This window comes from Ictidomys tridecemlineatus, chromosome 6 (genome assembly GCF_052094955.1).
Source record: "Ictidomys tridecemlineatus isolate mIctTri1 chromosome 6, mIctTri1.hap1, whole genome shotgun sequence".
Taxonomy (NCBI): Eukaryota; Metazoa; Chordata; class Mammalia; order Rodentia; family Sciuridae; genus Ictidomys; species Ictidomys tridecemlineatus.
In genome coordinates this window covers 98161959-98306137 of record NC_135482.1, presented here as the reverse complement: position 1 = coordinate 98306137, position 144179 = coordinate 98161959, and the positions used below count along the sequence as shown (strand labels likewise).

The window sequence follows — 144179 nt, the reverse complement described above, 5'->3', positions numbered from 1 at the left end:
CTTTTCACCTGTTGTTCAATTATTTCTTGTGGAGTGAGATAATTGTGTTTAACAATATTGTACTGAATATTTCCAAACAGCAAGAAGAGGAGATTTTTTAATAATATTACCACAAAAAATGATATATGTATAAGGCGATGCTATGCTAAATACCCTTCTTTGAACATTGCACCAAGTATACTAGTATCAAAATATCAGAAAGTACCCTATAAATATGTATAATTATGTGCACATATTTTAATGTGTCAGTTAAAAACAAAAGGAAAAAATTAAGTTGTATGGAAATTTATAAAAAGAAAGGCAACATGAAAGGGAGAAATAAGAAAGCAAAGAGTGAAAGAGAGAAGGAAGGGCTGGGGATGTGGCTCAAGCAGTAGCACGCTCGCCTGGCATGCGTGCGGCCCGGGTTTGATCCTCAGCACCACATACAAAGAAAAAAAAATGTTGTGTCTGCCAATAACTAAAAAAAATAAATATTAAAAAAAAATTCTCTCTTAAAAAAATCGTATGTTAAAAAAAAGAGAGAGAAGGAAGGAAAGCAGGAAATAATTGATTTATTATGCAAATGCAAGGTTGAACCAAGGCTCACTTAACTTTCAGCTGCTTTCAGTTTTATTTTGAGATGGGATCTCCTAAGATTGCCTAGGAGCACTCTGAAAGTGCTGTCCTCCAATTCTCCTGTCTCAACTGACCAGAGTTTCTTCTGAGTTACACATGAAAATAACATTTGCACAGGTTCCACAAGGGATCTGGGCTCCCTCTTTAGGCTAGATAAACTCTGTGTGCCTTGGGCTGTCTTTTTTGGGAGAACTTTACCTAGAGTTCTAGGAAACCTCCTAGGACTGGGATGGATCTGAGTGTTGGAGCCTTTCCTTGGGACGTGTGATACCCAGGGTTGGATTCCCAGCACTGTAATACAAATGAGTGAAGAAATAAATGAGCGAATGATGATGCAAGAAACATAAAAAGGCAAACCAAAAACATTTGTGAGATGCTAGTAACATATATATATATATATATATATATATATATATATTTTTTTTTTTTTTTATTTTTTTTTTTTTGTAGCTGAAAGATTTTCTATTGGTAGTGTCAGGAAAAAACAAAACAAAACAAAACAAAACAAAAAACCAACACCCAAATTTGTTCAAGATAGTCCAAGTCCAATTTTTGAAGAGAAATATGCCAGATCAGGGTGAACAAATTAGAAGATAATTTAGACCTTTCAAAAGTAAAGGCAGATAGGTTCCTGTGGCACCTATGATTCCAGGAGGCCAAAATGGGAGATCATGGGAGCACAGGTGTTTCTGCTCAGCAAAGGGGAAACAAAGAAGGGATCCTGCAGGGGAAAAAGAAGGGCTGAGAGAATCGGAAATCATGGAAGAAACAGAAATGAAAAGTCAATTTTCTCTCCTTCATGCTATCTTCCTTCCAAGAAGGAAGGTATCACGGAAGAGAGAAATATGGAAAAGAGGGAGTGGAAGAGAGAAGAAAGGAGAACAAAACATTACTTTTTCCAAATCTGAGGATTGAATCCAGATGCATGCTATTTGTGGCTTCAGCTTCCTTTTCTGGGCAGAGTGTGTGTGTGTGTGTGTGTGTGTGTGTGTGTGTGTGTGCGCGCGCGCGCGTGCGTGCGTGCATGTGATATGATATAGGGTCTCAAGAGCTATCCCAGGATCACTTTGAGCAAGCCATCTTTCTAAAGCCCTGCCTCAGCCTCCATGGTCAATTTCTTTCTCTCCTCTTCCCAGGGAGGTTGGTAAGCCTAAAAGATTTAACATCCTTCAGCCACAACCTTACTTAAGCCCAGAAAGATGATTCCTAGTCAGGCCTGCATTGGACAGTTTTAGTCCGTGGCCAGCGCAGACGCTATCAAGGTTCAGCTAAGTGGGAAAATCCTAAGGGAGTTTAAATTAAAGACTCAGACTCCAGTTACCTTTCAACCAGCTCCAGGATGGCTCCTCAAACCCCAAGCCTCAAGCTACCCAAGAAGTAGCGAGGTTTACTGCAGAGGCTAGCGCGAGAGAGTGATGGCGCCAGGGAGAGGACTTTTATTGGGGAACAAAATATTCTGAGGAAAATCCCATCCAGTGAGGTTAAGGGGGCAATGCTCCAAGGTCAGGTGAGATAACTGGGTCTTTAAGGGCTGTGGTCAGGCATGCCTCTACACAGACAAGCCCTGGGATCCTTAAGAAGAGCGAGTAAAGCTCTAACACAAAGAGAAAAGTGTCTCAGCGCCTCTCCCCCAGCCAGGGAGGTAACTCAGTCACGTGCAGCGATGGCCTCCCACAGACAGTGGCCTCTCTGGGCAGAGAAGAAGCTATGATTGGAGCTCAGGAAATACTAGGACATACCTGAAAGGTCTGACTAAGGCTGCTTCTGGCTCCCAGGAGACTGGAAAGTGTATTTGAAATGAATAAATAGTCTTGGTAAGAATAAAGACTCCCTTGTTTGGGGAGTTTGCAGCTGGACCTGAAGCCGTCCCAGGCCATGATGCTCTGTAGCTGGGTCCCACAGGAGTGAGGTTGGGTGTGGGGTCCAGACTGAGGATAAGAATTAAATGCAGCCAGGTAGATTTTGTCTCTTCATGATTTAACACCCTTCAACCTGTCCTTCAGCACCCCATCCCCAGCAGCATCACCAGCGTCAGAGAACACCGTCCCCATCAATGGAACAGGGACAAAAGAGGGACTGGAATCCTCTTTTCTTGCTTTGGAGATGGTGCAGGGTGGTGGGGAAGTTTGGGTTGGGGTTGTGCTTAGGACTCTGGCTGTGCTGCTCACCAGCATGTGGCCCAGGGCAGCCTCTTCACTGCTCAGAGCCTGTTTCCATACCAATTTTAGGCTATAATAACATCCTGGTACAAGGACTGATGTGACACTCAGGTGCAATATTCAAGATGCTTACTTGTTTCAGGGGAAATTCATGTCCTGACAAAGAAGGCCTTGGATCTTTCCATCCTTGTCCAGAGAACGTACTCCAAGAACAGAGCAGATCCAGCCAGCTAGCCCTAGAGAGAGCAAAGAAGTCTGCTCTTCAAGGTCAACCACAATGAGGTCAGCCCTTCCTCAAATCAGGAACATGGAAATTGTATGGTGAGCCATTAGTGTTAGAGTTGAGATTAGGGTTGGGGTCAGGACTGAGCAAATTTGTGGTCTGAATTTTGGTCACCTGTTGGGTACAAGATAGGTCAGCAGGGTTTGTGGGTTATATTAAACAGAATTGCATAGTTTGTGGTCTTGGGAGATAAAGCATGGTGTTAGTGTTTTATGGTTATAAATAGGTCATAGAGGTCAGAATCAGGGTCAGAGCAAGGTTTCCTCAGAGCTCCGTGACTCTGAGATACTTTCCACCATAATGTGTTGTCTTTGACCACCTCCTCTTATGCCCTGCTCTGTAGCCCTCCACTACTTGTCCCTCAGCCCCCTGTGTAGCCCTCTACCATGTCTCACAGGGCCTCTGTGCACCCTCCATTGCCTCCTTTCACAGACACTGTGTAGCCCTTGACAACCTCCTTTCATCCTTATTGTGCTGCTCTCCACCTCCTTCTTACTGGTCTCCCTAAGTAGCCCACCAGCACCTTCTCTCGTTTTCACCTGGGTAGCCCTCCAGCACCTCCTTTCACAGAATTCTGTGAAGCCTCTATCATCTCTTCTCAATGCTTCCTGTACACCCTCCCATTACCTCTTCTCAAGGGCTCATGAATAGTGCTTGGCCATCATCTCTCATGGCCTCTTTGTTGCACTCCACCATCTTTTCTCGTCCCCTACTCTGTAGTTAACCACCAACATGTCTCAACTCTGGTGTCTTCCTCCACCAACTGCTCCCATTTTCTGTATATCTCTTCACTTCTCTCCTGTACTTTAGGGTGGTCTTCCACCACCTTCTTCATCAGCTCCCTGTTTAGCCCTTCACCACCTACCCTCACAGTCCCCTAAGTAGCTCTTTATCACCTCCTCTCTTCTCCACTGTGCAGTCCTCCAGGATCTCCTCTCATGGTCCCCTATGTAGTCCTCCACCATCAACTGTCATCTTCTCTGTAGCCACCTTCTTTCATTTGTGCACCCCTCTACCACCTTCTTTCATGGTCCCTCTATATCCCTCCACCACCTCACGTGACCCGTGTAACCTTCACTTTCTCTTGTTAGCTCCTCCTGCATACCTCCCCCTGATCTGCTCTTATCTCCTCTTGTGTAGCCCTACTTCCTCTCACAGTCTCTTGTGTTTACTTCCACAACCTTCTCTTCCTCCATTCTCTATGACTCTCTACCAATTCCTCATCCCTTATGAAGACCTCCATCACTTCCTCTCATCTGTGTACTACCCCATCACCTCCTCTCATATCTTCCTGTGTAGCCCTTCACTTCCTCCTCTCATGGCCTCTGTTTAGCCCTCCAGTACCTCTTATCATATCTTTCTGTGTGGCTCTGCACCATCTCTTCTACCTCTTCCTGGTCATCCCTCCATCATCTCCTTTCATGCCCTCCTCTGCAGCCCTCCATAACCTCCACTTGCAATCTCCTGTGTAGTACTCCACCACCTCCTCTTATACCTACTTCTCTCATGACCTTTGTTTAGCCCTCCAGTACCTATTCTCATATCTTCCTGTATTGCCCTCCATGACATCTTGTCATCACCTCCTACATAGCCCTCCACGACTTCCTCTATCTTATCCTGGTTAACTCTCCACTGTATCCTCTTACAGCTCCTGTGAATTCTACTGAACCACCTTCTCTCAAATCCTCCACTACTCGTTCTTATGACCTTCAGGGTAGTTCTCTACACTTCCTTACATACTTTGTGCATTTCTCCACCTACTCCTCTTATCTTTTCTACCATCTCCTTCTAGATATTTTGTGTCACATTCTACTACCTCCTCTCATGTACCCTGTATAGCCTTTTACCTTCTCCTTTTGTCTCCTCCTGTGTTATTCTGTGTATCCCTCTACCACCTCTCCTTTATGGCTTCATGTGTAGCCCCTTATCACCTTCTCTCATGCCAAACCTGTTCATCATGTGGAAGCTCAGCTGGCCTCAACCTGGCTTATAGTTTCTGAGACTCTCACCTGTTCCATAAGTTAGGACTCCTAATATTTTCTAATAACTTGTGCATGCAATTAGCTTTTTCAATATGTCATTTGAATTTTGTAATGAGATTCTTCAGCAATCTTTTATTTTCTTAATTTGTGTACTGAGTATGTTCTAAAGGCCAAGACACTTACTTTGTGGGGTGATTATTAGCACTTTACCCAGATAATGTAAAGTCTACTTTTACAACTCTACATTTTTCTTAAAATATTAAAAAAAAATTTCACCTACTTCCTGTATTGCTGGGATACTGGCCAGCTCAATGTCCACCTGCTTTTGGTTTTTGTGGACTCACTGTGTTAGTCAACTTTGCATTGCTGTGACAAAAATACCTTACAAGATCAACTTGGAGGAGGAAAATTTACTTGGGCTAATGCTTTCAGAGGTTCAGTTCTTGATCAGATGATTCCATAGCTCTGGGCCTGAGGTGAGGCAGAACATCATGGTGGAGGAATGTGGCAAAAGAAAACTTTTCAATTCATGAGAACTTTGAAGCAGAGAAAGCAAAGTGCCAGGGACAAAATATAAACCTTGTGTGGTCACATCACCACTGGCCTACTGCCTCCAGCCACACCTTACCTGCCTTTAGATACCACTGTTAATTCATTAAATCAAGTAAATTATTAATTAATTAATTATTATTAGTTAATTAATTATTGATTAATTTATTAATTATTAATTAATTCATTAAATTAAGTAAATTATCCACACATTAAGTTACGGTTCTCATGGTCTATTTGGCTTCTGAATATTCTGGCATTGTCTCCCCCACATGAGTTTTTGAGGAATACCAAATATCAAAACCAAAACATTCTATCCCTGGCCCCCTAAATTCTCATGCCTATCTCACAATGCAAACTACAATTAGTCCATTTACAAACAGTCTTAACATTTCCAGCATTGTCCAAAATCTCATCTGAAACTCAAGGTAAATTCTTAGCTATGAGTCTCTGTAAAGGTCAAAAGCAAGTTGCAAATAACCAATGTATAATTACATAGAGTAAATATTTCCATTCTAAAAAGGAGATATAGAGGTATAGAAAAAAGGGATGGGATCAAAACAAGGTCAAAATCCAGCTGGGCAAGCAAGACCTGTAGCTCCACATCCAACATCTGGGGCACATAACATTGTGATGTTCTCTCCAAAGAGCTTGTGTAGCTCCACCCCATGGCCTTGCTGGTTGCAGACCATGTGACCACTCCCTTGGCTTGTCTCTTCTTAATTCCTGCAGCTTACTTTGACAGATGTTCCACCTTACCGGCATCTCAGTCGTGGGGGATCTCCACTGCAGCTTCAGCTTCTTTCTCACATCTTCATTCATTGCTCTCTCAGGGGGCGGTTTTCAGGGATTCCAACTCTGCTACATTTTCTTGGCCTCCCAGGCCTTCCTTTGCAATGTCGGTGGAACTTCCCTGACCCATATCTCCAGCAACCTCCATTTCTGAAGAATCAATACCTCATAATTGATGCCAATGTCTGCTGCCATCTTGAGCAGTAGCCAAGCCTCAGGGCCCATAGATATAGTGGTGTATATAGCTCTGAGGACCTGGGTGGCTGAGAACTGTGAAATAACCTTCGAGCCCCCTTCTGTGCAAGGAGGGTGCCCCCATGATCTCTTCTTAAAGAAATGTTTTTATTTGTTCTTTTTTGGATACACATGAAAGTAGAGTGTATTTTGACATATTATTCATATAAGGAGTATAGCTTATTCTGGAATCCCATTCTTGTGATTATGCAAAGTTTCACTGGTCATATATTCATTTGTACATGAACATAAGAAATTTATTTGTGATTCTTTCTACTCTTTCCTATTTTGATCCCTCCTCCTTTCCCACAGAATTTTAAGGAGACTCTCACTCCCAAGCTTGACAAGTGCATTCATATTCATACTGCCCCCCCCAGGTGGGCCCCACTTGATGGTGGCCCCTCCTGTTTCAGAGATGAACTGTGGGGAGTAGAGAATGGACTGAGGGTGTTCAATAGTGGCATAGTCTGAATCCACTGTAGATTCAGAGACACATTCAGATTCTGAATGTCAACACAATGTTCTCCAAACCCTGCCAGGATCTTGCCCAAGTCTGGCATGAGATGGATTTCAGCATCTAGACAGTACTGGTGAAATACCTTTTGGGCACATTTCCTGAGCATTAGCCTTTGTGTCACAAAAAAGCAGGTAGATAAAACTTGGGTGCCTCTTCTGGGTGAGCTGAGAAATGTGTGGACTTTTCAATTTGTCAGTTGAACCAAGGCCACCGCCCCTTGGTCTGTCTTTAGATAGAAAACTGTGCCATGAGGTACTTCCATTCCTGACTATCCAACTGCAACTTTGACAAGAGAATTAAAAATGGAGTCAGAGCATGGTTGTGCCTTAGAGGAATTTGGATGAGATGTAGGAAATTTGAACCTCAAGTCCAAGTCCATACCTTAGGGATAAGAATCTTCAATCATAATTTCTTCCAGAAATTATAGATTCATTCTTCTGTTTTGCAGAGTTATGTAAAGATCAGAGCAGAGCAATTTTGAGTCTTTTCCCCAGTGAGGCCTAAAAAGACAAAATATCACCAGCTGCCCTTGTTAGCTTCAGGGTTGTATTTAGTGACATGGGTCTTCACTGAACTTTTGCCTATTGCATGGCCCAAGGGGCATGCAGAGGCTGTTCCAGGACACTTTTTCCTTCCCAGAGAAACTTAGTGGCATAGAGAATGTTATCACCTAAGGCCATGAAATGAAAGCCTGTAGGTGCAGGAGATAAGAGGGGACACATTTCCATTCCTTTTACTTCCAGCAGCTCAGAACACAGGGGCCATTTCCTGATTCAAAATTGAATGGAGCCCCAGGGTGCATCAAGCCCATTCTGAGTTGCTTATCTTCACTGGTGATCACTTCCCACCTGCCATTCTCCTGGACCTTTAAAATAACAAAGAAGCAGCCAACTATGCCCTGTGCTACCACCCTCCCACAGAGATGATTTTGCTTGTGAGTATAGATCTTAAGAGTCTTTTCTGGCCAGTGGAGTATCATGTGCCTCTCACCTTTGGTGGCAGCATAATGAGCAGCCACTTAGCTCTGTGTGCACAAGGAAGGTGGACCTGATACTCCTGGGATTAGTAGTGAATTCTTGAAGTCCCATAGAAGAAAGGAAAGACATCAGCTCTTTCAGTGAGCACAGGGCACTCAGTAAACATGCATTATGTTAGTGAGTCCAGCTGCCAAGAGTGGTGCACCTATTCCCTTTTTATTCCTGAAAGCTGAATTATCTGTCCTTCCCTCTGCTTGGAAGCCTTAATTATTTAACCAATATTGCCTTCTGAGATGCTCCTGTGTTCTTTTACTGAGTCTTTTTTCCTTTTAGTTGGAAGAATAGGAGGGAACTGTCTTAAACTATGCACAGAACAAATGGAAGTGGCTTGCTGCCAGCCTGAAAGAAGCAATACAGCCTTTCCCTAGAGACATGGATAAAGAAGTCTTCTCACATGGTTATAACCATGCTCTTTGACAAACACTTGGCCAGTCATTCCCATCCTTACTTCTTAATATATTTTGTTAATCAGTGAATTTTATAACCCAAATATTTTCACATATGTGAAAGCACAGAAATGCCAGATCCTTGTTATTTAATGAGATCCATAGCTCTCTGCCTGCTGCCACACCAACTTTTCCCACAAAGCTCTAGAATCCCAGCAGTGCCCCTGCTGTGGGGCTATAGAAATGAGACTTCCCATGACTCCAATTTGCAAGTGATATTCCATGACACTTGCTGATTTCTTAGAAACCACATGCTGATGGGCAACCATGTAGAGGAGAAGGAGTTATAGTCTTTGGGTACCAGGATGCTGTGGTGTTTGGGATCCCTTCTAGTTTACCCACATTAGACAATCTCACAGGAAGCCATTGGCAGGTGTACACAAAGGGAGGCTATTTCTGAAATCCCTCACTACACCCTTGCAGTGGTGTACTGTGGGAAACATGGCCATGAGAGGAACTGACTTTCCCTCTCTCAATGTCGGATTCAATTCATGGTAGAGTTGTCTCTCACCTATGTTGTGTCATCTGTATGTTTTTGCATTATAGACACATGACTCTAGCATTAGGTTTTCTCAGGGTGTCCACCCGTGTATGGGCACATAGACCTGATGACAACCTCTAAAGCAGATGGCAGATGGATCCCTAGGAAGCATGTTGGGAAGCTCTGGAGGCCCTGTGGAACATGGTGACTTCTTCAGGTTCCTACACATGGTCAGGAGGAGAAGATGGGAAGAGACCAGGCCAGACACAAACATCATGGATCATTTCAGCCTTTTATTCAGGAATAGGACTACACCTATGGGAATGGACCCATTTTCCTGATGGAAAATGAGTCACTGGACAAAGCAGGGGACTGGGCTTATGTAGATTGAGGGTGATTTAATGAACATGTCAGTCTGGGCACTCTAGAATTTGGATTTTGGAGTTGAGAGTGATGGCCAGCACCTGGAGAGGATTTATTTTAGAAGAGATAAGTGTTTCCTAGAGACTATCATTCTAAGTTTGATGAAACACTTTCTCCCTGCATTTGGCTAGCATCTGAAAAGGATTTATCTTATAAGAGATGAAAGCTATCAATGCATGGCTTTCTTTTTCATTCCCTTTCCCAGGCCATACTGTCTTGGGGTTTTTTTATTTTCCATAAGACTCCAAAAGGAAGAAATGAATTGGGCCGGCGAAGTCTCTAGCTTCTTCATGCTGGGAATGGGCGACATAGGGAAGGGGGCCTTCCTTTTAGAGTCTTGGAAGTGAACATGGGAGTCCTGAAGGGATGTGTGTGTGTGTGTGTGTGTGTGTGTGTGTGTGTGTAGGGAAGTTCTGAAATCATTGCAAGAAATGTCAATTTTCTTTATGCTGCTCCAGAAGGTCAGGCAGTGAGCCGTGGGAGGAGGGATGTTCTGGGATGTTTCCTGGAATTTGCAGCTGAGCTGATCACTTTATTAAGAAACTGGAAAACTAAAAATAGGAGAAGAGAAACATTATAATAATACATGAAGATTAATTGATTGGCTAGGTTAGGGGAGATAATTTTAGCATATATGATGAAGACTAATTAGTTTACTAGTGTTAGGAGAATAATTTTATTCTGAAAGGAGAAGACTAATTTGTCAGTGCTAGGAAAACAGTTTGGGCATGTAATATAACTGAGGGTTTTATTATTTTTGATTAAGGCCCAATCATATTTGGGGTGTTCTCCCCAAGATTTCGGGGGTCCAGTTCCTCTGAAGCATAGCAAGCATGATTAATCTTGGAACCATGTTTTCCTGGTGGTATAATTGTTTCCATCCAGCTAGTGAATAGAGGTTTCTAATCCTGCGGCTCTGTGTTAACCCAGTGGATATTTCTAGCCTTCCAGTCTAGTGTGTGTGTTATTGGAATAGGTAGGCTTTGGTTGTGGTGTGAAATGTCAGTTTGAGGAGTAAGGAAAATTAAGGTACAGAAGTCAGTTTAATTTTGGTAGGCAGGGGCAAATGTGAGCCTCACAAAGGATAAACCTCAGGAGTTTGAGGACATTAGGGCTGTGGGACTGACATTAGTGTAAATCTTATGTTCTATTTAAAATAACAGTTGTTTTTCTTCTAAAATGCCCAGGTATGGCTGCATTTTGGTTATAACTGGTTTTTTCTAGGTGTTTAAGACCAACTTGGTCGAACTGACCTTGTTCTTATCTATTGTTAAGATTCAGCTGAGTTCCCACAGGGGTTTACTCTTGGAGAAGTTGGGAGCAGCTTCTTAGCTCTTTTAGTGCCATCTGTTAGGTATGGTCTCCTTAATGATGTGAGTTCCCTTGGAAACATCAGGGCTATCTCCCTTTTCTAATGACCCTCCTCTTTGCAGCAGGTGTACTGATTGGTTTTCCATTCTCCAGTGGTCTCATTAATCTCCCTGATCAAGAGTCATGTGGTCCAGAGTTGTAAAGCTCCTGAGAGAAATTCTCTCATTCCCTGAGTTCAGGCTGACTCAGAGGGCAAAAGCCAAATATTGGTTTTCTTGGCCTGTTTGTTTTTGCCTCAACCTTTAAGTCTTCATCTTAAACATCCAGCAGGACAATCTAATTAGTCTTAAAGTAAGAGTACTGGGCTGTAACTTCAATGTCTATAACTGTACAGTCATTTACCCCTTATATTTAATTGGGGTCTGTATTAATACTGAAAATTAGCTTTATATCCTATCTGTCCTGTAGGTGATGGCTTATTGTGTGTTTCTGAAGAAGTACCTCCAAAATAAATAAATATATAAATAAATAAACAGGCAACAGTTATAGAGTTTACAAGGAAAATATAAAATGAAATTAACAAGAGTAAAAACATTTTTAGTTTGTGTAATAATTATCTTGAATTTTGTCTGCCTTACACATTATATCCCTGTTTGAAATCACAGTAATATATACAACAAACATTAACCTTCTGAACATAACTTTAAATGAGCTAAAGTCCAGCCTATTTTGGAGCCATTCTAACATGTAGTAATGTGGGAGGCAGAGCCTTATCTCAGGTATGGTGGGGCTTTTGACCTTAGGTAAATTTTAGGTAAAGTGTCCAGTTCTGAAGTTTCATCCTTGTCTTTTTCTTAAATGTCATTTTACAAAGTTTGTATATATTGTTTCCTGAGTCCATATAAACATTAGTTAACACAATATAACCCTACATTTAAAACATGAATCAGAGATAGGCTGAGAGTGCTTTTAACTTTCCTTTTGTATGAATAAGTGACAAAATGTTTTCATGTTTTACAATATTACCTTTAAACAAATCAGGATCTCCTTTTCATCTTTCAAAAATGCGTTTAAATTCCAATTCCAGTGTGAAGAGAAACACAAAATTGTATTTATAACTTATTGACAACAGGTTACTTTGTCCAGCTATAAAACATTAAATGATTCGAGTAAGTATCAACCCAATTTGTTATTTCTATACAAATCTGAGACTTTTCCTACACATAATTTTAGTTTTGAGAACACTAACATGGCAAAGTGCTCTCCTAAGTTTTACATTTAACTAACTTTAACTTTTAAAATGCAATTTGGAATCCAGAATGTACAGTAACAGTAATCATAGGTCTGCATGGATTTAAAAAAACATCAAAGGACAGCCTTAAGTCTCTTATAGATTTAGGAAACAGTGTTAATGATCAGAAATTAACTTAGTCAAAGTAAACAGATGTAAGTGAGATCTTCAAATGACAGCGTGGCCCTTTTATGGCCATGTACAAAAGAGAGAACTTATTGGTTATCTTCCCAGTAAACTTACATAAACTTTCATTTTATAAATTTTGGCATAACACTTAGACAAGGTTTAGACAGATATAGTTCTCAGATGCATACATATATCTAGTCACATATATTTTGGGTGTTGATTATATCGTTATAACCTAAATCACAGCTGTTTGCTTGACCAGTTACAAAGTAACCATTTAAGGCTTTAAGACAGGTACAAACCCTAATTCCTTTAAGACTCAGTTTCCCAAGTAACAAAATCTAACACATACAAATACTGGAAAGTTATCTTGATAGATAAGAGCAAACCAATGTTTTAGACTTTACTTCATATCAGCTCATTAAAGTTCAAATAACTGCCTGTGCTAATCAAAGCCAATTTAATCACAAACACAAACCTTTTGAGATTTATCTTCTGCAAACCTCTGCAATTTTAGACGTTCAGAACTTGTTTACTTTCTTATTTTGTCCTCTCAGAATTTAGCACAAGAATATTTCATACCTCTTTCTTTATCGTTTTTAGTTTCAGACCCTTTTTTCCCCCTGGTGTCGTCCTCTCCTTGCACACCAGAGGGCAGTGCCTTTTGATGTCTTCAACTTAGTACTTGACTGTTCAGTCTTCTTACAATATAACTGAATCAATGTACATACAGAATCTCTTTCATATATCTTATCCCTGACAGACCAACTTTGACTGTAAGATTGTATAATTATCCATGAAACCATTTAAAGGCCAGATAGTGACAATGAAACATCTTTCTAACAGGCTCATATCTATAGGTGGACGAATCAGCAAAGATTCTTAAGCGACCACCAGTAATCTAATGTGGCCCACATCATAAAAGATTCAAGTAACAGATAAACAAGGAAGGATCACCAAAACCAGGGGTGACAGGTGAGAGCCTTTAAAACAGAAAAACTTATACATACAAACTTTCCTTAGGTTGGATAGTGAAGGACACAGGGCAGGTGGAGGAGTGGGAGCCACTACAGCTGGCTCAGACGCTTCTTTCCCTCATTACTGGCATGATTCCCAGAGTCACAAGTCCAGGAGTGTTGGCCTTGAGGAGCCTAAAGTCTGAGTCAGAATACTGAAGGATTCTTGGGTTCAAATAAAACAACAGTATTTTACCATCCTCTGGGTTTTTTTCTCTTTTTCTTGTATGTAGAACATACATGAAAGTAGAATTTTAACCCTTGATCATCTTGCTTTTAGTGAGGACCAGAAACAAAGCAATCTTAAACTTTCCATTAAGAAACAATTTAAAAAACCACATTTATAATGTTTATCCCATTTATGTTAAATCTGATTTACCCATTTTTAACTTAGGTTACCCATGAAAACCAAGTTTGGTTAACATTTTAAGTCATCCTTTTCTGTGGAAGGAAAATCCCAGAAGCAATGGACATTAATTACACTTTAAACAATTTATAGAAAACCATACCCTTCATTGTCTGATCATCTGGAAAAAATCATATGGGTCAGTGATTTTAAAGACATCATTACCCTCATTTTTAAATCTAATGTAAATTGAACTTTTGAATCATGTGAATCAAAGGTATTTGGATCTATTTTTTTATTTTTTTTATTTTTTTTTTATTTTTTTTTTTTTTTAAAGAAATGAAATGTTTATTCCATGAAATTTACAATAGCAAATAAATTGCAGTAACACATAGGATAATCCTCACAAACATATTGTTGCACTAAAAGCAATATAGTGTTTGAAGTTTCTACACACATATTTACAAAAATGAAACTAAAGAAAAACTGAGAAAATATTCAGCATTGTGGTTATCTCTATGTGTTAAATCAGATTGGATCTATTTTTTTAAAATTTTAGTTTATGAGTGCTCTATATGTTGGTTTTGATACACAAATACATGAAGACAAGATAACACACAGAACAAAAAAGCAAAGGCCTTATAGCTTTTTAAAACTGATTAGATTAAGAGTCAATCCTTGTAAATTGGTCTCTGAATAAAGAAGAGTGTAAAAATACCTTTATAGTTGGATAAAAGGTCTGATCAGAAATTTTAATTTAGGTGCACAGAATCAAAATTATGAGCTCAAAAAAATAATTTAAAAAATGGGAGTCCTAGAAAAAATGATTTGGCCATTAAATATTTCATTAAAGTAACAAGAAAGAACAAGAAGGTAGGGGGAGTGAGAGGGAGAGAGAGAAGGAGTGTCCTGAAGTCATGTTGCTGTCAGGAAGAAGTTAAATTGATACATTTTTTTTCCCTTTAATCATAGGCCTCCTACCAAAGCCTGCCAAGCTTGCCATTTGCATTCCAATGCAAGCTTCAGTGTAGTTTTGGCCAAGGAAATTGCTGCCTAAGGCTTTTTCACCCTGTTTTGCCTGGTTGGTGGTAATCAGACCAGTTTTGGATACAGAAATTTATTTTGAAGAATGAGGCTGTTATGTCCCACTCCTTATTGAGACATATTACTAGCTGCTGGGCTGGTCAGGGTTAAAGTAGGACATTTAGCAGCTAGCTGTGCCCTTAAAATCTCTTCAGAAGAGGAATATTTGCTTTTTTGCTTAGTCATTTATTATTCCTACAACCTGGGGATCCTGGGATGCATTCAGGGACTTGGGAAGCTGGCTGCACCAAGTGGAGGGGTGTTTTTTCCTGGGGGCAGTCCGCCTTCCAGTGTCCCTGCTGCCCATAGTGGAAATAGGGCTTGGTATATTTGGTGACTGAGTGAAGGAAAAAGAAAGCTTGGAAGTAGGAACCTCAGACAACCCTGCCATTCTGTAATAATTTTTTGAAACTTTGGAGAATTTTTTGATCAAAAGTTTCTTACTTGGGTCATTGGTGCAGATTATCTAATTTGTATTGTGGCCAAATTTTTAGTAGTGAGCCAAATGAGGCATTTAATTTTGAGGTCAGTTTGGGAATAGAGTGTTTTAAAATTAGGAGAGACACAGCCCAAGGGGGTGTCTCTGGGAATTGACTGAGTGGTTCCCATCTTTGGAGAGGCTTAATGAAGAAGGTGGCAACAGAGGGAGAAGTGTCCTTTATACTTTTTATGCCACTGATAGGCCAGTCCCAGTGGTAAAGGACAGGGTGCCATTTAGCCTGCAAAGTCTCTACCCAGTAGAGATGAAACGAATGGATGGGGTCTTACCTCTCCAAAGAAATGAGAAGGGCAGTGGTGAATGCAGGAGTAAAATGGCAAGTAAGTCCCTGATCCATGAAGTTTGCTGGATGTGTAAAGGAAAGGAAGATTGGGAAGGGGAGGAATGGTGTGGGAAGGGGGTCAGAAAGATGGTGCCTTCAGCATCAATAAAGGATTCCATACAAGTCCACGTAGCATAGGCTGTGAAAACCTAGCCCAGAGTTGGGGTTGGTTACAGGTTGCAAACCGTCAGCCATTCAGCCAAAGTTGACTCCGAGGGTGTGAGGGGTCTCTTTGGGGAAAGAAGTGAGGGAAACAGTCAATCTGGGGATTCAGGTATAGTTGCATCATGAGTCATGACTGGGTATTCCCCCAACCTCAGAGATCCAGGGGGGGGGGGTGGGCACTTCAATAGTCACTTTCCAGGTCCCATTAGTCATTTAACTTAACTGTAGGGGAAAGGGAAGGGTTTGGAGGGATGGGGAAGGATTAATTTCACCTTACTCCCAAACCCAGTCAGGGAACCAAACTGTTAGCACAGAAAGATCAGACACAAACTTTATGGATCATTTCAGCCTTTTATTTAGAAATAAGACTACACCTATGGAAATGGATCCACTTTCCTGGTGAAAAATGAGTCACTGGACAAAGCAGGGGGCTGGGCTTATGTAGATTGTGGGTGATTTAATGAACATGTCAGTCTGGGCACTCCAGAATTTGGATCTTAGGGTTGGGAGTCATGGCCAGCACCTGGAGAGGATTTATCTTTGAAGTTATAAGTGTTTCCTAGAGACTATCATTCTAAGTTTGATGAAACACTTTCTCCCTGCATGTGGCTAGCATCTGAAAAGGATTTATCTTGGAAGAGATGAAAGCTATCAATGTATGGCTTTCTTTTTCATTCCCTTTCCCAGGCCACACTGTCTTGGGGGTTTTTTATTTTCCATATCCAATGCAAGCTCTGTCTCCCCAGACCAGGGGAGATGGCTATATGCAGGCCTGTCTCGGGATCTGATCCAGGGTGTGTTGGTGTAACTTTGTACACTAGTGCATATGTCATGGGATGATGGGAGCAGTGAGACTCCCAGGGGACTTTGGAACCATCATGTGTGAGAAAGGGACTCAGGTAAGGAGTCCCCAAGGTTGTGACCTCACTTCTTTGGCCATGGAACATACAGAACTTGGAACCCTTGTAGCTAGGCACAAAAGTCCAGATACAGCCCCAGTTGGCTCACTTGTATGGAGACAGCATGAATTTCTCAATGTGTGGATGCTCAGGTCTCAGGAAAGCCCTGAGTAGGGGCCTTTCAAGACTATGGAGGCACTGAGTCAGCCCTGGGTCCTGAAGACTATTTTTTTCTCAAGGAGACCAGAGGTGAGGCAGGCAGACCATTGTAGGTGAGCATAGTCTAGTCTATCTCTGGGATTCCCCTTGAGATAGCCCCAGACCCTCACCGTGTGTGTGTGTGTGTGTGTGTGTGTGTGTGTGTGTGTGTGTGTGTGATCAATGGAGAATATGAAGGGAAAGTCTTTTGTTCTGTTTTCACTTGACACACACAGGCTATCCTGGCTCCAATGTAGGTGAAGCACCTACCATTGGCAGCGAGTCATTTTGAAATGTCCCTCTTTGATCCTTGAAACTAGGGAGATAACAAAAGATTCAACAGTGCACATGTTCTATTTACCAAACAGCTTCATAGCACTTATCTGACAGGAGCTCGAGAATGACTTGGTGACTGTCCTGAAGAGGGGAACACCTCCTGAGTCCATGAATTTTTGTGTATATGACCAAATGTGGCCGGTGCCCAGAAGGTGCTGGAGCTGCTGAGTCAAAGGTGTGTACCACGTCCAAGCCTCGTGACCTGGCGATCTGGCGTGGTGTTGGGGATGCTGGGCATCACTCTGAACCTCAGTCAACTCTGTGGAAAGTAGCATTTTCAGAGGAGAACCCTGCCTGGGTATTGAGAAAACCAAGTAAGATGAACCCCAGGAGTGTTTGTCTTGAACCTGGTCCTGGGCAGAGGCTGCCAAGGCCTCTGGACTTCCCCTGTGGGCCTGTCCCTGCCCCTATGAGGAAGTTTTCTGCATCAGGCAAAAGTGGTCTGAGGCCTCAGGAAAAGCGTTTTGCACATTTGGGAAGGAGTGTGTGGATTGCATCTGGGAGGGCCCCTGACCTGCATGGAGCTAGAGTAGGGACCCCTGTGGTTGATGGAGGAGACGACCCTAGCCCTGAGATAGCAAGGCAGGGGTGGTGGGTTCATACATGGCTCCAAGGTAGGTGAAGCACCTACCATTGGCAGGCATGTGGCCTGTCATTTAGGAAGCAGTGCAGACACACCTCCCAGCCCTCCTGACCTTCCTTTATTGTCAGGAAGTTAGTCAAGACCACAAGACATCTAAGCAGATGAAGGGCACAGGATGTTCAAAGTGACACCCTCCTGACCCTCTTTAGGTTTGAGAACCTCCAGCCAGATATTGAGGAAGCATACCTTCAAGGACAGATGTGAGTGGTTTGGGGGCCAAGAGGGTAGCTCCCCGACTCCACAGGGATCACTAGGGGGACATTTGAAGTAGATGAGTGGGCAAAAACCCAGGTTCCGCCCTTGTGGATTTCTAGCAGAGGGCTGAGGTTTGGTGATTTCCCTGTAGAATGAACCCAGCTGTGGTGGGATTCTAGGTAGCCAAGGAACAGAGGAGTGACTAGGACCTCAGAGCCAGGCCCTGTGAGGATCCCTCCTACGCTACACAGCCAATCCCAGCCAAGATTACCTACAGTTTTCTGTATTCAGGTGAGAGAAGAATTTGGGGAGCCCCCTATATACCCATGTCCCTCAACAGATGGCCCGCCTTGCCCTGCTGCGTGTGACCTGTGTGGTCACCCTTTGGGAATCCCATCTTTCAGGGGGCTTTGGGAGGTTCCAGCTAAAGGAGAAGGCCCAGCCCCTCATGGTTCCCTGCCCCACTCCAAACTTCACAGCACCTACTGCTCCATCATTAAAATGTGGATTTACCTGCATCTAGATTTTGTGGGGTCCGTGGACAGCCTGAAGATTCTCAGGATCTTCCTGATCCTCACCATGCCAGAGTCAAAGCTGACTTTCCAGGTGGAGAGCCTCCTGACAGGGCTGGAGAACACAGATCCCCGTGAGTCTGAGGCTCTGGTGAGGGGGCTTCAGGTGGGTGACTGCATGTGTGTGTCCGGGAAGCTCTGTTGCTCCTACTGGGAACTGACCTGTGGTCTCAAGCCAGAAAAGCCTGACATCCTGCATCTGGTGGACCTCCATCTGGGAAGATGTCCTAGTGTGTGGATAGGGGCTGGGCTATTCTCAGAGGGAGAGTTTTTCTGAGAATTGGGAAAGGCCCAGGGAAAGGCAGTCATGTAGCTGGTATTTTCTCTTGCAGCCACCTCTCCTGGCAAAAAAATCATCCATTCCAGGCAGAAAAACAACAGAGGCACCAGGTCAACAAACTCTCAGACCAGCACCCGCTCCACCTCTGCCAGAATGTCAACATTGCTCAAGAAGCAATCTCTCCTATGGCACTGTATCACTGTGAGCTCCTCAGGATTACACAGTGCCAGATCCCCCACCACAGCTATCCCTTTCCTTCCCTCCAGAATTTTCTGATTTCTGTTTTGGGAGTGTTTTTTGTTTTGTTTTGTTTTGTTTGCTATGGTTTTTTTCATTATTGAAAATGGTATGATAAGATTAGGGGTAATAAAAATTTTATGTTGTGTGATATAAAGTTGCATGTTCAATCCATCCCCGAGGCCATGTTACCACCAGCAATGTGCGGCTGTTGATGGAGCCCCCAGTAGAGCACATGTGGGGGAGGACACACACAGGCTATCCTGGAAGAGGTGAGATTGAAGCCCCTGTGTATGGGGCAGAGGTAACTTCCTAAAGGATGGGAGGATTCCAGGCCACCAGAGGGTGCTGCCTTCCCTGGTGCAATGCCCCTGTTGACTATGGACATGGAACATAGAACCAGACACAACAGGCGTCTTTGGAAGTCTGGTCTCATTTAAACCTCCTGTCCTTATCTCTGGAATAGGACAGCAGCCCCCTCCCTGGGTGATATGAATCCAAATTGAATGTAATGGCATGTGGAACTCCCCTGCCAACACTGGGTCTTAGGCTGTTTGCACATGCTTTTGAAACCATGCAAAGACACAATACACAATTTGATGAGCACAGAAGTCAATGTTCAGGGGCCATTTTCATCTCTTTAAGACATTTAAACCATCATGGTTACCTTTTTTAAAATTATCTATTTTTTATTTTTTTGCAGTAGGGTTCTTTACCACTGACCTTTTCCCACAACACCTTATTTTGAGAGGATCTCACTAATTTATCAAGACTGATTTTGAACTTGACATCCTCCTGCCTTGATCCTTCAGGATTCTGAAATGACAGGTGTGTGCCTCCAGGCCCAGCTAGGTAGATCTCCTTATAGGACTGCCACAGATTTCCACAGAGTTTGAGTGTGGACTGTAAGTGTCGAAGCCCTAGTCTAAGGAATTTACACACATTTGATCTTAGTAATATCCTGAAAATAAATCCACACAAGTCACCATGTCCAAGGGACCCTCTTCAGGACCAGGTATTGGATAGCCACTAGTAAAAAACCCTGCAACTTGTCAGACTCAGAGCCCTGTGTGCTGTCTACTTGAGTCAGGGAGAGCGGCTGTGGGCGGGGCCTTCTCTTGGTACAGTGCAGCCCTTTAGATGCCTAGGAGGTGAGGGTGACCCACCACCCATCACTCTGACACGTGGCCTGAAAGAAGATAACCTACTTCCTAGTGCCCTAGAGACAGATGCTGAATGTCACAGGAATAAGGGGGTGATTTGCAGATGGTGTGCAGTGACTTAAGCAGGCCGTCTGAATGGGGGATCTCAGTTGAGGAACACTGAAACGTCACCACTAAACCTCAGAGTATCCATTGCTTTTGCTTTCTAATGAGTTACGAACTTTCAAGGTGGCCATCATTGTTTCACTTGACATTATGGAGGGTCAGCAATATGGAGTCAAGTGCACTGGATCATCCTGCTTTGTGCTAGATTTGCTCCAGTTCATTAGGACTCCCACATGTGTATTCAGTGAGCTGAGGGACGTCTAGGGGCCAGCCTGCATCAAGGGCCTAGAGGAGGGCGACTGTGTTGATGAGGTTGTCTCACCACAGTCTCCTCTAGAGTTAGCCTGGACACATTGACATGGTGGCAGGTGGGTTCCAGTAGTAACAAGGGTCACACCCTAGAGTTCACATCCTCTCCAATGCTATAGACCAGGATCCAGGTGTGCAGACAGTGAAGATCCTGAGAGGGCAGGATTGCAAATGGAAGGTCACACCCTGCAGTTAGTGAGACATGGTCTCAAAATGAAACATCAAACAGGCTCTGGATGGAGCTCAGGGTCAGAGCATCCTGGGTTCAATCGACAATACTGGAAAAACAGAAAAAACTCTGTGCTTCAGAACCCAGGCACAGAAGTGCACTCTGCAAATGCCAAACTACTTGGGAACCTAAGGCTTCTTGGATATCAGGAGTTTCAAGCCTTGGTAATTTTCCTGATCCTCTCTCAAAAATGAAAAGAAAAAAAGGTGGAAATTGTCTCTCACTGGTAGAGTACCCTAGGGACAGAATACTCCAATTTGTTCAAATTAAAATACAATTCCTATCTCACAGCAAAATCTTAATATTCATACCATATTTAAGAAGCTGAGCTGTAAACAAAGTTACTTTAGATAACTTAAAGCCTAATACCTTAATTCAGAAAATCAGTTGTTGGAAAAGAGTAAATCTCATTACATAATTTCATTTCCTCCCCCAAAGGTCCAACTCATCAAGGAAAATAATTTCTGTGTAAGACTAACATGGTGTAAGACTCTCCCTAATCTAAGGCCTGTCCTTTTACTTAGGTTCAATCCTTGGTCTTGATTCTGCCGATTTTCAAGAAAAGGCAGGGGCAAGAGAATACAGATTCCCTTCACCTTTAGTCCTCCAGGGGCAAAGACACAGGCTTCTCCCTGCTTGCAGCTTTTCATCCTGGTGATGGCTCTGATGCCTCCTTCTCCCAATGGCTACATGCAGGCCTGGCCTTGCACACCAGTTCCTGGAAAAAAAAAAAATGTCTACAAGATACAGAGGGAAAGGTAGCCAGGTAGAAGAGAGGAAAGCAGGGATGGGGTTATTGGTTTGCATACTAATTCATTTGCATATTAATTCATTTCCATATGAAGTTTTTTACACATTAGTCTGAAGTTTATCATGGAATCTCTACCAGACTTCTGATTCCTGAGGATAAGAAAAAAATTTTTTAAGTCCATGTACAAACACCTCCAATATGTGAATCTAAAGAATCCACAGAGGTGGAGGAGGGAGAAGTCTGCATAGGGGGTGGCAACGGCAATGTTCCTCCAGCAGGTCCTGGTGAGGCCTAGTTGCAGGTGGATCCCCTCCTTGTCCTGGTGTCCGGCACTGACCCGGGGTCTAGGCTACTGAGCATCTGGGTTACACAGCTAGGTCCCTGAGCTGCTGCCCCTGACGGGTGCAGGCCTGTAGCCTGGAGCCAGGGGGCGGGGCGGAAGCTGGATCTGAGAAGCCAAGTGTGGGGTTGGCTGATCTGGGCTTGTTGCCTGCTGGAAGGGCTCGGCTTTACCTTTACCAGCGCTGCTTCGCGTAGTCCCTGGCTCAGAAGAGCACCGGAGACGCTGCTGCCGCAAGAAACCCTGGAGCTGGAGCCTTCAGCGGTCAACTGTCTCTGGTTCTAAGCGCGGGTCACTGTGTAACTGACGTTGGTGTCGTTACTCCTGGAGGGAATGGCTTCTCGGATCCTCTAGGATCAGAATATAGGAGGTGCAGAACTCTCATTCATGGCTCTCAGTTACGTTGCCTACATCAGCACGCAAAGGTGCTGTCTCATCTACCGGGAATGGCTTATTAAAATATTTTGCTTTTAATTCTTTGCCCTCCCATCAAGACACAGAAATTATTTTCTATATGGTAAACGAAAGCAATTTAAATTTGTATTTTAGTATGACGTTTTGGGGGAGAAGGTGTGAGCCTTTCCAGTAGCTAAGCTGTTCTATCTTGAATTAATTAAGTTGCCTTAATGGCTATTGAACTTGGAGTCTCATGCTTCCATGCTAAGTAAGGTTTTTCTCCCACGGATCTGTCTGTACCTCTTCCCTTCCCCTCCCTCCCTCCCAACCTCCCCCTCTCTCTATTATTATTATTATTATTATTATTATTATTATTATTATTGGTAGTAGTAGTAGTAATATTACTGCTACTAGTAGTAGTGATTAAACAAGGGTGCTATGCCACTTAGCTACATTCCCTTTTTTTGTATTTACATATGTATTTTTTGAATTTAAGGAAGGTTTCCCTTAGTTACCCTAGTTTTCCTTAATTCAGGCTGAACTTGCTATTCTCTTGCCTATGCTCCCCTGAGTCACATTACAGGTGGGTGCTAAGAGGGTGAACCTAAGCACACACTCTAAAGCTGAGTCCAGGAACATGAAGTTGTTTATTGAGCACCTACTGAAAGCCTGCATTGTTGCACATGCTGAACATTTAAAATTAAACCAAACAGGTTAGAAATGATTCCTTTGCCAGGCAGGGTGATATGTATTTCTTATGCTAATGACTGGGTTAGCTGGGGCAGAAGGACCATAAGTCTGAAACCAGCCTTGGCAAGTGAGCAGCCCCTGAATCTATATAAAATGAAGAAATGCTTGGGAATTTACCACATTGCTTACCTATCATGTATGACAACTTGGGATAAATCCTTAAGAACATGAAAAAAAAAGGAATAAAAAGCAGAAAAGACACAGAACTGGAGAGATTTATAGATTTTTGGAAGCCTGTATACTGGTGGTGGGTTAGCCAAATCATAGACATAGGTAAAAATATTTAGTATGTGTCTAGGAAGAAAAGGAAGGGGAGAAAGGACTTGGACACAGTAAAAGAGGTAAAGAAGGACACTTGCTAAGGGGAGTGCATCACATTGGAGCAAAAAAAGGGCTGTTCAAACTATATTGAGAGAGACTGGGAAAAGGAGGAACAAGGAAGAGAAGCAAGAGTCCAGGGTGGAGCATATCACACAGGGCGATATGGGTTAGAGAAGTCCTGGGATTCTACTGAAGGAAAAGGGACTGGACAGGAGATAGGGGAGCACGCTTCATGGCTACAAGGTGGCAGAGGTGGGACACACACCTATTGTGCCTGCAAAGCCTCTTCCTAGGGGCTCCTAAGGTGGACGATGTTAGAGGGTGTGTAGGCACAGAAAGCTGGCAGCCATCAAGGCTGCTGTGGGTTTCATTCCTTGGTGGCCCAGAGTGAGGCAAGCCAGGGCATGGCTGGCCCTTTTGGGGGAAGCTGAGGAATCTTTGCGATGCAGAGGGCTGCTTCTGGAGCCCAGCTGCTGTTCACTCAGGCCATTCATGGACCCAAGGCCAGAGCTGGTCCTAAACTCTTCATATGGCTTCACCTGAGTGGACCCAATGCTCAGAGCCATGCCTGGGGTATAGAGAGCAGGAGGCCTGTTTCCAAAGAAGAATCCTCTGCTTCGTGGGCAGGACTAGCAGGGGGTGAGGGTGTTCCACAGAGGCATTGTCTGAATCCACTGTGTGGATGGATCACTGTCTTCAGCTACACATTTAGACTCTGAAAGTCAAGGGAAAGTCCTCCAAATCCTGCCAGACTCTCACCCAAGTCTGGGATGGGACACATTCCAGCATGGGGCCAGGACTAGTAAAACATCTTTTGGGTACATTTCCTGAGAATTAGTGTGTCACAAGAAAGCAGGTAGAGAAAACTTGGTGCTCCTTCTGGGTGAGCTGAGAAGTGTGTGGACTTTTCAATTTGTCAGTTGAACCAAGGCCAGCCCTTGGTCTGTCCTTAGACAGAAAACTGCCATGAGATACCTCCATTCCTGACTATCCAACTGCAACTTTGACAAGAGAATTGGAAATGGAGTTAGGGCATGGTTGTGCCTCAGAGGAATTTGGGTGAGATGTAGGAAACCTGAACCCTAAGTCCAAGTCCACAGCTTAGGGATAAGAATCTTGAATCATAATTTCTTCCAGAAACTATGGATTCTTTCTTCTGTTTTGGAGAGTTATATAAAGATCAGAGCAGAGCAATTTTGAGTCTCTTCCCTAGTGAGGCCAAAAAAGACAAAATATCACCAGCTGCCCTTGTTAGCTTCAGGGTTGTATTTAGTGACATGGATCTTGACTGAACTTTTGCGTATTGCATGGCCCAAGGGGCATGCCGCGGCTGGTCCAGGACACTTTCTCCTTCCCAGAGAAACTTAGTGGCATAGAGAATATTATCACCTAAGGCTTGAACTAGGTTTAGGATATAAGACGGCAGCATTTCCCATTCCTTTGGCTTCCTAGCAGCTTAGGACACAAGGGCCATAACCTGTTTCCAAATTGAATGGAGCCTCAGGGTGCATCAAGCCCATCACCATTCTGAGATGCTGGTCTTCATTGTGGCCATCCCTTCCCAAATGCAATTTTCCAGCACATTTCAAAGAATACAGAAGCAGCCAGCGATGCCCTGTGCTGGGAGCCCTCCCCTTATGGGTGACTTGGCATGTGAGTATTAATCTTCAAGTCTTTCCTGGCCAGTGATCTTTCATGTGCCTCTCACCTTTGCTAGTAGCATAATGAGTAGCCACTTAGCTCTGTGTGCACAAGGAAGATGGATCTTAGTTTCCAGGGATGGCGAGTTAATTCTTGAAGTTTCTTAGGAGAAGGGAAAGAAATCAGTGCCTGGTGTACCATTCAACAGTGAGCACAGGGTGCTCCATAAGCATGCACCCCTGCCAAGAGTGGCCTCCTATTCTCTTTCTATTCCTCAAAACTGAATTGTTCATCCTTCTCTCTGCTCAGTACCCTTAGCTATTGAATCAATATTGCCTTCTGGGGTGCTTCTTTGTTCTTACTAATGGGGCTTGTTCCCTTTTATTTGGAAGAATAGGAGGAAACTGTCTTAAATTGCACACAAACAGATATGGCTTGATGCCACCCTGAAAGAAGCAATGTAGCCTTTCCCTAAGGACATGGAGAAAAAGAAGTCCACTCACATGATTTTGACCATGCAATTGACCAGTTCACAATATCCTTGGTTTCTTGATATATTTTGTACACCAGTGAATTTTTTAACCCAAATATTTTACTCTATGTAAGGACTTAGAAATGGAAGCAGAGAAATGCTGTCCCCTTCAATTCATTGAGTCCTCTGGTCTCTGCCTGCTGCCACACCAAATTTTCCCATGAAGGGCTTGAATACCTGCTGTGTCCTCTGCTGTGGGGCTATGGAGCCAGGCAGAAATGAGACTTCCCTTGACTCCAACTGCAAGTGGCATCCTCTTCTGATATCTATTTCTTAGAAACCAGTTGCTAATTTGGATCCACATAGAGGGGAGGGAGCTGCAGGCCTTGGGCACTAAGATGCTATGATGTTTGGGATCCCATGTAGTATACCCACATTAAACTATGAGATGTAACATGGGGAAATTCTCTCACAGAAAGCCATTGGCAGGTCTACGGCAAAGGGAGGCTATCTCTGAAAATTCATCACTATACCCTCACAGTAGTGCACAGTGGGAAACCTGGTCATGAGAGGAGCTGACTTTCCCTCTCTCACTGTGGGTCTCAGTTCATTGTAGAGTTGCATGTCATCCTTTGTCCCTCACCTTCTTATGTTGTATTTTTGTGTATGACAGACCCATGACTCGAGCATTAGGGTTTCTCAGGGAGTCCCTGTATGTATGGGCACATACACCTGATGACAACCTCAAAAATAAATGCTAGAATTATCACTGAGGGATATGTTGAGAAGCTGCAGAGGCCTTTCAAGGTGCAATGCCTTATTCATGCTCACACGCATGGAAAGAAGAAGGGGAAATGTCAGAACCAAGTTCTGTTTCTCTAAACCAGGTGGGCTGGCTATACCTAGGCCTGTCTGGGGACATGATCCCTTGTGTGTTTGTGTACCTGTGTCCAAGTGTGCATATGTATGGTGAGAGGAAAGCAGCCAGTGTCCCAGGGGTCCTTTAAACCCATCTTGTATGAGGAAGATATCAAGTTAAGGAGTTCCCAAGAAAGTAATCTCACTTCCTTGGCAATTGTTTTAGTCAGCTATTTCATGGCTGTGACTAAAGGATCTGACCAGCACAATTATAGAGGAAGAAAAGTTTATTTGAGGGCTCAGAGTTTCAGAGATCTCCAGCTCCATTCCTTGGGGATCCAGGTGAGGCAGAACATCATGGGAGCAGGAGAAGAGTGTGACAGAGGGGAGCAGTGCATGTCTTGATCAGAAAGCAGAGAGACAGAATCCACTAGTCAGTACAAATATGTAGCCAAAGCAATGCCCCAATTCCCACCTCCTCCAGCCATACCCTATCAGTTCCTTTACAACTCAGTAACTGAAGTGATCACTGATTGGATTAAGACTCTTCCAACCCAACCATTTCTCCTCTGAACCTCTTGCACTGTCTCACATGTGAGTTTTTGGGGGACATCTCCATCCAAACCATAGCAGCAATGGAACAAACAGAACTTGGATCATTAGTAGGTAGGTGCCCACAGTCTAGATACAGTCACTATCTGCTAAATTGTATTGACACAGCAAGTCCAGAGCCATGAGTTCTTGTTGTCTACCAGTCTGCAAATGCTCTGGCCTCTGGGTATCCTTGAGTAGGGGCCTTTCCCAAGTGTGGAGGCACTGGGTCTGTGCTGGGTCTCCATGAATCAGAGGGTTTTTCTAAGGAGACCAAAAGTAAGACAGGACAAGCCATTGAAGGTGAGTATAGGTTACCCACCAATCAGCTTTTCTTAAGGAAAGTCCCAGACTCTCACCGTGTGTGTGTGTGTGTGTGTGTGTGTGTGTGTGTGTATGTGTGTGTGTGTGTGTGTGAGAGAGAGAGAGAGAGAGAGAGAGAGAGAGAGAGAGAGAGAGATCCTCAGAATACGGAGGGAAAGTCTTTTCTTCTGTTTTTACTTAACTGTATGGCCATGAGCTGTTTTGCTGATTGCTACTATTTCCATGTTAAATGTTCCTCTTTGATTTCCCAACCGAGGGAGAAGATGACAAAGTTCTATCAGTGGATGTGTCCTGTGCAGTATAAACATTCATCGTGTGGGAGCTTGATTAGCTTGGTGACTTCCCTGAAAAAGGAATTTTTGTATACATATTGAAATTTGACCAGATCTCGGAAGGTATTGAAGTTACTGAGTCAAAGGTGTGTGCCACCAAAACCTGGGACATAGTGATCTCCTGGCATTGATTTGGGGATGCCAGGCATAACTCGGAGCCTTAGTCAACTCTGTGCGAAGTAGGATTTTCAAAGAAGGACCCTGCCTGGGTATTGAGAAAACCAAGTAGGACGAGCACTGGGAGTATTTGTCACAGGCCTGGTCCTGTGGCATAGGCTGCCAAGGGCTCTGGACTTCATCTCATGGCCACCCCTCCCCCATGAGGAAATTCTCTGCCTCAGACCTCACTGATCCAAGATCTCAGGAAAAGCAGTTTGCACATTTGGGAAGAAGTATGTAGATTGTATTTGGAAGGTCCTTGGCCTGCATGTTACCAGAGCAGGGACCCCTGGGGTAGATGGAGGGGGCCCATGTCCTGAGACAGCTAGGCATGGGTGTTGGGCTCATTAATGGCTCCAGTGTATGTGAAGCCCCTGCCATTGGCAGTCACTTTATTCTCTAACTAGGGACTACGAGCTGCAGGATGTCAGGCTTGTTTGGCTTGGGACCACATGCCAACTCCCTGTGGGGCCAGCACAGATTCCTCTGTAAACACCTTCATTTAGGAAGCAGCGCAGAGAAACCCCCAGACCTCCTGAGCTTCATTTATTGTCAGGAAGTTGGTCGAGCAAATCTAGGCAGATTAAGGGCACAGGTTGTTGGAGGTGACACCCTCCTTTTCTTCTCTAGATATGAAAATCTCCAGCTAGATAGATGTTGAGGAGGAGTATCTTCAAGGGTAGAAGTGAGTGGTCTTTGGGCCAAGAGGGAAGGTTTCTGTCTCCAGAGGGGACACTTGGGGTGCTGGTATAGAGGATGGCTGGGCAAAACCCAGGTCCCACCCTTGTGTAATTCCCAGCAGAGGGCAGAGGTGTGGGGCTTTGACTGTAGAAGGGACAGAGAGTTTTGTTGGGATTCTGGATACCCAAAGTGCATGGAGTGGCTAGGGCCTCAGAGCCAGAACCTGTGAAACTCCTTCCCCAACACAGCCAATCTTGGCCAAATTGTCCATAAATGTCCAAAAAAGAAACTGGTCAGCTGGTGTGGGGAGCCACCTACCTACACATGTGCCTCACAGGCCTCTTGCCTTGCTGCATGCAACCTGCTTGGCCATGCCTTGGGAAGCCTACTGTGAAGGGGTCCTTAGGAGGTTTCAGCTAATGGAGAGACCCAGCCCCTTCTGGATTCCTTACTTACCCCACAATTCACAATACGGTCTGCTCCATCATTTAGAAGTGGCTCTACCTCTATCTAGATGATTTTTTGAGATACCAGAACCTGGACAACCTGAAACATCTCAGGACCTTCCTGCTGCTCACTATGCCTAAATCAGAGGTCACCTTCCATGTGCTAGCTTCCTTGCACAACTGAAGAACACAGATCCCAGTGAGTCTGAGCCCTCCAATGAGGGGTCCTGGGGTGGATGACTGAAGGTGTGTGCAGAGGGATTTGTGCTGGTCCTACAGGGAACTGGCATGTGGTCCCACCCCAGACAAGTCTGACATCCTGCAGCTGGAGGTCCCTAGTCTGGGAATACATACTGTTGTGAGGAAAGGGGCTAGCCTTTTCTCAGAGGGTTCTTGTGTGAATTGGGAAAGTCCCAGTCATATTGGGGGGTCTTTTCTCCTATAGCCCCAGCACAACTTCAAGGTATAGAACTGCCTCCAGCAGTAGGACAGTGGAAAAATGTTCCAGCAGAAATGGAAGCAGTGGATGCTGGCCTAACAGGTGGCCCAGTACCTTCTTACAATCAGAGAGCATATTACCATATTCCATGGGATGGAGAAAGAAGAGCCATCAAAACTAGAAGATGGATTGACTCTGGAACCATCCACATAGGAAGAGGTTGAGCCACCAGTGGCCCAGGGTGAACCTTAATGAAGAGAAGGTAACTCAGCTGCCAGTAATCAAGCCAGAGGATACTGAACAATATCTTCCAGTTGATATATGGTGAGCCACCTCTCCTGGCAGCCACATAAGTTTCAGGCATCAAGAAGCCAGAGACAGGACATCAAGAACCTGTTAGGCCAGCATCCACTGCTTCCAGTTCTGCTGGAACATTTTCCCACTGTCCTACTGCTAATGTCCTCTATGGAACCTCCCATACTGCAAGCTCCTGAGTATAATCCATGCCAGATCCCCCATGACAGTATGCTTCCCCTCCCCTCTGAAATTGTCTACCTTGTTTTTTTGTGATTCCAATTTTTGCATTCTTTTTAAAATTTATATATGACAGCAGAATGCATTATAATTCTTATTACACATATAGAGCAAAATTTTCCATATCTCTGGCTGTATACATAGTATATTCACACCAATTTGTGTCTTCATATCTGTACTTTGGATAATAATGATCATCACATTCCACCATCATTAATAACCCCATGCCCCCTACTATCCCCTCACACCCCTCTGCCCTATCTAGAGTTTGTCTATTCCTCCATGCTCCTGTTCCTATCCACTATGAAACAGTCTCCTTGTATCAAAGAAAACTTTCAGCATTTGTCTTTTTGGGGATTGGCTAACTTCACTTAGCATTATTTTCTCTAACTCCATCCATTTACCTGCAAATGCCATGACTTTATTTTCTTTTATTGCTGAGTAATATTCCTTTGTGTATATATGGCATTTTTTTTAATCCATTTATTTGCTGAAGGGCATCTAGGTTGGTTCCACAGTTTAGCTATTGTGAATTGTGCTGCTATAAACATTGATGTGGCTGTGTTCCTGTAGTATGCTGTTTTAAGTCCTTTGGGTATAGACTGAGGAGAGGGATAGCGGGGTCAAATGGTGGTTCCATTCCTAATTTTCCAAGAAATCTCCATATTGCTTTCCATATTAGCTGCACCAATTTGCAGTCCCACCAGCAATGTTACCTTTTCCCCCACATCTTTGCCAACACTTATTGTTATTTGTATGCATAATAGCTGCCATTCTGACTGAAGTGATTTGCATTTCTCTAATTGCTAGCAATGATAAACATTTTTTCATTATTTGTTGATTGATTGTGTATCATCTTCTGATAAGTGTCTGTTCATGTCCTTGGCCCATTTATTGATTTGGTTATTTGGTTTTTTGGTGCTTAGCTTTTTGAGTTCTTTATATACCCTAGGGATTAGTGCTCTATCTGATGTGTGAGGGATAAAGATTTGCTTCCAAGATGTAGGCTATCTACTCACCTCACAGATTGTTTCTTTTGCTAAGAAGAAACTTTAGTTTGAGTTCATCTCATTTATTGACTCTTTTTTTTAAAGGAGTTTAGAACTAAAACCTTTATTTGTGCTGTAAAGGGGAAGAAAAATGGTTAGAAACCACACGCAGAACAGAACAGAACAGTGCATGCCTTACAAACAAGTTCTTTAACCACCTGTTTTTACAGCTTTCATTACACTACAGCATTTCCACAAGTATTTCCCCACACAGCATGACTAATACACTTTAAGTTCCAATGACAGTAATTGTATCACACCCGAGTCACCAGCTAAGAATTGAATTACCACACCAATGTATTTTTAAGCATAAAAAAAGGAACACATAACACAGGAAAATTCCTAAGGATAAAAGGTATTAGGTATTTAAAGTGTTCAAATTTAGAGGAAGAATCATTTATTGATTCTTGATTTTAATTCTTATGCTATAGGAGTCTTATTGAGAAAGTTGGGGCCTAATCCCACATGATGGAGATTAGGGCCTACTTTTTCTTCTATTAGATGCAGAGTCTCTGGTTGTATTTCTAAGTTCTTGATCCATTTTGAGTTGAGTTTTGTGCATGGTGAGAGATAGGGGTTTAATCCCATTTGTTGCATATGGATTTCCAGTTTTCCCAGCACCTTCTGTTGAAGAGGCTATCTTTTTTCCAATCTTCCTGGCACCTTTATCTAATATAAGATAATTGTAGTTTTGTGGGTTAGTTTCTGTGTCCTCTATTCTGTTCCATTGGTCTACCAGTCTGTTTTGGTGCCAATACCATGCTGTTTTTGTTACTATTGCTCTGTAGTATAGTTTAAGGTCTGGTATAGTGATGCCAACTCTTCGCTCTTCCTGCTAAGAATTGCTTTAGCTATTCTGGGTCTTTTATTTTTCCAGATTAATTTCATGATTGCTTTTTCTATTTCTATGAGGAATGCCATTGAGATTTTGATTAAAATTGCATTAAATCTGTATAGTGCTTTTGGTAGTATGGTCATTTTGATAATACTAATTCTGCCTATCCAAGAGCAAGGAGGTAGATCTTTCCATCTTCTAAAATCTTCTTTGATTTCTTTCTTTAAGGTTCTGTAGTTTCGGTATATAGATCTTTCACCTCTTTTATTAAGTTGATTCCTAAGTATTTTATTTTATTTTTTTAGAGGCTACTGAAACTGGGGTAGTTTTCTTCATTTCCCTTTCTGAAGATTTGTCACTGATCTACAGAAATGCCTTTGATTTATGGGTGTTGATTTTATATCCTGCTACTTTGCTGAATTTATTTACTAGTTCTAGAAATTTTCTGGTGGAACTTTTAGGGTCTTCCAGGTATAGAATCCTATCATCAGCAAATAGTGCCAATTTGAGTTCTTCTTTTCCTATGTGTATCCTTTTCATTTCTTTCATCCATCTAATTACTCTGGCCAGTGTTTCAAGAACTATGTTGAATATAAGTGGTGAAAGAGGGCATCCCTGTCATGTTCCAGTTTTCAGAGGGAATGCCTTCAATTTTTCTCCATTTAGAGTGCTATTGGTCTGGGGCTTAGCATAGATAGCCTTTATGATCTTCAGATATTTTTCTATGATCCCTAGTTTTTCTAGAGTTTTGAACATAAAGGGGTGCTGTATTTTGTCAAATTCTTTTTCTGCATCTATTGAGATGATCGTGTGATTCTTATCTTTAAGTCTATTAATGTGATGAGTTACATTTTTTGATTTCTATATGTTGAACCAAACTTGCATCCTTGGGATGAATCCCACTTGATTTTGATGCACAGTCTTTTTGATATGTTTTTGTATTTGATTTGCCAGAATTTTATTCAGAATTTTTGTATCTATGTTCATTAGAGATATTGGTCTGAAGATTTCTGTTTTTTTTTATTTTTTTATTTTTGATGTATCTTTGCCTGGTTTTGGAATCAGAGTGGTATTGGTCTCATAAAATGAATTTGGAAGTGTTCCCTTTTTTTTTCTATTTCCTGAAATAAATTGGAGAGTATTGGTATTAGTTCTTCTTTAAAAGTCTTGTAGTTTTCAACTGTGCATCCTTCCAGTCCTGGGCTTTTCTTGGTTGGTAGACTTTTGATGGTGTCTGCTATTTCATCACTTAAATTAATCTGCTTAAATTATGTATATCATCCTGATATTTGGGTAAATTATATGACTCCAGAAATTTGTCAATACCTTCAATATTTTCTATTTTATTGGAGTACAGGTTTTTAAAATAATTTCTAATTATCTTCTGTATTTCTGTATTGTCTGTTGTAATATTTCCTTTTTCATCACGTTATGTTAGTGATTTTGAGTTTTCTCTCTCCTTCTCTACATCAGCATGGCTAAGGGCCTGTCAATTTTATTTATTTTTTTTCAAAGAACCTACTTTTTGTTCTGTCAATTTTTAAAATTGTTTGTTTTGTTTCAATTTTATTGATTTTAGATCTGATTTTAATTATTTCCTGTCTTCTACTGCTTTTTGTGTTGATTTGTTCTTTTTCTAGGGCTTTGAGATGTAGTTTTAAGTCATTTATTTGTTGACATTTTTCTTTTTTTAAGGAATCAACTCCATGCAATGAACTTTCCTCTTAGAACTGCTTTCATAGTGTCCCAGAAATTTTGATATGTTGTATCTGTGTTCTCATTCACCTCTAAAAACATTTTAATCTCCTCCCCGATGTCTTCTTTAACCCATTGTTCTTTCATTAGCATATTATTTAGTCTCCAGGTGTTGGAGTGGATTTTGTTTCTTATTTTATCATTGGTTTCTAATTTCATTCCATTATGATCTGATAGATTGCAAGGTAGTATCTCTACTTTTTTATATTTTCTAAGAGTTGCTTTGTGGCATAGTATATGATCTTTTAAAAAAGGATTCATGTGCTGCTGAGAGGAAAGTATATTCTCTCATTGAAGGATGGAATATTCTATATATGTCAGTTAAGTCTAGGATATTGATTGTATTGAGTTCTATAGTTTCTTTTTTCAGCTTTTGTTTGGAAATCTATCTAGTGATGAAAGAAGTATGTTAAAGTCACCCAAATTATTGTGTTGTGCTCTATTTGACTCTTGAACTTGAGAAGAGTTTGTTCAATGAACATAGCTGCTTCATTGTTTGGGGCATATATAATTGTTAAGTCTTGTTTGTGTATGGTTCCCTTGAGCAGTATATAGTGTCCTCCTTTATTCTTTTTGATTGACTTTAGTTCGAAGTCTACTTTATTTGATATGAGGATGGAAACCCCTGCTTGCTTCCACAGTCCATATGAGTGGTATGATTTTTCTCAACCCTTCACCTTCAGTATGTGAATGTCTTTTTCTAAGAGATGAGTCTCTTGGAGGCAGCATATTGTTGATTCTTTTTCTAATCCAATCTGCTAGTCTATGCCTTTTGATTGGTGAGTTTAGACCATTAACATTCAGAGTTATTATTGAGACATGATTTATATTCCCAGCCATTTTTTGTTTATTTTTGGTATTTAATGTGACTTGGTTTCTCCTCTTATTGATTTTCCATTAATGTAATCCCTCCCTCTGCTGATTTTCATCACTGTTCTTTATTTATTGTTCATGGAATATTTTGCTGAGGATATTCTGTAGTGCAGGCTTTCTAGTTGTACATTCTTTTAACTTTGTTTATCATTTCATCATCAAATCTAAAACTTAGTTTTGCTGGATATAAGATTCTTGGTTGGCATCCATTTTCTTTTAGGGCTTGGTATATATTGTTCTATAAGCTTCTGGCTTTGAGGATGTGGGTTGAAAAATCTGCTGAAATAAGAATTGGTGTCCCCCTATATGTGATCTGATTCCTCTTTCTTGCAGCACTTAAGATTCTATCCTTATTCTGTATGCTAGGCATTTTCATCGTAATGCACCTTGGTGTAGATCTATTGTAATTTTGTACACTTGGTGTCCTGTAAGCCTCTTGTATTTGGTTTTTCAATTCATTTTTCATGCTTGGGAAATTTTCTGATATTATCTCATTGAAGAGATTGTGCATTCCTTTGATTTGAAACTCTGTGCCTTCCTTTATCCCAATAACTCTTAGATTTGGTGTTTTGATGCTGTTCCATAAATCTTGGATGTTCTGTTCATGGTTTGTAACTTTCTTAACTGTGTGATCAACTTTATTTTCCAGATTGAATACTTTGTCTTCATTATCTGACATTCTTTCTTCCAAGTGACCTAATCTGTTGGTTATGCTTTCTATTGAGTTTTTATTTGATTTATTGTATCCTTCATTTCAAGGATTTCTGACTGTTTTTTAGAATCTCTCTCTCTCTCTCTCTTGAAGTAATCTTTTGCTATCTGTATTTGCTCCCTTATCTCATTGTTGGAGTGACTAATTTTTGCTTGTACTTTCTCATTTAGGTCATTCTTTAATTCACAGATCATTTTATTTTATTTTTTTATAGCTCATATACACAGATCATTTTAATTATGAACCTTCTGAACTTCTTCTCTGACATTTAATCAACTTCACTGTCAATGTGTTCTGTTATTATAGTGTCCTGGTTCGTTTAGTACACTTACTCCCTAGTTTTTTTTATGATGTCTATGTGTCTTCCTTATTTGCAGTGTAGATCTGAGATATTACAGTTTCTTCTCTAAATTCTTGTAGTACCTGTGCAGATTGTCTGTACCTCACCTTGATGTTGGGCTTCCAGACCCTGCTGATGTCTGTCAAAGGATTCTACTGCATCTTGGTTCTGGGACCTGTGTAAGTTGGAGTGGGTGGATCTCAGTCACTGGGCTTAACCTCCCATGGTAATCTGCTGGTCAGAAGGGGCAGTCCTATGCCAAAGGCTAGGCTCTGGTGGTGTCTGCTCTGCCAGGGGAGAGATGAACAGGGCCTACTGAGAGCCTGGATCCCACGTGAGCTGGTGTGGGTGGTCTGAGCTGGATTTTGGCTCCCATGGTGGTAGCCCACTGGTCAGAAGGGGCAGTCCTGCACCAGAGGCTGGGCTCTGGAGAGTGCCTGCCCCACCAGAAAAAGGGTGGATCAGGCCTGCTGTACGCCTGCATCCTGCAGACACTGGTGAGAGTGGATCTCAGTTTTTGCATTCTTTAGCATGTAATGTTAAACATTTTCACTAAAAATGTTCATGTTGACTCACACAGTTTTATGGTCAATCCTTTCACCAGGCTGTGCAACCACCAGCACTGTGTAGCTGTAGATGGAACCCTCAATAGAGCACATGGGTCCTGTGGAGGAGGACACACAGGCAATCAGACAGGTGTCTTTGGAAATTTGGGTCTCTGTTCTCATTTATGAAATGGAACAGTAGTCCCCTCCCGGGGTGATATGAATCCAAAGTATATATGGTTGTGTGTGGAACTTCCCTGCCATTCCTGGGCCTAAGGCTGTGTGCACGTGCCATTGAAACCATTCAAAGACACAATGCAGCATTTGAAGAGCACAGAAGTCAGTGCTCAGGAGACATTTTCATTTCTTCAAGGCATTTAAACCATCATTATCACATTTTTTAAAAGTAAATTTTACTTTTTTCTTTTTCTTTCTCCTCCTCCTCCTCCTCCTTCTTCTTCTTCTTCCTCCTCCTCCTCCTCCTCCTCCTATGGAATAAATCAAGGTTCTGTACTACTGAGTTTCTTTCACAACAATTTTTTGTTTGTTTATTTTGAGAGGATCTCACCAAATTGCCAAGACTGAATTTAAACTTGAGATGTTCCTGCCTCAATTCCTCAGGATGCTAGATTTATAGGTGTGTTACCAGGCCTCACTGTGTGGATCTTCTTATAGGATTGCTACAGTTTGCCCCTAAGTTTTTTTTCCCCCCCTTTGGGCAGGGTGATGGTGGTGGTGGATTGAAATCAAATTCCTTGCATGTTTAATTTTGTTAAACTTAACTCAAATACTACATGTAATTATAATATTCTAATAAAAGAAAATAAAAAGGAGGAGGAGGAGAAAACTGTCCACTCTATCTAGTAGCTTAGCTATTGAATCATTATTGCTTTCTAAGATGCTTCTTTTTTCTTTCTACTGGGGCCTTGTTTCATTTTAGTTAGAATAGTAGGAGAAAACTGTCTGTCTGAAACTGCACAGAGGACAAAAGGAAGTGGCTTGCTGCCACTCTGAAAGAAGAAATGCATGCTTGCACAAAGACATGGAAAAGAGAAGTCCACACACATGGTTATTACCATGCTATTGGACAACCTGGTGGCTAGTTCCCACCATCCTTGCTCCTTGATATATATTGTACATCAGTGAATTTTACAACCCAAACTTTTTATCTATGGGAGACACTAAGTAATGGAAGCATAAGAATTCTACCTCCTTGCCATTCAATGGGGTCCCCTGATGTCTGCCTGGTGCCACACCAGCTTTTCCCCTAGAGGTCTGGAATCCCAGCAGTACTCTTTGCTGAGGAGCCCCTTATCCTTCTTTTCCCTTCTCTCCCTGATGACCAAAGAACAAGAAAACTATAACATGACATGCTGCTGCCACTTTGCCACAAACATAAATACCAATTTTCAAAATATGCTGACTGGTAATGATAGGGAAAAAGAGGGAAAGAAGTAGTCAGACATTCAGGAAAAGATGATATACAATCTCCCATAACCAATGTTTTTGTCAGCTTGTTCCCTGCTGTGACCAAATACATGACAAGAACAATTTTTGAGGCAACAAAGTCCATTTAGGTCTCACAGTTTCAGAGATCTCAGTCCTTGGACAGCCAGCTTCATTGCTCTGTGCACAGGTGAGACTGAACCTCAGGATGGAAAAGTGTGGCAGAGAAAAGCACACATCCTATTTGGAGGACAGGGGTTGGCCTATTCTCAGGGATAGGAGTTTTATATGAATTGGGAAAGGCCCAGGGAAAGGCACTCATATTGGGGTTTTTGTTCTATACCTCAGTGGCACCTCAACTTATAGAACTGCCTTCAGCAACAGAGCCCAATTTACAATCTTAACTTTGGGGCAGCTCACAACCATATTCCTTGAGCTACTGGATGAGAAGCCATCAACGCAGGAGGATGGACCAACTCTGGCACCATTGCCACAGGGAGAGATGGAGCCTCCAGAGGCCACTGTGCACCTTGAGGACCAAGAGGTAGCTCAACTGCTAGCAATGAAGCCAGAATAGAGTCTACCATGTCTTCCAACTGCTGTAGATGCTGAGCCAGCTGTGTCTACATCTATGGCAAGAGAGCTTCCTTCCTCCGTGGCAGTTTCCACCTAGTTTTTAAATTTCAGGCACTGAAAATCCAGAGGCAGGAAGTTGACAAGAAGTCAGACCAGAGCCCATCTACTTTTTGTGGGACAGTTTCCATGTGTCCTGGTTCTAAAGCACTCTCTAGAATTTCCCACCATGTTAGATTCTTAATGTGACCAGTGCCAGTCTCCCATGCCCAGCTTTCACCCACTCCCCTTAGAAAATATCCCTTTTATTTTTTGTGATACTGATACTTTAAATGTTTAGTTTGACATTTTAAAAATTTTTAGTAATAAAATTTCATTGTTGACTCATTTAAAGTTCTGTGTTCAATCCATTCAGTGGGTCTGTGCCACCACCAGCACTGTCTTGCTGCTTGGCAACCTAGAGAAGGAGGGAGTCCCCACCATGAGTAACCCTGCCAGGTGGCCTGGGACAGTTGACACATATAAGGATACCTACAGGCAGGTGCCAACACTCAAGATAGTGAATGTCCTAGGCAGGAGGTGTGGACCTGAAGATGCTCTCAGATATAGGAGGTCTGATGAGTCTAGTAAGGCTGAGGGACACCCCATCCAATGGGGGGCAGTGAGAATGATTTCAAGGAGGAATAGTGCAGTCAGAGCAGGGTGGCCCTGTCCATCAGAGAGAAGAGAGTGGGAAGAGACCAGAGTCCATGTCAGCAGTGTCTTGGTAGGGTGCGACATCAGAAGAAACAGCCTAGGCTTTCTGTTTCCCTGCAGGGGCCCATGATCATCTATGTCACTTATTGCACTGCATGTGCTGAAGACACCAGATAAAAATGGAATGAGCATCCTCATTAGAGTGATGAGGAAACTGAGTCTTTGTTAATGAGCCCCTACAGAGTGACAGAGTTGGGGTCTAATCCCAAGGCTATGAGGATCTATGGGCCCCACATGACAAGGGGGATGCATTGTGGGCCCTGGTATGGACTTCTTGGATCTGCTCTTCCAAGAGCATTTTCTCCTGGTACCTGGAGAGAATCCTTGTCCTGCCCACAGATAGGTAGACCAGGTAGATGGAGAGCAGAGGGCCCAGGGTGGCTTTTCCCTACACAGAACCAATGCAGACAGTGATGATGGCTCTGTCATATGAGTTTACAGTGATGGAAGAAGAAAACTCACAGTTCATGGTTGTTGTTTCTTAAATGACTGTTTGTAAAAACACACTTCTCCAGGCATGGTGTTCCCAGCAGGCAGTATCCTGTTAGAGGACAGCAAGGATTGAGAAGAAGACGCACACACCCTGTACAACTGAAAACTTCCATTCACAACAGGAGACTTCTGAATACCAAGGAAGAAATGACCTGTGTAATGCCTGGTCACATGGCCCAGAGGTTTTGCACAAAGGTGCTATTCTCAGCCATGGCAAATTCCATCCTCAATACAGAAGTTGTCAATCTGCCCTGAGTTCTTCCATGCCTGGAATCTTCCTCAGGATGGAATAAGCTTCTAGACATGAACAATGAGAACTTATACTTTAAAATTCCCTTTCTCAGGGACACAGCCAATATAAATACAAATGACATGAAACCCAGCTCACATCAGTAGGGCCAAAATAGGGAAGAAAAGCTTCAGTTTAGAAATAGCACAGCCCTTGCCTGTTTCCACCTGGAGACATTTCACAGGATTCATTTCAGAAGTGTGGCCATAGGTGCTGGGTCCACATCCCATGTGTTACCTTTAGCAGTAAAGCTCTTGCTTTGCAAGTTTGATGCTTTGAGCTGGGTGTGGTGACTCGTGTCTGAAGTCACTGCTACTCAGGAGAATGGCAAGTTTCAGGACAGTGTGGGCAAAGTATCAAGCCCTGGTTAAAAAACAGTCAAAGGGGTGGGGCTGCCTGGCAGTAGTAGAACACTCCTGGATGCAAACCCCACTACCTAAGTAAACAAAATGAAGCAAAAGAGAAAAACTGCATTGATGCTTTGGGGGAAACATATGAGCAAGAGACATAAAGTTGTAATAAGTAATTTATTCTGGTAAAAATCCTTTACTATTTCTTTGAGAGTTAAATTTCACCAGAAAAGGTAAATCATCTACACAGATCAGCATTAAATATACACCACACTAGGGCTGGGGATCAGTCTGATGTGGGCACAAAGTTACAAACACTAAAAGCAAAGAGATACTGCCTGCAGTATACAAGTCCCCAGGTGACATGAGTACTCCAACAATGATTGTAATCATTTATTTGAATTGTCAACTTGATTGGATGAAGAGATGCCAAAGATTAATAAGCTTCTGAGTGTACCAATGAGGGTGTGTCTAGGTATGATTGACATGTGGGGTAGCGAACTGAATTGGAGGCACTCCCTAAGCATGAGCAGCACCATCCAATAAGATCTTGGCTTAAATGAAAAAAGTTGGAAGAATAAGGAAGCCCCAGCAGATGTAAGTTTATTCTTCTTGAATGAGTTCTTGTTGCTGCTGTGATCTCCTTGAAGATATTAGACTTTCGCTCCTTCACTTTTTCAAAATGGATTCTGCCAGTGATTCTCCAGGGAGTTTCCAGAAGTCTTTGGTCTCAGACTGGGGTAGTACCTTTGATCCCTCTTGTTCTGAGGCTTCAGCATGGCTCCTGCTTCCTCCAGCTCTCCAGCCTGCAATGGCCATTGTGAATTATCCAGCTTCTGGTCAGGTAAACCAATCTAATAAATTCCCTTTTATAATCATACTGTTGATTCTGTTCCTTTAGAGAATCCTGGCTAATATAATGGTATTATTTTGAATGTTTCAGAGTGGACTTTCTTTTTTAATAATGATCCATATCTCACTGGAAACAAGCTGAATCCCACTCATACCTATGTCCTCCCTCACTCATGCATCAGTCATGACAATCACACTCTCACCAGAGGAGATTGCTTCAGCCAAAGGAGCCATTGCAATGCAATAGTCCAATCTAACCTGAGGGAAAAGTGCTCTCAAATAGCAAGGATTCTCAGCCTTGTTATTATACACTGCAACATGCACAAGTTTAATTGCTAGCATGCAGCTTCCAGTCCTCAAAATCTCCAGCTGCCAGAATTTCTCTTGAATTAACATGGCAGTCACCATTTTCATATAGTGTATTGCAGGTCTTAGTGTTAATGTCTTTCAGACCACATTCTTTGGTAGAAAGCACAGTTATCTCTCCCAAGCTAACAACAACATCTACAAAAATTCAACTGTATCAAGAATAAATATTCCCATCTTCAAACATCAGTCATCACATCCTGGGTATATCCTGGGAGTTAGGAATTTCACTCCAATAATACAATCTTAGTATGGATACAACTGGGAGTTGACTTTAATTCAGGGAATGTTTTCTCAATGTTTTAATATTTTTTAAATCCCACAAAACTCCTTTGCTTAAGATAAAATGCTTCCTCCACTGCATGACACTCAGGACACTTAAGTAAAATGGACTATTTGGTGCATTCAGCAGGGCACATCCTTCTTTTTGTGGTGAGGGGGTGCTAGGGATTGCACTCAAGGGCACTCGACCACTGAGCCACATCCCCAGCCCTATTTTGTATTTTACTTAAGAGTCAGGGTCTCACTGAGTTGCTTAGCACCTTGCAGTTGCTGAGGCTCACTTTGAACTCATGATCCTCCTGCCTCAGCCTCCCAAGCTGCTGGGATTATATGGTGCACCACTGCACCACTGCACCCTTCAGGGCACATCCTTCTTGACCTCAGGTCTCAGGATGGGCACAACCTGCTGATGTGCTCAGGGTCACATTAGTATTAGAGCCTGGGTTCTTTTTCTATCAAGTTTGGTAGCTGTGCTGACATGCTATTAGTGTATGCAGTGTCCTCTCAATGTAATAAGCAGGTTTGCAAAATCTATAGTCACACAAAATAAGTATTTGCTGAAGAAGAAAACAAGTCTGTCAACAGCATAATCTTACCACATGAATAGGAAAATGCCTCAATGGTTATCTTCAATTCTCTTCTTCCAACTCCAGTATATTCTCCCTGACACTCTGCTTGTAAGAAAAAGCAAAGTTCATAAACTAGAATTTTGATCCTTTCCTCTGGTGAAGAAGAAAATGGACAAATGGTAGAGCACAGAAGGCAAGAGGAGCCACACCAATTCTCAATGCTAAATGGAGCGAACCAGAGATGCAGCAAGAAGAGCTCATAGAACATCATCCAGAAAAAAGAAATAACTGATGAAAAGTAATTTAATTTTCAAAATTACCAATTAAATCCACTAGTTTTGGAGTACTGACACTATCATTAGTGTCAGTAATAAATTTGCACTTTATCAATTAATAAATTAGGCAGATGAGGCACTTAATATTACTGGGAATCAAAGGGAGGTCCTTGGTCACTAGACAAATGCTGTACCACTGAGCTACACCCACAATCATTTTATTTTATTTGAGACAGCACCTCCCGGAGTTAGTAGGGAGGCTGGCATCAAATCCTCCTGAGTCAGCCTCCAGAGTAGCTGGGATTATTGGCTAGAACCACTGAGCCCTGCTTCCATAAGGCAATTTAATGTATAGGAAGATTACAATGACAGAAAATATAGAAGTAAACAAAAATAAATTCTTTCTATGATGCTGGCCAAGAGCTCATGTTCAGAAGAGTATAACATCATTCTCCTGATAGAAAATATAGAGGACTCAGAAATAAAAGGCCTTACGCCTGACTATTCCCAGTAAGATAAAACAAACAAGCAAAAAATAACAAATAAATCCATGCATGATGAAGCTGTAAGTCACAAACACAGTCATATCTCTTTCTGACCAACTTCTGAAAGCATTGCTTTAGAGATATTTATTTTAAAAATTTCATTTTAAAAAAGTGTATTTAAAAGTCTTCATGATCAGGTTAAGTATAGAATTTTTAGTGTAAATATGATCTAAAAATAATTTATTGGCATGGAAGCAGAGCAGCAGGCGAGTTGGAGCCCCATTGGGGTCTCTATCCTGGGCTGTTCCCAGCCTCTCCCAATGTGCTCTGGTCATTTGGGATGAGGCAAGGTCTTCTGGAGCTAGACTCCACAGTCCCTGAGCCTTCAGACTCACCCAATCCCCAATCAAATAGTACTACCCCCCCAGACCCAACCCTAGAGTCCCACTACTGAATAGCACAGAGCACTATCCTTTCATTTGCAAAGATAAGCTGCTTCTGGACACCTGAGATTTCCTGACAGGGTGTGGCCATTGCTGATCCTACAAACATGAGAGGACAGTCCTGGAGCTGCCTGTGTTTCAGGAGCCAGTGACCTTTGAGGCCGTGTGCTTGTCAAGAGAAGAGTGGAGCATCTGACCTGGGCCACAGGGCCTTCTACTGGAACCTGATGCTGGACCACTTCAGGAGCTGAGTTGCTTTGGGGTTTTGAGGCCCCAAACCAGACCTTGAATCTCACCTGCAGCAGTAGAATGAGCCTTGGATTGGGAGAGACAAGAGTTTGGGGAAGCAGGGAGAGAATTCCCACCCAGCTCCTCTGGGAAGAGATATCAAGCAGCTGTGTGAATCTAAGACAAGTTGGGAGATCCCTAGGTGGATCACAAGGAGCCTCAGGCTGAGGAGGGTGTGAGTTCTCTGGCTGGAAGGAAGCATATCCCAAAGAAAGGGCAAGAAAGCCTGTTGATGAGAAGAGATTGATGAGAAAGTCAGCTGATTTGCTGGCCTAGGCTTACGAGAAAGGCCACCTGTGGGGAAGATCCCAGAATGTGGCTGGTTTCAGGAAGAGTTTCCTCCAGACTGCTGCAAATATGCAGCATCTCAGAGCCACTTTAGGGAGAAAAGTGGACAAGCCCACAGTTCTACAGGGCCAGGTGTGTGGGAAGTTTTGCATACAGTGGCCAGGCCATAGGGAGAAGCACAATGATCTCTCACCAGGCCATAGATCATGAATTCATCCATGGCTTGGTACAGAGCTGGCTGGGCTGAACTGCCATAGCCTAGTGGCCATTTAAAAAATAGGACACACAGGGAAAATGTCCTTTGATTGCTTCAAATACAGCCAGACCTTCTGCTGGCATTCCAACCTCCTGTGCCATAGAGAAATCAGAGTGAGAAGTCCGCCAACTGTGAACTGGGTGGTTGGGCACAGCATTGCCAATCCACACACAGCCCTGGGCCTCCGTGTGCATTGACTGGGCAAAGGCCTTCAAGGAGAAGTCCATCCTTTACCAACACCAGCTGGTGCACATTGGGGAGAACCATTCTTCTGTGCTTCAAGCCTTCCTTGACTGGTAGATTCACAGCAGAGAGAAGCCCCATGCCTGTGCCAACTGAGGAAGGTATTCAGGGGATTCAGCACCCACCAGAGGCTGCAGCTGACCAAGGGTTTCCATGGGTGTGTGAGCTGTGGGGAGGTTTCCGCCACCTTGACTTCTTCCTGTGGCATCAAGGAACACAAAGAGGATGAGGGCTAGATTTACCTGGTCTGTCAGGTGCCCCACTTTGCTGGATATTTGGGCCTTAGGGAGCAGCTACCAGGGCAGATGCACTTGAGCCTGGAAGGAAAAATTCTTGATCCTCCATGCAGTCATTTAGAGCTCCCCTTAATCCCACAAATTGTTCTACCAGGTGAACTGCCATCTGGAGGAGGGAATTCGAGTACAACAGCAGAGATTTCAGTGGCTACTCTACAGGTACCAGGCCCCAGGGAACTGCAGAGGGTATGTTCAGAGGGGGTATTCAGAGGGTAAGTTCAGCTACCATGTGTCCAAGGCTGGAATTTGAATTCTCTCCCTAGCCCCAATGTCACTCAGGTGCCCTTTCAATTTCTTTCTTCCCTGGCTTCTTCTTCCCTATTCTTGATCATCTGCCTTTCTTCCATCTGTCTGTATAAGGCAGATTTGTGGTTTGCAGAGAAGCAAAAGACTTGATTGCTAGGTCAGAGTGTGGTTAGAGCACTGTGTTTGGCAATGTATTTGTGTGGGTTACAAAGCACAAGATCTGGGGGACTCACAAGTTTATTCAAACCACATTCACAGTCCTGTTCATTTGGCACAGCTTCTCAGACTATAAGGGACTAGGGACCAACAGTAGTGGTGCACACCTATAATCCTAGTTTCCCCGAGTCTAAGGCAGGGGGATTGTGAGTTCAAAGCCAGCCTCAGCATTTTAGGCCCTATATCAAAATAAAAATATAAAAAGGGCTAGTGATGTGGTTAAGTGGTTAAGTGTCCCTGGGTTCAATTTCTGGTACCAAAATAAATAAATAAGCAAAAAAATCTGACTTGGGTGATGGGTCTTTGGAAAAATAGCATTGCATCTTTGCTTCTGTATATTTCTGCTCATAGGTTATGCCTATGAAGGCTGTTCCCAGGGTCACGGTATGTGCCTTTGCCTCAGATCATAGCTGTCCATTCAGGGAGGTGAAGGAGAAGTTAAGCATCTGCTTCTGAGTCTGGGGGTGAAGAATGGACCAGTCTTACCATCCCTGCATTCCAATGTGGAGCCAAGAGTCATAGAGATACTGCCATGCTGGGACTCTTTTGTTCTACACTTTTGGGTTTAGGGCCCTTTGGTAAACAAGACCCCAGAGTACTTCCTTGTGTCATAGACTTTATGACTGATGGATAGCTTCACGTGCCTGGAAAGTCTCTGGTTGAGTTGGGATGGTCTACTCCCTTAGTGGGCAAGAACTGACAAACACCTGCCATCACAGCAGAAGCTCTCTCTACCCAGCTCTGTCATCATCAGATTGGTCGCTGCTGGAGTTGGAAAGTAAGGCTGGATCTTAGTGTAGTAGGAGGGTGCCCTGTTCATGTTGAGCTTCTTCTTAGGGTGTCTATTTACCCAGTCAGAAACACAAGTATGCCAGGTGAAACTCACAGAGGCAGTGCCATATTCCAATAGCTGATCAAGGGACCAAGTACTTATCCTGACTGTCCCTCAGGTCATCTTAATAACTGGAGGTTTATGGTTTTTAAGAATTCTAGTTAATAGCTGGGCACAGTGGTATGCACCTGAAATTAAAGGCACTAGAAGGCAGGTGGGTTACAAGTTCTAGGCCAGCCTCAGGAACTTAGCAAGAATGTCTAGAAGTTTAAATGGCTGGGCATGTAGCTCTGTAGTTGAGTACTCTTGCATGAGACCCTGTGTTCAATCTCCAGTACTAAAAATATGATAACTCTAGTTAACAACAGAATTCAAAATGAGTTCACAGAAAACAGGGTGCAGAGGACCAACTCATCCCACCAAGAGGAAGCACCAAGCCAGACCCCTGAAAGATGTTGTCAGACAAACACTTCTCCAGGAAAACAGAGGGACAGAGAAATGTCAGAGGGTGGGCTGGTGGCCCTGATTCTAGCAAACCAACTATAAGAAGTCATTTTTGAGACAATCATGGAAAATTGAAACAGGACGTGGGTATTAACTGTAACGCAGATTTGTTGTGATGACATGCTATTGAGAAGAACTCTGATGTATTTATTGTAGAAATGATATGGTGTCTGGGATTTGCTATAAAGGTTCAATAAAAAGGAAAAAAAATATTACTACATTGACTAAGGTAAATCCAAGATGACTTCTTATCAGCATGACACCATATACTTCAGGCATGAAAAGACAAAAATTCTACCTTTCCCTGAGGGACAAAATTGGCCTGAATTAATTAATACAAAATAGCAGAAAACACAAAATCAAAACCTTGTATTGAATTGATTCAGGGCATTGAATCCTTAGTAGGGTAGAGAAACTCCACTATGCCCTATTGAAAGTGCCAATAAGAGTTCAGATGGGAAAACCAGCTCTTTGGGTGGAGGTAAGAGAATGTGGGGGATGACAAAGCTGCATGTATACTGGACTCTGGAGGGTGGGAAGGTTTCGACAGTGAAGGCCAAGTTGAAGACACATTAGCATTGAAAGCACAGAGCTTTGAGAAAGGGTGGAAGAGCAAGCAACCAGCTTGGTTAGTGTATAGAGCACATGAGAAATAGACAGCTGAATTGGGCAGGACCGTGAGGGATCATGAATGGCCATGAAGCAGGGACTTTATTCAATAGGCAATGGTTAGTAACTGAATCTTTGAGAAGTAATTTAGAATCTAACGACTGTTTTAAAATTGATTCAAGGGAGCTGTGGTGTAGCTCAGCAGCAAGTTTACATAGTCCCATCAAGGCTGAGGCAGGAGGATCACTTGAATCGAGGAGTTTAGGGTCACCCCAACAATATAGTGAGATCCCACCTTAATAAGTAATTGAGGAAACATACAATAAAGTATAGTTAAAATTGCATAATTGTAAAGAAACCAAATACAACAACTAAAGAGTAAAAAGTATTTGAAACCATGCTGTTGATTTTAATAGTATTGATGATTGATGAGAGACCTTTGCAGCTACAGTCTTACTGGCTTTCATCTCTTGCAAGATCTCATTTTCATCAGTATGTTGGTGACAAATAATAATCTCCCATTTCTTGAACTATAATGAATAATAAAGATTAACAAGGAGCCCTTCACAACCAAATGCAGCACATAAAGAGTGTCTTATGCTTATCATCAGGAGAACCCTTTAGTTATGCTAAGATAATGCTGACCTATGAAGAACATAAACTACAAATACCAATTCTACATCATTTCTGTCTTACCCCATACCTACATAATAATTTTTTATTTGCTTGACTCTATCTCATCATCTTCCCTTCCCTTTTCTTTCATTAAGTACTGCATATATTTCAACATGTTCATTCCTAAATGTATTTTATCTAAATAGATCTCTTCCCCTTCTCTCAGAATTTTCTGCTATTACTCTAATATAAGCCTCCACTCTCTATTATTAAAATTAATGCAGAGTCCTGACTGCCTGTGATCCAATGTCTAGATGAAAGGTAGGCTGCTAAACTGTTTGCTAAGACACAAGTCTGAGAGTCATTCTGGATGTCTCCTGGTGCTGAAGTAGTTGCTCCTTATTGCCAGGAATTGTGCCACAGGAATTGCTAATAATCAAACAACCTCTGCCCCAGAGTTCAAAATAGTGTTTAAATCATAGTAAAAGACAAACATGAACAAGTAATTTGGGGATTTGTTGAAACCTTCCTGGAAGAAAGAACAACAGAGTTGGATCTTCAAGGGTGAGTAAAAACCTGCAGATCAGAGAGAAGTGCTCCAGGAAGCAGGAAAATCATCAACAAAAGGAGTTTACTGAACTATATAGAGTGTGCAGGCTACTACCTCTTCAGGATTCCAAAGGATAAGATAGGAAGAAAAGATGGAGCTATGAAGTAGGGAAGGTTGGACTTGATGCTGATGCATGGGAAGTCAAATATCAATTTCTACTGAAAGGAAAATGACCACAACACTCAGAGTGACCAAGATATCTTTATTGCAGCAGTGCAAAAGAGGAGAAAAGAGAGGAGTGAGAAAGAGTGGGAGGAGCAGAGGGGAGGGAGAGGAGAGAGGGAGAGGGAGAGCGAAACCAGAGAAGAAAGAGAGAACAAGAGAGAGCGAAAGCAAGAGAGAGGGGCCCTGTAGGAGGGAGTTTTTATAGCCAAAATCTAATGGGGTCTTTGGGTCTGCAAGCTCCCTTGTTGGTGTACAATGATTGGATCACACAGTAGTTGTTAAGGGTGTCATCTTCTGCCTTCAGGCAGATGGGACAGGGGTCAGATGTGGGTTTCTATTGCGCTAGACTGGTGGGGGTTGAGTGTTCAGCCTTGAGTGGGATTGAGTGTTCAGCCTTGACACAAATAGGTGATAAAGGACCAGGCAGAAGGGGGGGGGTTGAGTGCCCACATTATCATGCAGCTAATGTTTGTTCAGCCTGCCCTGTAGACAACTTAGTTCAGCCTGCCCTGTAGACAACTTAGTTCAGCCTGCCCTGTAGACAACTTAGTTCAGCCTGCCCTGTAGACAACTTAGTTCAGCCTGCCCTGTAGACAACTTAGTTCAGCCTGCCCTGCACCTAACATCTACCTGGTTATAAAACATTGCCTCTCCTCCTAAAATGTTTTTCTCTGACACTTGCTGAATCCAACAAAGATCTGAGTTGTACTGAGCTGTCAACTCCATGCCCCCAGTAAGTACCTCTTATATCTCATCAACATATCAGAACAGAAGAGATGACTCCAAGATAGCATCTAGCATCTGGCCATTATATATAAAGTCTCACTTGATTTTTACAAATTGAGTAGTGCTACATTTGAAAACTCTTTCTAATTATCTGACTGTTCAGTTACAAAACAAGAAGGAATTTCTAGAATAATTCTTATCCTTTTTTGATCATATTAAACTTTCCTTGGAAACCAAAGATAAGATTGTATTTATTTTATTTTTCATTTCATTTAATTAGAGGATACTGGGATTCAGGATTGAACCCAGGGCCTTGTGCAAACACTCTTCCACTGAGGTACATTCCCAGTTCTTTATATGTTGTGTTTTGAAATGTATTTTTTTTAAATGGGCTTTAGTCATTATGTTGGTTGGAAAATTACTTCTTCTGAATTTCTTTCACATTGACCACCTTTTTGTTCAACTTTTATATTAAGCTAATAGTAACTAAAGAGTCATTGGTTTGTTCATGCCCTGTTTACATATAGAAAAACCAGTCATCTGTTTTTATTAGATTTATATACAGTGTGAGAAGTGATGATGAGGTTTGTTGGCAAATCTTAGGAAAAGTGAGTTCATCTGTGAATTTAAGCTTATCAGCAGCTGAGGTGAGGTGGTAGAATAATTTGAGATCAATGTGAAGAGCTACCTGGAGTCTCTCTCTCTTCTTTTTTGTGATACAGGAGGTTGAACTGAGGACCTTGTGTGTGATAGGCAAGCACTCTAGAATGAAGATCTATTCCTAGCCTCTTGTTTCTTCTTATAACATTTATAATCTTATCATTAGAACCCTGCCCTTAAGCCTCATCTAAACTTAATTACTTCTAAAGTAACAGGCTCCATTCTCAGAATAGCATTACATTGGGGTCAGGGCTTCAACGTGAATTGTGCAGTCACATAATAATTGTATTTCTAGTGTGTGTACCTTTGTAGTCACCATCTAAGATACCATCTCCTACTACTAGTTTGATTAGATCAGTAATTTTTATTTATTCCTGTATTTATAAACTACTGATTTGGGAGTAAGGATATAAGTCAGTGATAGAGGCTGTGCTTCGTGTGTATGAGGCCTGGGGTTTGATCCCCAGCAGCTCTACATAAATAAACTCTCTAATGGGAAGATAGATTCTATAATGGAAATACTATGGCTTTACAAAATCATTTTACTTTTTCTGTTACTGGTGATTGAACCAGGAGTGTTCTAAATTTAAGCTATATGCCAAAGTTTGTTAGAAAAACATGGCAAAATAAAATTCTGGTTTATTTTTGGACAGTATTGACTCACATACATCCAACAGTCCAACAAATAAAAGCAGCTTCATAGACAAAAAACAAATTAACAACAAACACACACAATAAAACCAAGGCATTTTATCTTTGGCTTTTTTAACCAATCTCATATAAAGCAAGTACTTATATTACAGCTAAAGTACATATACACACACACACAAAAAAACTTACTGGAAAATTTGGAAACAGATTTTTGTTGTTATTGTTGCTGTTTTTGATTTTTTAACAAGTTTTTTTTTTTCTTTTCTTTTTCCTTCTTTGACATTATAAGGAACATGGTCACAGAAAAAGTAAACTGAGAAGTAGAAGAAAGAACCATTCCAAGGATGGTTTGGTCATTCAAGATCAGTAAAAATGAATGGCCCCTACTAATTCGTATAAAAATATAAAATGTGAATAACAACACAAAGTTTCCTTTTTTTTTAAGTACGTTTAAGGGGGAAAATATAAGCAGGGCCTCCTCGGAGGTTTTGGCTCTTGTTTTCCCTCCCCTGTTGCAAACTCACTTTGTGTTTTGTGTGGGGTGGTGGACAGCATATGCCATCGGCAGGTGGCGCTGGTGGGTGGGCGGGCTTTGCCCTCCAGGTGACCTCCATTAGATTCCCAGAAAGCAAGTAGAGAGTGAAGAAGTCTCTGGGACTTTCCTTGTTTAAGTTTGAATTCTCCTTTGCTGCTGTCTCGTCATCGTCATCCCTCTTACGCTTCTTGGCATCAACACCGTTCTCCTGGTCATCTGCAGGTCCCCTGGCCTGGATGCCTAGGCGTCCTGGTCTCCGTCTCCTCGTCCTCCTCAGCGCCTCCCCCTCTGCTTCCCTGCCTCGCTGGGAGCCTCCAGCTGCATCTCCTCATTAGCATTCCCTTTAGCAGGTTTCTCTTCCTTTCTCGGCCTCCTCCACGACTTCCTTTAAGTCCCTGGTGGTGATCTCAGAGCAAGTGGCCACAGATGCCTCTGGCTTGGTGAGGCAAGCAGGCGATCCCCTGCAGCGGGGTAGAAGGAAAACTGGAGATCAGGGACCGCGCCAAAAAGCGGCTGGAGTCTGTGGGTGGAGAAGGCGCACACTGGGGGCAGTGGCGGCCACAGGGGAGCTGGACCTGGGGTCACTGCAAAGATGGATTTCTTCCTAGTAATGAATATGTCTATCCCTGGTAAGCAGGATATCGCTAACGCCACATTTTGCATTTCTTTTCACAGTCAAGAGAAAGTGACAAAAGGGCTGATGATATTAATTATTTGGGAAGAAAGAGGACCTGTAAGGACTTAAAGACATAATTGGGATAAAGATAAGGAGGTCTTTAATTGTGTGTGTGTGTGTGTGTGTGTGTGTGTCCTAGAAGTGGCCTCTACAGTGGACTCTACAGCTGAGCTAAATACCACATCCAAGATACAAGAGTTTGACTCAGTTTACCCTCAATATCAAATGATAAGATGTATGGGTAAAGAAGTAAAAGTAGGTGAAAGGGCAGATTTTGCTCCTTGTGCATGGCAAGCAAAAGAAGAGAACATTTTATTTAATTTTTTTTATTTTTAAATTTGTTCTAATTAGTTATACATGATAGTAGAATGCATTTTGATACATTGCACACAAATGGAGCACAACTTCTTCCTCTGGCTGAACATAGTGCAGAGTCACACTGGTTTTGTAATCATACATGTATATAGGGTAATAATGTCCTTTTCATTCCACTATCCTTCCCATCCCCACACCCCCACCCCTCCCTTCACTCCCCTCTGCACAATCAAAAGTCCTTTCATTCCCCCTTCCCATTAAGGATCAGCATCTGCTTATTAGAGAAAACATTCAGCCTTTGGTTTTTTGGGTTTTTATTTCACTTAGCATGATATTCTCCAGCTCCATCATTTCACTTGCAAATGCCATAATTTCATTCTTTTTTAAGGCTGAGTAATATTCCATTGTGTATAGGTACCGCATTTTCTTTATCCATTCATCTGTTGAAGGGCATCTAGGTTGGTTCCATAGCTATTGTGAATTGAGCTGCTATAAACATTGATGTGGTACATCACGGTAATACACTGATTTTAAGTCCTTTGAGTATAAACTGAGGAAGGATAGCTGGGTCAAATGATGGTTCCAGTCCAAGTTTTCTGAGGAATCTCCATACTGCTTTCCATTATTGGCTGCACCAATTTGCAGTCCCAACAGCAATGCATGAGTGTACCTTTTCCCCTGCATCCTCACCAACACTTATTGTTGCTCTTATTCTTAATAATTACCATTCTGTACCATTTTGACTGGAATGAAATGAAATCTTAGAGTAGTTTTGATTTGCATTTCTCTAGTTGCTAGAGATGATGAACATTTTTTCATATGTTTGTTGATCAATTGTATTTAAAAGAAGAGACCACTTTAAATAAAAGATGTCTTGAGGTTGTGGTAGAGAAATTATCTAGAACCTGAGGCCATGGGTCCCATACCCAGCACTTGTGGGGGTATGGGGGTGTGGGGAGGAGGAGTAATTCTTCCATCTCTTTTCCAGCAACTCATAATGATTTAGGAGAACACTGGCAAGATGCTGCCCAAATTGCAAGAGTATCAAAATTATTGAAGTCTGTCCTGTGGAAAAGAGGTATAGGTTGGGTTTTGCAAAGAAGAAATAAGACTTCTTTTGCTATCAATCCAATTCCTGGTCACATATTTTATATCTTTGGTACTAAAACATTCAAGTCCTAGGCTATTTTATGCTAGGTCTCCTCAAATATCTACTTAAATATTCATGGGTGCGCACACACACATATATACACATATACATATATGTATATATGTGTGTGTGCATGTATGTGTGTTGTGTCTGTAGTCTTGGATATGAAAACCAGAGACACTCTACAACTGAGTTACACCCCCAGAACTTTTTATTATTTTTTTATTTTGAGAAAAGTCTCACTAAATTGCCCAGGCTGGCCTCAAACTTGCAATTCTCTCCTGCCTTAGCCTCTCAAATAATTGGAATTGCAGGTGTGCTTCCATTTGACTATCTTACATACAAATCCCCAAATTTAAGTGTTGCTTGGTGTGGTCATACATAACTGTATGAAACTGAAGCAGGAGGATGACAACTTTGAGGCCATTTCAGCAACTTAACAAGACCCTGTCTTAATATTCAGTTATGATAAGGGCTAGTGATGTAGCTCATTGCCAGAACATCCCTAGGTTTCATCCCCAGTATTGAAAAACAGAAAATTACAACATCAAACAAGTGCCTGGTTTTTACCTCAAACTCTCTCTCTTCCTCCTGCCCCATCATTGCTAAAGCCTAAACCATGAGAAACAATCTTCACAGTTACTCATCCTCTCCTCTCTACCAATGTATCATCGAGTTTAGTAGCAAACAAGATCTTTCTCCATATAAAATTTTTAATTAAGTGAGATTTAAAAATACAAACAGGATTCAAAGAGAATAAAATCATCTCTGGGTATGGCCCCACATACCCACCCATAGTCCAAGCTCCTTGGCAAACTAAACCAGGATGAGCGCTTGAGCCCAGGAGATAGAGGCCAGCCTAGGTAGCACAGCCAACCTGTCCTAAAACAAAACAAAACAAACAAACAAACAAAAATGGAAAACCATCAGTTATACTAATGGTAAATCTGTATTGCAAAATTGGACTTACAGTAAGGAAAAAATGTTGCTACTTACTCTGGGCCGATCATCCCCTAAGAAGATAATTGGTCAGCTTGTCCAGGATCAGGGCCTGCCTCAGCCTAGTACAGAAGGCAAAAACAGATGAGCCACACCTGAGAAATGTCTCAGTGGTCTTATTCTCCCAGGAAAGAAACTTTAATGTAAAGGAGGTCAGATTTTTATTTCAGGAATGACAGCAGGGGATGTGGCTCAGTGGCAGAGCACTTGCCCAGCACTCACAAGACCTTGAGTTTGACCACCAGGACCACCAAAAATAAAACTTAAATTAAAAAGCAGCAGCAAATACTTGACTCTTCACCCCGAGAGAGAAGAAACCTGTGAAAGGTGATGCAACAAGAGTTTCTTCATCAATTCCAAGGAAGAAGAAAAATAGACTAATGTAAAAAAAAAAAAAAGGGGGGGGGTGGGGGTAGGGGAAGAGGTCTCTGGGTGAATTGGCACACACAAACCTGTTATCCAGAGACTAGGGAAGCTGAGGTGGGAGGATCTCAAGCTTGAGTTGTGCCTGGATAATTTAGTGTGGCCCTGTCACAAAATAAAAAATAAAAAAAGATTGGGGATAAAGCTCAGGTGCAAAATGCTCCTGGATGATATGATAGACATGCTCTATCACATAGGGAAGGGGATTGTACATCATTTTGTAAGGGTCCGGCGGAGCGTCGGAGGGAGAGACCACACAAGAGACCAGCCTCGTGCAATTGCAGGGGGAAGTTTTATTGAACCAGCATGCTGGGGCTCAAGGCTCACTCAGGAAGGGAGAGCAGCCCAGAGCCCAGAGCAGAGGTCAAGCAGAGCTTAAGTACACTTTTTGGAGAGGGTGGGGGGCTTTGCATACATCAGAACAAATCATCTTGAGGCGCGGGAAAATTGAACAACAACCCTGAGCCATGATTAGTACACCTATTGGCGGGAACAGTCTGGGCAGAGGTGATTGGTCACCCCTGAGCGGGGTACACATTTAAACTGATTGGTTTTGTGGCCTGGATGCTTACGTCTGAGCTATTTGGAGCCCTTAGCTAATAAACAACCAGGGAATCAATGGAAATACTTACTGGGCAGTTCAGGTATTGTTCTAACAGCTACAGAGATTACAGGTTCCACGGGTAGCAGAGTAATTTTAAAATACCTGGCCTATTATATTATTATTTTTAGCCCAAGCCTTTCAATTTAGAAACCTTACAATCCCCAGTCTTTTACACTTTAACTCAGACTCTTGCAGCTTAGAGTCAGCTTAGAAATTTTACCTTTACAATTTTACCTGATTTTCTGTCTCTTCCTTTGTATCTCTCCCCATCATCACAGTTCATATTGAAAATCTGCACATAATGTAGTGACAAAATGAACCAGAGGGCAAAGCTCAGAGATGAGTATGGACTTTTCTAGGTTCTGCCCAAAGGTCTTCCAGGCTGAAGGCCTCTCCACAGAGCTGGCACCTAAAGTGCTTTTCACCCTATGATTTTTCTGGTGGCCCAGGAGGCTGAACAACACCTCAAAGTTTGGTTCCATTGGAAGCACTCAAAGGACCTGGTCCCTAAGTACATGGTTTGTCAAGTGGTTAGCTGGCTGTGGCAGCTCAGCACCTTCCTGCAACATGCCACAGGTAGACCCATGATCTTTAGCCTGGCAAGGTACTTGTACTTCTCCCTGGGGACTTGCCACCATTTATAGGAGTTTCCACATACCTTGCTGTGGAGAGCCACAGGCTTGTCCATTTTCCTCCCCAAAGCAGCTCTGTGAAGGTAGATGTTAGCTGTGGTCTGAAGGAAGCTCTTTCTGAAGCCAGTCATATTCCTAGATCTTCCCCACAGGTGGACTTCTTACCAGCCTAGGCCACCAATCACAGCAGCTCTTCTCATCAACAGGCTTTCTTGCAAGAATAAGGAAGACATGAGATGCTGAACTGGCTACTTGCTGTTTTATTTCTCAAATTACCGAACATTTACCTACAGTAATTTGGCCATGAGTATTCCTCTGGGTAATGACAAATGTGCTTTTTCATTGGCTTTTTCTAGATTAAATCTTTGCTATTTGCCGAGTAACTGGATGTGTCAGTGTCCGTATTCTTTTCTTGCTTTCTGATCTGTTTCTTGTGTTGGGAGGGAGTAGCCATACTGAGAGCTGCTTCTGACCACAGTTCCAGGTTTTGCTATTACAGTTTTTAAAATGATTTCTCAACTCTTCCCTCCTTTTTTTGGGGTGGGGGGGTGGGGGAGTGTGGTTTAAAGTAGCATGTTATTACTTCTTGTCTCCTGACTTTAATGACATCCAAGTCCAAGACAAAGGAAAGATTCAGAATACATCCTACTTCTAAAGGGAATGCAAATGCTGGAATTAAGAGGATCACCCTCTTTAGTCATGTGCAGAGGTGCACACCTGCAAGCCTAGCAACTTGGGAGGCTAAAAAAGGAAAATTTCAAATTCAAGGTCATCCCAGGAAATTTATAAAAGACCCTGTGTCAATAAATAATAAAAAGGCTGGGAGTGTGTCTCATTCATACAGTGTCCCAGGGTTCAAGTCCCCAATGCCACCCACTTTGTCATTGTTAGTTCTTTGAGAGGTGAAGAGGAAAATTTTTGATAGTTCTATAAAACATTTTCTTGTTCCTCTATGCTGGGTATTGAACCTCAGCATGCTACACTAGTGTTCTACAGTGAGCAAAGTTCCCAGCCCACTGTCAAAATTTTTTGGTTTCTTTGTGTGTTTGTACTACTGAACATTGAACCCAAGGCCTCACACATCACCCCTGGGAATTCTTAACTGCTCTATTGCATGTAATGATTTCTGTTCACTTGGCAAAATGCAGTGAAGTTTTCTTGAGTAAATACCAGAATCACATGATACTAATTATCTGTACTAACCTGCTAATCCAGGGCCCATAGAAACCAGTGCTTTGGGAGGACTCTGGTGATCATTACTGCCCTCTACAGACTATTCTGGAAAAAGACATGCTACTGCTGTCCTGGTTCCTGCTCTCCCCACCTTGATTGCTCTTCTTACCTGTGTGCTTGTCCCAAATCATCTCAGATACAACCGCTACCTGGGTGTGTCATGGGGGGAGTAAACAATGAATGCAGATAAGCATTTTGAACCTGATTACTATTAATTTTCTCAGTCCATGTGCTTATTTTACACACACACACACATACACACAGGTTCCTTACTTTTTTCCCTAAAGTTGTGACATGTTCACATTTTCCATTTTTCCAGCTTTTTTTTTTTTTTTTTTTTTTTATTAGAGACAGGGTCTCACTAAGTTGCTTAGGGCCTTGCTAAATTGCAGAGGTTGGCCTTGAACTTGTGATCCTTCTGTTTCATTCTCCCAAGCTGCTGGGATTACAGGCATGCATTATCTTGCCTAGCTTTCCTTTTGTTGTTTTAAGAGGTGTTTTATAGAAATAAATGGTTTCATATTTTTTTATGGTACTTGATAGTGAACCCTGGGGTGCTCTACAACTAAGTTACATCCACAGACACTTCTACTTTTTATTTAGAGACAGGGTGTCACTACTTTGCTGAGGCTGACCACAAACCAGCAAATCTCCTGCTTCTGCATCCTGGGTCACTGGGGTTATAGGCATGGAAATATAGCTGGGCTTTCTATCATGCGATTTAAAATACTAATACTTCCCTTCCTTACGTGAGATTATTTAACCCATATCTGGCTGTGTTCCCCAGCTACCAGAGTCATGCATTTCACCCTTCCTCATGTTTGTGTTTATACAACAGGAGCCCTTCCCAGACAGCACAGGAGGGAATTGTTCTCAGGGATTTTGCAAGGCATTGTCATAGGTTCAAAGCAGCAGCTGGTCCAGATGATGCTCATCCAGTTCCCACCTCTCCTAAGGGAACACTTAGAGTGATAGGGCCCTTATCAGTGGATATACCATTCCTCATTTGAAGAAACAGAATATGCAATGTAAATACAAATACTGACATTTTAACATTACTGGTTTGCTACCTCTCTTCCCAGGAAAAGGAAGTCAAAGCAAAACTTCCCTGTGAATAGTCTGCTATAAGTCCATTTGTTTCTGATCATTTCTTTCAAAAGAATGTTCCTAAGTTTTTATGCACATGAGTTGTTGACCAGCACCAAAGGAAAAGAAAAACTTATTTTTTGCTTTGCCATATATTTTTTTCCTGTAACTATAAGTCTTTTCTTTCGTTCTTTCTACAGATTAAAGTGCCTCATGCAAGTGGGGCTCAGTGGTAATGCCAGGTACTCGGGGAGTACGCTGAGCAGGAGGACTGCCAGTTTGAGGCCAGCCTCCCTAATTTAGGGAGGCACTACCTGAAATAAAATGGTTATAGATAGATTAGTGATAGTAAACTTGCCTAGTGTGAATGAGGCCCTCATTTTGATTCCCAGTACTGAGTTATAATAATAATCATAATGATTCAAAAAATTCAGTGCATCATCTGCCTAATTTATTACTTGATAAAGTGCAATGTATTTCTGACCCTCATGGTCTCAGCTCTCCACAAATAGTGGAATTAACTGGTAATTTTTGAAATTAAATTACTTTAAGCATTTTAAATTAGGTATTTCCTTTTTTCTTCATGACATTCTGTGAGCTCTGCTAGCTACAGCTCTGGTTTGCTCAATTTATCATTGAGAATTGGTCTGGCTCCTCTCTTCCTTCTTCTTATCTTCCTTTTGTCCATTTTCTTCTTCACCAGAGGAAAAGATCAAAATTTAAGTCTATGAATTTTGATTTTCATTACAAGCCATGTGTCAGGGAGAACATACTAGTGGTGGAAGAAAATGACATTTGAATATAACTAAAAATCCATTTTCCTACTCATGTGTTGATATAATGCCAATGACTTTAAGTGTGATCATTCCTACAATTAGTCTTGTCTTCTTAGGCACATACTTACTTTGGTTTGATTCTAGGTTGTGCAAACCCAATCATCACAATGAGAGGACCCTCCATATTCTAATTACATGTCAGCATAACTAACAAACTTGCTAGAAAATGAAGCCAGACTCAGATGTTAAGGTCCCTGGGGCACCTTAGTAGTTAATACTGGATCTTGACAGATGAGGTCAGGAAGGATTCAACCTGATGAATGCTCCAAATAGTCCACATGACCCAGATGAGCAAGGTTTCCTCCTTACCACCTCTATTCTGCCCCAGTCTTCTCTCTCCTTCCTTTTCTTCCTGGACACTTTGTATTTTTTACCTACTTCTACCATTTGTCTATTTTATTTTTTTCTTTTTGCTGAATTTCTCATACCTGATAGGCAAGTAATGAGCTATGTCCCCAACCATTTCTTATTTTTATTTAAATGCAGGTTCTCACTAAGTTGCCTGGCTGACCTCAGAATTATGATCCTCCTGCCTAACCTATCGTGGTCATTAGCATTAGAGATATGCACCACTGTACCAGGCAAAGAAATAATTATATATGTGTGTTTTTAGTTCAGATGCCCAGCATGTGAAACAATGCAGGCATACAATAAGTACTCAAAAAACAATTACATGCCGGGCACAGTGGTGCATGCCTGTAATCCCAGTGGCTCAAGAGGCTGAGACAGGAGGATCAAAGCCAGCCTCAACAATGGTGAGGCAATAAACAACTCAATGAGACCCTGTTTCTAAATAAAATCCAAGAAAATAGGGCTGAGGATGTGGTTCAGTGGATGAGTGCCTCTGAGTTCAATCCCCAGTACCCATCCCCCCAAAACAAATTTCATTGGCTGGGCTCAATTATAGAGTGCCTGTGCTTAGCATGAGCAACCCATGGGTTCAATCCCCAGCTATGCAAAACAAAGCAAATGGATTAAACAAACAAAACCATTTACATAAATGAATGAATGACAAGACCCTTTATCTAGCTCCTGGGAAGTATTCAATAAATGCCAGCCATTGTTATGTATCACATTAAAATCAAATAGGAATTCTGTGAATGCAACTGCCCTCTGGCTTCTTTATCCAGGGTGAAAACCTCATGTTAACCTTAGTCTCTGCTGTTCCCGAGCCCATCCTTAGTCAGTTATCAAAACTTATCTTATGGTGCAGAGACAACTGGTTCCTACCTCCTGCTGCCACCTCTGTTGGGGTTCACTCTTAGTGCTTATCTCCAACCCCATCACTTCCCTTCAGTCCATTCTCCACTCTCTACAGTACATCTCAGAAATAGGAGGGGGCCACTCCAAATGTTCTTAGGGGACAGAACTGAAGGGGGTACTATGTAGATTAATGTGCATGCCAATCTCTGAGCAAAGATCTCCTTATTCTTTGCTTTAAGTGTCTCATTTTCTGCCTGCAATCTTTTATTCTTTTCTTTTAAGGTGCTGTGGATGAGACCCAGGGCCTTGCACAGGCTAGGTAAGCACTCTACCTCAGAGCCACACCCCAAACACTCACCACAGTCTTCATGTTGTTGGATATGACATTGCTTCTCTATTAGGACCTTCCTAATACTTAATTCTACTTAAGTGACAAACCACCACCTAGCCTCCAGTTCCCTTTCACTTAATTTCCACTGCTCCCTTGGAATCTTCTAGCCAAACTCAACAATTCACTGCACACTTTATTCATCCTGGGCTTCCCGTCTTCAGGCTTTTGCTGAAGGTATGGCCATGCCCTTTTCCCACTGCTCAAGGAACTACACTGTATCTTTCCTTCCAGCCTCAGCTCAATCTCCTAGCCATGAAGTTTTTCCTGATTCCACGAAGAACAAAGGGCCCCCACTTCTCCTTCAAGCTCCCTTGAATCTGACCTGTTTCTCACTTCTTTGCTGAAAGTCTCTCCATTTTATTTCAGTGTCATGAACCTGTCCCTCTTCCCTTTAGTCACCAGATCAGAACATCAGCAGCCAGGCCTAACTGACCTGAGTTAAGGAGTCCAGAACCTGTACTTTGTCCCTTGCTTTGAAGGCATGTCAGGTATTTAATCCACGGGCCAATTTTCTCCCAGAGCACTGGTGAGGTCAGTGGACTGCAAAGTTATCATTTTTCTGTTATTTTGCTCCTCTCCCTTCCCCACTCCCCACCCACCTTTTGCTGTGGATTGAACCCAAGGGTACTACTACTACTGAGTTATATTCCCAGTCCACCTTAAAAAAAAATTTTTTTTTATTATAGCAATAGAGTTGTACCTGGTAGTTGGTTCATTTTGACAAAATCACATGCATGGAATTTGATTTAGCAGTTTTTAGTCTTTGTTTCCCAATTTCCTCCCCTCCCCTCCCCCTTCTCCCTATTTTCCTTCCTCTACTCTATTCATCTTAATCATTTATTTTGATGTTGCTTTGTACATATACATAAAGGTGAGATTTCGGGAGTTACATTTATATAGGTCCATAAGGTGATTTTGGTAAATCATTCCGTGTTCCTTCTCTTTTCCTATCTCTGGGTCCCCTTCTATTTTACTTACCTTCCCTATATCTTTATGATATTCAATCCCCCTCACTGTCCTTTTCCCCCTTAATTTGCTCTAGCTGCCACATATGAAGGAAATGACCCTTGAATTTTTTTGAGTCTGGCTTCTTTCATTTAGCATGATGTTCTCCTTTTCCATCCATTTATGGACAAAAGCCATAATTTCATTTGTCGGGGACTAGAAGGACATTCTCCTTCAAAGATTAGCCTGACAGCCCCCTGGGAGACATCCTGCCCAGAAGGCATCCTGCAGCTACCTATCTCCCTGGAATATCCTGCGGTTATCAGGATCATCAGACATCTTGCAGCTGGCAGTTTTACCACCCACATCCAGCAATTGCGGAGACCTTCCCCATCCCTAGCATATGAATACCCACCCATATCCAGCAATTGATGATTTGAGAGCTTCCCCATCCCCAGAATATAAATACCCCTGTGTGAACAATAAAAGTTTGCAGCTTGATCAGAACTTTTGTCTTGCTGTCACCCTTTGTGTCTCTTGTCCCTTCATTCCTCTCCATCTAGGTTCGCTGCCCACGTTGATGGTTGATGTGTCCTGCCGGACGGGACATTCATTCTTCTTTATGTCTCCGTAAAACTGTTTTGTATGTATTTCCCTGATAAACAAAGGGGACGGATCAGGTGCTCCTTCCTAGAAGAGAGGGTTGCTTTGCAAGTCCACATACTTTCTGCCAAGCTCTGCTCAGGAGGCAGGTCAGCAGAAGGGTCATCAGAAATAGGACCATTGACTTATCCCCTGACTTCTGTTCCTTTTTGGAATATACTACTTTGAAGCTGCACAGCTTTGACTTTATTCTTATATTCACTTTTAGGAAATACTGCCACAGAGATCCCATGGTGTCTGAAGTGTATATTTTTCCCATCAAAAGTAGAGCTACTATACCATATGTATATTCGTGTTCTCGCTTTACACAGTTGAAATTCAGATTCTCACATAATCACAGGCCTCTTCTGTTTGATTCAATAGCATACACCCTGGAGTGTCTATTAAATACATCAGTAGCAAGCACACTTGTCTTACTCTGCTTTCTTACTATGAAAGCAAACTTACAAAATATCTAAACAAAAATTATTCTTTTGTAAAAATTTTTAGGGCAGGGAGGCCAGTGCCTATAATATAAGTGACATGGAAGGATGAGACAGGACGAATGTAACATCAAGTTTAGCCCAGGGAACATAACAAGAGCCCTTGTCAAAAAAACAAAAACAAAATAAAAAACAAAACCTACAAAAAGGGATAGGAGTGTAGGGGGGCAAGGTGGCACCCAACTGTAATCAGATTCAGGAGAGCTGAGGCAAGAGAATGGCAAGTTCAAGACCAGCTTGGGCAACTAAGGAAAATTTGCCTTGAAATTAAAAAATATATGCATAATAAACACATGTAAGGAAGGGGATGTAGCTAATCAGTAGAGTACCTCCTGGGTTCATTTTTACTGAGAGAGACAGAAGAAAGGAATGAAAGAAAATGGGTACAGCCCAGTGGAATAAAACTTAGCATGCAATTATGAGGCCCTAGGTCCAATCACCAATATTGCAAAAATAGACTAATTAATTAATTAAAGTTAGAACAACCTACACAGCACCTAAAAAGGCTCACATCTTCTCTCCCAAACATCATACTTCAATATCAATTTTAAATGGCTTTTGTTTCCCAGATAGTAAATACTTTCTGTATTTCTGTGTCTTGATGGGAGGGCAAGGAATTAAAAGCAAAATATGCTAAAAAGTCGCTTCCAAACTTTTCCAACATCCTTGCATGTTGTTGCAGGCAACACAACCGAGAGCCATGAAAGGGAATCTCTGCACCACCTATCTTCTGGACAGATCTTTGGGGAGCCAGAGAAGAGCTTCCCTCAAGCGCTGGGCAAGGTGCAAGTTCCTCCATTCTAAAGGGAGGTGACTGCCTGCTCTGGCACCCAGACCTGCTTCTGCTCAGCTACCAGCTCCAGCCCCTCCTCTGCGCTGCAGACAGCACCTCTGCTGCCAGTGGCTCTTCACCCTGAGGATGGATGGACTGCTGCCCTTGTGTTTCTTCCTCCTCAAACTTGGGCTGAGGAGCTTTTTTCTTTGTCTTTACATTCCACACATGGGAAGCATTTGTATGCACTAAAAAAAAAAAAAAAAAAAAAATCTCATGCTCAGACTTACAAGTAGGTGGGTGTTTCCAGGGTGAATTTTAGGGTGGAAGTATAAAGCGAGTTCATATGGAAATTTCATATGCAAATAGGTAACCACAGCCCGCCTTCCTCTTTTCCACCTGGAAACTTTGCCTTCTGAATGTTGTAGACTTTTTTCCTTTTCCAGGTGCTGGTGTGCAAGGCTAGGACTGGGTGTAGCTATAGGGAGAAGGAGTCACCAAAGCCATCACCTGGGTGAAAAGCTGCCTGTAGTGCAAAGCCTGCATCTTTGCCTGTGGAGGACTGAGGGGAAGGGAAATTGTTTATATTCTCTTGCCCTTGCCTTTTCTTGCAAATTAGCAGGGTCAAGAGCAGGGTGTGGGGCTGGGGATGTGGCTCAAGCGGTAGCGCGCTCACCTGGCATGCGTGCGGCCCGGGTTCGATCCTCAGCACCACATACCAACAAATGTTGTGTCCGCTGAGAACTAAAAAATAAATATTAAAAAATTCTCTCTCTCTCTCTCAAAAAAAAAAAAAAAAAGAGCAGGGTGTGAACCTAAGGAAAAGGGCAGGCCCTAGATAGGGAGAGCCTTACCCATTGTTACTCTTATGCACTTTGTTTCTGAAAATTCTTTCTCTTGATGAGTGGTACCACTGGTGGGGAAGGGCTGGAAATGCCATTAAGTAATGAGATTTGTGCTTTTCCAACATCTTATTTTCTGAATTAAAGTATTAGGCTGTAAGTTATTGAAGGTAACTTTTCAGCTCAGCTTCTTAAATTTGGCATGAATTTTAAGATTTTGTTATAAGAGAGGAATCCTATTTTAATATTATAAATTGAGAGAACTGGAAATATTTTGATACAAGAATACTGTAACATTGAGGTACATCTTTCACACTTTTTCTTTGCCATTTTAAGAAGGATTCAGGAAAATTGCCAAGGGTGGCCTGGAACTCATATTCCTCCAAGAAGTTTTAGGTTCCCTAGTAGTTTGGCATTCCAAAGCACAGGATTTTTTCTGTTTTTCCAGATGATTGAACCCAAGATATTCTACCACTGAACAACCCTCACAGCCCATTTTGTTGGGGTGCAGCGAAGCGTCGGAGGAGAGACCACACAAGAGACTCACTTCATGCAATTGCAGGGGGGAAATTTATTAGGGATCCGTTCCAGCGCGCTGGGACTCTGTGCCCACTCAAGAAGGGAGAGCGGCTCAGAGCCCAGAGCGGAGGTCAGGTGGAGCTTAAATACACTTTTTGGAGAGGGTGGGGGGTTTTGCATACATCAGAACAAATCATCATGAGGCGCGGGAAAATTGAACAACAATTCTTGTAAAGGTAAAATTTCTAAGCTGACTCTAAGCTGCAAGAGTCTGAGTTAAAGTGTAAAAGACTGGGGATTGTAAGGTTTCTAAATTGAAAGGCTTGGGCTAAAAATAATAATAATAGGCCAGGTATTGTTAAAATTCCTCTGCTACCCCCAGAACCTGTAATCTCTGTAGCTGTTAGAACAATACCTGAACTGCCCAGTAAATATTTCCATTGATTCCCTGGTTGTTTATTAGCTAAGGGCTCCAAATAGCTCAGATGTAAGCATCCAGGCCACAAAACCAATCAGTTTAAATGTGTACCCCGCTCAGGGGTGACCAATCACCCCTGCCCAGATTGTTCCTGCCAATAGATGTACTAATCATGGCTCAGGGTTGTTGTTCAATTTTCCTGCGCCTCAAGATGATTTGTTCTGATGTATGCAAAGCCCCCCATCTTCTCCAAAAAGTGTACTTAAGCTCTGCTTGACCTCTGCTTGGGGCTCTGAGCTGCTCTTCCTTCCTGAGTGAGCCTTGAGACCCAGCATGCTGGTTCAATAAAACTTCCCCCTGCAATTGCATGAGGCTGGTCTCTTGTGTGGTCTCTCCCTCCGACGCTCTGCTGGACCCTTACATTCTGAAACATGATTAGTACATACATTGGCGGGAACAATTTGGGCAGGGATGATTGGTCATTTCTAAGTGGGGTACACATTTAAACTGATTGGTTCTGGGGCCTAGATGCGTACGTGCCATGCTACCTAGAGCCCTTAGCTATTAAACAACCAGGGAATCAATAGAGACATTTACTAGGCAGTTCCCGCATTGTCCTAACAACTTTACAGGGATTACAAATTCCGGGGATAGCAGAGGAATTGTAACAATAGACTTGTATAATTGTAACAATTGTCTTTTACTTTTTAGCCCAGGCCTTGTAATCTAGAAGCTTTATAATGCCCTAGTCTCTTACACTTTAACTCAAGCTCTTGCAGCTTGGAATCAGCTTAGAATTTTTACCTTTACAATTTGATGTTTAATTTGAAGACTGGGTCTCACAAATTGCAGAGAATAGCCTTCAATTTGCAATCTTACCCTCCAAGACACCTCAGGGCATGGCATTCCAGGGGTGCACTGCCATTCCTGGATTCTGGATCATAGCACATGGAAAGGTTGTGAACTCTGGGGTTTGACACTTTGCTACTACTGGAACCCACCTGACACCATGTCCAAGAGTCCAGGCTAACTCACTAGAGGATGACTGTGGTGAGAAAACCTCATCAGCCCAGTCACCTCTACTAGGCCCTGGATGCAGGCTGGCCCTAGACATCCCATTTGCTCACTGCACACACAGGTGTGGGTCCTAATGAGCTGGAGCCAATTTAGCACAAAGCAGGATGATCTAGTGAACAGGATTCCATATTAGTGACCCTCCATAATGTCAACTGAAACAATGATGGTCACCTTGAAAGTCAGCAAGGAACTGAAAAGCAAGAGCAAATGGATACTCTGAGGTTTAGTGGTAGTGTTCCAATGTTCCTCAACCAATATCCCCCTTCAGTCTCACCAGTGTAAGGTCTGGCGAAGCATCGGAGGAAGAGACCACACAAGAGACTGGCTTCATGCAATTGGCAAAAAGGGGATTTATTGATTCAGCATGCTGAGGTTCCGGGCTCACTCAGGAAGATAGAGCAGCCCAGAGCCCGGAACAGAGGTCAAGCAGAGCTTAAGTACACTTTTTGGGGAGGGCGGGGGGCTTTGCATACATCAGAACAAATCATCAAGAGGCACGGGAAAATTGAACAACAACTCTGAGACATGATTAGTACATTCATTGGCGGGAACAGATTGGACAGGGGTGATTGGTGCTCCTAAGTGGGGTACACATTCAAACTGATTGGTTTAGGTCCTGCAATGCCTACGTGCCATATTACACAGAATCCCAGGTTATTAGACAACCAGTGGAAACAGTGGGGATATTTACTGGGCAGTTCCAGTATTGTCCTAACAGCTACAGGGATTACAGGTTCTGCGGGTAGCAGAGGAATTGTAACAATACCTAGTCTTTTACTTTTTAATCCAAGCCCTGCACTTTACAATGCCCAGTCTTTTACACTTTAACTCAGACTCTGCAGTTTAGAAACAGCATAGAAATTTTACCCTTACACCAGGACTGTACTACAACTTATATACGGCCAGGAATGGCTCATATGTTCTCCCCGAAACATCATTCTTTCATAGGAATTTTCATAGGCTTTTGGATCCCCTAGAGAAAAGCATTTGTGGGTCTGGCAGGAATTATAAGAAATGAAAAGCACAATATTTGAATCAGCCACTTTCAAACAGCTGAGACAGCACGCCTGCATGCGGTGGCAGGCAATGGCACCCAGAATCATGAATGGTTTAGTGTTGGTGTTGCAGTGTTCCTCAACGGAGATCTCCCATTCAGACCATCTGCCTAGGTCACTGCATACCATCTGCAAATCACCCCCTACCCATTCCTGTGACATTCAGCATCCAGTCTCAGGCTGTACCTATCTGTGGACAGATCTCTGACAGGACCCCAAGACCCAGGAGTCCTCAGGGACTTAGGCGCAACCCATGCTCAGAGCCAGGAGTCTGTCCGTTGGCCGCTAGGGGGCACGCGCTCCAGTGCTGCGGGCTGAGTCGGTGTGTCCTCCCTTCAGCCCAGTCCTGCTCTGCGCCAAAGGGCTCTGCAGAAGGTGCAAGTCGCGCTCTTCCCAAAGGAGGCCACTGGCCTCTCAGTCACTCCAAACCACCCCTTCTGTGCCCTTAGCGCACAGGCCCCACCTCCTGGTCGAAGGCTGCCGCTGGCAGGACAGCGCCCCTGGTGGCGGTTCGTGGGCCTTGTGGAGTGGCTCAGATGCTCAGGGTCCATGACCTTGGGGTCATTGCTTGCATTGCACACAGGATGGGCTCCATCTGAGGCTCTTCCATGCCAAGACCTCCGCGGGTATACAGCAGTCCCTGCTGCCTCTGCAGGGTTTTCGTAAGTCCAAATTGGGCAGAGGCCTCCTGGCTGCCAGGTTTCTCTTTGGATTCCACTTGTGGGAGGCATTTATATATGAAAGGAGAAAAAGAAAGACCAAAAAAAAAAAAAAAAAGTCATCCTCAAGACTCAGGCTCACTAGCAAGTTAGGGCTTCCAGTATTATCTCTAGGCTGCAAGTGTAAAGAGGGTTGATATGGAAATGCTTGCCTGTGCAAGGAGGTAACCACAGCCCTGCCTTCCTCTCTTTCACCTACATACTTTTTCTTCTGTGTGTTGTAGATTTTCCCTTTCCACATGCTGGTTTGCAAAGCCAGACCTGGGAGAAGCATGCGCCAGAAAGACCACCTGCATGAGAAGCTGCAAGAGTGGCAAGCCTGCATTTTGGCCTGTGGAGGACTGAAGAGGAAGGGAATCTCTTGGTATTCCCTTGCCTCTGGTTTTTCTTGAAAATTAGCAGGATCAAAGCAGGCTGTGAACCCAAGTACAAGAGCAGGCCCTAGATAGGGAGAGCCTCAGGCGGTGTTGGCCACAGGCAATTTTTTCTGAAAGTTCTTTCTCTGATGATCAAGACCCTTGGGGTGGGGGGAATGCCTATGAGTCTCAGTACTCACTGAGACTTGCCCTTTTCCAGCACGTGGTTTTCTGACTTCAAGTCTTAGGCTGTAAGTTAGCCAGCGAAGCTAAGTGTGTTTTCAGCTCAGCCTCTTCAACATGACAGAAATAGAAAGATTTTGCTCTAAGAGAAAATTGCACTTGAATGTTCTCATTTGAAAGAACTGGAAAGTTTCTGACACAAGGCTTCTCTAGTAGTGAGGTCCATCTTCCACACTATTTCTTTTTCTTTTTCAGACAGAAATCAGGACAATTGCCCAGGCTCTTCTGGAACTCTTGATGTCCAAGGAGCTTAGATTCCCAAGTAGTTTGGCGTTCGCAGAGTGCACTTCTGTGCCTGGGTTCTGAAGCACAGGGCTTTTTCTGTCTTTCCAGTATAGACCATTGAACCCAGGATGCTCTGCCCCTGAGCTCCATCCACAGCTCCTTTGATGTTTCAATTTGAGACCAGGTCTGTCTAATTGCAGGGTGTGGCCTTCCATTTGCAATCCTACCCTTCCAGGGTCTTCAGTGTCTGCACACCTGGATCCTGGCCCATAGCCTTTGGAGAGGATATGAACTCTGGGGTGGGGCCCATTGCTACTAGTGGATCCCACCTGCCACCATGTCCATGAGTGCAGGCTACCTCACTAGAGGATGACTGTGGTGAGACAATGATAAACCCAACCTGATCTTTTATTAAATTGGGAGCCCTCTCACCACAAAGCCATGAAAAGCTAATTTCGGCTTTACTATAAATTACTGCAAATTCTGAACCTGCTTGGAATGCCTGCCCGTGCCTTGAACTCACCCATGCCTGGCTCTCTGACCAGATAGCAGCCCTCTCTGAAACTTTAGTGACACCTCATAAATATTGGCCTTCCCTGGCCAGACAACGACCCTCTCTGAGGCTCTAATGGTCCTCATAAATTCTGATGTTGGAGCCAGCAAAAATTGTAAACTACCATTAGTGTGATGCTTGTCAGAGTTCTGTTATCTGTAACCCCCCTTTTGTGTAACTTTCTGGGCTATAAAGCTGGGCTGTAGGAAAGCTGAGGCTGCTGTCTTGTTCCTGCCGTTTTGGGAGGAAAAGGCAGTCCGGCCGGTCGAAATAATAAGCTTGCTTTAATTTGATTTTAATTGGAGTCAGTGGTCTTTTCTTGCGTCCTGGTCTAACAGACAAGACAACCTCATCAACCCAGTCACCCCTACTAGGTCCTCGATGTAGGCTGGTCCTAAATATCCCATCTGCTCACTGCACACACAAGAGTGAATCCTAATGAGCTAGAGCCAATCTAGCACAAAGCTGGATGATCCAGTGAACTTGATTAGATATTGCTGACCCTCCATAAAGTCAACTGAAACAATGATGGTCACCTTGAAAGTCAGCAAGGAGCTCAAAAGCAAAAGCAAATGGATACTCTGAGGTTCAGTGGTGATGTTGCAGTGTTCCTCAACCGAGATCTCCCATTCAGACCATTGCCTAGGTCACTGCACACCATCTGCAAATCACCCCCTACCCATTCCTGTGACATTCAGCATCCAGAGTGCAGGCACCTGTCTTTAAGGCACTAGGAAGTATGTTATCTTCTTGGAGGTCAGGTGTTGAGGTGATAGATGGTGGGGTATCCTCACCTCCTAGGCATCTAAAGGGGTGCACTATACCAGGAGAGGGCCCCACCCACAGCAGCTCTCCCTGACTCAAGTGGACAGCACCCAGGGCTCTGAATCGGACAAGTTCCTGCGTTTAGTGTTGCTGGCTATCCATGGCCTGGTCCTGAAGAAGGTCTTGTGGACATGGTGACTTTGTGGATTTGTTTGCACAATACTACCAGGATCAAATGTGTGTAAGTTTCTTAGATGAGGGCTTTGATACATACACTCGACCCTGAAACTCTGTGGACATCGGGAGCAGTGCTCTAAGCAGATCCACGAAGCTGGGCCTGTGGCTATCAACATCCTGTGTGATCCAGGCAGGAGGATCTCAAAATCTGTGCCAGTCTTTGCCAATCAGGGAGTTTGTCACAAAATGCTCAAAGAAAAAGTCCTACCCAAGGACCTGGGTAGCAGAGCACCCTGGTTTCCTCACGCATTACTGAAAAACAAAACAAAAAGACAGAAAAAAGTAAAGAAGAAAGATCTTGTTTGAAATAGGTCAACCATGATGCTTTCAGTGCTATGCATGAGGAAACTGGGGCTCCAGAGCACAAACTCGTGTGCTCTTCCAATTCTGCATGGTGTCTTGGCTCGTATTCAATGACAGGGGCCCAAAGCCTGAGACCCAGAGTTGGCAGGGAAGTTCCACGTGCCGTCACATTTCCATTTGGATTCCTACCACTCAGGTGGAGGGCAGTGGTTCCACTCCACATTGGAGACCAGGAGACCTAAGTGTGACCACGCTAGCAAAGACACCTCTTCTGTTGGATTCTACTTTCCATTTCTATGGCCCTAAGGGCATTGCCCCCAGAAAAGCAGCCCCTTCTGGTGGCATGGAGTCCTCAACCTTTTAGGCAGTCACCTCTCCCCCATACTCAGGGGCCTCTATCTCACCTCCTCCAGAATGACCAGTGTGTGTTCTCCCCCACAAGACCCATGTGCTTTTCTGGGGTCTCTCCCATCGAAGTTACACAGTGTTGGTGGTGGCACAGCCTCCGGAATGGATTGAGCAGGCAACTTGATATCACACAATGTAAAACTTTATTACCACACTTTTTAACACACCTATCTCAACAATGAAAACACAGCGAAATAGCCATAACAACAACAATGAAAGAACCCCCCCCCAAAACTTATAGTGAAATAAGTATAACAACAACAGTGAAAGAACCCACAAACAACAAAACAAAACTTAAACCAAACCAGATAATAAATAAATAAATAAATAAATAAATAAATAAATAAGGGGTAAATGAATAAATTTTAGAAATCCAGGAGATTCCAGAGGAGAGGAAGAGGAGACGCGTGGTGGGGACCTGGGACTGAGTAACCCTCAGGAGCTCACAGAGGTAGAGGGGCCAGAGGAGACATGAGCTCTAGTGCAGTGTCAACTCTCCAGGACATGTGGAGTGGGTGCTGGCCTGAGAGATGGGTGACCTGGTGCCTCTGGTGTTGTGCTGTGTTTAATTGAGGGTTTTTCCTGGAGAGGCAGCTGCAAGAGAAAAGAGCCCCAACGTGACTGCCTTTCCCTTTGTCTTTCCCGATTCTCAGAAGAACCCTGGCTGTGAGAAGAGCCCAGCCCCTATCCAGACACCAGGACTTCTTCCTGGACGAGGGCCCTCCAGCTGCAGGTGGGGTCAGGAGTATTGGGCTGGGGACCACAGGCCAGTTCCCAGTAGGAGTGGCAGAGGTTCCAGGACACACACATGCAGTCACCCACCCGAGGCCCCCTCATCACAGGCCTGGGACTCACTGGGATCTGTGTTCTCCAGCCCTGTCAGGAGCCTCTCCACCTGGACTGTCAGCCCTGACTCCGGCATGGTGTGGAGCAAGAAGGTCCTGAGACTCCTCAGGCTGTCCATGGACCCCACAAAATCTTCTGGGTACAAGTAGAGCCACATTTGGACAGTGGAGCAGATGGAGCTGGGGACATAGGAGTGGGGCAAGGAGCCATGAGCGACTGGGCATCGCCTTGAGCTGGAAGCACCTTTGGACCACCCGGATGATGGGCTTCCCACAGAGTGGCCAAGTCCCATGCAGCAGGGCGAGAAGGGGGACATCCTGTGAGGGCCATGTGTGGGTAAGAGGCTCCCCTCTCCTGAGCATCGGGGGCTCCCCAAATTTGCCTCAACAGAGAAAAGTGAGGGCCATCATGCCTGGGATTGGCTGTGGAGGGGAGGGATGCTCACAGGGCCAGGCTCTGAGGCGCCAGCCCCTCCTGCAGTCCTTAGCTACCCAGAATCCCACCACAGCTATCTGTGCCCACCCCAGAGGGAAATCACCAGACCACATCCGTGTGCCACAAATCGCAGAAGGTGGACGCCTGAGTTTTTGCCCACCCATCCACTGCCAAGTTTCCCCAAGTGACCCTGGAGTCAGAAGCCCATTCTCGTGGCCCCCAAACCACTCACTTCTGTCCCGGAAGGAAGACTTCCTCCATGCATAGCTGTTGCTCCTCATACCTAGAGAAGGCCAGGAGAATGTCACCTCCTACATCCTGTGCCCTGCATGAACCAAGATGCCTGGTGGCTTTGACTAACTTCCTGCCAATAGTGAAAGCTCAGGAGGGCTGGGAGCTGTGTGTGCACTGCTTCCGAATGGATAGGCCATGTGCCTGCCAAGGGCAGGTGCTTCACATCTGTTGGGCCCATGAATGAACCCAACCAGGTCCCACTCTGTCCACCCCAGCAGTCCCTACTCTGCCTCCAGGCAGTCAGGGGCCCTTCCACATGCAAGCCACATGCTCCTTCCCAAATGTTCAAACTGCTCTTCCTGAGGCCTCTGTCCAGCTGGGCTGAGGCAGAAGAGTTCCCCACAGGGGCAGGACAGGCCCCCCAGGGGAAGTCCTGAGGCCTTGGAAGCCTGGCCCAGTACAAGGCCTAGGAACTACACTCCTAGGGCTCATCCTACTTGGTTGGCTCAACACCCTGGTGGGTTCTCCTGTGAATATCCTACATCCCACAGAGTTGCCAGAGGTCCAGAGTGGTGCCTGCCATCCCATCCACCACACCAAGAGATGGCCATGTCCCAGGCCCTGGAGGTGGCACACACCTTTGACTGAGGAGCTCTAGCACTTTCTGGATGCTGGTCACCTTTGGGCGTCTGCACAACAATTCTTCCACCCAGGAGGGGTGCTGCCTCTGCAGGACATTCACGAGGTCCTTCTCCAACTCCTGGCGCATTAGTGAGGTGAAGCTGTCCACCAGACTGGACACATCCAGGGAGGAACGTCTGTCACATCCCTAGTTTCAGGGATCGAAGAGGGACGTTTCAAGCAGGAAACAGTATCATCTGCAAAATGTCTCACTGTCCTACAGTCAGGTGGAAACTGAACCAAAGGCTTTCCTTCCCTTCTAATTCTCAGTTGAAATGAGGGAAACACACGCACCCACACCCACTCGCATTTGGTGACCATCTGGGGCTGTCCCAAGCGGAGTCACACAGGCGGGTTAGACTCTGCTCACCTGCGAGGTTCTGTCCTGTCTCACCTCCGGTGTCCTTGAGAAAAATCGCCTGAGTGTTCTGGACCCACGGCTGACCCAGCGCCTCCACACACGTGAAAGGCCACTCTGAAGGGCTTTCCTGAGGCCAGGGTGTCCACGGAGGACTGGACCACAAGAGCTCATGGCTCTCTGCTTGCCTTGTCAACACAAGTGAACGGACAGGGGCTGGAGGTGGACTGTTGGTACCTAGCTAGGAGGGTTCCAAGTTCTATATGTTCCATGGCCAAGGAAGTGAGGTCACTTCCTCTGGGACTCCTTACCTGAGTCCCTTTTTCACACAAGATGGTTCCAACGGCCACCTGGGGTGCTGGCTGCTGCCATCTTCCCATAGCATATGCACAAGTGGACAGATTCTGCCAACACAGCCTGGATCTCTTCCCCAGGAAGAACCAGATCCTGCCAGCAGCTCCCCTGGTTGGGGGAGACAGAGCTGGGTTTAGTCCCATTACCTCCTTCTGACCATGGGTGTGAGTTCAAGAAGCCAGGGGCCTCACAGGCTCTCCAGAGTTTTCTAGTGTATCCTGGGGAACCTTCCACCCTCTGCTTTGGAGATGGTCATCACCTGTATGTGCCCATGGGTGCGAGAACCACCTGGGCAACCCTCATGCTGGAGCCATGTGTCTGTCATACACAAACACAGAGGTGACCCAACACAGGAAGGGGGGGAGCCAGGGATGACATGCAATTCTACCCCACCCTGAGTCCTACAGTGAGAGAGGCAAAGTGGACTCCTCTCTTGGCTCTGATTGTGCCCGACTGTGCCCGACTGTGCCCGACTGGAGGTGTGTAGGGACTGATTTTCAGAGAGAGCCTTCATTTACCCCAGAACTGCCAGGGGCTTCTGGGAGATTTTGAATAGCACCCATGTCTCTTTCCATGGGATCATGTGGGTACACAACGAAGGCTGGCAATCTCCAAAGCAGCCCTGTGCCCAAGTCCTGTAGCTCCCTACCCTCTAGGGGATCCACATCACTTCTACCTGGATTCTGAGAAAGAGGCAACAGCCAGGGTCATGGGGTATCGCTTGCAACATGGTCTCATGAGAAGTCTCAGGACTGTGTGGCTTCATTTCCCCTCACAGCAGGAGGGACTGCTGGGATTCTCGAGCTGTGTGACAAAAAAAGGTGGAGTGGCAGCAGGCAGAGACCCAGGGGCCTCAGGAAATAACCAGGAGCCGGCATTTCTCTGCTTCCGTTTCCTAGTGCCCCATATAGGTGAAAATATTGGGGTTTCAAAATATATCAAGAAGCGAGGATGGTGTCAAGTGGTCAAGAGTCTGTCCAGTATCATGGTCTCTAGCATGGGCGTGAGTGCCCCTTCCTCCACGTCTCTAGGGAGAGGCGACATTGCTTCTTTCAGGGTGGCAGCAAGCCACTCTGGTTTGTTTGGTGCACAGTGGAAGGCAAGACTGTTGTCTCCCATTCTTTCAACACAGAGGAAACCAGGCCCCAGTATTAGGAGCAAAGAAGCCTCCCAGAAGGCAACATCCATACAATAGCCAAGGCTTCTGAGCAGGCCCAAGGACAGACAACTCAGTGTGGAGGAATGGAAAGGGAAAAGGAGGCCACTCCTGGCAGAGGCACTCCCTCACCAAATGCGTGTTGACTGAGCACCCTGTGCTCACAGCTTACTGCAACCCAAGAGGCCGAGGCCTTTCCCTGCTCCCAAGGAACTTCAAGAATTCGCCACCCATTCCAGGATCCTCAGGTCCACCTTCCTGGTGCACACAGAGCTAAGTGGCTGCTCATCCTGCTGCCAGCCACAGGCACAGCATGGACCACTGGCCAGGAAAGACTGGAAGATCACTCCTCACTTGCCAAATCACCCCCAGGGGCTGGCTCCTAGCACAGAGAATCCCTGGCTGCCTCTGTGTTCTTGGGAAGATAGATGCTGGAGAGTGGCATTTGGGAAGGGAAGGCCACAAGAAAGACCAGCAGCCACTCAGAAGGGTGATGGGCTTGGTCCACCCTGAGGCTTCATTCCTCTTGCAAACAGGAAATGGCCCCTGAGTTTGAAGCCGCTAAGAAGTCAGAGGAATGGAAAATCCTGCCCTCTTGTGTCCTGAAGCTACAGGCATTCAGTTTCTGGCCTCAGGTGATTACATCCCCTAGCCCACTCAGTTTCTTTGGGAAGGAGAAAGTGCCCTGGACCAGCCTCTCATGCCCCTTTGGGGCCTGCGATTAGGAGGAAGTTTAGTCAAGATCCCTGTCACTAAATACAACTCTGAGACTGACAAGGGCAGCTGGCGATTTTTGTCTTTGGTGGCTCCTCCTGGGGAAGCGACTCAAAATTGATCGGCTCTGATCTTCACGGAACTCTCCCAAACACAAGAAGGAGTCTATACTTTCTTCAAGGACTTATACCTGTAGAATTTCATCCCCCTGCTGAGGACGGAGACTTCAGGTTTCCTACATCACAACCAACTTCCTCTGAGAGGCAAGCAGGCCCTGACCCCATTTCCAATCCTCTTGGGGAAGCTACAGTTGGACAGTGGGGAATCAATGTATCTCATGGCACCGATTTCTGCCTGGGGAGAGACTGATTACTGGCCTGGGTTCAACTGCCTCACTGAAAAGTCCACACATTTCTCAGCTCATCCAGGAGGGTCACCCAAGTTTTCCCTACCTGCCTTCTTGTGACACGCAGGCTAATGCTCGGGAAATGAGCCCACAGGTGTTTCACCCTCCCAGGCCCCATGCTGGAATATATCCCATGCCAGACTTGGGCAAGAGCCTGATAGGATTTGGAGGACTTAGCCTTAACTTTCAGAATCTGAATGTGTAGCTGAAGTCAGCCATAAATCCACACAGTGGATTCAGACGTTGCCACGGCAGAATGCCCTCACCCCCTGCTAGTCCTGAAGCAGGGAGGATGCTTCTTTGGAAACAGGCCTCCTGCTCTGGTGGCCATATACCCCAGGCATGGCCCTGAGCATTGGGTCTACTCAGGTGAAGCCATGCTGGGAAGAATTTGGGGCCAGCACAGGAATGGCTCATATGTTCTCCCCGAAACATTATTCTTTCATAGGAATTTTCATAGGCTTTTGGATCCCCTTGAGAAAAGCATTTGTGGGTCTGGCAGGAATTATAAGAAATGAAAAGCACAATATTCGAATCAGCCACTTTCAAGCAGCTGAGACAGCATGCCTGCATGCGGTGGCAGGCAATGGCACCCAGAATCATGAATGGTGCAGTCTCAGGCTGTGCTTATCTGTGGACAGATCCCTGACAGGACCCCAAGACCCAGGAGTCCTCAGGGACTTAGGTGCAACCCATGCTCAGAGCCAGGAGTCTGTCCGTTGGCCGCCAGGGGGCACGCGCTCCAGTGCTGCGGGCTGAGTCGGTGTGTCCTCCCTTCAGCCCAGTCCTGCTCTGCGCCAAAGGTCCCTGCGGAAGATGCAAGTTGCCCTCTTCCCAAAGGAGGCCAGTGGCCTCTCAGTCACCCCAAGCCACCCCTTCTCCGCCCCCAGGGCAGGCCCCGCCTTCCGGTTGAAGGCTGCCGCTGGCGGGACAGCGCCCCTGGTGGCGGTTCGTGGGCCTTGTGGCGTGGCCCAGAAGCTCAGGGTCCCTGATCCTGGGGTCACTGCTTGCCTTGCATAGAGGGATGCCCTCCGTCTGTGGCTAGTCCATGCCAACATTTCCAGGGGCATGCTGCAGTCCCTGCTGCCTCTGCAGAGTTTTCCTGCCTCCAATGTGGGCTGTGGCCTTGCCACTGCATTCAATTATTATTTCATATCAGGCGTTTAAAACCCTTTTTAATAGTAGAATATTAGGCAGATGCAAAAAATAAAATAGAAGTTTCATTTTGATAAGAGGTAAAAGGAATTAGCTGGCTTGAGTCTATCCATTTTGTGTCTTCAAGGCATATTGGAGAGTGACAAACAGACTTGGAAATTAAGGAATTCCCAGTTTGAATTCCACCCTCTTGTTGTTCCTTGTTGTCATTGTCTTCTTCTTCTCTTGTTTTTTTTGGGGGGAATTGGGGGCCAGTGTTGGGTACTGGGACTGAACCAGAGTCACTCTACCACTGAGCTCCAACCCCAGCATTTTTAATTCTTTTTTAAGACAGGGTCTCACTAAGATGCCTGTGGCCTTGCAATTTTTCTGAAGCTGGACTTGAAGTTGTGACCCCCTGCCTCAGCCTCCTGAGTCACCACCACACACAGCCCCCACCCTCTCTTCTTAATCACACAAGTTAGTTCATCTTGGACAGGTTCTTTAAACTCCTTAAGCCTTGGTTTCCTCAGATATACATGTGTAATTAGAAGGATAAGTTTTCCCTCCTAGGGTGAGGATTCCAGGTCAGGCACTGCCCTTCTGTGTGTTGGCTGGCTTCATCAGCCTTACGGAAATCCAGTTTTACAGCTAAAGGAACAGAGGCAAACAGGTGGAAGGATGTGCTTTAAATCATATAGTTGATAGAGATTAGATGAAGGCAAATTCAGAGCCAGAAAGTCTGGATAAAATTCTTCTCCTCCTACAGTGCATTTCACATTGTTCACAGTGTATCTAGTCCATGATAGGCTCCCAATCCGTTGTGGTTACTTTCTGTTCTTCTTCAAATGTGCCAAGTTCACTCTTAATTTGTGGAAGTTTCCGTATGTTATGTAACAAAATTATCATGAGGTAATTCACTATATAATGACAATATGATATGATATTAGGCAATAGATCTCATAGTGTGTTTTCTTTGCACAGATGGTGGTGAAAGTAGCTATCTTTCTCAGTGGACGAAAAGAAATCAAAAACAATGGTGTATACAATGCAACCATTTATAAATATGTACTTTACCTTTTTTTCTCTTTGAGGAATCATTAGAGAGTAAAGAAGTTAGGAAGAGCACTTATTTCAATTTGAGAACAGAGTGCGAATAGGATGGCTTAAAGAAAGTTACTAAATATTTGGATAAGTGACAGTTTGACCTCTTTCTCCTATTCCCAGGTCATCCAGTACATTACAGAAAAGGGATTTCCCAAACCAGAGTATTCTAATTCCCTACATTACAGGGTCTTATTTTTCATTTGTAGTTTGCATTATTTGATTTGTTTGCATTTAAAATAAAGCCTAATTTGTGCTTTATATCCATAGCCATTCTCTTTTACCTAAGCATAATCAGGAATGCAAGGAATTTGGCGCATTATCTGTTGATCTCCTGTTTACCCAGCCTGGAATGGGAATTTCTCATTCCCCATCAGCATCAGTGCTGATCTGGCTCCTGTGACTGCCCTGTTTGTCTACACCCTTCATCCCAGTGGAGAAATTGCTGCTGACAGTGTCAAGTTCTAGGTGATTTTTCTTCTATGTCTGTCCTGTCCAGAGTAAGAAGGGTAAGCAGTTTGCTTTTTGATACCTCCTTAATAGACCACTCTGATATTTATGTAGTAATCTCACAATAAGTGTGGGTAGCATTTAAGTTATTAAGGAATCAAGAGAATTGCCAAATGGAATGAATTATCCTTGACAATGGTAGGGCTAATTCTGAGATGACAGGAAGGTGGTAAAGGAGAAATTCCTTTAAGGAGAGATGAGGGTAAACATGGGCTGGAGCAATATATGCACAGAATCTATCAGAATTTATTTAGAAAAAAACTGAATTTATTCAGATTTACTTTGTAGAAATTATCTCTACTCTCATTCCTTTTCTTTCTCTACTTCAGGTTAGACTCTCTCTAATGCCAGTCTCCTCAAGCAGCCCATGAATCATTGTGTGCCCTCCAGGCTGTGGATAAAAGTGTCCTCCTGCTGAAATTGGAATAACAGCTGCCAGCTGAGATCCCTGATTTCCTCAGTTTTCTTATTTCTGTCTGGACTCTTCATATGAAGCTTATGTGACATGAAACATGTTGAAACTATCCACTAATTTCTTCCTTTGTTACTTTGTGGATTATACATTTATTTTTCTTGACTTACCCAACACTCATAGTAAAACATAATTCTATACAAGATTATGACCTGTTAAGAACTTTACAATAATACTTAGTATTGAATTGATACTTGAGACCTAATCTGCCTTCTATGTTCAGTTTGCAGTTCTCCTTTTTTTAAAAAACTATATTTTGTTTTATTCCTGTAGTAAATGATTCAGGAAAGAACAATATACAGCATTTCCTTGGTTGTATCTCTTTGGTTTATTTATTTATTATTATTTTTTTAATCTGGAAAAGAGCCTTTCTTTTTTCTTTATGAAATTGCCATTTTTAAAAAATGCAAGACTTGTATCCGTTATTTAATAGAATGTTCCTTATGTTAGGTTTATTTCATGCTTCCTATGATTAGGTGGAATTTATGCATCTATGCACAGGATACCACATAAAGTGTTGTGTTTTTCAGGATATTACATCTAAGATATTACATCTAAGATCTATCTTCCCATCTTTGAGAATATTAATTTTTATTACTATGGTGAAGATGTTTTCCTGGATCTCCATTGTCTTTTTATCCCCATTTGAACTAATAAACATTTTGCTTTTATTAAATCTATGTATATAACCTCATCAACGTTTCCACTTAACTTTATCATTTATTGATAATTTTTGTCTGAACCAATGTTGCTGTAATGTTTGATGGTGGTTTCCAGTTTTATATCTTCTTCCTTACTTGAGGAAACACAGTTTCTCTTACTCAATGGTACATAATTTATTGCTGTTCTTAGTTATTTTTATGCTCAAATTGTTCCAGGTTTGTTCAGGAGGAACATCACCAAATTGGTCTCCATGTCCTCTTTAGCATGTCCACATGCTGGTTCTAGCACTTACCAACTTTCTATTTCAAGAGGTTCCAGACTTATCTTGTACATTCTTTGCATTAATTTTAAAAACCAGTATTTTTCCAGGAATCCATGATTCCTAGTATAGAATAATATTAATATAAATTATCTTGTTTCATTTAATAACTATCTCATTGACACAAAATCATCTTTGCTCTTTTAGTTTAAAATATGACATTTGTCATGTGTTCCTATTTGTAGTTATGTTTATTTCTGAATCTTATATATCATTCCATTGGTCTATCTTATCATGTCTCAGCCCCACACTGTTTCAATTATAGAGACTCTGTGGTAAGTAATAATTTTTGTTATGAATCAACTTCTTTGGCTTTTGTGGTGCCCCAGTCACTTTAATTTTAGGGTTCCCCTAGCTATTTTGGTTGATCTTATGTACCAACTTATGTCCAAGTTCTCAAATTCCAGCCTGCCGCAGGCCAGCTGGCTGCAGCAAACTTACCTGGGGGTGACAAACAACTTGTGTACCTTGATACAGCAGGAATGGGAGCCGTTTATTGTAGGACAGGAGTGGTATTTATACATTCCACACAGCTTATCTAATTAACATAAAATAGATACAGCAGTCAACCAATAAGAAATCTCCAAACTTAATGGCTTGCTGGCATTACTTCACAAACCACTCCCTTTGGCATTTTGCCAGGCGCCATCCAGACTTGTTTACAGACTCTAACACCAGCCTACTGATATTTTTGTTGTGATCACATGGAATTTATAAATTAACTTAATAATTTCATCTTTATGGGGCAATGTTCTGATTAAGACCAATAAATGTCTGTTTATTTGTCCAAGCATATTTTGTGTTCTTTGTGAATTTTAACTTTAAATAATTTTCTATACAGTTTCTTATTCAGCTAATCAGCATTCTAACTTCTTTTTCTGTTTACTGTAAATGAGGTTTTCCCCTTTGGTTACATAATGTTTTTATTTCTGTTCTTGGGAGCTATTTTTGCATAATAATTTTATATTTTGCAAAATTGCTGGATTGCTTTTGGTTGAATTAGTTTTTCATTGGTTTTCTAGGGATTTTAAATATGTCACCATGTTATCAGCGAATAGAGATAGTTTCCATTTCATTTTTCTTTTTATGATTATTTTTCCCCTAATACCAGTACAGTACTAAATTGCAAGGGACAGGAGAGCATTCTTGCCTTGTTCTTAACCTTAGTAGATATGACTAGTGTCTGGTGCATTTGTGTATCAGAGACTCTTATCAATATTCTTTTTCTTTGGAGGAAAATAGTTTGTTTCAGCCTTTCTTCTATCCTGGTGTAAGTTTTGGTATATTATAATTTTAAAGAAATTAAGATTTTTTTATAATTTAAAATTTTTTGTTGAAAAGTGAAATCTTAATAATTTTACAAACCATATTGTCAGTATCCTTACATTCTTTTTACTTTTATGTTTTTCTGCCCATTATATAATTGTTATTTTGTGTATTTGTACTTTTTTCCTTCTTAGATTAATTAGTGGTTTCCCTATTTTGCTCTTTCCCAAAAAGTAGTATTTTAATCTATCAGTTAGATGCAGTATAGGTTTTTTGGTACTCTATCACAATTTATCATTTCCTAAACAGTACTTCATTTTGTTCTTGTTTTTAGCTATTATTTTTATTTAAAATTTACATAGTTTTCTTAATTTTTATGGGTTTGAATGTGTTTTTCTCTAATGTGAGTGTCTGAGCACAAATCTCTGAGGATCAACCCAAGGGCCTTGTGTATGTTAGGCAAGTATTCCACCAGTGAGCCACACCCAGCCTGATCTCTTCTTTCAAAAATATTCCAGGCATTCTGATATGTCATGATTCCTCCATTTTTATTTTAAAGAAATTCTTTAATTTCTGTTGGCATTTGTCCTTTCACCAAAAAATTTACTTACTGGAAAGTTTTCTAATTTATGTGTAAAAATGCCTTTTTATTTTGGAACTTCATTTTAGTTTAAAGTTATATTGTTTCATAATCAGTAATATTTCTAGTTTATGAAGTCTGATATATTTTTGTGCCCAAATATGTTTTTGATAATTCTTCCATTTGTTGAGAAGATGTAGTTTATATTATCTTATTTTGTATCCATAAAATTTATTTATTTCAATTTTTAAACATTTACATATACTATTAAATCCACTTAGCTATCTTATACTGAAAGTAGTATGTAAGAATACCCTGTTAGGATTGTTTTCATATTTTTTTCTTTCTGTAATTTCTGCTTTAATACATGGGACACAGGTATTCATGACTATTGAAACTTTATGATGAATTGCAGCTTTTCACAATATAAATCATAATCCTCTGTTTTACTTGAAGCATTTTGGCCTTAATTCTATTTTTTCTGATATCAGGAGGACTGCAACCTTGGCCCCCTTATTATTTTCATTTATCTTCCCTTTAAATTTAACTTTGTTCTTTAAAACACTGAAACTTTGTGCTTTCTTATTTTTTGTATAAAATATATCATAGGGTTTTGATTTTTTAAAAATGTTGCTCTTAAAGGAGAATTAAGTCCTTTCACTTGTATTGATAATAATTTACATATTTACTCTTGAATTGTATCGTATTTTTTTTATCATTACTATTAAATCATTTTGGTCTTGTACTTTTTTATAGATATCTTTTTTCCTTTTTAATTTTTATTCTTAATTTTTGGTGTTTAGGTTAAATCAAAATTTTGTTTTAGTGGTTTTATTTTATAATACCCTAATCTCACTTTTTTCCTGCTTTAAACTTTTTTTTTCTTTCCTTTTGCAGTTGTGGAGATCCAACCTGGGGTCTCACACTTCTTGTTTAACTTTGAAATTTAGCTAGTTATTTTTAAGAAGTATTCTTGACTTATACCTATTATCTACTCAACAGTCAATAATCTTATTCTAGTTTCTGCCTTTCTTTGCCTTTGTCTCATTTTATAGTTGCCTCTTTTTCTTGTTTGAACATATAATGCTTCCATTCTGACTTTTTCCTCTTATCTGCAATGTTTTACCAATTTCCTCATCACTTTTTGGGTACATAAAGCTCATTCTCTACTGCCTTTCTCAGAAGGTCATATAGGCTTAGAATTCCCTAAAAGTCTTCATATTCCAAATTGTTTTCCTAAAGACTTCTTCATACATGAAGACAGGTTTTTTTGTACATTAAATTCTTGGCTCATATGTTAAATGACTTGAAAATATGGCTCCATTATTGCCTTGCTTTGAATATTGTATGTAAGAATTCTGACTTCACTCTAATTTATTTTTTGTTCTAGATTATTTAACTTTTATCTCTGAAGGCCTTGAAAGTTTATTTCTCAATACTTAATATCTAGTAGCTTAAGTAAAATTATTTCAATATTTATTGTTTGGCAGAAGTTTTACCATGTACCAAGTATAAACATATAATACATAGTCTAAATTTTTCTTTCTAAAAATTCATCTTAAATTATAGTTTAAAAATTAAAATTTTTATTTTTCCCTTTCTCAAAAAACTCCATTCATATAGTACAACTACTTTGTCTGCTTTGCAATGCAACCACATTGCCTATGACCTGTTTGTATTCACTCTTTTATTCTACTGTTTTTCTCCAAAACTGCCTTTAAAGTTTTCTTTTGACCATTTTCTCTTGATGTCTTTTGTACTTTCATACTTGCATTTGATGTTTTTGTTTATTTCATCTATTTTGTAGTTTAATAAATTTTTTTATTTTTTTGTTTGTTTGCTTCACCCATTTTTATTCTATATTAAATTTCTGATTCACATTGTTTTAAAATACCCAAATGCCCAACATGTGAACATTTCATTTATACTGATGTGTTTGGATATGGCTTTTATCTATTTATTGAGTAGAATACTTGAGTGGAGAAGTTTCATCAGCTGAGATGTTTTTATTTGCAGTTTTTATTTCTCTTATAGAAGTTTTATATAGAGTTGTTGTTTTTCCTAATTCTTAGTATTTTATGGGTAGTGTTCATAGGTAAAAATACTTTTTATGTTATTTTTTACAAAAATGCTTTTTTTTTTTGTACCCAGGATTGAACCCAGAGATGCTTAACCACTGAGCTATATATATCCCTAGCCCATTTTTATATTTTATTTAGAGACAGGTTCTCACCGAGTTTCTTAGGGCCTCATAAAGTTTCTGAGGCTGGCTTTGAACTTTGGATCCTCCTTCTTTAACCTCCCAAGCCACTAGGATTACCAGGTGTGCCACTGTGCCCTGCCAAAAATAATTTTTAATGAAAAATTATTCTTTTGTTTCTGCAGTCCTTAATAGTATCCCATTACATCCTTCCCTTCTTACCTGCCCTGTCTGCAATAGTCAGTACCCCTCCTCTCTTGATCAAATTGTTTTCCGGTACAAATGCTGGACTTTCTTTTATTTTGAGTTGATTCAGTGTGTTTCTCCTAATTTACATGTCATTTTCTTTTATTCATGATTCTCTTAAACTTTCTCTCTTCAGTTATATACACCCTCAAGTGTTTGGCAGTAATAGATGCTGTTATCTTCCACGAACAATTGGAAGATCATAGAATTTTTCTCTGTGTCTTAGTCATGTTAATGATATGTCAAAAGAATATTATTACTTGCTCTTTATTTTTAAGATTCTATTTTCTTATGAAGCTACATGAGAAGATTTAGAATCAAGCAGTTAATGTTATCCTCTGGACCTGGGAACACCCATAAATCAAAGGCATTTCTGCATATCAGTGATAAGTCCTCTGAAAAGGAAACAAGGAAAAACTGCCACATTTACAATAGCCTCAAAAAGAAAAAGAAAAAGAAAAAGAAAAAACTTGGGAATCAACTTAATGGAAGAGGTGAAAGAATGCTAAAAAAATAAATTAAAGAAGACCTAAGAAGAAGACCTTAGAAGATGAAAAGATCTCTTTTTCTTGCATAGGCAGAATTAATATTGTCAAAAAGACCATACTACCAAAAGCACTATACAGGTTTAATGCAATTACAATCAAAATCCCAATGACATTCTTCGAAGAAATAGAAAAGCTGTCATGAAATTTATCTTGAAAAATAAGAGACCCACAATAGCCAAGCAATCCTTAGCAAGAAGAGCAAAGGAGGAGACATCACTACAACAGACCTTAAACTATACTACACAGCAATAGTAACAATAACAGCATGGTATTGGCACCAAAAAAGACTTATAGATCAATGACACAGGAGTTGGTTGGTTTAGAGTCTGCCTGTGTGGCCCCATATATCTGTGTGTGTGTGTATAACCTGTGATGCAAAGAAAAGACCATTTACTCCAATTTTAAACCAAATTAAAGCAAGCTTATTTTGTATACACAAGAGAGCTGATCAGCAACTACCTCAGGCAAATGCAGGTCCATAGGTTAGCATCAGGACTAAGAGGAGGGAGGTTTTTATAACTCAAAAAATTATAAAGGTGTGTATCTCGGGAGCTTACAGAAGATAGACTTCTAGCAAGCGTAATACAAGGGCAGATGGCAGGTTAAAGATCTACATGGCTTAACATCTCCAGGTAGGGAGCAAACTCAGATTCTGACATCAAGGTTAATGAGGAGCAGCTGAGATTTCTGGGAGGGTTGTTATCTGGTCTGGGAGAGCCAGGCAGGGGTAAGTTCAAAGCATGGGCAGGAATTTCCAGCAATATTAAACATCAAAGGATGGTCAGGCCAAATAAAACAGAAATAAACTTTTCATGACCTTGTGATGAGATGGCTCCCAATCTTAAGATGGATTTAGGCTGGGTAAATCATATATGTGTGCAAATATATATATATATCATATATGTGTGTGTGTGTGTGTGTGTGTGTGTGTGTATGGAAACACCAAGCTGCTGCTGCTGTGTGGCCAGAGTTGCTTTTCTATGCTCTCCATGTGATATCTGAAAATCTTCCCACAGCACTGGACTTCCCACCCTGTCTGCCATCTTGCCCAGAGCATTTCCCAAATTTGCCCATCTGAAGTTACAATATCCTTGCTTTTGGTGGAACTGTGTTGGGCTGGGAGCTGCCATGTTTGTTCTGTGCACCACCAGCAAGTTGGCTCCAACTGCCCAGTGATGGTTTTGCTTTGCCTTCTCAGATTGTATCCCCCTGTGGCAGTGCTGTGTGGCCCCATGGCCACTTCTCTTTGCCCCTTGCTGGCTCCTTGTGGTACTGTGGTTACTGGTAATAAGTCCTGCTTCCCCACATGTTGAATTTTGAATATTAGAGAAGCATGCCAAGGCAAGCATAGGAAGCAGGGTTTATTTAAAAAGGGGTAACATAGACTTCTCCGCAAAGGAGAAGGGGGCCATAGCTGGTATCCTGGCATCCCAAGAGGCCAGGAGGTGTTCTTCTCTTTTTATATGTCCTAGGATTCCTGTGTTCTCCTGCTCCCCCCACCCCCCGCTTATCTTTCTCCTTCCTGCATATGTGACAAGGCCCAGGAATGCTCAGTGTGATGGCTGAAAGGTGGGAAATAGGTGGGCTGAATGGGGAAGGGCAGGTTGAGTAGACAAGAATACATTAAAAACCTTATGGCTCTCTGTAGGGAGGGAAAATTTCTGCAACAGGTTACCTTGGCAACAGGTTGGAGCAAGAGCAGGTTCTTGATAAGATCCCTCAGGGGACAGTCACTAAGTTCCCAGACTCACTCAAAAGTGGCTTCCTTGACCCGACCTGACTCCATCTACCTATTTACAATGACTGCCTGTCTAATTCTGGCTTCTCTTGCTCCAACTTTCAGCACCAGTAGTGGGCTGTTGTGGTGGACTTTGTCCTAGCCTGGGTTCTCCCTGCCCATGGACAGTCTTGGCCAGACTTTTTTAAAACATGCGAATGTCTCTGTGAAGGCCTTGGACAAGTCTTATCTCACTATGCTTCTACAAACATAACCTCACCTGAGAATTCTTTTCCAGGAATTTTTGCTAAGAGTCTAAGAACAATTATGGTAAGGGTTTCTGGAGAAGCTTAATTAAGATTTTTTTTGTGTGTGGAGGAAAGCATACAACTACATTATCTGTGTAGTTCCTGACATTGCTGATTCCATTATCATTCAGGTAGGCACATGCTCCAAATCCTTTGGTGGAAAACCTAAATTCAGACACAAAAATATTAAATATTCATAGGCTAGACATCCACATTTTCTTTTCCACTACACTGTCCAGCATCAACCCTCCATGTTTTTAATGTGAACAAGAGAAATGTGTCAGTCATTGATAATATATACTATTTCTGCATTTAGTTTCCTTTACATTGTCAAGGTCTTTGCTTGAATAACACAAGTTTATCATTCATCTATCCCAAACCCATTTATGTGTTATTGATTAGGTATTTAACTGGTGCTTGCCTCTGTCTCCAAACTGTTGTCATTGGTGGCTTTTTCTGAAGATTATTTTTAGTTTGATCTCCACTTGTTTTATATATGTCTGAAGATATTTAAAAATCGCTTACTACTAAATTCCTAAGAGTTTAACATTTTTGATGGAAGTGATTGTGCCCCTATATTTTACCTGTTCTGATGAAATGATCACTTTACCACCATTGAAATGTTTATAACAGGGGCTGGGGATGTGGCTCAAGTGGTAGCGCGCTCACCTGGCATGCGTGCGGCCCGGGTTCAATCCTCAGCACCACATACCAACAAAGATGTTGTGTCTGCCAAGAACTAAAAAATAAATATTAAAAATTCTCTCTCTCACTGTCTCTCCTCTCTCACTCTCTCTTTAAAAAAAAAAAAAAGAAATGTTTATAACAATTTTAAGGAGGTAAGACTTCTTTTGGCTCATTGTTTCAGTCCATGGTCGGCTAGGCTTTCAGCCTGATGTGTGTTGAGAGCCATCCATGGGCTCTGTGGACTCAATTGCACTCCAAAGAAGAGTGAATAGGCTAAGATGGTGTCTGGGAACTTCCAGTGGACATTTCCTCTGTGTAAGACTTCCCAGACACATTTTGAGCCCTATTCAAGCTCTGTCAAAGATCCCACAGAGCACTGGAGATGGGGTAACCTACTGTAGCCACACAGCCCCTCTGAGATGGGTTTGACCTGCCAAGATACCAATCAACATGCTGACTGAAAGACATCATGAAGCATGGCTCTACTCCTGAAACCTTGTTCCTGCCTTTGGTGTATACTTTAAATAAACCTCAAGAGTCATTTTCTAATTGTCTAGCTCCAGCTCCTGTGTGGACTGGACCTATCAGGGGCTCCAACTTTTTGAAGATAGCTTTCTGACTTTGTCTTTTGTTCTTTATTAATTCTTATAGACTTTCATTTCTTAGGAGGCTTATTCTAAAGGCTTATTCTTGCTAAACCAGCAAGAATTCATTGTATGACATTTAACTATGTAAGGGTTCTGTGTTTGGGATTGAGGTCTCTAATAGCTTCATGACTGTGGCACGCTGGGCGACTGTGCAAAGTTTCTGTGCAAAGACACAGAATGCCTGGCTGCTGGGAAAACTTCTGTGCAAAGACACAGCATGCCTAGCTACTGTAGCAATGTCCTTCAGGAGGAGGCTCTGAGTTAGTGTCTTATCAGCATTGATGTTAATCTCAGGCACACAACTCCTGGGAATAAAGGAACTCTCTTGTTAGACAACTACAATGTTTCACTGTGCCTATACCTGTCCACATAAAAGTAACTTTATACAATGGATTTTCTTGGGAGCTACACAAAGCTCCTAACATTGCACATTACAACTTAGTATGTAACTGAGGAATAAGCTGCATAATGTTGCTGAGGCTGTCACATGCCTGGTAATACAATGAACAATATGTACTGATGATGTCAATGATCTAAAGTAACCTATGGATATAAATAAAGCTAGCAGCTTCGGCGAGCAGCTTTTGCTTTTGCCTATTCACTTTGCTTCTGATCATTTTATTTTCCTTACATATCTATATTTAAAAATTTGGGAAAATATCAGCCTATGTTTGTCATTCCAGCACAATGTTTTTAATGCCCAACACATGCCATTTTGGATGACAAATTATCTGATTACTATATTTCAAGATAGAAGGAGAACAGTATATCTGATGTTTTAGGTTATTCTGTCAATGTACCTACTTCCTCTAGCCATGCCCCAACTGACTACAGTTACCAAGAATCCATTAAAATTATTAACCCATCTAATGGATTTATTAACTGATTTCTGTCTGATAATGATATGTTAGAAGAGATTCCCAATGTTTCTCTGGAAACTTTGCTTTTATGAATGGATGTAGCAGTATAAAGAGTGGATGTATGAGTCTTACAGACATCAGTCCTTCAGTAGCTTCCTAGAATAGATATTACAGCCCTCTCTGTTTATCAGCAAAGTTCTAAATAAGTGTATGCACGAGACTGCAATAACTATGCCTGATGCCGTCATCCTGCAAAAGATGTCAAGCAAAATCACAATAATGTAAGTTCTAAAGACACAGGTAGTAAATATGGAAGAGCATAAAAATATTTACATTTTAGGTGTATGTAGAGTTTAATGGGGATTGAATCTAGGGCCTTGAGCATACTAAGCACACTATCGACAATGGAGTTTAGGATTTCTATTTTTTATCCGCTAGTGCAATGCGCTTTACATGTGGATAATTTTCTCATCTCATACACACAAATCACACACATGAATACAATGAAATAAAAAGAACTCTGAAAACTTACCACGCTTTGCATTCAGTGTTCTCTGTCCACTTCCAAATGTGATATGATGCTTCTCTTTTAAGGCCAATCCAATAATCAGAAAGACCATTATGTCTTTTCAGGAAATTCTGTTATACAACACAGAAAGTGAAAACATGTGTTCATGTTTTTAAAAAGATCTTGAGTTTATCTTTCCTACAGCCTTCTTTTGTAGAGGTGATATCATGGTATACCTGAGAAGCATAGATTTTGGAGTTAGACCAGTCATCAATTCTTAGTTAAGTCATTTAATATCTGTGATCCTAAATTTCTTCATAAGGGACCATATATTCATGGCTGTCATTCCAGCGCAATGCTTTGAGTGCACAACTTCAATATCCAACATGTGTCAATGCAGATGACAAATTATTGGATTAGCATATTTTTGAGTGGAAGGAGAACAGTATATTTAATTTTTGCAGGTTAGTATGCCCAAATATCTGAAATGACTCACAGGATTCCAGGCCAAGTATATACCTTAACCAATGGCACACACTAAAATGTGTCTCATGCTCCAAATTCTGTTTGAGATATGATCCTTTCTCATATTTCAGCTTTAACTTTATGCAGCCCAAACCACTCAGGGGGCAAAGAATTCTAAAGGGAAAAGTGATCCAAAACCTCTTCTTACCAGTTCCTCCTGTCTTTCAAACTGAGCGAGACTGGCTTCTAAGGTAGTGCAAAAGGTCTGGCTGAATGTCCAGTTCCCCATGTCTTCAGCAAAATATCAACACTGGCTTCCAAATGCTATCCAATCTTTTGGGCAGGTAGCAAACACAGGGTTCTCTAAGGTCTGCTCCTTATTTTTTGCTAAAATTGAGACAACCAGAAGGAATGATAATTAGCAAATATTTTTATCTCTTTTATTTCCTTTTTTTCTGTTTATAATTCTGACTTCCATTTTGAAGTATACATATGGATTGTTGCTTTCATGACTCATCACCAAGTCTTATCCTAAGTGTAATCATCTTGTGCCCAGTGACCTTCAAATTAGGTATCTGCTCCCCTTTCTGTGGACAACCTCCATACTCTTAACAACAGAAAGGAAAACTACTTACCTGTCCTCGATTTTACTATCATACATTTATTGAGGGATGCAAAAGCTTCTAGTATACAGTGTATGACACCATTCAAAATACTGTTTTTGATATCAAAAGTGCTATCGAGGATTTCCTAAATTTTCTGATATGTGTGTGTGTGTGTGTGTGTGTGCACACCGTTAAATGTATGCAAAAATATTTTGACCATGGGCCACTGTTAGATGTCCTGAAACTAACAAGATTTCAAAGTATAGCTTATTGGAAAAACATATATTTTTATTCCATAGCTCTACCATTTCCTTCCCTTAACATCTAAAAATTTTGTATTGCTTTTTGGAATGTTTAGTGAAGGCAAAATGAAAAGAGATCAGGTAAAACTATCAAATACCAACAATGACTTATTTTCCTTTAGATTTAATAGTAGGCAATTCTTTACATCTCTTCCTAACTCTTATCACAAGAATAAGTCATTAGGTAAGAGAATGAAAACAAATAGCTGTAAAGTTTATTATCATTGATTCATTTTAAATTAACAGAATTATTTTTCAGAGACAGCTAAATATTTTAGGTGATATTAAATAAAACTCTTTGGTAAAATATTTACCTGACTTTTTAGACTTGTGCATTATTAATTGAGCTAGTTAAAGCTAATTAAGGAAATATGTTTTTCATATTATGTAGTTTTATGAAACAGTTACTCCAACTGTAGTCAATTCTCATCTTATTTCCTCATGTAAAATGCTTAATATATTCTTTTTTTATTAACAAAAAATAAAATTATATGATAAATGCTGGATGAATTAAATGTTGTGGGAGAGAATTAGTAAATTATACAACTCTCATATTCACAGAAAAAAAATTAATCAGAGGATGAGTTTCTCAATGGGAAAGTCTCTGAGTTTTTATAAATCATTTATTTTAATTATTGTGGCAGGCTAATACCAGAATCAAATACACTATGTGCAGGTATTTACTGAAGAATTAATATTCTTTTTGTCATACTTTCCAACTAATAATACTCATAATTTGAGCTATACATAGTATTACATTATGGCAAATTTTGAGAGCAGCATATGCATTAAATCACAATTTAGATGTTGATAATAAATAAATTGCATTTTTTGATAATTTTCAAAATTTATATCAAATAGTTTCTAACATTTTTAAATTATATATACATGCAGTATCTTTATTTTGTTTATTTACTTTTATATTGTGCTGAATATCAAACCCAGTGCCTCACACAAACCCAGTGCAAGCACTCTCTGCTGAGCCATACCCCAGCCACCTCAAATTGTTTTCAAATATAAAATATTACTAAAATTATAATTCTAAATAATATGAAAAAATATTTTAAGAGAGTATTATATGATTTTTTAAATGAAATTTCAATATATTAAAAATAGTAAACAAGAAGTGGCAAACAACTTTAAGTAACACACAGTCATCTCATATTGTACTATAATAAAATTCTAGAATAGAAATACATTTGAAGAAAACAAATCAACCAGAATTTTCAAACATTAGGAAGGTTTTAGTTCATGTGTTTTTTAATTGTTATTCATTCATTCATTCATTCATTCACTCATTCATTCCTTCATTTTGTGGTGGGGGAATCAATCTCAAGTCCTTATGCAGGCTAGGCAAGCACTTTACCGTTGAGTTACATGTCCAGATCCATGTTTCATGCTTATAAAAAAAATAGTTAATGGTGGGTTTCAGATCATGACAAAATTTATATTCTAATAGATATATGTAAGATGACAATGTAAAGATAAATTTTAACATGACAACATTTTTGATGTGCTAGAAATTATATGATTTACAACTATTTAAATATCTGATGAAAAATGTCAGGTAACATGTAGTTTTTCAAATTATCTTGGGTCATGTTTTAGAAGTTCTAAGATGGCTTGGGAGGCTGAGGCAGAAGGCCTGTAAGTTCAAAGTCTGCCTCAGTACCTTAGCAAGGCCCTAAGAAACTTAGTGAGACCCTATCTCTAAATTAAAATATAAGAAGTTCTGGGGATTTGGCTCAGTGATTAAGCACCCTTGAGATTAATCCCCCTTCCAAAAGTGTGGAGAGTAGAAGTTGTAGCAACAACAAAAATTTGAAGACCACTTTTATAAATCAAAATACACATATTTTCTCATGTGAAGTCATCTCTACCTGAGCAGTTCTTTAATAGACCCCAAGCAAAGCTGGTGGTATATTGCTTCTATGTACAAAGGATGAATATTTTTTTAAAGAAATTTGTAGTTCTGGGGCTGGGGATGTGGCTCAAGCGGTAGCGCGCTCGCCTGGCATGCGTGCGGCCCAGGTTCGATCCTCAGCACCACATACCAACAAAGATGTTGTGTCCGCTGAGAACTAAAAAATAAAGATTAAAAATTCTCTCTCTCTCTCTCTCTCTCTCTCTCTCTCTCTCTCTCTCTCTCTTTCTCTCTCTCCTCTCACTCTTAAAAAAAAAAAAGAAATTTGTAGTTCTTCTATACTTTCCTGCATTCTCAGTCTTCTTAAGTATAAAATGAAACGTTAATTAAATTGTTAATTTCTGAAATTTTTCATTTAATATATTTGAAAAACAGTTGACCATGTGTAACTGAAACCACAAGTAATGGGGGGATGCTGTACCTTCCCTTATTATATTCCTCTTCTCCATTCTTACTCTGATTTATCTACATTTTACTTGAGAATATTTCAAGTACATACTCTAATTTATTCTTTAATGGAATGACAATTCTGATTGGGACAAGTCAGGAAATAGTTAGCTAAGTGGAATTTCTATACTCATAGCTTTGCTCATATCAGTGAATTGCAATTGTGTTCTTTCAAGCTCAAAAGAAAATTCTTAAAATTATCATTGATTTTTTTCTTCCTAATACTCTATATTCCATCTGATATGAAATACTGTTGGCTTAACTTCCAAAATATCTATCTTGCCCACAACTCCACACTGTTTTCATCAGGCCTAAGGCATCATCATTTCAAGTTGATTTCGACAAGATTTTTCTGAAAAGTCTTCTTGCATTTATCCTGATCTCCTAATAGTTTATTCTCACTATGGAAATAAATTATTCAGCCATTAAAGTTCAATGCTGCCACCTCTTTCTTTTTATTGCATTCAGAGTGAAATGCAGTTTTTAAATAGCTTACAAGACTTCTGCTATCCATGGAAAATATCCCCACTGAATGCCTGAAATTATGGATAATACCAAACCCTATATGTACTATGTTTTCTTTTGTATTCCTATACATACAGGCAACCCATTGATAAAGTTTGACCTTTTTACTTAAAAGGCAGCCTTAATGGCTTCTCTTTGGTATATCCGAATTGCCAATAATGTTAAGTAAATATAAATAATGTTAAGTAAAATAAAAATTATTAGAACACAGATACCATGAAAGTCAATCTGATAATGGAGGCAGCTCCATTATCAGATGGATGGGCAGGTTGTGGATGCATTAGCAGAGGGGTGATTCAAATTTTGGGCAAAATGACAAAAAATGGCACAAGACTTTGCTACACTATTCAGAGCAGTGTGTAATTTAAAACTTATAAATTGTTAATTTCTGAAATTTTTCATTTAATATTTTTGAAAAACAGTTGACCATGTGTAATTGAAACCACAGGTAATGGGGGGATGCTGTATTATATTACTCTCCTCTATTCTTACTCTGATTTATCTATAGCAACTCCCAAAGTCCTAGGGCTTTGCTTTCCTTTTTCTGTCTGGAACAGTTCCCCAGGAAAGCATGACTTTTCCATCCCCTTCAAAATATTGGTAAATACCTTACCAAAGAAGATCCTATTGCTACCCTTCATATATTACAACATGTTCCACTCTTACCCTTATTCACCTGCTAGAAATTAACTTTGAAGACAGCAGGAATTGTTTTGTGCGTGCGTGCGTGCGTGTGTGTGTGTGTGTGTGTGTGTGTGTTTGTGGGTGTGTTTTATTTACTGATATACCTCAAGCACTTTACACAGTGCCTGACGCATAACAAAGCTCAAAATTAAATAAATATTTACTGGCAATATAAATGTGTACAAGATATTGCATAGTTTGGAGAAAAAGTAACTTACCCGACAAAAAAATGGAAAGTGCAATGACACTTGCAATTAGGACTGAGATAATGAGAAAGCATAAATAAATTTTGATAGGAGTTACCAGATGTATAATTGCTAGAAATTTTACTTTACTGAAAAACATAAATACCAAAATACAATCTCATCAAAATCTTAGGGAGGAAAAAAATTAATTAGCCACAGAATCAACTCCAAGTTTAGTTTGTACTCTCCTACTGCAAGTCTCTTCTACAAAAGATTCTGTCCATCAATAATATTCATGAAAGAGGGTTACAGCCAAGGGAAATGGAACTTTCTTCTACAGGATTTTCCAGTTATTAGAATAAGAGGCAATGAAAGTAAAACAAATAAGGGTGAAAAAGAGACATATAAATAATCCATATTTGCCTCCATAATAAATGACCTGGTTAGAAGTACTGAGGGATACATTAGATATAAATAAATGTAATTAACTTTTTTTTCCATTTAAAAAGCTAGATTTATTTAAATTCATTTTTCTCCCACATGCCTTTAACTTTAAGTAAAACAACTTATGGCTTAACTTCTTTTTAAAATTTTTTTATCTGTTCTTTTTAGTTACACATGACAGTAGAATGTATTTTGACATATCATATATTCATGGAGTAGAACTTCCCATTCTTGTGGTTGTACATGATGTGGAGTTACAGTGATCATGAACATAGGAAAGCTATATCAAATCCATTCTACTGTCTTTCCCATTCCCATCTCCCCTTCCTTCCCACCATTCCTCTCTGTCCAACTTGGTGAACTTCCACTCCCCACCACTGCCTATATCTCTGTATATCAGAGAGAACATTTGGACTTTGGTCTTTGGGGATTAACATGAGAGTCTTCAGTTCCCTCCATTTTCCAGAAAATGCCATATTTTCATTCTTCTCTATGGCTGAGTAATATTCCATTGTGTTAGATGTACCATATTTTCTTTATCCATCCATCTGTTGAAGGGCACCTAGGTTGGTTTCATAGCTTAGCTATTGTGAACTGAGCTGTTCTGAATGTTGATGTGGTCTGGTCACTATAGTATGATGATTTTAAGTCCTTTGGATATATTCCAAGGTGTGTGTCAAATATTGGTTTCATTGCAAGTTTTCTGAGGAATCCTACTTTCAGAGTGGTTGCACCAGTTTGCAGTTCCACCAGGAATGTCTCTTTTCCCCACATCCTTGCCAACTTTGATTGTTACTTGTATTCTGGATAATTGCCATTCTGACGGGATGTAATGCACCATTTTAACAGAATAAGAAAAGAGAGGACATAGGAGCATCCCAAGAAATGCATGAGAAAATTTTTATTTTTTTAAATAAAAAAATGCAAAATATTTAATGAGCAAATTTGTCTTAGCAAATATGAAACTGCCCCAGAGAGGAAGAGAGGGACAGGGACCTGGGGATTGTGGGGGTGGGAGCCTGTTGGGGAAGGCCAAAGAGATCCAACTAAGAAACAAGGAAAGACAGAGCTGGGACCAGGGAGGAGCAGAGGAGGGGGCTGTGGTCCTGCAAAGAGGAGAGGGCAGGGCACTAAGGGCCAGTCAACAAAACCCAAAGATATTTGGCCATGAAATATAAACACGGGGTGATCCTACCATGGGGAGGAGAAAGGGGTCTAAGGTGGGGGAGGCTGCTTTGGGAGAGGCCCTGGGGGTCCTACCTGCCCTGCTGTGGGCCCCTCTCCATCCCAACCCCCTCCCTCTGTGTCTATGTGGTGCTTGTCTGTGTGGGCCTGTGTGCACTTCAGTCCCTTTCCTTCCCTAACCTCCCGCCCCTCCACCCCCCACACTTAATTGCTGCCATTCCAGTTGCTGCTGGCTGTCAGGCTGTCATTTCCCTGTCACTCCTCTGCCTATCATCTTCAGAGGGGGAGGGAGAGGGGGACAGGTGGAGAGAGAAGCCTCCAACCAGCCCTGTCCCCACCCTCCCCAGACCACCTCTACCATAAATCTTGCTGATGGTAAGAGTCAGGGTCACAATATTTTGTGACAACCTGACTGTTGGCAGATTTGAGAAGGTCCTGCATGGCTTTCTGGCAGTCACACAGAGGTGAGCTCCACAATAATCCTGCTGCAGCCAGCACCTACCTGGACACCATCTGTATCCAGGGGATCCCGATAGACATGAGGAGCTGCACTTGCTGCACTCATCCCCCAGGTCCCCCATGATCTCCTGTACTCCTCGTCCACCAGGCGCGCCTCTAGCAGCACCACTTCATGAGGCACAGGACCTCAGTAGGGTGGCCGCCCATCTGCACCTGGGAGCTCATCAGGCCCCACACCTGCAGCACCACGGGTGTCTGGTTGATGATGCTCAGCATGGCCCTCTGCAAGAGCAGCATTTTATCCCTGAAGCTGTATCCCATTCAGCCTGGTCTGTGACGATGACGTCAAATAATCGACCAAAATGCTATTAGATATAATAAATGAGTTTTTACAAAACTGTAGGATATAATGCTGCTAATCTTTAAAAGTCACTTCATTTTTCATATACTAGCAATTCTCAAATGAAAATAGAATACAAAATCAGTACCATTTGTAGTAACACCAGATAAGATAAAATACTTAATTGTAAACCTATCAAAATATGTTCATAATCAGTATAATAAAGACTATATTGAAAAACAATAAATAGCTCAAAGAAGATCTAAATCAATAAATAAAAGATGTTCATAGATTGGAATATTCAACTCATGGATGGAATATTCAAACTATTTCCAAACAGGTTTATAAATCCAGTGCAATGCAGTAAACACTTCACCATGATTTTCTTTATTTTTCATAGAAATTAAGAAGATCACTTTTTAATTATGTGAAAAGGTAAAAGAACCAATTGCCAAATTATTTTGGAAAAAAGATCAAATTTGGAGAAATCAGAGTTCTAGATTTCATGACTTATAAAGTAACAACAATAAAGACAATATCATAGTGGTAAATAAACACATAAAATATGCTTGATGTTAAGACTTTTGAGAAATGCTTGATGAAAGACTTTTGAGAATCACCATATGATTCTCAGAGTGGCAAACAAAACTAAACAGAGTCACAACAGCAAGTGTTGGTGAAGAACAGATGCAAATGGAATGTCCTTCTACTGTGTTTAGAAAGGCAAAATGGTAAACAGTCATTTGCCATATGCCCTGTGCAGCTTGCCCCTAGGTATTCTACACAAGGGGGAAAATCTTGACTTTACATAAAAACCTATACGTAAATATTTATTGCAGTTTTATTATTTTATTGATAATCATTAAAAACTGAAAAATTTGCAGTGATTCAAATATTCTTCAGCTGGGAGAGATATAAAAACTCCATCAGTATTTATGGTGGGAAAAATGAGGAAAAGTAAAAAATAAAGGGAGGTGGTTAGAAAAAGCAAAGCAAAGAGAGAAAAAAAAAACACTTTATTACAACCTTGTACAGACTTGACCAAATCTATGTCATGTTTCAAGTATCTTTTCCAGAGGCTCCTAAAGTCAGACTTGCTCAAAAGATTAAACAAGCACCAGAGCCCCAGGGTGCAAAAGGTCCTTTACAGCTCACTTGGATGATCTTAACCACAAAGCTGCCCTCTTTCATCTCATGCTCTCTCACTCACATGTTTTTTGCTAACAGTTTTTAAACCTCTTTTATAAAATCAAGGCCTCTTCCTGTTTGATTTTTGAGGCACTGCATATATTGAAATAAGAGTATTATTCCTATATCATTGATTCTTTTGAATAAAGTCTCTTTTTTTCTAAATCCAAATTTGTTTGTAGATGACAAACTATCCATCCATACCATAGTGTGGATCAATCTCAAATGCATTACTACAGACTCTACTGCAGGATTCTATTTATGCAACATTCTGGAAAAGCAAACAGAAAACAGACCAGCAGTTGGTAAGGGCTGGGAGCAGAGGAGGGGAATGTCTATAAAGGGGCCTGAGGGGATTGGGAGTGGGGTTTGGATCTTTACCTTGATTGTGACAGTGACTTCATGATTATATGTGTTTGTCAAAACTCAAAATCCATTCACCAAAAAATTTAGTTTTACTGAGTAAAAGTTATGTTTTTAGGAAAGTTCCTGATGAGTTCTGTTTCTCTATTACATTATACTCATTCTGCATGTATCTCCAAAGAAACCAGGGAGCCTCAGCTTAAACCATTCACAAGGACGAAGGTATATAGGATTAGCTGATTTTAAGCACAGTGTTATGTCATTTGGATTTTGGCTTGAAATAACAATCTCAAAATTCATTATTTTTAGTTCTATAGTGAAAGTTCTATAGTAAAAGTATTTTAATAACTCAGTACATCCTAATTTTTTATAATTTTTTCATTGTCATTAGAATAGTATAAAAATTTCCATTGAATTTCAGTAAAGCTCCAACTTGCCCCTCTGACTAGTCTTCTAAAATTCCCTCCTTGCTCTTCTTCTTTTCCTTATAATGTATCTTTTCTTCCTTTGTTTTACTCACTTTTTTGACATTTAAAAAAACTCAAGCATATACAAAAAGAAAACAATATAATAAGTGCCTATGTATCTATTACCATTTCAACAATTTTCAAAATTATCAACATATAAGCAATCTTGTTTCATATGCATTTCTATTTGCCCCATCATGCCCCCCACACACATAGTCCTCAAATTAATTTAAAGCAACTCATTTAAATTGGAAGGGATGGAGTTGATTATGACTGCTGGGTTTTGCATTGTGTTTAAATATTCTCTCCAACTCCAAGAATGTAATACTGGCTCTTAATTTTTTTTCTAGTTGGTCCCTGTATGATCCATTTTCTTTGGCTGTAATCTAAAGAGTTTAAAGTCTATTATTTTAAAATACAAAATGTCCATGATATTACACATATGTTCAAAGTTTTGCATTGTTTGTCTTCCTAGGCCTGACATTTCACATAAAATAATGTTTTCTAAGTTCCTCTATGTTGTCACCAATTACAGTATCTCATCCTTTTTGTTGGTGTATAGTAATCCATTGTGTATATGTCACATTTTCTTTAACAGTTCACCCCTTGATGTATGTTTAAGCTGATTCCATATCTGGGCTATTGTGAATAATGCTGCAATAACTTTGAAATGCTCAGGTCTCTTACCAGAGACTGGGGAGAGTAGTGGGAAGAAGACAGAAAATGTACAGTGTTACAGATAGGGGGAAGAACTGCTGGTGTTCAATGGCATAGCAGAGGGGATATAGTTAACAAAAACTCAGTATATGTCTCAATAGCTAGAAGAGAGAACTTTTAATATATTCATCACAAAGAACACAAAAGTGTAAAGTGATGGGTATGCTAATTGTGCTGACTTTATTATTACCAATGTATACAAGAATCAAACAACACAGTGTACCTTATAAGTGCATATAATTATTATGGATAAATCAAAAAACTAAGTGTCAAAAAGCTGGAGACTTTGAGGGTAATGCTCAAAAACAGGTACCTAAAATGTCTTCTACCAGATATTTCAAATATCCAATAGGACTCAACACTAGAACTTTCTTACATATTACTAACAGCTGGAAAGATACTTATTTATAAGTATTTATAATACTTGGCATTTATTCCATTTGAGGTTCATATTTGACATTGAATTTTTACTTTTAATTAATGCATAGTAATTGTACATACTTATTTTTCTTCTACCTTCCTTATACTGTGTACTTTTCCTTGCTTTCTCCAGTCCATGTGTGAATCTAAGGTCTTTCTTTAACATTTCCACTGAAGTCTCTGCAGCTGTCATCTTGGTGCTCAGACAGGGGAGGAGTTCTCTAGTGATCTCTTGGTGAAGATGGTTTGTGGGTGGAGCAGAGCTGATCACCTCCTGGCTGGGCAGGAAGCTGAAAAGCACTGTGAAACCTAAAACCCATCCTGGGAGGAACTTTGAAACCACTTATTCAAGCAAATTATCAGAGTGGTTTACTGACTGTCAAGTTTCTGGCCCTGAGAGAGGAACATTTCAAAATAGAGGAACTAGAGAACCAAATTCAGGGGAGCATAAACAAAATAAGTTAAATTGATGAATACTTTAAGATTTTAAAATGCTTTTTTAATGTTTCTAAAATCTTTTTTAAAATTTTTATTTACTTATTTATTTTAACTTCAGAGACCTCTCTCCTTCCAAGATGAAATAAAAAGAGCTAGTTTTAATCTTCCACTGGAATCAGCTTTTAGAGAAAGGATAAAATGTATCTAAATATCCTTTCAAGCTCAGGAATCATGCAACCAAGGAAGTGATCTTCAGACACAGGGGGTATAGGTAAGCCTCAGGTGTCCAAGTCACTCATCCTGACCTTTCTCTTGGTCCACACTCCTGCTACAGGCCTCTGCCCTCTGTGATGAGCCTGCCAGTCTCACCAGCACTCTGTGGTGGGGTTGCTTTCTGTTTCTATATCTTTGTGTTTTGTGTCTCTGTAATGTTAATGGATGAGACATGAAACTGGAAAACAGGGAGGCAAGACTTTGTAGGCTGGCCAAGGACACTTAACCTTCCTCTGTCTGCAGCTCCTGTTCCTAGATCTGCTGGACCCCTAAGTCTGTGATGAGGAATGGGGGGGACACACCTGTCCCAATTTGGGGGCAGAACCTGGGGAATCAGGGAAACCAAGCAGAGGCTTGGATCCAGGCCAGATTTCTGAACTGGGAGCAGCGAAAGATGTGTATGTGGAGCACAAGGGATTACATTTTAGACGGTGAAGCTATTCATTTAAAGGAGGAAAATTTATTTTAACTTAGGTTTTCAGAGGTTTCAGTCTGTGGTCACTTGCCCCCATGACTGTGGGCCTTTGATGAAGCCAGACTGCTGGTGAGCACAGGTACTCACCTTGAGACTGACAGAAAGAGAGAGCCACCAATGGTCATCTCTTCTGTGGTTTTACCCACTTCTTAATAGTATTAACTGATCACTGATAGCAAACAGATAGCGAAAGGGTTTAATATCCATTCCCCACATATAAGAATATGTGCTTATCTTATGCTTCTTATTTTCACTTCTTCCTTCCTCCTTCACATATTCTCTCACATATTTCTTCTTCTTTCAACTTGATTTGTGCAATTATATTTTGGCACTATAAAGACAGACATGAGTCAAGGGAAATTTTTGATGTAATAGCAAAATGAATATAAATTGAAGTTACCATATTGCAAACATATGATGTTGGTGAAAAATATGTAGGAATACACAGAGAGAAGGAATTATTTGCTTAAAATCCCATATTTGAATGAGCTAGTTATAGTGTAAACAGACTCATGGGTCAATGTCAAATGAGGTAGACCATGAGCAAGGTGAGATTTCCACATACTCCTTAAAGTCTCACTCTTCCATCTCCATTGTTCTATCGCACTCCTTCAATGAATCATTTTTCAATGATGTGAATAGGAAAAGAGCTGCTGGGACTACACTGTTCTTACATCTTCAGTGTTTTCAGAGAATGTGCCTATCTTCCCTTATTTGTGATTAGAAAACACTAGATCTCCCTCAGTTATGAAAAATTTCATATGTAAGTCTTTTATTGTGGCAAAAATGCAAAAAATAAAATTTACCATTTTAACCACTTTTCAGTGTATAGTATTGTTGAGTATATTGACACTGCTATGAAACAGATCTCCAGAACTCTTCCATATTGCAAAACTGAAACCATATACCTTTTAAAACATACCTCTTCACTCCACTGCAGCCAAACCCCCAGAAACTACTATGCTACTTTTTGTTTCTGAATTAAATTTCTCTAGATATTTCACAGAAGTAGGTTCATACAGTGTTTGACTTTTTTTAAAGTCACTTAGCATAATGTTCTCAAGGTTCATCCGTATTGGAACAAATGTCAAAATTTCCTTTCTTTTTAAGGCCAAATAATATTCCATTGTATGTTGATGTTACATTTTTTTCCATTCATCTACTGATGAACAATACTTGGGTTGCTCCATATTTCAGTGCTGCAATGAGCAAGGATATGAAACTATCTTTCTAAAACTTATTCTCTTTTTGCAGCTATAACAAAATATCCCAAGCTGGGTAATTTCTAAAGAACAGAAATTTATTTGTTAGAGTTCTGGAAGCTTGTAAGTCCAAGATCAGGGTGCCAGTATTTGGTGTCTTGTGAGAGCCTTTTGCTGCATCCTCACATGATGGAAGAGGTGAAAGGCATGAGGGATAAATGATGTGACCTCACATGGCAGAAGACAGAAGGGAAAAAAGGGCCTAAACTAATTTCAGCCCTTATATAAGGTACTGCCACTCATGAAGGCAAGATCCTTATTACTTAGTCAGTCTTCATGATTCAATACTACCATAACGGGATTACATTTCAATATGATTTTGGGGTAGGATATATTCAAACCATAACAGAGAGAACCTGCTTTCAGTTATTATTAGTATCTACCTAGGGGTGGTAATCCTGGCTCATATGGTAATGCTATTTTTAGGTTTTTTTTCTTTAACAGAAATTGGCTGAGTTTTTATAGATGAATTATAATTATACATAATAGTGTATAGAAACACATCTTATTTCTGCGTGTTGATTTTGTGTCCTGTTATTATGGTTTGGATGTGAGGTGTATCCCAAAGCTCATGTGTGAGATGATGCAAGAAGGTTTCGAGGAGAAATGACTGGGGTATGAGATCTTTAACCCAATCAGCAAATTAATCCCCTGGTGGGATTAACTGAATGGTAACTGAAGGCAGGTTGGGTGTGGCTGGAAGAGGTAGGTCTTTGGGAGGCGGGGCTTTAGAATATACATTATCTATCTGTCAAGTAGAGTCTCTCTCTCTCTCTCTCTCTCTCTCTCTCTCTCTCTCTCTCTCTCTCTCTCCCTCCCTCCCTCCCCCCTCCCTCCCTCCCTCCCTCCTTTCTGATGTGATGTCTTAAGCCACTTCTCTTCACCATACTCTACTGCCATGATGTTCTGCCTCACCTTGAGCCCCTAGAAATGAAGCTAGCTGTCTATGGATGGAGATCTCTGAAACCATGAACTCCCAAGTAAACTTTTCCTCCTGCAAAAAATTGTTCTTGTCACAGTGATATTGTTGAATTTCTTCCTGAGTTCTAACAAGTTTTTGTGTATGTGTATGTGAGTGAAATCTTTAGGGTTTTCTAGGTGTAAGATCATCTCTGGTGACAGAGACCATTTTACTTCTTCTTTTACAATGTTATGTCTTCTTGTCTCCTTGCCTAATTTCTCTGCATGGAACTTTCAGCACCAGGTTGAATAGATGGAGTGAGAGTAGGCATTCTTGCTTTGTTTCTGCTTTTAAAGGAAAAGCTGTCAATTTTACCATTAATATTAATTTTTGGCCTTTCATAAATGGTCTTTATTATGTTTATATGTGGTTATTTTCCTAGTTTGTTAAATGTTCGCATGAAAATAAGTTTAATCTTATCAAATAGTGTTTCTTCATCCATCAAGATAAATATGTGATTTTTGTTCTTCATTCTGTTGATGTCATGTATTACATTGAATTTCATGTGACAAAACATCTTTGCTTTCCAAGAATAAATCCCATTTTTCTCATGATGCATAACCCTTTATTAAGCTGCTGGTTTGGCTATGGTATAAGTGCTCCCTCAAATGTTGATATGTTGAAATTTAATACCCATTGCAAGAGGATTGGAACTTAATCCAACTATGATTTAGAAGTGGGCCATTGAGGGGATGAGTAAAATTAGACAAGTTCATCAGGGTGGAGGTTCCATGATTGTTAGTAGTGGCTTTATAAGAAGATAGAGGAGAACAGAAGAGACATACACAAACTCACTGCCTGCCTCTTGTCACATGATGCCCTGTTCCACCTGGATATTTTGTTACAAGACCATCATCCAATGCAACCTTCGAATCTCCAGAAGTAAAAGTCTCTTTGCTTTAATACTTATCCAGTCTCAGATATTTTGTTGTAGTAATAACAATGTAGTAGCATATCCATTTGTCATGCAACTTTCTTTCCTTGTGGTGTCTTTGCTTGAATTTGTATCATATAATGCTGACCTCTTAGTACTACTTGGGAATATTCCTTCCTCTTCAATTTTTTTTTTTTGGAAAATTTCAGGATGATTGGTGTTAATTTTTTCATAAAAGTTTGGTTGATTTCTCCAGTGAAGCCATTTGGTCTAGTACTTTTCCCTTTGTGGGAATTTTTCTTTATCGATTCAGTCTTCACACTAGTAATTTGTCTATTTATATAGTCTATTTCTCCATGTTCCATTCTTGGTAGTTTGTTTGTTTCTAGGAATTTTTTCTTCTCATCTAACTTATCCAGTGTTTGTCACACAATTGTTTATATAATCCTTTATATTTCTGTGATATTTGTTCTAATGTCCTTTTCTTTGTTTCTGTTTGCAGTTGTTTGAATCTTCTCTTTTTCTCTTAGTTAATCAGGCTGTAGATAAAGGTTTAAAGCTTTTGTAGATTTGTTTAAAAACAGTCTCAAGATTGTTGATTTTTTCCTACTATTTTTATTTTCTATTTTGTTTATCTCCTTATTAATCTTTATTATTTCCCCTGCTCCCTTCTCCTACAATTGGGTTTAGTTTGTTTTTATTTTCTAGTTTCTTGAGTTATATATAAGTAGGTCGGTATTCAAGATATTTCTTCTTTTCTTTGAATCTGTCCCTTTACAGCTATGAACATCTATTTTAACACTGCTTTTACTGAAAACAAGTTTGGTATATTGGGTTTTGATTTCATTTGTCTCAAGTTATTTCCTAATTGACACTGTGACTTATTCTTTCATCCTTTGAATTCTTAAGGATGAATTATATTTTTAAATACTTTTATTAGTTTTTAATGGATGTTTACTTTTTATTTACCTTTTCATATGTGGTGCTGAGAATTGAACCCTCTGCCTCACCACTGAGCTACAACCCCAGCTCCAAGAGGGAATTATTCAAATTCTACAAATTTGTGGAATTTCTACTTTTTCTTAAGCTATGGATTATCAATTTACTTCACTATGACTGGAAAAGACAATTTGTATCATTTCAATGTTTTTTAATATTTATTTTTTTAGTTGTTGTTGGACACAATACATATATTTTATGTTTTATTTATTCTTATGTGGTGTTGAGGATTGAACCCGGGACCTCGCACATGCTAGGCAAGTTCTGAACTGCTGAACAACAATCCCAGCCCTCATTTGAATGTTTTTAAACTTGTTAATGTTCTTTCATGGCTTCATATGTGCTTAATCCTGCAGAATGTTCCAGGCGCACTAGGAAAGAATGTATATTCTGGTGGTGGTGGTGGTTGGAGTATTCTGAACCTGTTTGATAGGTCCAGTTGGATCCTAATGTTCTTCTAGTCCTTATTTCCTTATTGATCTTCTATCTGGTTCTTTTGTCAAGTATTGAATATGGGGTATTAGGATTTCCTTCTAGTATTGTATCTATTTCTCTTTTTAATTCTTTTAAAATTAGCTTCATATATTCAGGAACTCATAGCGTTGGTACCTAAGTATTCATAATTGACATTAATCTTAAGAAATTAGCCTTATTTTCCTTATCAAATGTCCTTATTTGTCTTTTGTAATGGTTTTTATTTAGGTCATTTGCCTGATATTAGTACACCAATCTTGCTCTCATTTTGTTACAATTTACATAGAAAATTTTTAAATATTCAATGTATTCTTAGGTCTAAAGTAAATCTTTTTGCATATAATTGGATCTTGCTTTTTTTATCCATTCAGCAAGCCTATGTCCTATGATTGGGAAGTTTAATTAATTTATATTTAAAGTTATTGCTCATGGAAAAGGACCTGTTCTGACATTTTGTTTGTTTCATGTAGGGTTGTAGCTTTTTTTCTCACTCATTTATTCTTTTGTAAAAATTTTCTAATAAGACTAAATTTATTCAATAACATAGTAAACATTTTGATTATAAATATCCAACAGTATAAAAAGTACAAAACAGATCTGTAGATTTCTAATATATTAATACAAAGTGCATGACTATATACAGTACATCCTACAGGCAAAGAAAGGTGGAAGGGGAAAAAGAAGACTGTGGTTGAGGTCTAGTAATAAATAAATAAATACAGAAGTAGAGATGATCCATATTATAGATGATCCATATATAATACTGCAGCCAAAATGTACAAAAAATATTTCAAAATAACTCAGGAGAATGATAATGGCTGGACTCTTGTAATACACCTCAAAGGCTATGGGAGAGCCGACCCAACTCACTGTCTAGTCTGTGCATACGGTGGCTTGTAGCATGTAGGTATTTTTTCAAAAGGAAGAAATATGAAATGAGTTTAGATTAAGAACTATAAAACTATAGGGTACCCATAAAAAGTGGCTCACTCCTTATTGTGATGCTATCCAATTTTTATAATCCAGTTTTTAAAATAAGCACTGAGTCATGTTATTACAAGGCAGGCACATATTCCTCCCTCATGTATGGAAAGTTTGAACTGGTGCTATTTTTTTCCTGAACTTTTAGAAAAGAAGCAATAAGAATACTTTGGTTTGGGTTCAATGAGAGGCTTTTAATAAGGATTTTAGAATTAAAAGCTCCAGATTCAGCATATCTCAATGTTCAGAAAGCCTGACTAAAAGAAGCCAAACCAACACTAACCCTCAGCATGAATACACCTTTCTTCTTAGTAAATTTTACTTTAAATAGTGAAAAAAAAAAAAAAACCAAACCTCAACAGGTTAAAACAAGTGAAACACCTACTCTGTACAGATAGAACCTTCACAAATGTCAACTGAAGTAATCCAGAGCTAAAACTGAATTGTGAAGGTTTCAATGAAGTCACCAGTCATGTAACACAAATAAAGTCAATTATTTACACACTCGGGCAAGCCTCCAAGCAACGTGCCCAAAAAGCACTAACTTTTGTTTGGTGCCACCCTGAAGACTTGTACATAGTTTAACATTTTTAAGAGTGTGTTTTCCACGGTGTGGTAATGCTTTGGTACTATTCATATAAGATCTCATCTATCCCACCTACTCACCTCTTCTCCAAGAGGAGATTTGATTCTGCTTGAGTAGTTTCACATAAATTAAAATCTTTAACAAATATTAATATGAAGGAAGGTGACAGAGGATGCAACACATACAGTCATGCTTCTCTCTATATAATTAGAAATTATTTCCTCCATCAAGGTATTTGCACCAAAAAGCTCAGTCTGTCCTGCTTAATCATCAGTAGTACAAGTTTAATTCATCAGAAAGTTGGAGAGACTCAATTATTTCAAAATTATTAACAACTACTTCTAGGGGCAAAACATGTTATTGAGTTATGACAAATCTACTAACATGAGGGAAAAAAAGTGTAGCCAGCCATCTTTAAAAAATGCCCCAACCACTGCTTCTCAATATAGAAATACTGAGCATCTTAAATATTATGTACACTTCTTTTTTCTTTTAGTAGCTAGACACTGGCTTCAAAGTTTGTGGGACTGAAGGAAAAAATAACCCATTCAAAGCTATTCTAGAAAATTGTCTTTTGGAAGAATAGCAGGTATCCAAGTTCAAAATAGTAAGGTCAGTTTGTTGCTTTGTGGTCTTTTCAAAATTTAAATCATTTTTGTTCCCCTTCTACATAAACCTCGGTCACCACTCCTGACTGGAGATGAACAGAGGCTCAGGCCTCCTCCTAGTATCTCTGCAGTTGGTGCATAGGAGAGGTGCATGAATGAGATGCCAATTGTCACAAGTTTCTCTGCTATTTTCTTTGTAATCTCTTCTTGATTTTTATGATAGGCTGGTGTTGTAACTTCTCAACCAGTCTTTAGACTTCTCACAGAGGTCTTCTTGTCTATATAGTGCCAATGCAGTGTCTCTGGGGGAAGAAGGTCTTCTAACTTCTTAGTGTGCCATCTTCTGATGTCCTTCCTTTATTGTGTATTTTACAGCTTGACATTCATTCCTATGAAATACTCAGCATCTTAAATATTATGTACACTTTTTTTTTTCTTTTAGTAGCTAGACACTGGCTTCAAAGTTTGTGGGACTGGAGGAAAAACTAACCCATTCAAAACTATTCTAGAAAATTGTCTTTTGGCAGAATAGCAGGTATCCAAGTTAAAAATAGTAAGGTCAGTTTGTGGTCTTTTCAAAATTTAAATCTTCTTATTTGCTGCAGCAAGGCTTGAATAGATGTGTGTCAATGAAGACTTCTCCAAAACGGCCTTTATAGATAATCCCACAACAAATTTTCTGTCTTTTCTAGTAAGTAAGATCTAAAAAGAAAAAAGAAAAACCCAAACTGGTGTTCTATTAGAGCCAGAAGCCATTTCTGTATCTGAGCCGTCATCTCACTGGTTACTATAACAAGGAGATTGAGCTGGGGAGGCACTTGAGGTGGTACTGTGAGCATCAGAATTGTGACGTTTAAATTCCTTCTGCAGTTTACTGATCTAGTTGCTTTTTATCCTGTTTCCAGATAGAGTTTTTACTTTCCTTGGTTTCAAAGTAGTCTTTAGACTAGGTCCTGCCCTTACCTCTACCACATGATTCCAGTTTTTTTTTTTTGAACCTGCTCATAACTTCTTCCATCTTTTCACAAGCAGAGCACAGGCATTACAGATGTCTACTGAATGGGTCTCATGCAACCCAAAACAGCTCTGGAAGTCCTTTTCATAACGTTTACTATCAGTGAATTGAGAACTGGAGGAATTAGCTCTGCAAATACAGCAACCTTCTATACTTTGGTACATCTTTGGCTTGTGAAAACCAAACATCTTTTTTTTCTGGACAAAAGCCTTCCCCAAACTGCGGATCCACGTGCAATAGCGTCCCCGAGATGCGGAGTGCACCCCAGGCCAACCCCCTCCAAGGATCCCTCCTTAACTGCCTTGTCTGTCATTTATTCTTTTACTGATATGTTTTATTGATTTTTTTGTAGTTATAATCTTGAATTCTCTTTTTATTTCCTGTTGTTTATTCTACAGATAATTTGTGATTATGGTAGCAATTATTTAAATCATCCTAAAGATATAATATTCTGTTTTAAACTGGTAACAATTTAATCACATACAAACACAGTGCAACTTTGCAGATCCACCACTCCAATACTTCATGTTATTGAAATTGCAAATTCTTTTATGTTATACAGCATAAAATTATACTTCTACAACAGTCACTAATATGGCATTATGTAAAAACGTGGATGTGTAACCGATGTGATTCTGCAATCTGTATTTGGGGTAAAAATGGGAGTTCATAACCCACTTGAATCAAATGTATGAAATATAATATGTCAAGAGCGTTGTAATGTTTTGAACAACCAAAAAATATATATACTTCTTGTATAGTTTTCTCATTTAAAACTTCTATACCATGATGATAATTGCATGGGTTATGATATTTGCTCATATTTATATTTTAATGGCTTTGTTTTGCTGCTTATTATTGTTTTGACTCCAAAGAAAACTTTATCATTACTTTTGAAGCAGGTCTAGTAATAATGAACTCTCTTTGATTTTGTGTATTTGAAAAAGCCTTAATTTCTTCTGTATATTGAGGAGTAGTTTGCTGAATACAGTATTCTTGTTTGATATTAATTTGTTTTTCAGCACTTTGGATATATCATCAGTATTGGTTCATTTTTTGGTTTCTATGGTGAAAAAACTGAGGTTGAGGACAAATAAAGAAAAGAGGTTTTCTTATCCCACTGTTTAGGAGGCTGAAAGTCCAAGTTCAGGTGCTCCCATCAGTTTAGTCTCTGGTGAAGACCTTATGATGTACAGCATCACACTGTCTAGAGCATGAAGGTTTGTGTGTGTGTGTGTGTGGGGGACACAAGCCAGCACTATGGATTTGAGGCCTATTTTTCTTTTCAATGAGAGGAAGAAGCCCCCATATGAGGTTGTTCCCCCTAGTTTCTCTGCAGTATGGTGCATAGGAGAGATGCATAAATGAGATGCCAATTGTCACAAGTTTATCTGCTATTTTCTTTGTAATCTCTTCTTGATTTTTATGATAGGCTGGTGTTGTAACTTCTCAACCAGGCTTTAGACTTCTCACAGAGGTCTTCTTGTCTATATAGTGCCAATGCAGTGTCTCTGGGGGAAGAAGGTCTTCTAACTTCTTAGTGTGCCATCTTCTGATGTCCTCCCTTTCTTGTGTATTTTACAGCTTGAAGTTCATTCTCTTGGCTCATAATTATCATTTGCTGGCTTTGTATTTTTACATTCTTGCTCAAAATTATTTCTTTACTCCTCTTATTTTTGTGGCCAACTACTGGCCTCTTTTAAACTTTTTTCACATCAAGAATGATATTGTTTATATTTAAGCTCCACATTTCTATATATGCCAACTCCTGCAGTTAACTTGGCCAGGTTCAGTATCAAAATAGGTTACCTGGGCAGAAACTGGTCTTTATTATTCCTTGAGATACTTGACTTTACTTTATTTCATTGCATTAGAAAGCCAAGGATTACTTGTGATAGTTACCATTTGAATTCTTTAGCTTTGATCACATTATGTGTGTATAATCCCTCCTTATATTTTATAGTGATAAGATCAAAATATTCTTAAATTCTGATATATTTTACAATAAAATCATCATTTATGCAATTAGGAGCTCAAATGAATTTAACACAGGCTAGATAAATTCTCCAGGTATGAATTCTCAGGAGGGGTTTATTTTTAGGTGTGATCTATAATATGTTTGATGCTACATATGGATGAGTGAATTGGTTAATATTCCTAATTAGCTTACATTTTTGGAGCTTAGAGGTGTTTGAAAACATCTGTCTGAATCTTCTGTTGAAGAACATTTTACTTTACATCAGTTATTCTTAATATGTCCTTTGTAAATGCCTACAAGACACAGTCATGCTTCAGAACCATAAGTTGAACTTCAGTGCCCCACATGCATTATTTTAGTCTCCCAACTAGACCCCCAGATTTCCAGTCACTCTATTGATTTTTCTAATATATCCTTGATTTTTCTCTTGACACTTAATTGCTTCTTTAAGTGACCCATAAACAAGCTGAAATACTTAGAGTGATTTTTAGCATTCTCCACCTCAGTATAACAGTATACTGGGCTTATTTGTGTTTGTTTTAAAACAAATATGATTAGTTGGAAGTTGAAAGGTGATTTCTTTTTGTAAACTACATTTTTAGTTGTAGATGGACATAACACCTTTAGTTTATTTGTTTTTGTTTTTAATGTGGTGTCAGGTATCAAACCCAGTGCTTCATGCATGGTCGGTGGGCCCTCTATCACTAAGCCACAGCCCGGGCCCCTGGCAGGTGATTCTTACATATCCTGAAGCTTGACAATTGTCCTATAAATACATAGAATTATTCTATATATTTGACCACATTTTAGTCAGCTTTGTGTCACTGTGGCCAACAGACCTAAATAGAAAAATTTAGAGAAACAAAAATTCATGTTGGTTCTTGGTCTCAGTGGTTCAGTCCATGATTGGCTCCCTTCATAGTTCTAGGTCCAAAGTGAAGCAGAAGAATGTGGCAGAGAAAAGCTACTTAGTTCATGACAGCCAAAAAGGGTGTGGGGGGGAGAGAGAAAGAGAGAGAGAGAGAGAGAGAGAGAGAGAGAGAGAGAGAGAGAGAGAGAGCGCAAGCTCTACTCATCAGGGACAAAAGGAGCACCCCTGGTGACCTTCTTCCTCCAGTCACACCCTGTCTGCCCACTGCCACCCATTTATTCCATTCAAGTGGATTTATATACTGATTAGGTTATAGATTTATAAACTGATCAGTTATCCAGTGAAAATTCTTCATTGTCTCACAATGAGCTCTTAGGGGACACCTCATATTCAAACCTTACCCAGTACATTGTGCCATAAAAATCTTAAAAATTCGGATGAGGTATATAGCAGAACTATTGTGCTATCATAAGTAAAATGACTGCTCATTATCGAGTAATAAGATAGTTGAAAAGCATTTCAATTGATTCATTAAAAAGTGGATTGTGAGACACACATTTCATAATGATCCATAATGATTTTTAGAGAACAGCTGTGTACTCCACGACTGACAAAATAAACATTTTCAGCTGTGAATGGATCCTTCCTATAAAGGGGTTCAAGGCCTGAAGACTGCTTTCACTGTCAGGTAATTTTGTGGACATAGTATAATTCTGTTCTAATCACAGTAAATGACTGTGGGGAAATACTTGAGTGTCCTCTTCTTTTTCATTTTTAATGTAAGAAAGTCAGATTTGCTGGCATTTAAGTTCCTGCTCTAAGGATCTAGACCTGGAAATCCTTGATATAGTTGAAAAATGCCACAGTCTCAAGTCCTCCACTTTCTCTAATTCTGAGAGATTTCAAATACTTATCCTCATGTGGAGATTTATTATATCCATGTGTGCCTTTAGAACTAAGTTAAGAGTATTCTGTTGATCTTCTTTTCATTCTTTTTCTGTTGTATTATTAATAATTCTTTCCCAAATTTGTAACCTCACTTTTTTGTATGTCACAATTTTCTTTGTGGCACAAATATTTTAGAAATACCATCTTCAGTTCAATTCAAATAGTATTAGGGACTTTTTTGGTATGAATCAATGAACTTTGTATTAGGCATTATTTATCTTAATTGCTTAGTATTTGGAGAATATCCTTATGTTTGAACCTTACATAAGTGCCTCATTTGCTTCACCCTGGGCTTGGCCCCTAAAAGAGTGGAACAAGAACAAATAAGCCTTGACAGAATTTTGTTATAGAACAGACCAATTAATTAAAAAGATAGATAACACATGTGTAAGTAAAGTGGACACCAGTAAATGGATTAGCTCAATACTTTATGGAGAAAACCCTCAAAGAGAATTGTGGGGGGTGGGGACATAATAGAGACAGCAAAGCATTCAGATAGGGCATTTCCTTTTCCTGAACTTGCCTCATAGAACTTCAAACTTGCCCTTATACACAAATTTGTTCCATATTCCCCAGTCTGCAATGGACAGACAGGTGGTATATGCTGATTAAAGCTTATCCAGGGGCCAAGGCCCTGAAAGTTCTTTATCTCTGTCTCTTCCCTAAGGTAAGTGGTTTTATGTCTCCTTTTGGCTTTTACATAATCAGAGTTAGATTTTCCTTTTAAGTTCATGGTTTTAAGTTATTTCTGGAAATAAAATTGTTGTTATAAAATATAAGTCATTCTATGTTACTGTTAGGTGTAGTATAGTTTGCTTGAAGATAATGATTTTGGACAAAAAGGTGTGTAAATTTTTCTTTTATCAAGGTATTCAGCATGAAATATGATCATGTGGTTTACTGAGTCTGAGATGAATTACCCTAAAACATAATATTTTACATAAAAGAACAAAGAAAAATTTTGAGAGATATTGCAAGCATGCTGTAATAACAACTTAGATTACTCTAAATCTCTCTATAAAATAATAATCCTACAATTGAATTGCAGTGCAGTTGCATCTACAGCTTTCTGTCAGTATACAAAGTTCAGATTTAGTCATTAACACCCTCTTCCTTCCAAAGAGAAGGGAGATAGTCATATTCAAGATCAAAGACTTGAATTATAATTACAACCCAATAGTTTCTAACTTGAAAAGTATAACAACTTAAATGGTCACAAGATACTGGAGCATATTAGTAACAAGCTTGTTTAAATTTTGTTGACATTGGCACACTTCTTTATGTCAGGGGATTTAGTAATCTTAGTGAAAGAAATAGAAAGGCTGAGGAGATATAATATATGATGGCCTGACCTGGGGACACATGAGGAGGCTAGAAACTGAAGCAGAAAATGTGTATAAAATTGCCCTGATGTAGTATTACCTTCTGCAGTCTACAGAAGATAATACTCCATCATGGCAATTTTATACACATTTTATACAACTTGGACATTAATAACACTACAATTGATTTCCAAGTTGATATTCATTTCATATTGTGACAGTCATATGAATCAGAACTTTTAGTAATTCTTGTTATAAGTTTGAAACTATTAAATTATCAAAGTCATGAAGAAAAAAGTCTTACAGTCATCCAACAAGTTGCACTATAATCTATACATGGAATAAGAGGAAATTAGAAGATTTTGATAACTACAGGGAGAATTTGAGTGAGCCAGTCATTATTCTGATGGGACAAAACAAATCTCTGTTTTCCTCTGTTCAGGCATGGGAAAAGTGGATTGGTGAGCTTGTTTAAAGGGGAATCAGAAAATGAACTGAACATAGAGAAATGTTTTGAGGCTTTGTCCACACATTACCTTCTGTAATCTTAGAAAATTTGTCTACTCCAATTACAATTGTTATCATACAAAATATCACCCTGAATATAAATCTGAAAAAAATACTAGAATAAAACAGAGCAAACGGTGTGACTATAGAATACTGAAATGATAGTGTGAAGATTTTTCTATTATGGACTCTTTGTCTAAACTGTTCATGTTGTGGCAAATGTGTAACACAGAGATGAGGTGGATCAAGGCAGTCAAAGAAACCAGCAAGGGAGAGGTGAGCAATGACCTGTTTCACTTGTGGCCAAATGGCCAAAAAGGCTTTATGTATCAGGAAAAAAAGAAAGGTAAAAGTTATGGAAACTGCCTCTAGAGGTTATTTATTCATCCAAAAAGAAGCATCTGCACATGCCAAGAATGCTCTAAACACTAAGGACAGGAAAGAAAACAAGATAGAGAATTTTTTTGCTGCATACCATTTCTATTACCCTGGAGGTATGCAAACAATTATCAAAAGCCAAAATCTGTGTAGAAGACTTGATAATACCATCAAGTGCTAGTGAGAAAAAAAGTTTCAAGAGCAAATTAGTATTTAGGTGTTTGAGATGATGTCACAGAAAACACAAAAATTATTAACAACCTGCACTAGAAGATGATATGGAAGTCAAGACCTGAGGAAAGTGAGGGACAAAACCATGCTCTGGGACAAAATCCTTCCAAGAAGTTGGATGAGCAAATGCAGAAACCTTGGAATGAGAACACACATGTTCATCAAGTAGGAGGAATATGCAGGCAGCATGTATGAGCAGATGGAGACAAAATCAGGTAATGCTGACCCAGATTGAAGAGGGATTTTCAAACCATTTTATATACTCGTGTCTGCTTGATGGAAATCTATTTAAAGGCTTAGAACAATGGATATGATATAATATACTGCTTATACCAAATACTAATTAGTCCTAAGCAGGTACCTCCAGGTAACTAAAGTTCACCTGGCCTCTTCCAGTGCTCAGCTGTAACTCCATAATCTCAGCAGAAACTCTTACACCAGAGTAGGCACAAGACACTCCACTTGATTCCTTAAATTTTAGCATGAATGAATAACACATTTTAAAATTCACTTAAATTGCCTTAAAATTTTTTTAGACAAAACAAAAACTACTGTTGATTGAATAGTTACCATGTCCCTGACTGTAGACTTAGAATTTTAGAATTATTTTATATAAATTTCTACAAAATCTTATGAAGTAGGTATTATCCACATTTTATAAGTGAGAAAAGTTGTGGTGTATGAAGACTGTCTCAAATCTCAGGTCTGCTAGATTTTGGGAAAAAACCCTAACAACTCTGTTCTTAATCAATGCTAGACTAAGGTGATAAGCATTAATGTAATGACTGTATGAAATGTTCTTCTTTTGCAAACAAATTTGAAGTTCCAAGGAGAGATGAGTAAGGAAGAAAAAAGACAGAAGCGTAAAATAATGTACATATAGAAAACTAGAAGGAAATCCATCCTAATGCTATTTTAGGCTTATTCACTGGGTTGGATCACTCTGGGTCACAATAGCTTTTATTATTATTAGAAATTCTAGACCAATACTGCCCCTGGGGCCTTGGAGTCTCCAATCCCCACCTCCACTTATTCAACAGGTGCCAAATAGTGCCAGATGATAACTTACATTCCACATTTTTTAGTCTAATGTAATGTTTCCTTCCATAGCATTCCTTTCTCATATTTTACTCTATAGCCATTCCTCAGCATCCACAGAGGACTGGTTTGAGAATCCCTGTATATACCAAAATCTGTGGATGCTCAAATCACATTTAAAATATTGTATTATTTGCCTACACCTTATGTGCATACTCTTGCATACTTAAGTAATATCCAGATTACTTAACAGTAACTAAGAGAATTTAAACACTATTTAAATAGTTGCTAAGGTGCATTGTTCAGGGAATAATGACAAGGAAAAAATACATATATATTTTCAGGACAGGTACAATATGTTTTGCCTGTGAATATTTTTGATCTGCAGTTATTTTAATGTGCAGATATGAAACCCAAGGATAAGGGGGTTGATTGTTCTAAATTCTGTTTCTTTGAGAGCAGTTTAAAAAAGCTAACTCATGTGTATGAATGTCATAATTTTAATGGGAGAGACCATTAGTGTTTGTGTGCAATCTGAGTTATACAACTCAATTTCTCCCAGTGGCAGTATTGAAAAAAAAAAGTAGAACTTGCCATATAGGTCTTTTTGGAATATGTAATGTAATGAGAAAAAAAGATATTATACATATTGGATATTGAAATTTTTTTAACATTTAAATCAAAACAGGTAATCATCTACACTAAGAAATATTAGAAAAATAGAAAATATATATGTTGACAGCTACAGATAAATTAGAAAACCTTTACTTCTAATGGTCTTGGCCTCAATAATAATTTTAAAAAAACAATATATAAAGGAATGTATGAAATACATTATAAATCAAAATGAGGAGATCTTACAATTAAATCACATAAAGGAGGTATTTAAGCATGAGTTTGAGCAGAATAGCTAAGAGATAAACTATCAGAATTATTTCCTGCTAACTTGATTTACTTTGGGGAGCTATATCCCAGTGTTTCTCTATATTTTTATTTTTGAATAAGTTCCTCTTCATTGTTTTTCCCTATGAAATCCCTGTTTTAACATTGTCTTGAAGCAAAATAAATTGACATTAGATTAATTTATAATCATATTTCATAAATTAATTAACATAATTTCAATGTATGACAAACATGAGATATTATATAATTATTGACATGATTACTTAGAAAAACAAAGATGTCTGATATTTTGTTTAGACTATGCAATATTTTAGGCATAAGTACATGTTACATTTAACAACTGCAGTCTCTCCTTATCTCTAGATTTGCTTTTTGCAGTTTCAGTTTCCTGTGGTCGACATTGGTCTGAAAATGTTAAAATAGAAAATTCCAGACATAAACAATTCATGTTTTCAACTGCATGCTATTATCAGTAGCAGGATGAAATCTTATACCATCTTTCCTCTGGAAATGAATCACACCTTTGTGACCCGCCTGTTAGTCACCAATTTGAATTTGGTGTTTAAATTACCCTTATCTGAATTGTGGCCCCCAGATGCAAAAGTAGTGGTGTGGACAATTCAGTTGTACTGAAGACAAGCCATAAAGAGCTTCCTATAAATGGTATTGTGAAAGTCCTCTAATTAAGGCAAGAACAAATATCATGTGCTGAGGTTGCTGACATGTGTAATAACAAGTCTTCTACCCATGAAATTGTGAAGAAGGAAAAAGAAATTCAGCTGGTTTTGCTTTCTCATTTTAAACAGCAAAAGTTACAGCCATAATGTGTGGTGAGTGCTTGGTAAATATGGAAAAGTGTGTGTGTGTGTGTGTGTGTGTGTGTGTGTGTGTGTGTGTATAAAAGACAGTGAATAGAGAACTTGTTGCTGTTCATAGTTTCAGACATCTTTGAAGGGGCTTAAAACATCCCCTCAGTAAGGGAGAACTACTGGAGTTGAAATACTGAAAACAATGTCGTCACTAAACAAAACATTCTTCCTTGAATGCCATACATTTTACACAATTTGGAGATGACTATTTCAGAACAGTAAAGCAGAATGGAATTATTGTATATCACTGTTAGGGTCTGTAAACAAGTCAAGATGGCGTCTGGCATTTTGCGAGGGGGCGTGGTTAGTGAAGTAACCCCAGAGAGCCATTAAGTGTGGAGATTCCTTATTGGTTGACTGCTGTATCTAATTTATGTTAATTAAGATAAGCTGTGTGGAATGTATATATATCCTTCTTGTCCTACAATAAATGGCTCCCACTCCTGCTGTATCAACCTTCACAAGTTCCTCGTCACCCCCTGGTTATTTTGCTGCAGCTGGACTGCTGCATATCACCAGCACCTAACATAGTACTTGGCACTAAATGGAGCCTCAAAAATACATTTTGAGTGCTGGGGTTGTGGCTCAGCAGTAGAGTGCTCACCTAGCACAAGCAAGACCCTGGGTTCAATCCTCTGCACCACATAAAAACTACAGATATTGTGTTCAACTACAGCTAAAAGATAAATGTATATTTAAAAAACACATTTTTAATAAATGAATGTTCTCTTTAGAATTCTTTGACTTATTGTCTACAATAGCATATGCAATTTATTTTTGTATAGCAATTGGGAATTTTCAAAGTGCCCTCACATAGATCGCATTTGATTCTTATACTAATCCTTTTTATAGAAAATATGTGCAAGTATTCCTGTTTTATCAATGAACAAACTCTCGGTTGAATCTAAGAATCTATCCTGTGTAATGCTACTTTGAAGATGGTTGATAGAGTTTCTTTCCTGCCCCAAATCCTCAAACTGTATCTCATGGTTTATATGTTGGATTATACAAAGCACCACCTTTGATTTTTGTGCCAGACATCCTCAACCTAATTTACCAAGTTTTTTGTTTGCTTCTTTATTTGTTTTAATTCCCAGATGTCTCTCAGGGTCCACCTTGGCACTAACTGGCTTGAAAACTTGGCTGTGCTGGGATAATTCTTCTTCTGAGTGTGATTGGGTTGAGGAAGTTCTAGGTAAGTGAAGCAAGGTATTTGCTTCACAATATCTACTCTATCTCCATCATAAATATAGGTGTATTTTATCATTATTTGGCTATTGTAAATTTATTGAAAGATGAACAAAATGAAAATTTAGAAGACAACACTTTGCCCATTTAGCCCATGTCCACATTGGAAACTTCACATTTATTTCCTATTTCTCTTTCTAATTATTCTGAGCATCATTATGTATATTACCCCCATACATGTGCTCCAATATCAGTTGTGACCCAAAGATTGTGATAACAGAAAATTAAAGATTCTAATTATGTACCTTTTATTAAGTACCTACTTAATTCCAGATGGCAGTAGACAAGCCCTCCCTTGGAAACAGCACAATTACACTCATTCTGAAGATGAGAGAGTTCAGGCGACAGTATAAGCAATTTAAAGTTTTAAGTAATTCCCTTAAGCAGACTTATCTAGTAGATAATATGAAACCTGATATCTGCAGGAGTTTACTTGTTCTGTGTTTTTCACTTGTTTGTTTATGTGGAATGTCTCCAAACTAGAACCCTTGGTTACCACAATACAATTGGTTTCATCTGTTCACCTTAGTTTGTTGAAATAACCTAGTTTCCTTAAAGTGATGACGTATCCATTCCACCACACATTTGGGTATCTAACCCTCTTAATGTATTTTCCCCTTTATTTAGTGATATCCTTAACACAAAAACACCCATGGAAAAGAGCAGTGTGGATATTCAAGAGAAGAGGAATTATACAACAGGTAATTTTGTGCCTTTAATTTCCTAAGAATAAGCTAATAATCAAGAGTAAAACTAAAACAGACACATGGACAGAGGGAGCACCAATCGATAACAGAGAGGAGTGTGTGTAGATGGGGAAGAGATAAGGAAAGGAGGACATTCCAGAAACCATAAAAAGAACAGGCAAAATCTCCCCCACCAGATTCTTCCCTGCTCTGGGACCCCTTCTCTTTGGAGAAGTCTATCTGTGTATCTCTGTGGCTTTTGTAATAAACCTACTTCTTGCTTGCTACCTCTGTGTCCTGTTCTTCAATTCTTTGCTGAACAGAAACAACAAACCCAGCACCCTTAGATGGTAATAGTCATAATCAAAGACTTCTGAGTATTTATAACAATGTGTATGTGTGGCTGTTTGGGGTGCAGCAGGGACAGATTAGAAATACAACACTTATTTATTCCTTCTTTATTTTTACTATAGAGACACCACATCAATTACAGTGCCCTAAACATTGGCTTCAGCTCCACGATAAATGCTAGACTATTTCTAGTTCTTTCAAAACTTGGAATGACAGTCTAGCTGACTGCTCCCAAGGAGAATCCAGTTTGCTGCTCATCCAAGATCAGGAAGAATTGGTAAATTGTTAAATAAAATTCTTTATATAACTTAACACTTTTTAAAGACTGCATCAAGACAGCTGGACTTCAGCCAAAGTTTCTGTGTAATGGAAGTAGAAACTTTGATTTCAAGAAGCTCATAATTTGGGAGACTGAACAGTCATATAACAATTTAATATAATATAATAAATTCAAAAGAAATAGAAATATATTAGAGAGAAATATCACAAAGAAGAAAGAAAGAACTCATTGGGGAGTTGGGGAATTAGGAAAGACTTCAGAGAGGAGGTGTTTCTTGAACTACACTTTAGGGGATGAGAAGAATACAAATCATGGTTAGATAAACAGGTTCAATATTAAGTCATGTATTTTGTTTCAATTATAGAGATTCATACAGAACCTGATTAAGAATGAAGGAAATCTGTATTGGATTGGACTAAATTTTACATTATCAGAGAAGAAGTGGAAGTGGATAAATGGTTCTTTATTAGATCATGACAGGTGAGCTCATTTGAATATGTAGTTCACATCAGGTTCACATTGCAAAATAGTCACATTAATGAATATTGAAGATTGAATTTTATAGTGTTAATTTGGCTCAGACATTCTCCATAGGTTCAAAATAGGCTGGGAAGATGAATAACTCCAAAGTTAATTGGAAAATACTATGTATGAAAAGACACCAGCCCTTTATAAGAACATATGTTTGCATCTTCAATGGAGTGTTAAAGGACAAGGACTAACTCTTTGGAAGGGATACATAAATTTCTTTTCAAAATGTCTCCATGGAGACTATTGGCACATAGAATTTCCAAAGCAGTATTTTTAAAATTGTGATGAAAAAGCATCATAGTGGATCATGAACCAATTCAGTAGGTCACAACCAGCATAGAAAAGATAAAAGATTAAAAAGGAAAAAATAGTAAATATCAGAGTGTGGAACTTGGATGCAGGACAGGGACTACCTGCATTGAGGCAAACATTATAGTATATTTAGCCAGTGTTATGAAAGAGACAGTTATTTTGAGGAATGTGAGAATATATGCATAAACCACAGAAAAGCCACTTGTTATTTTCTCTTAAGTATCTCATTTTTTCTTGAATAATATTGTCAAGAGAGCCCTCAATATTACACATTTTTTAACAGAATTCATGGATAGTTGTATAGCAAAGAGCAGAGTATTCTTTTCTTGCACAAGCAAAAGCACATAGGAATCCAACCAAGTTTCACATTCAATGAGTTTTTATCAAGAGATGATATTGAGTGTTAGTTTAGTGGATCTTGAACAATTTAATTAAATTTGCATAAATTGAGACTTAAAATGTATTTTTTAATCATTCAAAAAACAAGAGGTTGAAATGTAAAACAATGGAACATTCAGGGTTATGTACAATACAGTGCTAATGTATTTAGTATGGACAATATTAAACATTAAAAAGAATGTTGGCTTAATTGGCAAATTTTGACATTATAGAGCCCATCTTCTAAAATATTTTTAACTATGAGATTTTTAAATGAAGATTATTCAAAAATAATTTGACCCTTTTGAAAAAGAAAATATATATCTGTTTAATTAATTCTATCCTGATTTTTCATAATGTTTTCTGGGTATTTCTTCTTTACTTTATTTATATTGAAATTAAGTTTGAGTTCGGTGTGCTGGCACACACCTGTAATCCATGTTACTTGGAAAGCTGAGAAAGTTCAAGGCCAGCCTCAGCAACATACAAGACCCTGTCTCAAAATAAATTAAAAGGTCTGGGAATGTAGTTTAGTGATTAAAGTCCCTTTAGTTAACTGGGCTATGATGTAAAAGGCTTATTTCATTGTAGTCATGATAAAAATAAAATTTGAAAACATGTAAGTGTCTGTGAAGAAATATATGCAGTGGATGGATTAAATTCATGTGAGCCTCCTACTTTAGCCTGAGGATAAAATTGGATGCTTTGAGATGTAGTCATCAGGTCCACCTTGGAAGCTGTTGTGGTACAGTAGAAGAGGATCCAGTTAAATTTTGCATTGATTTCAACTTTCTAGAACCTTGTTTTCAAATAAAGGGAAAGAAAGGAGAGGATAATATATTTCTATAAAATTATTTGGGAATTAAAGAGGATACTGTCAGAGAATTCATCAGACATCTGGTTAGGGAAGGACCAGCAAGCCATTGAGGGCCTTTTGAAAGAGAGTCATTGACTTGGCCAGATTGGTCTTAAAGAAATTACCCCCAAAATTGAAGAAATACTTCGAAGGATGTGAGACATAAAATCTAGGGGGTTTCCAACAGTCCAGTTAAGGAAAGTTCACGGTTTGACCAGAAGGCTGGCACTGGAATAAATCAGATTAGCTGCTCAGGCCCAATGGGAACATGAAGAAGAGGAAGAAAGGAGAAAAACAAAAGCCATGGTGGAGCCCTGACCACTGCCTCTACCACCTTCTGTTTGAGACAAACATAAGGGAGCCTTAGATTCACCTCTCCCTTGCAGCCAACCCCATATTAGCCCTTCCCATTGTTCAAATTTTATTCTCATCGCCACCTACAATAAACCACAATATCCATTGTTGTTGGAACTAAAGTAGGTTGAAGCAGATACCCACCAACCTCTGCCTGAGGATGAAAGGAACTCTGACTACATGCACATAAACTGCATCTCCATTCCCCTGCATCCACTTCTATAGACCTTACATAGTCTTTCTTCATCAGGTCTCAGTTACCAAAACAGACTTTGGTTAAGCACTGTCATACATTTATGTTTCCTCTCAGTGCCTCACCCAAACATGTGGCTATAACTGATATATTTAAGAAAAATGAGGCTCAGTGAAGTAAAGAGACTTCACAGAATGTATTACAAAATAGGGAGGTTTAATTCCCCGTTTCCAAAGCTTCTATATATGTGTGTATTCATTCTCAAGTTTCTTGTTAGAAGGATTCTTTCCAAGTGAAGATGAAGTTCCAGAGATTTATATTAACTTTATCTTAAAATTTTATATCATTACGTTTGAGAAAATCCCAAACAGTAAGAGAGGTTTTTCTTTTTCTCCTCAGATTACAAATTTTTGGTGAAAATAAAGAAAACAGCTGTGCTGCTATCTCAAGATGAAGGTATTTTCTGAGAACTGTAATTCAGAAAACAAATGGATCTGTGAAAAGAAACTAAAGCCTGTCAGAAATAAAGTATCTTGACTATGAAGCCCATCTCATTTTTAAAAAATTTTTCATTACAGATCTCTGTGATTTTAATTCTGTGTATTGTAAAAACTGTAGATTTAGAGGCATAAAGTGAACAACTGCAGAGAATTCTAAAACTATAAGGAATCTTACAGAATGTCCAATCCATGTATTCTGTAAGTGAAAAAAAAAAAGACACAGACATATCATTTTAAGAGACAGTGATATTCTATAGAAAGTAGACCAGGACAGCTGAAAGGAAGTGAATTTTAATCCTGAAGAGAAAATGTGGCCTTTGCTAATCCCCCTAAGCCTCAGCTCAGATGAAGTCTAGTAAATTATTCCTAAAGTCCTATGCAACTCTTATAGTCTGTCTTATTCTGTACTATCACACAACTGAGTTGTGGAAGAACATGATGAAAATCCTTTCTCTCCACTCTGACACCAGATTCATAAATAAAGGGGTCTGGGAAGGAGTCCACTGTAGTCTGGATGTCCCCTTCAAAACTCTTGCTGACACTTAATTGCCATTGCAACAGTATTCAAAGGTAAGCCCTTTAAGGTATTAACCCATGCAGGTTCCACCATCACCAATTAGCTTAATACTGTTACCATGGGAGTGGTTGTTAGGAAAGAGAGCTCTCACCACGTGGCGCCCTCCACCATGTCATGATGCAGCAAGAAGCCCCACCAGGTGTTGGCATTCCCAGCCTTCAGAACTGTGAGAAATAACTTCTTTTTCTCTCAGGTCTTCTGTTATAGTAATAGAAAATGGACTAATACAGGTTTTTGGCTCTTCTCACCCTTCCACAGGCCTTCCCATTTTCATTTTCTAAACACTTCCTTTCTTCCACATCTCCTTCTTACTATGGCTCACAAACTATACCCAAAATGTAATCATATCTTTCATTATTCTAATAAAAAAATGACATGTTTTCTTCAGCTCTTCAGTTGGGTGAATTAAAGTAAAACCAAAAAGAATTGTTTATTCTTTTAGATCCCTTGAATGTTCACTTCTCTAAAAATATGCACATTTTCCTATGGAGACAAGTAATGATATTGAATTTACTTTAAATTAATAACATTTCTGTAAAAGTAGACATATACTTACCCTAACCATTCAATGCCAAATTAAATTATATAAATTCAAGTAGTATAATGGCCAAAATATCTTGATTTTATTTCCTAAGATAGAAAATTTATAATACTTATTAATATGTTTTCACATGCCATAAGTATATTAAAATCTAAGTATAATTTATCTTATGAAAATTACACAGGAAACAAATTATTTAGGAAAACATCTTAAGTGAAAACATCATTATAAAACAAAATAGCACATAATAATAGTGATATTTTAAAGTTTATGGCACCTCTGGGATAAGACCTGTAATGAAACTAACAGAATAGAAATCTGAAGAAATGTTTCCATAACTGACAATGTGCAATCATGCCTCTTGGAAAGGTGACCATAATAACATTCTAAAATGATTTAGGATAAGACTCTGTAAGTCCATTCATTTAGCTCAGAATTTATTCTTCACATTGACCTATTCCACCCCTCCTTAGGACTAAAGGCAAATGAACCTAAAGCATATATCTACAAGAAAGTTTTCCAGTGAAGCTAATTTAAGAAGTTAAATAATCTATCATTGTCATTTCTATTTCAGTGTTAAATAATTAACTAAATTAATATTAGATAGTATACTGCTGAGATCCCCTCAAACAATAAAGGAAGTAAAACTCAGAGTATAAAGGAAGTAAAATCTACATGACTTTCATGTCCAACCATCTCTAAGTAGGTTTAAATAACTTTAGGTCTTAGGGCAAAATATTTGGTTGCAGTATTTGAGTAAATGTTCATTGAAATGATTTGGAACTCTAAGTCAGAACCATAAAAGATACTTAGTATAGCACTCAAGGGAAGAATTTACAGTGTTGATGGGAATGAAAACTGATATAGCCTTCATAAGAAATATTATGGAGTTTCCTAAAAAAATTAAAAAAAAAAAAATAGAACAACCAAATGATCCAGTAATTCCACTTCTGGATATAAGACAAAAATCTGAGATGCACCAAACATAATCATAAAGGCTGGTATACTGATGGTGGCAGAAATATAAGGGAACTTAATCAATGAACAACAAATTATAGTCCAAAGCCAAAGAATAGACTTTCACTTTCCTAAATATATGTTAAAACCTTGACTAATGACCCCTAGTGGCCAAACCCTGAAGCTACCTCCTCTCCTTCCTACACTTTCCACACTAAATTTATTTAATCCAGAAGCAACAATTACTTCTATTTGTGGACTTCCATCTGATATCAAAAATTTATCTACTTTTTATTATCCCTTTATTTCAGTCAGCTTTTCCACCGCTATGACCAAAAGACCTGACAAGAACAATTTCAGAGGAGGAAAGTTTTATTTGGCACTCATGGTCTCAGAGGTCTCGGTTCCTAGATGGCCACCTCCATTGCTCTGGGTCTGAGGAGAGGCAGAACTGTGGAGGAGGAAAGCTGCTCAAGACAGGGCAACCAGGAAGGAGAGAGAGAGAGCACTCTACTCACCAGGGACAAAATATGAACCCTGAAGGCATGTCCCCAGTGACCTACCTCCTCCAACCACATGCTATCTGCCTACAGTTATGACTCAGTTAATCCATATCTGTGGATTATTACACTGACTAGATTAAAAGCTCCCTTAACCCAATCATTTCACCTCTGAATGTTCTTGCATTATCGCCCACAAGAGGCCACATAGAAGAACCATAACATTCTACCCCTGTCCCCCAAATGCTCATGCCCATCTCACAATTCAAAATACATGGTGGTGCATGCCTGTAATCCCAGTGGCTTGAGAGGCTGAGGCAGGAGTATTGTGAGTTCAAAGCCATCTCAGCAATGGCAAGGCCTGTCTCTAAATAAAATACAAAGACAGAGCTGGGAATGTGGCTCAGTGGTTGAGTGCCCCAGAGTTTAATCCCTGGTACCCCATCCCTGGCAAAATATATTTAATCTATTTCCAAGTGTTCTCGTAATTTTAAGAGTTCCACCATTACTCAAACATCCAAACCCAAAGTCTCTTGAGCCTCAACGTAAACTCCTACCATGAGCCTCTCTAAAACACCAAAAGCAAATCACATATATGCAATATATAAGGGCACACACTAGATATTTTCATTATGTAACAAAGAAATAAGAGCTTAGAAAGAAGGAATGGAACCAAAGAAAGACTGAAACCCAGCAGGGTAAACAAGTCCTGTAGTTTCTCCTCCAGCATCTGGGGCACAGAGCATGGTGATCCTTGCCCCTGAGGCCTTGCTGGTTGCAGGCCACATGACCTCTCTCTAGGCTTGTTTCTGCTCAATTCCTACAGCTTTCTTCCAAAGATACCCCATGTTAATGGCATCTCTTAATCCAGGGCTCTCCAGTGCAGTTCTGGCTTTCTTGCTATATCCTCAGGCACTACCTTTTCCGGGGCAGTCCTGTAGGGACTTCTAACCTGCTGCAATTTGTCTGATCTCCCTGACCTTCCTTTCAAATCTTAGTGGAAGCCTCCAAGACCCTGAACTCCAGCATTGTGCCTTCCTGAAAAACCAGCACTGAAGGATATGGAAAATGGTTACCCAAGACAATGTGACCCGGGAGTAGGAAGGGAGGAAGAAGGCAAAAACATTGATCCTTCCCCAATAAATCCTTTCCCAGTGACAAGACAATATCTGAGAAGGACACACACATCAATCCTAAAATGGCAGTCCCAGGTTAAACATTTATTCTTTACAATATAATGACCCCCGGAGCAAAAAGATAAGCACTGAGACCCTCCATCCTTTTCCAGTAAAAACAAGTTTCAAATTTTTTTCCTGAACACCCAAACTGACACATTCTGACAAGTCTCCAATGATTAACTCACCTTTCAGTGTAACCTATAGAACCCAGACCTCTCCTATAACCAGAGGCCATTTTCTACCCAGAAAGTGAGCCCTTCTGATGCCTGACAGCCAAGTAAAAGGCACTGCTGTTCTGTGAGGGCTGCTCCATGGCCTTCATTTGTGCTTACAAGCACCATGAGGTTGAAGCCAAGATCTGCCATCACCTCAAGCAGGAGTCAGGAGCTAAGCCTCCTGGGACCATGGCTACAGGAACCTCTGAGCATCTGAGTAACTGAACCCAGTGAAACAGCTTCCTGAGTTCCCTGTGTAAACAGGGTGCCCCACTGGTCTCTTTCCAAAAAAATTTTTACCTTTACTCCCTTGAGCCTGAAATGGGTCTGGTCATACCAATTCCTGAGCTGCTCTTTCCTGAGCTCCAACTTTCCTGTATCTCTGGATAAAGTCTTCAGCATTTCTAAAGGACTAAGGAACATAGGAAAGATCTTCCCTCTCCATGTGCCAGCCGTGACCTTTGCATACCCTTGATGGAACATCTAAACCAGGCGGCCTTCTGGGTGGTTTGGCTCACTCTTGAGCACTCTGAGTTGTTCACTTCTCTCAAGGCTATCACTCCCTTCCTTCCAGGAGCTGGCCAGGCTGTGGGGATAAGTGTCCTTGAGCAGATCACTAGGTCCTGCAGGCTGTTAGAACTGAGCTCTCTTTGTTCTACCTTGTATTTAAGGAGGAATAAGACTTTGGAGCTTCACCCATGGAAAAGCCACTCTGCCCAGGACTTCCCAGTCAGGACCTGAAGAGCTGCCCAGGACTCCTCAGCTGTGTGACTTCAGGGGTGGCTGTTTCCCCTGAATTGATGATGTATTTTCAGCTCTTCCTCTCTTGCCTACCACTTTTGCTTTTTTTGCTCTTGCTTTCATATTGTTCCTAAAATAAATGCTATTTTGTTTAAAGAATGTCTTCATTGTCTGTCGGGTCTGACCTACAAAATTCAGCAGCTGCACACATACCTATTGCTTTAATGTCACAATTTCTTTAGTGAATGTAATGTCTTTAACAACCATAACTTCTTCAACCACAGTTTTACTCACACCTTTCTGGCCAAATGGGAAGTTTTTCAAATCTTGCTGCTCTTCTTTCTGCTTCTGATATCACAGTAAACTTGGCTAAAAGCTGCCAGCCATATCCATATCACCACCTGAAGGCTGTGACACCTTGAAATTTCCTCTGCCAAATAAGTTAGTCCATCACCTTTCAATTCAGACTCACAGAAAATATCAGGAAACAGACACAATGTAGATAATGACTTTGACAAAATACAATATAAATTGCCTCTTTTCCAATTTCCAATAGAGTCTTCCTCCTCTGAAACCTCACAAGCCCAGCCTTTGTTGTCCGTGATATGTCCAATAGGTATTTTGGTCTTTTGAGTTCCCACCAGAATCATTGAAGTTCCACTTAACAACAATCTAAAGCTTTGCCAACTTACACTTCTAAACTATTCAAAGTCCCCCCTCCCCTGCACATGTAGCACACCAGCTCCAAAGACTTTTGAAACACATGTTCAGGTTAGTCATGGCAACAACTTTGCTTCCTGGTACCAATTTCTGTTTTACTGAGCTTTTTTTTTTTTTTTTTTTTTAATTTTTTTTTAAGAGAGAGTGAGAGAGGAGAGAGAGAGAGAGAGAGAGAGAGAGAGAGAGAGAGAGAGAGAGAGAGATTTTTAATATTTTTATTTTATTTATTTTTTAGTTCTCGGCAGACACAACATCTTTGTTGGTATGTGGTGCTGAGGATCGAACCCGGGCCGCACGCATGCCAGGTGAGCGCGCTACCGCTTGAGCCACAATCCCAGCCCCTTTACTGAGCTTTTTTATGTGTGTGTGAGATGAGGGAGGCGGAACCACTCCATTTTTCTTACAAAGGAAAAGAGACCCTTTCCACTTAAAGACATCGTCCAGGGACACTGAATCCTCATCATTCTCCAAACACATCCTCACATTTTCTGATTTCACAGTTTAATGCATAAACCTAAGACTCTCTATCATCCAGTCCCTTCATTCTTTCCCCCACTCAGGGATGGCCAAGCAGCCTTCCCCATAGCAGCCCAGCCACAGGTGCTAGTGATTGGAGAAGGCTCAAATTAAATGTTAAGTTTCAAATGATTTTTTCTCTAAATATCTTTTAAAAATATGCAATCTATTTTTTTCTTCTCCTTTTCTGGAATATGATTTGATTTTTTGTAATAAACTCCATTCTGTTACCTTATAACCTCACCTATTTTTTAAATTTAATTTTCATTTTGTTTGGTTTTGTGACTGCTTTTTTCCCCTTTCAAACAAGCTAAACAGAATAAAAACAAAAGTGATATTAGTCAGAACATGTTTACCCATTTTGTCCCTTTTCCATATCTACTTTCTCTACAACAAATGAAACTGGATTATTCATTAATTTTAAGTTGTTTATTTTTATTAATTTATTTTTTTATTGTTGCTGCTGCCAATCTTTTTATGAGGGCCTCTCCAGGGAAATGTAAATTCTGTGAGAATAAGGTCCTTCTTTGTATTGTTGTCAATAAATGGTTACCATACAGAATAGATGCTCATTTTTTTAAATTTTTTACAGATGAATAGTTATATAATTAGTTTCATCTATCTACTGAACTGGTCAGCGTTTTTTGCTTGAGATCTCTGTAAGTTAGCATGTGGTGGTGACTGGGTCCCAAGGCTTTCCTCACACATGTGACTTGCTTAGAGCCTCAACAGTGTGGCAAGAGTGGTGTTCCCAAAAGCACTATTTTTCAAACAGTAAAGCAGAAACACAGAATGATTTGTCAACATGTTGGAGGTAGTCCACTAGTGGAAATAGAACTAAAGTTTGCACTCAGTTTCACTCTTTCTCAACATGCTCAGGGCGCTTTCAAAATAAAAATTAGAATACTGTAAAACCAGAGTGTACTTGACCACTAAATATAATGCCAATTCTGAGTGAAATTACTCTCCAGGTAAACTTTTATTCACAAGTTTGTGTTCATATATTTTTATCCATCACTCTTTGCAGGTTTAAAGCATGAAAAATATACCCAATTATTATATACTGTTTCATTTAAATTTGGAAAGCTAATGTAAAGAAAACAAGCTAGAAAAGTGGAAAAACATTAGAAAGGTGGATTTATATGTACATAGAAGTAGCTCCATAACAATTATCGTTGCCTCTTTCTTCACTGATATATAATAAAAACCAGGAAAATGCCTAGCATACGGTAAACTCTCAGTGATTACTGAATGAATGAATATACAAAAAAAAAAAAAAAAACAACAAAACTTTAACTCTTCCATGTCAGGGTTTAAGCTCTGTAGGAAATTTTTGCTAATCCATAGGATAATTGTAGAAGATGCTTTATGGGACAAGAATGCTTTCATTTGTGTTGTTTTTCTGGCTGAATGCTCTTACTTTCTTCTTTAACTATTGACAACTACAGTAATTTTCAAGAATCTACATCTGTCTTCTATGGAGCTGCCTATTATTGTTTCTGAATGCAGTATATACTGTTTTCTTTGAAATTTTATTTCACTTCCGGTCTTGGGTATATTTTTTGTATTAAGTGTATTCTCAATTTCATTGTCCCTCAATATTGTTATTGCACTAAGATAAATACAGTCATTTACTTGGATTTGTTTTAAAAATATTTTCATGACATTTAGCATTTTTTTAGTACTTAATTGAGCTGCTTTTGGTTTGTCCTTGTTCTTTCCTAAATTAGGATCCATTGCAGTTACTATCTGAAAATAGACAAAAACTAGCGCAGAAGAATAATTGCTAAAGCAAAGCCTCCAAACTGTCAAATAGATCAAATCAAACAAAATGTTAGCAAATTGTTCAAAACCATTTTAAATTTAGTTCAAGGGATTAATTAAAATTGTGCTGAAATAAAATTAGAATAAATAAGCACAAATATAACTGTGTTTTGCCATCAGGGTTAGTGGTTTGCTGCATGACTAATCAAACTCATATTCAGTGACTTAAATCACAATGATTCTACTTTGCTGATGAGGCTGTAGATCAGCTCAACAATTCTACTAGTCAAGTCTTAGGTGATTTTTCCCAGGTTGACTCATGCCTGTGGGCAGCTGACCTATCCTCTGAGGCCTGAGTGAGTCAGACAAAGGACAGTCAGCTTACTGTCCACTTGACTGAGAGAAGCAGAAGTATGTGTTTCTAAATCTCCATCTGATTATTCCAGGTTGTTCACATGACCTCTGGACAGAGTCAGAGGGGTGGAAAGATCTTCAATTGCAAATGAATATTCACTTCTCTCACATTTCATTGAACAAATCAAGCCGAAAATATTCCCAGATTCAAGGGAAACTGGCTTGTCTTTTGGGCACAAAGTCACTACAAAGGGCCCAGGTATAAGGAGAGGGTAGAGAAGCAGACATGGGACTGATTTCTACCTGAACATAGGACACTTGAAGATTATTTATTTTCTATTACATCAGATATAATATAATATATGTGAAAAATCTCATTTATTAATTGGAACATTAGGACTATATGGCCTCAAATATTTTCCAATATTAAGATTCACAATTGTAAGATTCACCCACAAATATTAGGAGTGGGGGAAGGGTGATTTTAGTCAATGAAATGGATGTCAATTCCTTTGAAAATATTTTTACCAGGAATGGACATTAAGGAGGAAGTTGACAACAGGTGTATAATAGGGGTGTGACAAAGGAGGAAAGACCTGGATGTCTTTGAGGCTGCCAGGAGGCAGTAAAAGGACAGCAGGATCCTGGAAGTGGCAGGGTAGAGAGTAAGAGAGGATCATGGACAAAATGAATTGCCTGTGGCCTGGGAAGGATGAGGTTCACAGGGCAATTTGCTCAGTCAGTTGGACTTTCTTTCCTAATCAAAGACTCATATCCTTTAAATTTTGCTGCTTCCTCATGTTCCCTTGCACACTGCCTCTTCCTCCTTCATTATTTTCCTGCTCCACTCTGTCCCTCACTGGTCCCATCACTCTTCTATACAGGACCAGGATACAAGAAGCAGGAGGAGAAGCAATTGGCTCTAATTAGCTTGCTTCTATAAAAAAAAATTGCAGATATTCGGGTGTTGGATATTTACATTAATTTTTAACCTAAAAAATAAAACAAAAATTGTGAATATTTAGTGGATGACATGTAGTGTTTAGATACATGAGTATTTGTGTAATGTTCACATCAAGGTAAATTTATTCTGTCTCCTAAAGCATTATTTTTATGGTGAAAACATTCAGTATCCTTTCTTCTAGTTTTCTTTTTGAATATACACTATATTATCCATATCTATAGTAACCCTATTATGCAACACCACAACAGAACTTCTTACTCTGAACTTAGTACCCACTAATTAATCTTTTGTTTTGTTTTGTTTGTAGAAAATCTTCTGTTTTGCAAAGAGATTCATTTCATAGAGATATTTTAATGCATCTATAAGCATAAATGCATATATATGTATGTATGTGTGTGTATATATATATATAAAATTTCTACATCAACATCATAAAATAGAGCTCATCTGTAATTCTTGTATCTCCACACTCAGAAAATACATTATTAGACAGTGAACATATGCAAGTAGAAATAAAAGGAAAGCAAATATTTTTACAAGTGGAAAGAAAGCCAAAGATCCTCATTTCATGTGTGAGACTTAGTCACAGGTCTCCTGGTCATGTCACAAAATTAATCTGCTGCAGAGCCAGGTCTAGAACCCAGATCTCTCCTGGGTTACTAATCCTTGTTTCTTTAGTGTTTCTTCTACTTTACAATATGCCAACTTGAATGTTAATCTCTCATATGTATTTTAAGTTTTCTCAAGGATGCCTGCCTTCTAAAGTGTTTTACACATTTCTCCTCATAGAGGAAGCAATGAAAGAGATGTTGTTGAAGTATTGGTTTCTTACTACTCCTTTGACCACAGGAGTGCGTTTACAGAAGTTCCAAAGTGAGTCTATTGCCACCATGTGGCCATAATGCGCAACTACAACATTGAAAGTTTGTTTAAACAAAGGTTTAAAAATAATTGGAAGACCACCAGTTCTTGTTTGTTTCTTTGTGTTACTTCGGATTAAACCTATATACTATTATTGAGCTACATCGTCAAGCTTTACTTTACTGGGAGACAGGAGTTTGCTAAGTTTTAAGGCTCTCTGAAAATTGCCATCTTACTGCCCAAGTCTAAAGCAGCAGGGATTACACATGCACTTGAGTGCCTGATGATGAGCACAAGTATTTTCACTATTTAGATCCAATAATTATTACAATTTTACTGTAAATATGTTATCTCTTTCTCAACTATCTTTGTTCTGAATGATTTAAAAATAATTTGCACATAGAAATGAATCTAAGATTATGAAAAATGACATATTTAATATCACAACACAAAATCATATACCCCCAAATTTACCAATTTACCATACTATTCTCAAAAATGAAATATCATATCATAAAAACAAACAACAATAACAAAAACATAAAACAAACAAGAAAACGACAAAACAGAAAAACTCAGAAACTCGGGAGGAGAGGAAAAGGAGAGCCAAGTGGGGTATCTGGCATTGCATAATCCTCAGGAGCTCACAAAGGTAGAGGTGTCAGAGGAGACGTGAGAATTAAGGCATTGTCCACTTTCCAGAGGAGGTGGAGAGGGTGATGGCCTGAGAGATTGTTGATCTGGTGCCTCTGATGTTTGCTGGGTTTAATTGAGTTTTATCCAGGAGACATAGATGAAAGAGAAAAGAGCCCCATCATGACAGGCCAGGGACTCATGGTCCTCTTGCAACAGCAAACACGGTCATTGGAATTAAAATGTGCATCATCTTGCATTGCAAAGCAATAGTGTCTAATTTGTTTGGAATAATCAACTGTCCAGCATGCAGACTGCAGACACAGAGGAGTGCTCCATAAACAACAACCTGCTGCTGGGCTCAGCTTTAGAGTGTGTGCTTAGGAGAGGTGGCACCCAGCTCTAATGCCACTCAGAGGAACTGAGCCAAGAGAATGTCAGGTTCAAGGCCAGCCCAGGCAAACTAAAGGAAACCTAATGTAAAATTTAAAAAAAGTATGTAAATGGGTACATTCAACACACTGAGAGAGAGAGAGAGAGAGAGAGAGAGAGAGAGAGAGAGAGAGCACAAGAGCAAGCAAAAGAGAGAGAGAGAGGAAAAGGGGTCTAACTCTGTGGAAATAACATTAAATTGGATGAGAGCATCGGGCCCCATTCACTAGTATTGTGAAAAGAGATCAATTACTTATGAAAGGTAGAACAACTTACATAGGAACTGTAGAGGCTCATATGTTTTCCCCAAACCTCATACTTTAATACAATTTTTGAAAGGCTTTTGATTCCCATACAGGAATGCATTTGTGGGTCTTGAAGGAATTGCAAAGAATAAAAAGATGCAATATTCCAATCACTCACTTCAAAACAGGTGAGACAGAATGCGTGCATGCGGAAGCAGGCAAAACAACAACTGTGAATGGTGTGGTTCACACGTGTGCAAACTTATGGACAGAATCAACACAGGTCTCCAGTACCCACACAAACTCAGTGACATACTGGGGCATAACTTCTGGTCAGAGACAAGAGTCCATTGGCCACCACGGCAAACACTTCAGTGCTGCAGGGGGCTTCTATGTCTCCTCAGTTCTACAGAGTATTGCATAACATAAAGGAAGACTGGGAAAGATTCTCTTTTGATTTCACTTGTGGGAGGCATTTCTATATAAATTTAAAATTTAAAAAAATTAATCTCCATTATTTTTTCTGACAGGAGGTATAAAGAGAGTTGATATGGAATGCATTCCCATGCAAAGGGGTAACCACAGCCCTGCCTTCCTCTCTTCCAGATGCATTCTTTTTCTTCTGCATGTTGTAGATTTTTCCTTTTCCACATGCTGGTGTGCAAGGCCAGACCAGGATGTGGTCACCGGGAGAAGCATGCACAAGAAAGAGCATCTGATGAGAAGCTGCAAGAGTGAGAAACCGACATCTAGGCCTGGGGAGGACTGAAGGGGAAAGGAAAATCTTGGTATTCCCTTGCCTCTGGTATTTCGTCAAAATCAGCAGAATCAAGACCAGGGTGTGAACCCAAGTACAAGAGCAGGCCCTAGATAGGGAGAGCCTCAGGCAGTGTTGGTCACAGGCAATTTCCTTCTGAAAGTTCTTTCTCTGATGAGCAGGACCCTTAGGATGTGGGGAAATGCCTATGAGTACTGAGATTTGCCCTTTTGCAGCACTTGGTTTTCCGACTTCAAGTCTTAGGCTGTAAGTTAGTGAAGGTAATTGTGTTTTCAGCTCAGCCTCTTCAACATGGCAAAAATATAAACTTTTGCTCTAAGAGGAAATTGCACTTCAATGTTCTCATTTGAAAGAACTGGAAGGATTCTGACACAAGGCTACTCTAGTAGTGAGATCCATCTTCCACACTTTTTCTTTTTCTGACAGAATAAGGACAATTGCCCAGGCTCACCTGGATCTTGTGATGTCCAAAAGCCTTAGATTCCCAAGTAATTTGGCATTCGCAGAGTACACTTCTGTGCCTGGGTTCTGAAGCACAGGATATTTTCTGTCTTTCCAGTATGGACAATTGAACCCAGGATGCTCTGCCCCTGAGCTCCATCCACAGCTCCTGTGATGCTTCATTTTGAGACCAGGTCTCTCTAATTGCAGGGTGTGGCCTTCCATTTGCAATCCTGCCCTCCCAGGGTCTTCAGTGTCTGCTCGACCTGGATCCTGGCCCATAGCCTTTGGAAAGAATGTGAACTCTGGGGTGGGATGCCTGGCTACTACTGGAACGCACCTGCCTACATGTCCAGGAGTGCAGGCTACCTCAATAGAGGATGACTGTGGTGAGACAACCTCATCAACCCAGTCACCTCTACTAGGCCCTCCATGCAGGCTGGCACTAGACATCCCATCTGCTCACTGCACACACAGGTGTGGGTCCTAATGAGCTGGAGCCAATCTAGCACAAAGCAGGATGATCCAAGGCCCTAAATTCCATATTGCTGAACCACCATTAAGTCAACTGAAACAATGATGTCACCTTGAAAGTGAGCCAGGAGCTCAAAAGCCAAAGCAAATGGATACTCTGAGGTTTAGTGGTGGTGTTGCAGTGTTCCTCTGATGAGATCCCCCATTCAGACCATCTGCCTAGGTCACTGCACACCATCTGCAAGTCACCCACCCCCCATTCCTGTGACATTCAGCATCCCGACTGCAGACACCTGTCTCTAAGGCACTAGGAAGTATGTTATCTTCTTGCGGGTCAGGTGTTGGGGTGATGGGTGGTGGGGCATCCTCACCTCCTAGGCATCTAAAGGGCTGCACTGTACCAGGAGAGGGCCCCACCCACAGCAGCTCTCCCTGACTCAAGGAGACAGCACCCAGGGTTCTGAATCTGACAAGTCCCAATATTTATTATGGCTGGCTGTCCTTGGCCTGGTCCTGAAGGGAGTCTTTTGGACATGTGACTTCTGTGGATTTGTTTGCATGACATTACCAGGATCCATGTGTGTAAGTTCCTTAGATGAGGGCTTTGACACATACACTCCACCCTCAAACTCTGTGGCCATCGGGAGCAGTGCTCTAAGCAGATCCTCACACTGGGCCTGTGGCTATCAACATCCTGCATGATCCAGGCAGGAGGATCTCAAAATCTGTGCCAGTCTTTGCTAATGAGGGAGTTTTTCACAAAATGCTGAAAGAAAGAGTCCTACCCAAGAACCTCGGTAGCAGAGCACCCTGGTTTCCTTGCACATTACTGCAAAACAAAACAAAAACAAAGAAAAAAGTAAAGAAGAAAGATGTTGTTTGAAATAGGTCAACCATCACCTTTGCAGTGCTTTGCATGAGGAAAATGTGGCTCCTGAACACGAACTCGTGTGCTCTTCCAGTTCTGCATAGTGTCTTGGCATGGATTCAATGACAGGGGCCCAAAGCCAGAGACCCAGAGTTGGCAGGGGAGTTCCACTTGCCATCACATTTCCATTTGGGTTCCTACCACCCATTAGGGGGCGGGGGTTCCACTCCACATTGGAGAGCAGGAGACTAAGTGTGACCACACTGGCAAAGACACCTCTTCTGTTGGATTCTGCATTCCATGTCATGGTCCTAAGGGCATTGCCACCAGAAAAGCAGCCCCTTCTGGTGGCATGGAATCCTCAACCTTTTAGGCAGTCACCTCTCCCCCATACTCAGGGGCCTCTATCTCACCTCCTCCAGAATGACCAGTGTGTGTTCTCCCCCACAAGACCCATGTGCTCTTCTGGGGTCTCTCCCATGGAAGCTACACAGTGTTGGTGGTGGCACAGCCTTGGGAATGGATTGAGCAGGCAACTTGATATCACACAATGTAAAACTTTATTACCATACTTTTTAACACACCTATCTCAACAATGAAAAATTATACTGAAATAACCATAACAACAACAATGAAAGAACCTAAAACAACAAAACGCAACTCAAAGCAAACCAGATAATTAATAAATATATAAACAAATAAATAATGAAGGAAACAAATAAATAAAAGAAAGAAAGAAAGCAAATAAATAAATAAACAAGGAAGTAAATAAATAAGGAAATCAATAAATTTTAGAAATCCAGGAGATTCCAGAGGAGAGGAAGAGGAGAGGAAGAGGAGAGGCGTGGTGGGGACCTGGGACTGAGTAACCCTCAGGAGCTCACAGAGGTAGAGGGGCCAGAGGAGACATGAGCTCTAGTGCAGTGTCCACTCTCCAGCACACGTGGAGTGCGTGCTGGCCTGAGAGATGGGTGACCTGGTGCCTCTGGTGTTGGGCCATGTTTAATTGAGGGTTTTTCCTGGAGAGGCAGCTGCAAGAGAAAAGAGCCCCAACGTGACTGCCTTTCCCTGGGTCTTTCCCGATTCTCAGAAGAACCCTGGCTGTGAGAAGAGCCCAGCCCCTATCCAGACACCAGGACTTCTTCCTGGACGAGGGCCCTCCAGCTGCAGGGGGTCAGGAGTATTGGGCTGGGGACCACAGGCCAGTTCCCAGTAGGAGCGGCAGAGGTTCCAGGACACACACATGCAGTCACCCACCCGAGGCCCCTCATCACAGGCCTCGGACTCACTGGGATCTGTGTTCTCCAGCCCTGTCAGGAGCCTCTCCACCTGGACTGTCAGCCCTGACTCCGGCATGGTGTGGAGCAAGAAGGTCCTGAGACTCCTCAGGCTGTCCATGGACCCCGCAACATCTTCTGGGTACAGGCAGAGCCACATTTGGACAGTGGAGCAGAAGGAGCTGGGGACATAGGAGTGGGGCAGGGAGCCATGAGCGACTGGGCATCGCCTTGAGCTGGAAGCACCTTTGGACCACCCGGATGATGGACTTCCCAGAGAGTGGCCAAGTCCCATGCAGCAGGACAAGAAGGGGGACATCTGTGAGGGTCATGTGTGGGTAAGAGGCTCCCCTCTCCTGTGCATCGGGGGCTCCCCAAATTTGCCTCAATAGAGAAAAGTGAGGGCCATCATGCCTGGGATTGGCTGTGGAGGGGAGGGATGCTCACAGGGCCAGGCTCTGAGGCTCCAGCCCCTCCTGCAGTCCTTAGCTACCCAGAATCCCACCACAGCTATCTGTGCCCACTCCAGAGGGAAATCACCAGACCACATCCCTGTGCCACAAATCACAGAAGGTGGACGCCTGCGTTTTTGCCCACCCATCCACTGCCAAGGTTCCCCAAGTGACCCTGGAGTCAGAAGCCCACTCTCGTGGCCCCCAAACCACTCACTTCTGTCCAGGAAGGAAGACATCCTCCATGCATAGCTGCTGGTCCTCATACCTAGAGAAGGCCAGGAGAATGTCACCTCCTACATCCTGTGCCCTGCATGCGCCAAGACGCCTGGTGGCTTTGACTAACTTCCTGCCAATAGTGAAAGTTCAGGAGGGCTGGGAGGTGTGTGTGCACTGCTTCCTAATGGATAGGCCATGTGCCTGCCAAGGGCAGGTGCTTCACATCTATTGGGCCCATGAATAAACCCAACCAGGTCCCCTTCCATCCACCCCAGCAGTCCCCGCTCTGCCCCCAGGCAGGTCAGGGGCCCTTCCTCATGCAAGCCACATGCTCCTTCCCCAGTGTGCAAACTGCTCTTCCTGAGGCCTCTGTCCAGCTGGGCTGAGGCAGAAGAGTTCCCCACAGGGGCAGGACAGGCCCCCAGGGGAAGTCCTGAGGCCTTGGAAGCCAGGTCCAGTGGACAAGGCCTGAGACCTACACTCCTAGGGCTCATCCTACTTGGTTGGCTCAACACCCTGGTGAGTTCTCCTGTGAATATCCTACATCCCACAGAGTTGCCAGAGGTCCAGAGTGGTGCCCGGCATCCCATCCATCATGCCAAGAGATGGCCATGTCCTGGGGCCTGGAGGTGGCACCCACCTTTGACTGAGGAGCTCCAGCACTTTCTGGATGCTGAGCACCTTTGGGCGTCTACACAACAATCCTTCTACCCAGGAGGAGTGCCCCCTCTGCAGGACGTTCACGAGGTCCTTCTCCAACTCCTGGCGGACCAGTGAGGTGAAGCTGTCCACTAGACGGGACACAGCCAGGGACGAACGCTTGTCACTTCCCTAGTTTCAGGGATCAAAGAGGGACATTTCAACCAGGAAACAGTATCATCTGCAAAATGTCTCAGTGTCGAACAGTCAACTGAAAAATCTAACCAAAGGATTTCCTTCCCTTCTAATTTTCAGTTGAAATGAGGGAAACACCCACACCCACACCCACAACAACTTGCATTCAGCAAGGGTCTGAGGGTCTGGGGCTGTCCCAAGCGGAGTCACAGAGGCAGGTTAGACTCTGGTCACCTGCAACTGTCTGTCTTGTCTCACCTCCAGTGTCCTTAAGAAAAATCGCCAGAGTGTTCTGGACCCACGGCTGACCCAGCGCCTCCACGCACGTGAAAGGCCACTCTGAAGGGCTTTCCTGAGGCCAGGGTGTCCACCGAGGACTGGACCACAAGAGCTCATGGCTCTCTGCTTGCCTTGTCAACACAAGTGAATGTGAACGAACAGGGACTGGAGGTGGACTGTTGGGACCTAGCTAGGAGGGTTCCAAGTTCTCTATGTTCCATGGCCAAGGAAGTGAGGTCACTTCCTCTGGGACTCCTTTCCTGAGCCTCTTTTTCACACATGATGGTTCCAAAGGCCACCTGGGGTGCTGGCTGCTGCCATCTTCCCATGGCATATGCACAAGTGGACAGATTCTGCCAACACAGCCTGGTCTCTTCCCCAGAAAGATCCAGGTCCTGCCAGCAGCTCCCCTGGTTGGGGGAGACAGAGCTGGGTTCAGTCCCATCACCTCCTTCTGACTATGGGTGCGAGTCTCAAGAATCCAGGGGGCCTCACAGGCTCTCCAGAGCTTCCTAGTGTATCCTCGGTTCCTTCCACCCTCAGCTTTCGAGATGGTCATCAGCTGTATGTGCCCATGCATGTGTGAACCACCACCTGGGCAACCCTCATGCTGGTGTCATGTGTCTGTCATGCACAAACACAGAGGTGACACAACACAGGAAGGTGGGGAACCAGGGATGACATGCAATTCTACCCCACCCTGAGTCCTAAATTGAGAGAGGCAAAGTGGACTCCTCTCGTGGCTCTGATTGTGCCTGACTGTGCACAACTGGAAGTCTGTAGGGACTGATTTTCAGAGAGAGCCTTTGTTTGCCCCAGAACTGCCAGGGGCTTCTGGGAGATTTTGAATAGTATCCATATCTCTTTCCATGGTATCATGTGGGTACACAACGAAGGCTCCCAATCTCCAAAGCAGCCCTGTGCCCAAGCCCTGTAGCTCCCTACCCTCTAGGGGGTCCACATCACTACCTGGATTCTGAGAAAGAGGCAACAGCCAGGGTCATGGGGTATCACTCGCAACTTGGTCTCATGAGAAGTCTCAGGACTGTCTGGCTTCATTGCCCCCAGCAAGAGCAAGTGCTGGGATTCTGGAGCTGTGTGACAAAAATAGGTGGAGTGGCAGCAGGCAGAGACCCAGGGGCCTCAGGAAATAACCAGGAGCTGGCATTTCTCTGCTTCCATTTCCTAGTGCCCCACATAGGTGAAAATATAGGGGTTTCAAAATATATCAAGAAGCGAGGATAGTGTCAAGTGGTCAAGAGTCTGTCCAGTTTCATGGTCTCTAGCATGGGCATGAGTGCCCCTTCCTCCACGTCTCTAGGGAGAGGCGACATTGCTTCTTTCAGGGTGGCAGCAAGCCACTCTGGATGTTTGGTGCACAGTGGAAGGCAAGAATGTGGTCTCCCATTCTTTCAACACAGAGGAAACCAGGCCCCAGTATTAGGAGCAAAGAAGCCTCCCAGAAGGCAACATCCATACAATAGCCAAGGCTTCTGAGCAGGCCCAAGGACAGACAACTCAGTGTGGAGGAATGGAAAGGGAACAGGAGGCCACTCCTGGCAGGGGCACTCCCTCACCAAATGCGTGTTGACTGAGCACCCTGTGCCCACCGTTTAGTGCAATCCAAGAGGCGGAGGCCTTTCCCTGCTCCCAAGGAACTTCAAGAATTCACCAGCCATGCCAGGAGCCTCAGGTCCACCTTCCTGGTGCACACAGAGCTAAGTGGCTGCTCATCCTGCTGCCAGCCAAAGTCAGAGGAAAGACTGGAAGATCACTCCTCACTTGCCAAATCATCCCAGAGGGGCGGGCTCCTAGCACAGGGTATCCCTGGTTGCATCTGTGTTTTTGGAAAGATAGATGCTGGAGAGTGTCATTTGAGAAGGGAAGGCCACAAGAAAGACCAGCAGCCACTCAGAAGGGTGTTGGGCTTGGTCCACCCTGAGGCTTCATTCCACTGGCAAACAGGAAATGGCCCCTGAGTTTGAAGCTGCTGAGAAGCCAGAACAATGGAAAATCCTTCCCCCTAGTGTCCTGAAGCTGCAGACATTCAGTTCCTGGCCTCAGGTGATTACATCCCCTAGCCCACTCAGTTTCTTTGGGAAGGAGAAAGTGCCCTGGACCAGCCTCTCATGCCCCTTTGGGACCCGTGATAGGAGGAAGTTCAGTCAGGATCCCTGTCACTAAATACAACCGTGAAGCTGACAAGGGCAGCTGGTGACTTTTTGTCTTTGGTGGCCACTTCTGGGAAGCGACTCAATATTGCTTGGCTCTGATCTTCAGGAAACTCTCCCCAACACAAGAAGGAGTCTACACTTTCTTTAAGGACTTACACCTGTAGAATTTCATCCCCCTGCTGTGGACGGAGACATTAGTTTCCAGTTTCCTACATCACAACCAACTTCCTCTGAGAGGCAAGCAGGCCCTGACCCCATTTCCAATCCTCTTGTGAAAGCTACAGTTGCACTGTGGGGAATCAGTGTAGCTCATGGCACCGATTTCTGTCTGGAGAGAGACTGATTGCTGGCCTAAGTTTAACTGCCTCACAGAAAAGTCCACACATTTCTCAGCTCATCCACGAGGGTCACCAAGGTTTCCCTTCCTGCTTTCTTGTAACACGCAGGCTAATGATCAGGAAAGGAGCCCACAGGTGTTTCACCGGTCCTGGCCCCGTGCTGGAATGCATCCCATCCCAGACTTGGGCGAGAGCCTGGCAGGACGTGGAGGACTTAGCCTTAACTTTCAGAGTCTGAATGTGGAGCTGAAGGCAGCGATCCATCCACACAGTGGATTCAGACAATGCCTCTGTGGAACACCCTCATCCCCTGCTAGTCCTGCCCACGAAGCAGAGGATCCTTCTTTGGAAACAGGCCTCCTGCTCCCGTGGCCATATACCCCAGGCATGGCCCTGAGCTTTGGGTCCACTCAGGTGAAGCCATGTTCTGAAGAGTTTAGAACCAGCTCTGGC

General features: G+C 40.9%; 3 protein-coding genes, 5 long non-coding RNA genes and 1 pseudogene across 9 annotated transcripts in view; 3 read left to right on the top strand and 6 right to left on the bottom strand.

Moving 5' to 3' along the window:
• Positions 1-9371: 9371 nt before the first annotated feature.
• Positions 9372-13773, bottom strand: LOC120888361 (uncharacterized). Its single transcript, XR_013423103.1, has 3 exons — positions 13263-13773; positions 11859-11978; positions 9372-10072 (listed from the first exon to the last, which is right to left on the bottom strand). It is a non-coding gene; the product is annotated as an uncharacterized LOC120888361 (long non-coding RNA).
• Positions 13774-16014: 2241 nt separating this feature from the next.
• On the bottom strand, positions 16015-22327 carry LOC144364944 (uncharacterized). The gene is made up of 4 exons (XR_013423102.1): positions 22114-22327; positions 21446-21567; positions 18468-18581; positions 16015-17375 (listed from the first exon to the last, which is right to left on the bottom strand). It is a non-coding gene; the product is annotated as an uncharacterized LOC144364944 (long non-coding RNA).
• Positions 17176-19204, top strand: LOC144364943 (uncharacterized). 2 transcript variants are annotated; one of them, XR_013423100.1, is made up of 4 exons: positions 17176-17291; positions 18134-18245; positions 18478-18600; positions 18859-19204. It is a non-coding gene; the product is annotated as an uncharacterized LOC144364943 (long non-coding RNA). The 2 variants fall into 2 exon arrangements; XR_013423099.1 differs by lacking the exon at positions 17176-17291 and having other exon boundaries at positions 17349-18245.
• Positions 22328-40212: 17885 nt separating the features above from the next.
• Positions 40213-65468, top strand: LOC144364942 (uncharacterized). The gene is made up of 3 exons (XR_013423098.1): positions 40213-40743; positions 60351-60387; positions 63232-65468. It is a non-coding gene; the product is annotated as an uncharacterized LOC144364942 (long non-coding RNA).
• Positions 53748-60877, bottom strand: LOC144364941 (uncharacterized). The gene is made up of 4 exons (XR_013423097.1): positions 60782-60877; positions 55737-55917; positions 54049-54113; positions 53748-53934 (listed from the first exon to the last, which is right to left on the bottom strand). It is a non-coding gene; the product is annotated as an uncharacterized LOC144364941 (long non-coding RNA).
• Positions 65469-71165: 5697 nt separating the features above from the next.
• LOC120888359 (uncharacterized) lies at positions 71166-128811 on the bottom strand. The gene is made up of 7 exons (XM_078015270.1): positions 128663-128811; positions 90668-90846; positions 90019-90125; positions 73195-74753; positions 72555-72605; positions 71897-72066; positions 71166-71635 (listed from the first exon to the last, which is right to left on the bottom strand). Exons 4-7 carry the CDS (start codon positions 73323-73325, stop codon positions 71607-71609), a joined length of 381 nt encoding a protein of 126 aa, XP_077871396.1. The 5' UTR covers positions 73326-74753; positions 90019-90125; positions 90668-90846; positions 128663-128811; the 3' UTR covers positions 71166-71606.
• Positions 109238-109848, bottom strand: LOC101957887 (SIN3-HDAC complex-associated factor pseudogene; annotated as a pseudogene).
• Positions 119821-124431, top strand: LOC101962075 (killer cell lectin-like receptor subfamily B member 1). Its single transcript, XM_078015866.1, is given in 6 exon segments — positions 119821-119900; positions 120581-120654; positions 121113-121267; positions 121635-121750; positions 124294-124343; positions 124346-124431. Coding segments are annotated over 5 exon segments (456 nt in total). The 5' UTR covers positions 119821-119900; positions 120581-120605.
• A 9885-nt stretch (positions 128812-138696) lies between the features above and the next one.
• LOC120888355 (uncharacterized) overlaps positions 138697-144179 on the bottom strand; it is a 7371-nt gene continuing 1888 nt past the window's right edge. The window contains exons 2-5 of the mRNA XM_078015269.1: positions 140742-140932; positions 140100-140150; positions 139443-139612; positions 138697-139184 (exon numbers count right to left, since the gene is read on the bottom strand). Of these exons, the coding sequence (XP_077871395.1) occupies positions 139156-139184; positions 139443-139612; positions 140100-140150; positions 140742-140932 (441 nt within the window). The 3' untranslated portion in view covers positions 138697-139155. The remainder of the gene's footprint in view (positions 139185-139442; positions 139613-140099; positions 140151-140741; positions 140933-144179) is intronic.

What these genes read in the sequence shown, in the direction of transcription:
- LOC120888359 (XM_078015270.1), bottom strand. Translation starts at nt 73,325, where the DNA reads ATGCGCCAGGAGTTGGAGAAGGACCTCGTGAATGTCCTGCAGAGGCAG. An exon ending in GTCTTCCTTCCGGGACAGAA is followed by an intron (nt 72,067 to 72,554) that starts GTGAGTGGTTTG and finishes CTATGTCCCCAG; the next exon opens with CTCCATCTGCTCCACTGTCC. An exon ending in GCTGGAGAACACAGATCCCA is followed by an intron (nt 71,636 to 71,896) that starts GTGAGTCCCAGG and finishes TTTCTCTTGCAG; the next exon opens with CTGCCTCTCCAGGAAAAACC.